The sequence below is a fragment of the Salmo salar genome, chromosome ssa01 (assembly GCF_905237065.1).
Source record: "Salmo salar chromosome ssa01, Ssal_v3.1, whole genome shotgun sequence".
Lineage (NCBI taxonomy): Eukaryota > Metazoa > Chordata > Actinopteri > Salmoniformes > Salmonidae > Salmo > Salmo salar.
Window position 1 is genome coordinate 36,800,556 of NC_059442.1, and position 129,019 is coordinate 36,929,574.

Genomic DNA, 129,019 nt, shown 5'->3' on the forward strand with positions numbered 1-129,019 from the left:
AGAAAAATCAATGCGATCTGATTTTGTGCCACCCTTGTCAGAGTACTGTCAGAGCGCTATCTGAGTAATTAGAGTGGGATTTTTCTGAAATGCCATCGGCCGACAGACATGAACTCTTCCATTTTGTATGTGCATAGGTGATGCTCAATATCCACACAAGGCCATAACAAGGGAATTGAATGAAAAAAGAAATAAACAAGTGGAATAAACCAGTCGAGTGCAGGTTATCTAAAGGCCATCAGAGGGTTTGTAGTGGTTAGTAGCTCACATAACCTGCCAGCCAGGCAGCCAGGCCTCCTGAGGATGCCAGAGCCAGAGAGATGGACTTGAATGGACAGGAGGGGACAGCATACAGGGTGCAAAGCCGATCCCGTCTGTGATGAATTTCTCACTAGGCGACCATATCCCCTGAGTCAGCGAATTAGTCTGGGCACTGTGAGTGGTCAAGGTAAGGAAGGCAGGCAGGCAGAGGAGATAGAGTCATCTTAAGCACCTGCACACAAAGTTCAAGAGAGCTCCAGCTTGAGAGCGCTCCAGAACTTAGAGCGGGTCATTTTAGTGCCAAGAAGTATGAAAGGATATCTCGATAGAAAAAAAACTCTAAAACATTGAGAATTTAGACACAGGGGGACCCCCAAACCTCTGTGTCAGCACTCCAACCTCCCATTGAAAGCTGTTCAATAAATCTCAGCCCTGTTGCCTCTCAGCCCTGAAAAGTGCCTTCAAACAAACTTGTTAAACAGGAATTTGAGTTGTGTTTTTGTGGTATATATCACAGCTATCTGGGTACCTCTCCAGAGGGGGTGGATGCTGGAGAGATTGAGAAGGTACTTAAATGTGTATTATTGCCATGTCAAGTGTGGGAAAGCGGCCAGGATCATCGTGTTACTGGTCAGAGCTGTCGAATGAGAGCCCTTATCCACATAAGCTCTGCCTCTCCAGCCAAGCAAGAGACATTGTGATATATTACCCCAGCTGCCCGCCTGGAGTTCATTGGCTGAAGCCATCAAACTGCTCTCCACACACTCACACACCACTTCCAGCACCTATAACAGTACAGTTTAGAGATGGTTCTTGAATGCCTTCAGCAGGGGGGCTGCCCCTTTACTGCCTCAATATCACAGGTAAGTGATAAACCTCAAAGTTCGCAAACATGGTCATACACACACACACACACACACACACACACACACACACACACACACACACACACACACACACACACACACACACACACACACACACACACACACACACACACACACACACACACACACACACACACAGTCCCTAAGTGACTCCCTAGCAAGGAAACTGTAGTTTATCTGTGCTGCAGTTTATCCCCCATCATGTATTATTCAAGGCCCACTCCTGGTAAAAGGCTCAATAATGTATCAGATAAATAGGATATCTGATGTTAAGCATGTGGCCCATATCCAGTGACCAGGCTTAAGTAGGATTACTTCATGAGCAGAGCACTGCAGTGGCTAAGAGCAGGGGAAGGAAGGCCACACAGTAATCTGGGCCTGCAATCACAAAGAAGAGAAGAAAGGCCTCCATTATCAGAGGCAGGAGTCAGGACGCATTTATTCATTCTCTATGCTGACGTGTAAGGAAGTGGAACTCAATCAATAAGAAGAGAGGTGGAAAGCGATTGAAGGGACCAACTCTGATCTGGTTGGTTGTAACATCTTTTAACATTATAGCATGGTTTTGATCCACCTCTGGATTTATCAACCCACTAAACTACACACAACCATGAGAACCATACATCACTGTAGTTTGGTTGCTGCCTCTTCATCTCATCTTTCTTGATTTAAAACATGCATCACTCTGACATTATATTACCCAGCTTGGATCAACATAACCATGAGATTAAATAGCAATGTTTTAATATCCTTAAAATTGAGTATTGTGTCTATATTGTTAATCAAGTGGTGGCATTCCACACTGCCTGTTGTGTTTATTGCCAGGTGACTGGATCAAGCTATCAAGCATGTGAATCCTCCACACCTCCACACCCTTCAATAAGACTTGGTTTTAGAACTGTTAAGGGTGAGATACCAATAAACATATATTACAGCAACAAACAACAGATGCATGCTCCAGAACCAACATAACAATAGTTCACTTTTTTGATAGAAGACAACAATTGCTGGAGGAGTGATGTTTGTAATGTTGGTTTCCTATTGGTAGGTTAGTTCATGGGTCTACCTGAAACCCAGAAAATAATGATTGTGGCCATTTATAAGCCTGAAGGGATGGTTTCTTCCCAAAAAAAAGCATAATCATAATAATTGTTCCATTGATATTTATCTTTGCTGCAAAACGTTTTTTCTGTGTTGTAGAGAATCACACAAAAGTAAAAAGGAGAATATTACATTACATTAAAGAGATGATGTACTGGTTTAATATTTTCCTTCCTAAACGTACCTTTTCCTTCACATGTATGTTGTTATGAGAATCTAAATCCTTGTGGCCATGCTCATTAGCCCATTCTTAATGTTTTCATAATCAATGTTTCCAGCTCAGCCTTTTCTCCACACTGCTTCAATTGATCTCATTAATTGGTAGCTCTGTGACAAGGATGAATACTTAAAGGTTTCAGTCGCTCGAGAGAGAGAGAGCGAGAGAGAGAGACAAAGAGAGAGAGAGCGAGAGAGAGAGAGAGAGAGAGAGAGAGAGAGAGAGGCTTGGATGTCCTAATATGATTGCAGACTGCAGTGGTGGTGTGGTGTAATTGCTAGTTTAGAGATTATTTTATTGTGTATGACAGCAGATGGGGAACAGTAGAGATGACAGCTTGGGCTCCAGGCACGCCACACTGACTGTGGCTCCGCTGTGCTGTCTGACTGGCTGCCTCTGCCTGCCTCACAGATGCTCCTTTTTAATATTTTAATATTTTATTCAGACCTACATGGGTTCAAATGATTTAGCTGCTGATTGAGTTTGCCTGCTGCAAAAGAACTAACAGAAAAGTCCCGCAAGGTTAAACCTCGTCCACCTGGCACTCCAGACAAACACTTAGTGTCTGAAAGATTTCAGATAGTATTTGAACCCAGGTCTGCTTTTATTCAGATCAATCACACAGACACCCATAGAATGTCAGCTGCAATGCACACTGGGAATGAATAACTAGAGGGGTCGATGCAGGGCCGGCGTTATGGTGGGCCCTAGGGGGCCTGTACCTTCTTGCCCATCCAAATAAAATATTGAAATATTGATCATTTATTTGACGGAGACGCATGCCAACAGAAAGATGCATCAATCTCAGATAAAGCATCTGAGCGAGGGAAACAGCTCCCCTCTGTCTCCGTACACGTGGACCATGAATCTGACACTGTCTGGACAAAAGGAGTACGGCATGTCATACTTTTTCTGTCCAGACAGTATCAAATACATGGGATAAATATAGTAAGACAGAGGGGCGCTGTTTCGCTCACTAGTTTCAGCAGAGAGGAAGAGGAGAAGCGAGAGGGCTCACTCTCGCCAAAATCTGTCCTGAATAAACCCAATGCGTTTCTATGGGCATAATATGCAGACCTAAGCATGTCGTCTGCATTCCCAGCTTTGGGACAATGACTCGTATTGTTAGGGCGGAGACATGAGCATCTCGTCATTATATACAAATCTCTGGTTTCAGCCACTTGCGAATTAGAAAAGAAAAGTTGTCGGGTGAACCGTTTGGATGCTGGCTTCCCCTAAAGTAAATTGCTGTTTTGCCGAAAATATATAATTACGCCTGTCTATATAAAGTCAATAGAAATACTTTACCAGAGCCTGACTGGCCACAGAGGATCATTAGCTTATTTGAAAAAAGAACTAGCTGTGGATTTGTTTCAAATCACAACAGGCCTATGCCTATTTGCAAAGCCATCAATTTGGGCAGAGCGCGTGGCAATATTTCTTGCTGATTATTGAGTTGCAGCTCTCAGTGAAAAGCAAATGTGTGAAGATAATGTGTCTTGAGTATAATTTAAAATGTTGAGACAAGAAGAAGGGGAGAAGTGTGTGGCGAAGATATGGGGGAGTCTCTCTCCAGAATGCATGCACTCAGCTCTCCAGAATGTGCTGCACTCAGCTCTCCAGAATGTGCTGCACTCAGCTCTCCAGAATGTGCTGCACTCAGCTCTCCAGAATGTGCTGCACTCAGCTCTCCAGAATGTGCTGCACTGTCTCCCACCAATTCTTGCACCTTCATTGTTTCATTGTGTAAATTGTTTGCCTTTGATTGTTTATTTGTATCAATTCATCATTACATATATAACCAGTAGGCCTAGTAGATGTACTGTTAACCCCTTTCATTTGGTCACATTACATGAATTTCTGTTAATGCATGTATTACATGTATTACATTCTCATTCTCGGAGTGGAAACATTGTTTGCAGAGTTCACAACCTGCTACACTTGTGAGAAACAAGTTTTGGTATATTTCATAAGCATCAATTTTGAGTTTTGTCCATTTTTTCATAGTTTTTTGTTTGGAGTGCTCCATGTGAACAATGAGCATGTGTGTGATTTCTCTGTCCTGATTGTCAGCTTTAGGCCTATGTATTTTACTTAGTTGATGATGGAAGTTAGGCCTACTGCTGCATTGGCCTATAGGCTATATCTGAGTTCAATGATCTTTAGCCACCAATGGATCACTGTGTATCAATGTGTCCATATGGCAAAGGATGGTGCTTTTGCATTAGTTGAATTTTAACTTTTAGGCTTTTATCAATCTAATTTGTATTGTTATGATTAGCCATTTGACAATCATTTTGAGAAACTAAAACGTTTTTATTGTAATGAAACTGCTCCACGAAAACGCGCAAATAAACATAATTACTGGCACACAGACAGGTAGAAAATCTAGGATAAATTGTAAGCTTCCCCGGACATGAAACTCATGAGTTGCCTATGGTCTTCGTGCAAGGGCATGTGAAAAAATGGGCCACCTATAGAAATCAAATGCCCTTCCAACTGATTCCTTCTGGCGTTGGCCCGGGGTCATTGGTGCAATACGTGCGCATCCAGAGTATTGAACATCGAACTGTGCTGTTAGTCATATAGACAGAAAGTAAAGGTGCCAAACGTTGTGGAATACAGAATCTGTTACGTTTTGTGAGTTATATTATCTTTGGTTCCTCTCCAGGTGCCTCATTTATAAACCGTGAGTATTTACAAAATACACCCCAAAATGTGCATGCGCCAGTTTTCACAAAAGTTGGCATTTATAAAAATGGAACTTCACGCGAGATGTGCTCACCTCCCCGCAAACTTTAGACCATGAGTACGCACATCTGCTAGTGGTTGAAAGATTGTATTGCAGTGTCACAGGATCCAACGAAAGTGGCGCCCCTCCTCGGTCGGGCGGCGCTCGGCGGTCGTCGTCGCCGGCCTATTAGCTGCCACCGATCGTTGTTTCTGTGTCTTTTAGTTTTGTCTGTCTGTTCCGCACCTGTTTTGTGTATGTCATTAGTGGGGGCTTATTTAAGGTGTGTTTTCAGTTGGGATTTTGTGCGGGATTGTTTATTGTCCACGTTGTGTTACCGACAATTATTATCGAAGGATTTACCGGGCTGCGCTCCTTGCCTTTTTGTGCCTTGGAATTATATTTTGTGTTTTATGGGAAAGTGTTTCTCCCAGGCGAACTTTGTATAGCGCCCTGTGCTTTTCGGCGTTTGTGTGTGTCAGTTTTATTAAAAGACACTCACCTCCAGCACCTCTGTCTCCTGCATTTGATTCCGCCTATCCGCCAGTCCAAATCAGACGTGACATGCAGGCTGGAAAGTAGAGGTATTTTGTGCAAATGGGAGATATGTGACAGAGTTGATGGACACCCTATGTTCATTAATGGACAGAAAGTTCCACAGAATTGAATATAATCACGTGTTATCAGAAACCGCTGCAATTTTCCCAATGTTAAGAAGTTAGCCTTCAGTGATGCCAGAGTGAATGATGAGGCTCTTCAAAGAATAACCTCTTCAGCAGAGAGGGACAGCCCCAGCAGTCAGCTGGCTCAGGCACCAGGGCAAAAGGAGGAAGAGGGAGCAGATGGAGCAGAAGCACCAGCAGTAGTGCCACAAACATCTGCTGTTTGGATGCTATTTGACTAGAGAGCAACTGGGGATGCAGCACGAAGGAATCCCTCAGCAGATGCCATAATGGAGGTCCGATCCTATTTGGGGGATCTGCAGATCCTCTGAGCTGGAGGAAGACCAAGGCCTTTGTCTACCCACAGCTTACTAAAGTCATGAAAGGGAGACTGCATAGTGGCCAAATCATTCCCACATCCGTTCAAATAATTACTGAGAGAAGAAACCGCATCAGCCCCTCGAAAGTGAGGCAGCTTGCATTTCTGAATGCGAATCTCTCATAAAAGCAAAATATGGTCAGCATTGCTGTCTGCTGCTGGTTATAACATGGCAATAAGAGAGAGCAAGAAAAGAGGGACCAGTTTAATGTTTTAAGTGGGATGCTGCAGATTTATATGCACTTTGTTTATATACATTAAAAAGTTATACTTTAAATACAAAAAAATATATATATATTTTATTTCACCTTTATTTAATCAGGTAGGCAAGTTGAGAACAAGTTCTCATTTACAATTGCGACCTGGCCAAGATAAAGCAAAGCAGTATGACACGTACAACAACACAGAGTTACACATGGAGTAAAACAAACATACAGTCAATAATACAGTAGAAAAATAAGTCTATATACAATGTAAGCAAATGAGATAAGGGAGGTAAAGGCAAAAAAAGGCCATGGTGGCAAAGTACATACAATATAGCAAGTTGTAAGGGCTGTCGTCGGAAGAAGACCAAAATGCAGCGGAGTTAGTGTTCGTCATCTATTTAATTACGGCAAGAACACTATACAATACAAAACAATAAACAGACAACCAAAACAGTCCTGTCACGTTTAACACAGTAACACGAACAGAAACAATTACCCACAAAACCCCAATGGAAAAACATGCACTTATGTGTGACTCCCAATCAACAACAACGAACTTCAGCTGTGCCTGATTTGGGAGCCACACACACGGCCCAAAACAAAGAAATACAAACACATAGAAACAGAACATAGAACGCCCACCCAATGTAACACCCTGGCCTAACCAAAATAAAGAACAAAAAACCCCTCTATATGGCCAGGGCGTTACAGTACCCCCCCAAGGTGCGGACTCCGGCCGCAAAACCTGACACTGAAGGGGAGGGTCTGGGTGGGCCCTCTTACGGCGGCGGCTCAGGTGCGGGACGTAGCCTCTGCCCCACCCTTGGCGTCGCCCTCTTAGGTGGCGCACCTGGCCGCGCCGAAGGTCTGGTGGGCGACCCTGGCTTCGCCCGGCTGGCGGGCGGCGCTTGCTGCGCCCGGCTGGCGGGCGGCGATGGCTGCGCCCGGCTGGCTGGTGTCCCTTGCTGTGCCCGGCTGGCGGGCGGCGATGGCTGATCCGGGCAGACGGGCCACTCTGGCTGATCCGGGCAGACGGGCCACTCTGGCTGATCCGGGCAGGCGGGCCACTCCGGCAGCTCCGGCACGGCGGGCCACTCCGGCAGCTCCGGCACGGCGGGCCACTCCGGCAGATCCGGCACGGCGGGCCACTCCGGCAGATCCGGCATGGCGGGCCACTCCGGCAGGGCGGGCCAATCCGGCAGATCCGGCACGGCGGGCCACTCCGGCAGATCCGGCACGGCGGGCCACTCTGGCAGATCCGGCTCAGGATTCACCAGGCTGGGGAGACATGAGGGAGGCCTGGCTCTGGGCGCAGGCCCTGGACTCACCAGGCTGGGGAGACCCGCTGGAGGCCTGGTCTGAGGAGGCGGCACAGGAGAGACCAGGGTGGAGGGATCCACCGGAGGACTGGTCCTTGGAGGAGGCACAGGCTTGACCAGGATGAGGAGACCCACTGGAGGACTGGTCTGTGGAGGAGGCACAGGCTTGACCAGGATAGGGAGACCCACTGGAGGACTGGTCCGTGGAGGAGGCACGGGCTTGACCAGGATGGGAAGACATGCAGGAGGCCTGGTTCTGGGCGTAGGCACAGGACGTGCAGGGCTGGGAAGACATGCAGGAGGCCTGTTTCTGGGCGCAGGCACAGTCTTCACCAGACAACCAGCACGCACCTCAGGACGAGTATGGAGAGCTGCCTCAGGTGACATCATTTAGAGTTTTGCATTATCATAGGCAGCGCGGTTTATAATACCGGTATATAGTCGAATTTAACAGCTGATCTTTTACATTGAAATAGGCATATGTATCAAGTTTAAGGTTTGTATTGTCATGTGAACAAGTAGGCTACAGTGAAATGTATTTATTGCTTGTTATTTCCCAACAATGCAGTAATGAATATCAGTAGTACTGTACAATATATATTTAAAAAAAACAGTAGCCTGCCCTACGTTTCAGAACTCGCGGGAAGGCCATCATCTTTAGGTTGGTGAAAAAGTCATAAAACATTGCTGAATTCAAACGTTCTGCTGACAGATCCATGACAATTTGCCATTGTTTTCTCATTCCGAAACTGCCACAGTCCTTTTCCAGATACAGCATAAATTACTGCTAAAGATTAAAATATTCTGCCAACACAGTAAATAGACCACTAAAATATTTGACAGTATTTGTAGGCTACAGTATTGCTGTTCGATAAGAGTGCGACATCATTGCCTATTTAATCTTAGAGCCTATACCAAGGCCAGACATATAAACCCAGTGATCTATTGATAAACTGAATATTGAACAACAATTCGTATTATGCCGTGGCATAATGCCAATAGTTCCAAATTATACATCAAATAAAGGGCGTTATTGTCACCATAAAAGGGGAATGGAGGTATTTTCCAGGTGGAGTTTTAATGCTCGTTCACACGCGCACAGTTTTATGACAGGTCTGATTTACAACGGGAAACATGCATTTGTATGGTGTGCGCCAAATGTATAAATCTCTATATTTTTGTACCTACACAGATTTGGGGCACGCAGAAAGTATGTGTGAAATGGTACGCAACAGTTATAAATGAGGCCTCAGTAGATCATAATATGACTTGGGCATTGATATCAGCACAGTAAAGGGTTATATTCCCTCAGATGTGAATTACAAGGCTGTAGAAATGTTCTATCACAAAGTTATACAATTTACAATATCAACTTCAATTCTTTCCTCAAGGTCAGTTGCATAACAGTAGCAGCATGACCATTTTGAAAGCTACAATGTGGGAGTTGTCAACACCAGCAAGAGAGACTCTCAACCTTGCAATACTGACACATTGTACACAGTGGTGTATGTAAAAAAAAAATACCAATAAAATGTTTTTAAAAACATAAAATAATGTACCTTTCTTCTCTCCGTGTTTCATAAATGTTCTTCAATTTGCAAGAGGCAGAATGTATCTCACAGGAGAAAGCATCCAGGCGAGCGAAACAGCGCCCCTCTGTCTCTCTATGTGTAGGCCATCTATCTGATGCTGTGAGTATGCCATTGTTGCCACTCATAGCACTTAAGGCAAGGGAAGCCAGCAAGCATTTGGCCTCCCTTGATGAAAAAAAGTATAACAAATTAGCCAATCTGCATTGAGCTAAACTGAGCGAGCTCAACTGTGAAAGGCCCTGGAGCACCAAAAAAATGTCAAGGGAAGCCAGCTTGGATTTTGGCATCACTCCTATCAAATCCCATTGAGAGCATACAAGTTATTGACAGAAAAACTTGGAATTGTTGCATCTCATTGTCCTCCAATGGCTAGCAAGCTAGTGAGCTAAAATGGCCCTTTCCTAAATTAGCCATGGATGGAGATAGGGATTTGGACTTGTAGTTTTCCTTAATTCTCTGTACTGGCCAATGATTATAATGGCGATTATGATCCAACAATTAATTCATACATTGTTGTGCCCCTGGCCTAAGAGGATGGAAGTTCAATATGTAGCTAGATGTAGAAGGCCAATGTTAACTAGTTAACGTTGCCCATGAATAGAAGTTAGGCTAGCGAGCAAGAATTTTTGTGGGAACTGTATGACATAGCGGTAGACCATATGTCAACATGAAGGAGAGGAGGATGGTATTTCTCTACAAGTAGGGTGAGTCAAAATGTTTCCTACTTGCACAACACACACGCCACACATAAATCAGAACCATGGACAGCCACATCATATTTAGCTTACGTTGATTGGGCTAAATTGTTTTTGGTATCTTTTAGTTGTCACTGTATTAGACTAAGCAGAGGTGATTTGATGATGTTGAAATGTTGAAGTTGAAATGGTGCTGGAATAGTGGAGGCAGCTCCTGTTTTCTTTGTGATCTGCGGTAACTCTGTGTTTCTAAATCAATCATTTTTTACTGGTCCGAAAAATGTTGGAAACATGAACTTGCTTGATCATGCTGTAGGTCATATAACTGTCTGTTACTGTACATGCAATATGCTTTGTGGACTTCAGTGGACAGAGGTTGCCATCCAGTTGTGACAAAACAAAGTTGTGGTTGAATTTATTCTGCCACTGTCTTTTTGTCTCGGCATTTAGGCCTATCACGGTCGCAAGGCATATGAATTAACAGGTTATAGAGCAAACACAATTATCACAACACATAGGTTGTAATAAGGCTTTTTTTGGGGGGGGGCTTCCCCAGTGATTTTACCGACGCACCGCTACTGATTGTGCATCCTCACAGGTCCTTTCCGAGCTCATTCTGTCCAATATTCTACTCAAAAGGGTTTATTTTACAGATCATCTTCATAAGTGATATTCAAGGAGACATTGAACAACTTCATGTTGAAATGACATAGCTAACTACAGTACAGGCAACACTGGAGCTGTTTGACATTGAGTAGTTAGTGAATAAGGATCTCATAATTAACCCCTGGCCTGTTGTACTTGACCTTGAATTAGAGATAAATTATGCACATGAGTTGTAACAGAACATCTGGGTGATCCTAGGACCTGCCTGCCATGTGCTTAAACATCCTTCCACCTGTTTCATTACAATGATCAAGCCCCATGCATGCGCACACGCACACACACGAAACAGAATACCTAAATCAGGGGTTGGCGACAGGCGGCACGCGGGCCAAAATCGGTCCGCAAGCAAAACATTTTTGCCCCTCAAAAACTTTTTAGGTCAAAATACTAACATTTTGTTGGGGTGGGTGGAGATTTTAGTTTTGGGTCAAAAAATGGCAATTCAGCTGAACATGACTTTGATTTAGGAAATCTGTTGGTCAAGTATTCCCATGAAAATGATTACATTGAAAAAAGAGATGTGATCGTATCTCATTGTAATCAAGGTATTGTCACGGTTGTTGTAGAGAGGAGAAGCAGACCAAAGTGCTGCGTGTGTGTGTCGTTCCACATTTTATTTATACTGTGAAACTATGCAATACATTAAAAAAACTTGAAGACGAAAAAAAAAAAAAAAACATGACGCAGAGGTGAAACAGACACTACTCAAAACGAATCCCCCACAAACCCAGGTGGAAAAAAAACCTACTTAAGTATGATCTCCAATTAGAGACAACGAGGACCAGCTGCCTCTAATTGGAGATCATCCCAAACAAAACCAACATAGAAATACAAAACTAGAACATTAACATAGAAATACAAAACATAGAAAAACACCCCCTGTCACGCCCTGACCTACTCTACCATAGAAAATAACATCTTACTATGGTCAGGACGTGACAGGTATGAAATGATTGTTCTTTTCAAATACAATCTATTTTTGGGCTTAGTTGTGGTCAATTTGCAGTGTACAAATTATTACAATTATTCTCCGGGCCCCCAACCATAAATCGGCCCGTGGCTAAATCTAGTTGCCTGCCCCTAACCTACAGCCATGCTATGTTTGACACCAGATACACCCAGCCCTCAAGACCTAAGTGGCGGCTTGTATCCCGGTTCCTGTAAACAAAGGAGGAAAATACTGCCAGTCTTTTCATCACAGTGAGGAGTCAGAGGAACACAGGGGCCAGTGACAGAAGTAGCTTCTCTTCTAAACGACTACTGTAATTTCAGGCGATCAGGCAGGGAGTCAGTGTGCACAGGAGAAGAACATACACATCAACACACACCTGCACACACACACACAAAGCGAGCATGATTGTATAGTTCTTCTGTATAAAATCATAGGTTTTGGTTTGAGACATCATCCTGACATCTATTTCACAGGTACATCTCTCAGGTCTCCATCTCACCATTGCCACTTTTTCATAAGAGCTATGATTTGGGGTCTCAGTCTGTTTTAGCGAGCTGTGCTTAGCCTACAGTGATCCCTGAGAAAATATGTCTGTGAGAATGTCTTTGCCCTCAGAGAGAACTGTGAAGTATAAGGGTCTGGGAGATAACTCCTTCACAACCTCAACTAGAAGACAACCATCCCTCTCGGTCTCGCTCTACTGTGCTGGTGCATGGTGCTTAGCCAAGGTCCCTTGTGGGGAGTCTATGGCTGCTGGCCTATTTTATTACTACTTTAAAAGGCTAATTACCCTCTGTAGATAAATAAATAGTCATCTGAAGGTCAGTGCCAGTGGTATACATTCAATTTGGTAGCATGAGTAATATTCCACAGAACTATTATGCCGTTGCGTTGTACTGTGTGTGGTATAACATTTGCTTTGTAAGAAAACTGAAAGCACAATAGCAATAAGATGTAAATGTGCTTTGCAGGATGTGCATCTTGTATGAGGTTTTCAGGGGTTGCAGGAAGTCAAAAGGGGGTGATCTTAGCTGATGTGAGTTAAATACAATAGCTAGTGAACACAAGTTGGCATCATACAGTGACGTCACCTGCCCTGAGACCTAAAGTGTTGTCAGCCGGCCACACCCTACCATGGCTGTTAGTTTTGGGAGGCCGGTGATTAGCCCAGGTTTGCACTGTAGTTTGCTGACACTCCTTTCCAAGGTTATAGACTCATAACTTAAGATTGCTGTTAGGACAGATGACATTGAGGAAGCTGCTCTCCACTGTCATTGGCTAATATAGGCCATTGCTGGGGGGGGGGGATCAATGCCAAAAATGTAATGCAGCTCAAATCCATCTAATTTCCTCTCGAACATTGTGGATCAGAGCCATTGGTCCTAGTGGTACAGACAGATCCACAGTGCCCCCTTCTTGTAAAAAGATGTATGGAAATGTAATAGGAGCATTGCTGCTGCTGCTAGACATAGATAGCACAGGTGAAAGGACAAGATAGGGTTCAATGACATGAGAACGGGCTAGGGTTGGTCAAGGGTATGCCAACATATTGCCTACACATAGACACTTTGAGGTCAGCGGGCACAATGGAAAAATGCACAGGCATGTGTAAATATTGGACTATAAATCGTGCATTCCTGTATTATACCTATGCTAAAAAATCTTTATTCTATTCTACTGAGACAACTACTTTATGTTCATGTTCTTATATATTGTATTTTATTTCTTATCGTTGTTGCATTGTTGAGAAGGAACCTGCAAGCAAGCATTTCGTTGGACGATGTATACCATGAGTATCCTGTACATACGACTAATAAAACTTGAAACTTTAAAGCCACTCTTGAGAACTACTGACATATAGAACCTGTCTTGATGCATGCGTGTCACATGTTTCCAACCACCATGACATGTACATTGCCATAGATGACAGGGGATAATTTCTCTAAGCAGAAATACCTATGCATTCCAGACTGCAGTGGGTATCACTTCCGGTGGAAACTGGACAGTCTTGTTCTGGGCATTGGTCTACACTGCCATCTAGTGTACAGTGCCTTCAAAAAGTATTCAGACCCATATAATTTTTCTACATTATGTTACATTACAACATTATTCTAAAATGGATTAAATGAAAAAAAATCCTCAGCCATCTACACACAATACCCCATAATGACAAACCGAAAACATGTTTTTAGAGATTTTAGCAAATTTATTAAGAAAAACAGAAATACCTTATTTACATAGTATTCAGACTCTTTGCTATGAGACTTGAAATTGAGCTCAGGTGCATTATGTTTTCATTGATCATCCTTGAGATGTTTCAACAACTTGATTGGAGTCCACCTGTGGTAAATGCAATTGATTGGACATGATTTGGAAAGGCACACACCTGTCTATATAAGGTCCCAAAGTTGACAGTGCAAGTCAGAGCAAAAACCAAAGCCATGAGGTTCGAAGGAATTGTCCATAGAGCTCCGAGACAGGATTGTGTCGAGGCACAGATCTGGGGAAGGGTACCACAACATTTCTGCAACATTAAAGGTCCCCAAGAACACAGTGGCCTCCATCATTCTTAAATGGAAGAAGTTTGGAACCACCAAGATTCTTCCTAGAGCTGGCCACCCAACCAAACTGAGCAATCAGGGAGAAGGGCCTTGGTCAGGGAGGTGACCGAGAACCTGATGGTCACTCTGACAGAGGTCTAGAGTTCCTCTGTAGAGATGGCAGAACCTTCCAAAAGGACAAGATCTTTACAGCACTCCACCAATCAGGCCTTTATGGTAGAGTGGACAGGTGGAAGCCACTCCTCTGTAAAAGGTACATGACAGCCTGCTTGGAGTTTGCCAAAAGGCACCTACAGACTCTCAGACCATGAGAAACAAAATTCTCTGGTTTGATGAAACCAATATTCAATTCTTGGCCTGTATGCCAAGCATTTTGTCTGGAGGAAACCTGGCACTATCCCTACAGTGAAGCACGGTGGTGGCAGGGACTGGGAGACTAGTCAGGATTGAGGCACTGATGAACGTAGCAAAGTACAGAGAGATCCTTAAAAAACAGAGAGATCCTTGATGGAAACCTGCTCCAGAGCGCTCAGGACCTCAGACTGGGGCGAAGGTTCACCTTCCAACAGGACAACGACCCTAAGCACACAGCCAAGGCAACGCAGGAGTGGCTTCGGGACAAATCTCTGAATGTCCTTGAGTGGCCCAGCCAGAGCCTGGACTTGAACCCGGTCGAACATCTATGGAGAAACCTGAAAATAGCTATGTAGCAACGCTCCCCATCCAACCTCAGAGCTTGAGAGGATCTGCAGAGAAGAATGGGAGAAGCTCTCCAAATACAGGTCTGCGAAGCTTGTAGCGTCATACCCAAGAAGACTTGAGGTTGTAATCACTGCCAAAGGTAATTCAACGAAGTACTGAGTGATGGTCTGAATACTTCAGACCCGATATTTCAAGTTTCATTTTTAATAAATTAGCAAACATTTCTAAAACCGGTTTTTGATTTGTCGTTATGGAGTATTGTGTGTAGATTGCTGAGGGAAAAAAAAGATTGAATCAATTTTAGAATAAGGCTGTAAAATAACAACATTTGGAAAAAGTCAAGGAGTCTGAAGACTTTCTGATTGCACTGTATATTTTATTTTATTTATTTCACCTTTATTTAACCAGGTAGGCAAGTTGAGAACAAGTTCTCATTTACAACTGCGACCTGCCCAAGATAAAGCAAAGCAGTGCGACACAAACAACAACACACAGTTACACATGGAATAAACAAATATACAGTCAATAATACAATAGAGAAAGTCTATAAACAGTGTGTGCAAATGAGGTAGGATAAGGGGGTGAGGCAATAAATAGGCCATAGTGGCAAAATTATTACAGTATGGCAAATTAAACACTGGGGTGATAGATGTGCAGAAGATGAGTGTGCAAGTAGCGGTACTGGGGTGCAAAGGAGCAAAATAAATAAAATAAATAACAATGTGGTGATGAGGTAGATTGGATGGGCTATTTACAGATTGTCTATGTACAGGTGCAGTGATCTGTGAGCTGCTCTGTCAGCTGGTGCTTAAAGCTAGTGAGGGAGATATGAGTCTACAGCTTCAGTAATTTTTGCAGTTTGTTCCAGTCATTGGCAGCAGAGAACTGGAAGGAAAGGCGTCCGAAGGAGGAATTGGCTTTGGGGGTGACCAGTGAAATATACCTGCTGGAGCGCATGCTGCAGAGGGGGTGCTGCTATGGTGACCAGTGAGCTGAGATAAGGGAGGGCTTTACCTTGCAACGACTTATCGATGACCTGGAGCCAGTGGGTTTGGCGACGGATATGAAGCGAGGGCCAGCCAACGAGAACATACAGACTATTGCGGACAGTCTGAGCACTAATGGAGGGATTGTGCCTTCCTGGTGTAACTCAGGCAGTTGTTGTTGCCATCCTGTACCTGTCCCGCAGGTGTGATGTTCGGATGTACCGATCCTGTGCAGGTGTTGTTACACGTGGTCTGCCACTGCGAGGACAATAAGTTGTCCGTCCTGTCTCCCTGTAGCACTGTCTTAGGCGTCTCACAGTACGGACATTGCAATTTATTGCCCTGGCCACATCTGCAGTCCTCATGCCTCCTTGCAGCATGCCTAAGGCACGTTAATGCAGATGAGCAGGGACCCTGGGCATCTTTCTTTTGGTGTTTTTCAGTCAGTAGAAAGGCCTCTTTAGTGTCCTAAGTTTTCATAACTGTGACCTTAATTGCCTACCGTCTGTAAGCTGTTGGTGTCTTAACGACCGTTCCACAGGTGCATGTTCATTAATTGTTTATGGTTCATTGAACAAGCAAGGGAAACAGTGTTTAAACCCTTTACAATGAAGATCTGTGAAGTTATTTGAATTTTTATGAATTATCTTTGAAAGACAGGGTCCTGAAAAAGGGACGTTTCTTTTTTTGCTGAGTTTATATATATACAATATTTTTTTAAGTGACAGGGATTGCACAATAAAGTCAGAGACTTATTTCCATTGTGGTCCCTATGTTTTACTTTACTACACATACAATTACATAGATCCAGACACATTACAGAGATAGAGACAAAGAAAATGCTCAACTTTCAGATGAGTATGATGGAGTTAAAGTACAATTGTTACAAGCTTGTTTGGCTTGTAACTTATTCTTTAGATGTTTGAGTCTGCTCCCCTCGAACAGTTATTGTGCTGATGTTGCTTCCAGAGGCAGTTTGGAACCCGGTAGTGAGTGTTTTGACCAAGGACAGATGATTTTTACGCGCTTCAGCACTTGGCTGTCCCGTTCTGTGAGCTTGTGTTGCCTACCACTTGCCGCTGAGCCTCCTAGAGGTTTCCACTTCACAATAACAGCACTTAAAGTTGACTGTGGCAGCTCTAACAAAGCAGAAATTTGATGAACTGACTTGTCAGAAAGGTGGCATCCTATAACGGTGCAGCGTTGAAAGTCACTGAGCTCTTCAGTACAGGCGATTCTACTGCCAGTGTTTGTCTATGGAGATTGCATGGCAGTGTGCTCGATTTTATACACCTCTCAGCAACGGGTGGGGCTGAAATACCCAAATCCACTAATGTTGAAGGCGTGTCCACATACCTTTGTATATATAGCCTGTATAAAGGAAGAGAAGCCTAACCCCAGAGAGATGGAGATATGCCAGTAGCATGCTATTACAGCAACGCATTGCTTTATGTCAGATGGCTACTGCGTCTGCTATACAGATATAGATGTGCAGAAGGAGTGTCATTTGTTACATTACATTTTACATTTTCTACATTTGAGTCATTTGTTAATTTTCAATCTGAACATTTTGTATAAAGATAAGCATTACAGTGGCTTGCGAAATTATTCACCCCCTTGGCATTTTTCCTATTTTGTTGCCTTACAACCTGGATATAAAATAGATTTTTTGGGGGGGGTTGTATCATTTGATTGAAACAACATGCCTACTACTTTGAAGATGCAAAATAATTGTTATTGTGAAACAAACAGGAAATAAGACTAAAAAACGGAAAACTTGAGCGTGCATAACTATTCACCCCCCCAAAGTCAATACTTTGTAGAGCCACCTTTTGCAGCAATTACAGCTGCAAGTCTCTTGGGGTATGTCTCTATAAGTTTGGCAAATCTAGCCACTGGGATTTTTGCCCATTCTTCAAGGTAAAGCTGCATCAGCTCCTTCAAGTTGGATGGGTTCCGCTGGTGTACAGCAATCTTTAAGTCATACCACAGATTCTCAATTGGATTGAGGTCTGGGCTTTGACTAGGCCATTCCAAGACATTTAAATGTTTCCCCGTAAACCACTCAAGTGTTGCTTTAGCAGTATGCTTAGGGTCATTGTCCTGCTGGAAGGTGAACCTGCGTCCCAGTCTCAAATCTCTGGAAGACTGAAACAGGTTTCCCTCAAGAATTTCCCTGTATTTAGCACCATCCATCATTCCTTCAATTCTGACCAGTTTCATAGTCCCTGCCGATGAAAAACATGGCCACTCTTCTGTAAAGCCCAGCTCTGTGGAGTGTACGGCTTAAAGTGGTCCTATGGACAGAGACTCCAATCTCCACTGTGGAGCTTTGCAGCTCCTTCAGAGTTATCTTTGGTCTCTTTGTTGCCTCTCTGATTAATGCCCTCCATGCCTGGTCCGTGAGTTTTGGTGGGCGGCCCTCTTTTGGCAGGTTTGTTGTGGTGCCATATTCTTTCCATTTTTTAATAATGGATTTAATGGTGCTCCGTGGGATGTTCAAAGTTACAGATCCTTTTTTATAACCCAACCATGATCTGTATTTCTCCACAACTTCGTCCCTGACCTGTTCGGAGAGCTCCTTGGTCTTCATGGTGCCGCTTGCTTGGTGGTACACCTTGCTTAGTGGTGTTCCAGACTCTGGGCCTTTCGGAACAGGTGTATACAGTTGTAGTTGGAAGTTTACATACACCTTAGCAAAATACATTTAAACTCAGTTTTTCACAATTCCTGACATTTAATCCTAGTAAAAATTCCCTGTTTTAGGTCAGTTAGGATCACCACTTTATTTTAAGAATGTGAAACGTCAAAATAATAGTAGAGAGAATTATCTATTTCAGCTTTTATTTCTTTCATCACATTCCCAGTGAGTCAGAAGTTTACATACACGTAATTAATATTTGGTAGCATTGCCTTTAAATTGTTTAAATGGGGTCAAATGTTTCAGGTAGCCTTCCACAACCTTCCCACAATATGTTGGGTGAATTTTGGCCCATTCCTCCTGACAGAGCTGGTGTAACTGAGTCAGGTTTGTAGGCCTCCTTGCTTGCACACACTTTCTCAGTTCTGCCCACAAATTATCTATAGGACTGAGGTCAGGGCTTTGTGATGGCCACTCCAATACCTTGACTTTGTTGTCCTTAAGCAATTTTGCCACACAATTGGAAGTATGCTTGGGGTCATTGTCCATTTGGAAGACCCATTTGCGACCAAGCTTTAACATCAAGACATCAGTCAGGAAGTTGCTTCAATATACCCACATCATTTTCTTATCTCATGATGCCATCTATTTTGTGAAGTGCACCAGTCCCTCCTGCAGAAAAGCACTCCCACAACATGATGCTGCCACCCCCGTGCTTCACAGTTGGGATGGTATTCTTTGGCTTGCAAGCCTCCCCCTTTTTCCTCCAAACATAACGATTATCATTATGGCCAAACAGTTCTATTTTTGTTTCATCAGACCAGAGGACATTTCTCCAAAAAGTATAATCTTTGTCCCCATGTGCATCTTCACAAGGTCCTTTGCTATTGTTCTGGGATTGATTTGCACTTTTCGCACCAAAGTATGTTCATCTCTAGGAGAAAACTAAACACAAATGAAAGTCATATGAGATGGTACACACTTGTAATTTTTATTTCAGAAAATCTCATTTGAACAACATGTCTGACAATCGTCAAAATTCTAGCTAGTCAAGTCCTTGTTCTGTATGTTTTAAAATTACAGTGCAATAAAATGATGTCTAATCAACACTTCCATTGTTATACATTTACAGGCATTCTATGCGCATGCATGAAATAAATCCACGATTTCACTTGCTTACTATTCAACAGTGTATTTCCACAACAGAATTTATGGGGAAAAGGCAATAATTGTCATTTAAAAAACTTACAAGCAAAATAATTGAACTTCATCCACTTGTAACAATTAATATTAGGTTATAGTGAACCATTGTATGTGCCTCTGGGTGTATGCATGTGTTCAGAGTTTTTGGCACATTAGATTTAGTTCAAGAAAACTTAACTTAAACTATTGGACAATCCAGAGCCAAGGATATCGGAGATTAAAGAAATCAAGGATGTCGAGCATAAAATATTAAAGAGTGAATATGTTTATACACAACATGTATAACAGCCTCAATGAGGAACAGTACATCTTAGGCCTTAGACAACATTCAAGTGTACACAAGCATCAACACAATAACAGTCAATAATTTACAACACATATATGGAGCTTTATAGATTATAGACATACTGTATGTGCATAGGGTGATTGTTTTCCCACCTTAGCTGCATAAATATAATAAAATCTTCCTTCTCCCTGTGAGATGAACTCACACCATCAACCCTGCATGCAGCAGTCATCATACTACCATACTCAGAGGAGGCAGTAAAGACTATTGTCCATATCTCTATTGCACAACACCTTCTGAATTGATAGGTGGATATTAATCCTCACATCCCTCTATAATACTTCTAGTGGCCGTTGCCGCCTTCTGACAGAATCCGGCTAGGTTCAGTGAACCTGGCAGTGAGAAGGTAGAAGAGGGCAGGTCCAGGTACCAGGGCCAACAGAGGCAGGTCCTGCTCCAGCTTATCCAATCGGGAGATGGAGATGATGCCATACGCATGAAGGAGCCAATGACTGAAGAGCACCACCAACCTCTTCTTCTTGGCAATGAGATTCTTGAAAGACTAGGGATAGGAGTAAACACATTGGAAATTGGATATGTTCTAATACAATGATGTTGACTGAGTTGATCACAAACGTTAAGTAAATATAAAATAAGGAGTTCTTACCTGTATTTCTGAGGCTGACATGTACACTGCCAGGGTAACCAGGGACAGCACCAAAATAATGTATGGAAAAGCATAATCTGAAATAAACAGAAAATATCAAGCTCATACCAAAGTCATTGGAAGTCTGGAGAACTTCAGTTTCAGATTTTGCTTTTGAATGGGAGCGCTGGCTGTTAACACTCACATTTGATTTGCTCTGAGCAAAAATTATGTTTCCCCTCTGGAGGCATTCCCGTATTCGTTTTGGCCGTGTCTTTTCCTACCGCTAGCTTGTTGCAAGGCAGAAAAATTCAGAAACAACCTCTTTGGTGCTCCACCCATGCAAAATATTGGATTTATTTTTGTTTAATTATAAAAGGAATGGGGCAGGCCTACTAGTTTTGCATTTCTTTAACTTTTTGAAGAGCTAGTAAAGTATTAGAAAGACTGGGAAGATAGGATGGTGAGTCAAAGGGCAATCATTTAAAGAAAAATATTTAACCTTTATTTAACTAGGCAAGTCAGTTAAGAACAAATTCTTATTTAAGATGACAGCCTACCAGGGAACAGTGGGTTAACTGCCTTGTTTAGGGGCAGAACGACATATTTTTACCTTGTCAGCTCGAGGTTTCGGTTACTGGCCCAACGCTCTAACCACTAGGCTACCTGCTGCCCCACTAGGCTACCTGCCGCCCCAAAACCCCTGGGTTCAAATCCGCCAATTGGCTGGATTTGAACCCAGGTCGACTCTGGCATCCATGTATGCCTGGTTCAGCTACATGTATGCCTGGGTCAGCTACTCTAACGTGTCACTAGTTTCCATGCATACTCCACCATACTCCACAAATATTTATAGTCTTCCTGAGGAGAACTTCCTCGGGCATTCGAACAGAACATGAGAATCCTGGGCTTCCAAGGCCACAAGACCTTTGGCATTCAAGAGCAACTGAACATTCCAATTGGCAAGCGTGTTTTTCTGTTGCCAATTAGACATTTAAGATTTCAGTCTTGGAGGTGTGTTTTCCTGACAGATTCCATTTGTCTGCCCCACTCCTTTATGCCTATTTCACTTCCTCAAAATCCCCAGAATGAATGTAAGATGATTTAAGAAATATTATTAATTTTGATTGAAGTGCTTGGTGCAGTATTTTCAAGTAAAAAAATGTGCAACGTGTTGTCTTATGTAAACAAATTCAGAGCTGCTGGGCAGGACCTTCTCACTGTCTATGCTATTGGATAGAGTGCAATCACCGCAGTTGTTCACCCCATGTCAGTGGGAAAATGACATCAAATCAAAACCCAACCTTAATTTACCAGTTGTGACGCACGGATGTTCCAAACTCTGTTATAGACGAGACTGATTTTATGACCAAAATTATACTATTTACACCATTTCTGACTGACAGACAGAAGACATTTTAAAAGGGATTCGTTGCTTTTTAAAGGCAGTCGCTCTTTAAAAGAATGCATTTCACATAAATCGATTATGTAACCAGCAATACTTTATAAATGCAAACTGGACTTAACCTGACTAGACCGAACCTGACTGGACCCTCATCTGAAAGCATACTCACAGAGGAGGCCGCCTCCCACAGCTTGCAGGACTGTCAGGATAGGGAAGAAGTAGAGAGCAGCGTAGATGCTCTTGAAGCGGTCAGATTTCCCCAGACCACAGGCAATCTTTTTGACCAGGAGTGGACGCAGGAGCATCATGAAAACCAGACAGAAGGCGTAGTAGATCAACACCATAGTGTACCTGCGAACACAGAATATGATAAGCCATGTTATTCAATTAACAAAACAGCTCACATCACACTGTGCTTGATGGTGTGCACAATGCTCTGAACATACCAACCAATTTCATTTATACCATGGCATTGTTGAATACTTTCTGAATGGCTTGAAGAGCATTCTAGAGCATGCATTATTTCCCTATAACGCACTGTATATCATCACGGTAGAATTTAATGGCTATAGCTTTTGAAAGAAAAAGTCATATTGAAAACATTATTGCCGTGTTGAAATTGACTTTCATAATAGCAAGCTAGGACTGATGGTTTGGTTAGCTAAACTAAGGCAACTACTGTAGCTATCTAGTAAACTTGCTAGCTACTTCAGTGGATGTTGAACACATTTCTACCTGCAAATGAACACATTTCTAGCAGAAAATGTGTTAAATTATAGCCATGGTATAAAAAGGGACAATCAACTTAGGGCTCTATGCGTTCTCTGGAAAATAATGCAACTCTGTTGAAGGTTTGTTCCATTCTGCTAGCGCGTTGTGGAATACACCTTCCACGTCGTTCATTATTTTCAATAGAAGGCATAGCCCCTCGCTGATTATCTCTTACATGTTCAACTCATTACCAATTCATATCAGTTCATTAGGAGACAGTTGAGACAGAGATTGAACTTAATACTGGACTAAAGCTATTTCAACATGCTTTTGGTCCAGGACTAGCTGTGAAAGCAGCCCTACAAGTGCAAAGCATATAGGTCCAATTCATGACGTGGACAACATTGGCATAGGCTACTCACAGGGGAAAGACTGCTTCCTGTGTGCAGTGTAGAGTTGTGACATAGTCTGGGCTGGGGTTGTACAGCATGGTGTACCAGTCTGACAGCATCTGGACTCTGCAGGACCTGATAGACAGCAGACCCACTGGGTCATTGACCAGTAGAGTCAGCACAGCCGCAGCGCTGCACTCAAACAGGGCAGTTATGTGTTGGAAGAGGGCACTGGAGCTACAGAAAAATATACACAATATCAGAAGCATTAACGTGAGTCGCAGTAAATGTCACAATATGCAGCCTATTGGCCATGGGTTACGATGACCAAATACATAATTGGTTTCATCTGCAGTAATTTGGCCTGAATGTGAGGCATTACCTTTTCTTTCCAGAGTACCACTCAATGAAGAACCAGTGTAGAACCAGTGGCAGCATTGCCATGAAGCCCAGGTACAGCCAGTCATAAAGTTCAGGGGATTCTGTACACTTCTCACAGATCTTCTGCATGCTAGTCCTCTCTCCTCTGGGACATACCTGATCATTCAACTACATTTTAGTGTGTGGGCATAGCCTACTACTAGGTTACGGAACATAGCTAGTGTTACAGTAGCTACAGTAGAATGCCATTTCAACAGCCTAGCTAAATCGATGACGTTTGTTAACATTCAGCTGGAGCTACTCACCCCACATTCTCCATCAAAGGAGCCATTTATTAACGTCTTTCCGCAATACAGTCCCGGACAAGTTGAACTCATAGCTACTGCTGTAATGAAGCCAGGAGTAAGTAATACAGCAAGTAAAGTTATTCACAATATTGCAGACGTCTATATGTACTTTAGCATAATAGCTAGCTAACACATCAGCTAACAACTAGCAAGTAACGCTAGCTAATAGTTAGCTAGCTAGAACAGCTAACTACCTAACGTTAGCTAGCTATAGTGGCTTGTCTGGCTTAGGCGACAGGACGTTTAAGCCATCATTGAGCAGACAATGTAGCCACATACCCATGTTATTCGTCAACCTCCATACGATTAAGCTTTAATACATTACTTAGTAGAATATGTTTATGACGTATCCAACGATTTAATTTCTGCTAAATCAAACGATCAGCCGGAAGCTGCTTCTTCATCTATTATCATATTATGGTAGTCCGCAAACAAACGTTAGAAGTGCATGCAGCCACCTACTGTACTGGAGTGTGTAGTCCATCACAGTTTACAGACTGAATTAATAAAGAAACTAAACCCTCCTATCTTAATCCTGACCTACTAAGAAAATAAAAAAGAGCCCTACTAACAAACCCTCCCCCATCCCCAAAATCCCTTACAACCCCCTCATCCCCGTCCAACCTCAATAAACCTGCACATCAATCCTCTTCCACATAGGTCTACCGGTACTTACAACAATACAACACATGCTTCACTGTTTCATCAACCATACACTCCGTACACAAACCATTTGCATGCTTGCCAACCAGATATAATGAAGAGTTTAATGTACAATGTCCTAAATGTAGTTGAGCAGACATCCCCTCTTCCTTCCTAATCTGACCCTTGAATCTTGGTCCACCAACCTTTCTTTGGAAGGCATATAAATGCAGGCCCTTTGGGCTCTGTCCCACCTGTTCTATCATAATGGCTCTAATGTTACATTTGGCCTCTAATATCACATCACCTCTAATATGAATTATATCTTGTTTTAAAGCCTTTTTGGCTACCTGGTCTACTATTTCATTCCCGCCCACTCCCAAGTAGACCCAGCTGAATCTCACTACTACACCCAGTACCGAAGACTTCTGCTAGAGATCCCAAATCGAGCAAAGTGGACAAATACTGATACAATTTTAAAATACATGATGATTAAAATGTATTTATTTTAATTATTTTACAGACACACAATATGTTCATATAATATAAAAGGTAAGATAAACATGTTCCAAATAGCCTATGTGCCATGACTCATGGATAGTAGGGTAGAGAGAGAGAAAGAGAGAGAGAGGTCATGAGCTCCTGAATTTTTCTGCAAAAAATCTGAATCAGAGTTGGGTAAACATAGATAAACTTGGATTTTTTTCACAAGGACTTATACAGGATACTACCCTCTACTACAAAACCTTCACTCCAAATCACAATTCTAAACCAAAAACCTTGATTTTGGACAAAATTACCCGGAATGATTCTTACTACTAAGGACTATCAAGAAAACACTTCTGCAAACCAAAACCTGCAGGAGAAACAAGACGCAGCGTCAAGACCATGGTGATTGCCTACGGAGCTGTGAAGGGAACGGCACCTCCATAACTTCAGGCTCTGATCAGGCCCTACACCCAAACAAGGGCACTGCGTTCATCCACCTCTGGCCTGCTGGCCCCCCTACCTCTGAGGAAGCACAGTTCCCGCTCAGCCCAGTCAAAACTGTTCGCTGCTCTGGCACCCCAATGGTGGAACAAGCTCCCTCACGACGCCAGGACAGCGGAGTCAGTCACCACCTTCCGGAGACACCTGAAACCCCACCTCTTTAAGGAATACCTAGGATAGGATAAAGTAATCCTTCTAACCCCCCCCCCCCTTAAAAGATTTAGATGCACTATTGTAAAGTGGTTGTTCCACTGGATATCATAAGGTGAATGCACCAATTTGTAAGTCGCTCTGGATAAGAGCGTCTGCTAAATGACTTAAATGTAAATGTAAATGTAAACACAGCAGAAACCTGGAAATACCATCCAACCAAAAACTGAGTGAGTAATGTTCAGTCTGAAACTACCTCTGAAGCCAAAAAGTAAAAAGACAATAATCTGTAGGTCATTTTGGTATATAAAGCTAAGTTAATAAGCCTACTAAGCTACCCTGGAGCTGTTTTCAGAGGACAGACTAGGGTCCCCCAGCCGCATCATGATTCATACGTGCACAAACGACGTAAGGGGCCAGCAGGAAAGGGTGAACACAGTACTCAAGGGAGTGATTAAAAAAGCTTCTTCCACTTTCCCTAACACACGAGTGATCATCTCCACCCTTCTACCACAAAAATACTTTCACCCTGCCACCATACAACGGGTCAATGCAAGCATGTCCTGGGACTGTGCCTCAAAACCTAACTTCTAACTGGCCACCACTCCACTCGAGAATTGAACAGCTTTTACGACCAGGTCCATCTCTACAAGACAGCAGTTGAGGATATCACCCTCAACCGCAGCCTCAGCAACTCACACAGGAGCAACAGAGCAACGGACTCCCTGCCCAGACCAGCGAGACACACTCCCAGACCTGCAAGACCCCCCACCCCCTGAAGGACATCCACCGAGAGAACCCAGGCCAAAAAGACCTACACCCAGACCACAGCATCACCAGTCACACCCCCACCCCAACCAGCCGAGACCCCCCCCCCCCCCCAAACAAACCCTGGCCACAACCTTGCCCCCCCATCAGGCTTCTGCCCCTTCTTCCCCCCCTCCCCATGCCCCTCGCCCCTGCCACAAGGACCTCAACATGACAGCAGCACATATGCCCAGGCAATGAGCAAAGCAACAGGCCCAACCGCCACTAATACACCTACCAAATCCCCATCCTGCGACCTAAGAGGTATGTATCAGATGCTCAACATGCTCTGCTCACACCTACTGTAATGGTCCGAACCTAAACCACACGAAAACAACACTAGACGCTATGGAACACAAAACGTTTACTATCTCATCCTGGAATATACAAGGTCATCTGCCTTTGGCCTAAAGATTAGGAACCCAGACTTCATCAAAGAAATCGGAAATACAGACATTATCATCCTACAAGAAATATGTTATAGAGGAGTTGGACACACTGGTTTCCCTCTAGGTTACAGAGAATTGGTAGTCCCACCCACCAAACTACCAGGTATGAAACTGGGAAGAGTTCATTTAGTATAGAGCAGACCTAAACCACTCTATTAAACTAGTCAAAACAGGGACATTTTACATCTGGCTAGAAATTAATCAGGAAATGATCTCAACAGAGAAACATTTCCTTGTGTGCTACCTATATTGCCCCCAATAGAGTCCCCATACATTAACAATGACAGTTTCTCCATCCTAGAGGGGAAGATCAACCATTTCTAGTCCAAGGGATATGTACTAGTCTGTGGCGACCTAAATGCCAGAACAGGACAAGAATCTGACACTCTCAGTACACAGAGGGACAAACACCTTCCTGAAGGTAACCGCATTCCCTCCCCAATATGCACCCCTAGGAACAACTACGACAAAACAACCAACAAAAATGGGTCACAACTCCAGGAGCTCTGTTGCACGCTGGGTCTGTACATAGTCAATGGTAGGCTTTGAGGGGACTCCTATGGTAGGTACACCTACAGCTCATCCCTTGGCAGTAGTACTGTAGATTACTTTATCACTGACCTCAACCCAAACAAAGTCTCTCAGGGCACTCACAGTAAGCCCACTGACACCCCTATTAGATCACAACAAAATCATAGTCTACTTGAACAGAGTAATACACAATCATGAGGAATCAAAGCAAAAGGAAATTGATTGTATTAAGAAATGCTATATATATATATTATAATTAACCTTAAAAATCATGGTAAAAGGCCCTACTTGATAATTGCACTTCAATCAATCCCACGGTGAATGGCTAGGCCCGCTGTTTGTTCTGTCTCACGATTCCTGAGCATGAAACACTACAGGGTGCTGCATGGCTATATTGACAATAACAGATTCCATGGGATCAAATGTTGGGCTTTTGCACAGATGGGGCTCCATCTATTGCGGGACGGCAGGCAGGCCTCTGCACTCTAGTTATGAATGTCTCCCTCTGGCACATGGACACATTGTATGATGCACCGAGAGCAACTGGCGGCAAAAAAAGAGCTGAGCATAGAACTCGGAGATATACTGCAGCAAGTAACTTCGATAGTGGATTTATGCGATCAGAGCATGACAATGTTTTATTTCACACCGAGGCTTGGTGGTTATAAAATGTGTAGTGTTGGAAAGATTTTTCACATTGAGGGAGGAGCTGTTGTCATTCACAAAAAACAGGCTTGGTTGACTTTCTGTCACGCCCTGACCTGAGAGAGCCGTTTTTCTCTGTTTGGTTAGGTCAGGGTGTGACATGGGGTGGGCATTCTATGTGTTGTATGTCTATGTTGTTTTTTCTTTGATTGGCCGAGTATGGTTTCCAATCAGAGGCAGCTGTCATTCGTTGTCTCTGATTGGGAATCATACTTAGGCAGCCCTTTTTCCCACTGTCAGTTGTGGGATCTTGTCTTTGTGTTGCATGTGTCTGCACGCCTAGCTTTTCGTTCGTTGTATTGTTTTTGCTGGTTCACATTTAAATAAATAAATATGATGAACCCAACTCACGCTGCGCCTTGGTCTCCTCCTAACGACGAACGTCACACTTTCTGTGTATTGGAAAGAAAATGTGTCTCCTTCATATGTAACAGACATATTTGGGAAATGTAACGAACTGAACGCAAGCATGCAGTGGAAATACAAAAACATTATACAGATGAGTGACTAAATCAGTGGATTCAGAAGAAAGAATTCTTATTCACATTTTTATTGTAAAGAGTCTTTCAAAAGCGAACCTTGCCCCCTTCATTCGGCTGTGCATGTTTCTAGCAGAAAACAGCATCAGTAAGTGTCCCACATAAGTGTTGACTGCTCACCTCCAACGCTTGCAAGACAACTTTGGGATCTACAGTACTTCCCAATCCGTTTGACTGCGATTCTGGCTCAGTTGACATGCCGGTAAGTGAAATCAAACAGTTGATCGAGCTGTCATGTGACCAAATGCTGCAGACAACGCATTCACGGGTTACTACGGAGGAGTTTTGGTTCCTGACTCAAAGGGAATACCTTTTAATGCTCCTTCTGAGCATTAAAACGCATGGTACCCTTCACCTGCATTAAAACCAAATATCGATCTAGGTTGGATGTGTCAGCAGAGTGTCAGAACAGAAATAACAAGATTATGTTATAATACTGTAATTGCATCAAATGGTTGTTTTATGCAACAGAATAGGGGGTTCTTAGAACACTCATCTGTATGTGTTCTACTGAGGATGGGCCTCTGGGAGATTTAACACTGACAGAAGATTTACGATGTCTTTGGGTGATAAACCTAAAGAGACCACATTCCATAGCATGAGTTAACCTGTTGGGGCTAGGGGGCAGTATTTGCACGGCCGGATAAAAAACGTTCCCGATTTAATCTGGTTACTACTCCTGCCCAGAAACTAGAATATGCATATAATTAGTCGATTTGGATAGAAAACACTCTAACGTTTCTAAAACTGTTTGAATGGTGTCTGTGAGTATAACAGAACTTATTTGGCAGGCAAAACCCCGAGGACAAACCAACCAGGAAAAACACTCTCTTTTCAATGGGGTTTCTATGGAGATCTAGATTTCTAAGGCACTTGCTTGCAGTTCCTATCGCTTCCACTGGACGTCAATAGTCTTTAGAAATTGGTTGATGTTTTTCCTTTGTGTAATGAAGAAGTATTGCTGTTCAGAACGAGGGTCGAGTGAACTGTACTGTTTGTTAGAGGTGCATGACCTGAAAGCACGCTCCACTTTGTTTTCGTCCGGTATTGAATGCAGTTTATCCTGTCTTAAATTTGATCGATTATTTACGTTAAAAAATACCTAAAGTTGTATTAGGAAAGTTGTTTGAAATGTTTGGACAAAGATTACAGGTAACTTATGAGATATTTTGTAGTCATGTTGCGCGAGTTGGAACCGGTGTTTTTCTGGATCAAACGCGCCAAATAAATTGACATTTTGGAGATATAACGACGGAATTAATCGAACAAAAGGACCATTTGTGATGTTTATGGGACATATTGGAGTGCCAACAAAAGAAGATCTTCAAAGGTAAGGCATGAATTATATCGTTATTTCTGAGTTTTGTGTCGTGTCTGGCGGGATGAAATATGATTGTCTGTGTTTGTTTGATGGGGTGCTGTCCTCAGATAATCGCATGGTGTGCTTTCGCCGTAAAGCCTTTTTGAAATCGGACACTGTGGTTGGATTAACAAGAAGTTTATCATTAAAATGATGTATAATACTTGTATGTTTGAGGAATTTTAATTATGAAATTTCTGTTGTTTGAATTTGGCGCCCTGCAATTTCACTGGCTGTTGTCGAGGTGGGACGCTAGCATCCCACAAATCCCAGAGAGGTTTTAAGGCTTCGTCATTTAAATCAAATGTGTGCTTTGATTTATTAATGTTCAAAATTGAATGTATGGCTATAACCTATTGCTAGAACTTCAGTCGAACAAAAAAATATCAAATTGAAACAATGCCATTGAAGCACAATACTTAGTATTTTCCTGTATTAAAAAAAGTATGTTTTCAACACCATACTCATTAACTTAGTTTGTCCATTTAAATGTAATACTTTTTATTGCTTGCTATGCACTCTTAGAAAAAAAGGGTTCTTTGTGGAGGGATAGGATTCTACCAAGAACCGTTTTCATCTGAAGAACCCATTTTGGAAGACAGGGGTTCTTTGTAAGGCAAAGAGTTCTTCCTTAAAAACTTTTCATCATAAGAACCATTTATGGAAGAAAGGGTTCATTGATGATTGTTCGGAAAGGCAAAGGTTCTACATAGAACTCTTCTGAATCAGCTTTTTGATTATAATTTTTTTCTTTCTTTAAAATAGTGCCTGAGCATTAATGTTTACCTCAGTATTTAAACTTTAACATCAGGAGTTTGAGTAATCTGATGTTTAAAATTGTGTGACAGGTTTAAACTGTACCTACTGTATATGGGAATATGTTTGCATATATTTGGTATTCCCTTAATCATTTTACATATATAGTATTGACTTAGTTGATATCTTTGCCAAATTCTTTCGAATTTATATTTTCTGTGATTTTATTGAGCAAAGTGTATGAGAATAGAAAGGAGTATGAGCGAACCAGCAGTGTATTGTATGGTACACAGCAAATTGGACAGTTTAATCTAGCTTGGTTTTCAGTGTAACATTTCTAGTGTTGAATCAGGAGTTACATTAACTTAACACTCAGTGGTGTAAAATAACCCCAGTGTTGGTGTTAATAACTAGAGTTGAGTGTGATTGTGTCATTTTTACTTTGTGTAAAGTAAAAAACTCAGAACCACAACCATCCTCTGTTGCAGGTTGATTTTCAGAATTGTTTGTTTTTACATGTACAGTTGAAGTTGGAAGTTTACATACACCATAGCCAAATACATTAAAACAGTTTTTCACAATTCCTGACATTTAATCCTAGTAAAAATTCCCTGTCTTAGGTCAGTTACGATCACCACTTTTATTTTAAGAATGTGACATGTCAGAATAATAGTAGACAATGATTTATTTCAGCTTTTATTTCTTTCATCACATTCCCAGTGGGTCAGAAGTTTACACACACTCAATCAGTATTTGGTTGCATTGCCTTTAAATTGTTCAACTTCGGTCAAACGTTTCGGGTAGCCTTCCACAAGCTTCCCACAATAAGTTGGGTGAATTTTGGCCCATTCCTCCTGACAGAGCTGGTGTAACTGAGTCAGGGTTGTAGGCCTCCTTGCTCGCACACGCTTTTTCAGTTCTGCCCACAAATTTTCTATAGGATTGAGGTCAGGGCTTTGTGATGGCCACTCCAATACCTTGACTTTGTTGTCCTTAAGCCATTTTGCCACAACTTTGGAAGTATGCCTGGGGTCATTGTCGATTTGGAAGACCCATTTGCGACCAAGCTTTAACTTCCTGACTGATGTCTTGAGATGTTGCTTCAATATATCCACATCATTTTCTTTCCTCATGTAGCCATCTATTTTGTGAATTGCACCAGTCCCTCCTGCAGCAAAGCACCCCCACAACACCCCCATGCTTCACGGTTGGGATGGTGTTCTTCGGCTTGCAAGCGTCCCCCTTTTTCCTCCAAACATAACGATGGTCATTATGGCCAAACAGTTCTATTTTTGGTTCACCAGACCAGAGGACACTTCTCCAAAAAGTACGATCTTTGTCCCCATATGCAGTTGCACACCGTAGTCTGGCTTTTCTATGGCGGTTTTGGAGCAGTGGCTTCTTCCTTGCTGAGCGGCCTTTCAGGTTATGTCAATATAGGACTCGTTTTACTGTGGATATAGATACTTTTGTACCTGTTTCCTCCAGCATCTTCACAAGGTCCTTTGCTGTTGTTCTGGGATTGATTTGCACTTTTTGCACCAAAGTACGTTCATCTCTAGGAGACAGAATGCGTCTCCTTCCTGAGCGGTATGACGGCTGCGTGGTCCCATGATGTTTATACTTGCGTACTATTGCTTGTACAGATGAACGTGGTACCTTCAGGCGTTTGGAAATTGCTCCCAAGGATGAACCAGACTTGTGGAGGTCTACAGTTTTTGTTCTGAGGTCTTGGCTGATTTCCTTTGATTTTCCCATGATGTCAAGCAAAGAGGCACTGAGTTTGAAGGTAGGCCTTGAAATACATCCACATGTACACCTCCAATTGACTCAGATGATGTCAATTAGCCTATCAGAAGCTTCTAAAGCCATAACAATTTTCTGGAATTATCCAAGCTGTTTTAAGGCACAGTCAACTTAGTGTATGTAAACTTCTGACCCATTGGAATTGTGATACAGTGAATTAAAAGTGAAATAATCTGTCTGTAAACAATTGTTGGAAAATGTACTTGTGTCATGCACAAAGTAGATGTCCTAACCAACTTGCCAAAACTATAGTTTGTTAACAAGAAATTTGTGGAGTGGTTGAAAAACGAGTTCTAATGACTCCTACCTAAGGGTATGTAAACCTCTGACTTCAACTGTACATTGATTGGTTGTATAATCTTATGCTACACAAAGATCAAACATACATTTTTCTGAACTAATCCAATCTGTAAGTAGTTGGACTTTATTTTGTACCCATTACTGTTACCGAGATGGTTGTTCCAGTTTAGTAGCTTTAGGTAGTCCCATTATTCAATCTTCCATACTCTGGCAGACATTCTGAATGCAGGTAGCGGGTGATTAAAAGTACCAATTGTTGAACATCCTCACTCTGGCTGGATTCCAATAGGAATTACATATCACTTTGCAAACCAGCATAATGTGACTTGCAGGCCTGATGTGGCCTGTTAACCTGGAGTTTCCTAACACCAGGCCCTCAAAGAAAGACTATGATATATGCAAAATTGTCATACAAATATATTTTCTAAAGGCTAATAAGGGTGCTTGAACCATTCATAGAGGGTTCTAGAAAGAACCCTTCAAAGAGAAAATAATTATCTGCAAAACCCTTCATAGAGATAACCATTTACAGGGGTTTCTATGAAGTACCCTACATAGTGTTCTATGCAAAGGGTTCTACCTACAGTAGCACCAAAAAGGGTTACCCTATCGGAACAAAATGAAGAATCCTATATGTTTCTAGCATCTTTTTTTCTAAGAGTGTACAAAAGAAGCTGTCAGTTGAATTTTGTTTTATTGTTGATCAGTTGTTTGTTAAATAATATTTTGACTTTTAAAACATTTAGAGCACCTGCTCTTTCCATGACATAGTCTGACCAGGTCAATTCAGTTGAAAGCTATGATCCCTTATTGATGTCACTTGTTAAATCCACTTCAGTCAGTGTAGATGAAGGGGGAACAGGTTAAATAATATATTTTTTACCTTGAGACATGGATTATGTATGGGTGCCATTCACAGGGAGAATGGGCATGACAAAAGATTTAAGTGCCTTTGAACCAGGTATGGTAGTAGGTGCAATGCTGCTGGGTTTTTCTCACTCAACAGAAAATAAGGTCTGAGGTTAACACAGGTATAAGACAACTTATACATTTTGTTCTATTAGATAATATCAGTCAGTTAACATGACCATTATGAAGCCTTTTTGTGCTTTATGTGATTTTGATTACATAAATCCTTAAAAATGTACTAAGTGACGTTAACTGATGAAGATTATCTCATGTGTTTACCACAGACCTTATATTTGGCGTTTATCCAAAATCCCAACAAAACCCCCATTCATTTCCCCATAGGTTTTGGCCAAGGAGCCATGGCGGAGTTAGTGCCTACAAAAATACGTCATTACTATTGCTGTCTATGTTGCCAGAAGTTTTATTAGAAATCAAGTCCCTACTCACAATGCTTTCTGAATTGAATAGTCCCCAAAGTAATACAATTAACAAGCAAATTTGTATCCTCAAAGAATGTCTTGAAAACATGGAAATGGAACCTAAAAAATAGATACTTTTGCACATTGGCCACCAGAGGATGCTCCTTACTATAACTCTGAGATGAATACCAGTCTTTATTTCTGGAAAACAGAAATACAGTTTAATACAATCCGAGATGAATTACTGGTTGTAGTTTTGGCTTGTAAACATAAAAAACAGATTCAACAGATAATTAACATCCAGGTTTATTACTTTAGTTTCGAAATTGAAAGTTGTTTAAATAATAATAAAGCTGTATAGAAAGAATCCACATACATCAGACATGCTATCACACAGTTAAGTAAGGAGGGTGTTGGTAGAAATGTGACCAAAGGTTTGACAAAAGGTTTTACTAAATAACTGAAAGCTTTCTGCTGTACATGTTATAGTGAGGAATAGCCCATGACTCTCAGTTCCATTCCATTCCATTCCACATATTGGATGAAGGCGTCTTCTGTACAGGGAGTTTTGTTAAGAGCCCCGACGCTCAATATGAACAATAATACGTATCACTTGCGGTACGGTTTTGGAAGCATAAGGACCTTATATCAGCAAAAAAAGTTCAATTGATACAGACCTTGATAGGGTCAGGGTTCCCACATGGCCATATCTCTATGTTACAGCGCTTGTTTATGGAAAACAGACGGAAGAGGCAACCACCTGTGCTAATTAGCTATATTGCATGCTCGTAACATCTGTGTAAGCGTAGTTCGGGAAGTGTAGTGGAAGTGTAGTTTGGTCAGATGGCGGCACCTATAGCTGGATCTGTGCAAAACTGCTACAGTAAGTGTATATTTTTTATTTGAAGGATTCTTTCTGATGAAAGATAAGGTCCATATGTTTCGAAAGCCGCATCGCAAGCAATGATTATTGACGTTTGTAGTTCAAATGAGCCAGTCGTGGGGGAAGCTAATGGCTGAAAACTGTAGGGAGAAGGCAGACTGCCGCCTAGATTTTTTGAGAGTCAAGTAAGGTGACACTGGAATGGGCATACAGTATGTACATAATATACACATACAGTACCAGTCAAAAGTTTGGACACAGCTACTCTTTCCAGGGTTCTTCTTCATTTTTACTATTTTTTGACTGGTACGGTACATGGCAGTAATGAACACAAAACACAAAAACAAAACTGAAACATGTTGGGCTGAATAGTTTCCAGACTGATATCCTCAGTGTGTTAGGATGACCAGTGGAAGAGCAATTATTTTTGGTAACTCTTCGAATAATATAGAAACGGTGACAGTCTTTTCAAGTCAGCAGGCCTAAAATTAGGTCCTACTCTTCTACAATACTGTATATTTCAGTTCTAATGGAGTATTTTATAGATGAAAGTTATAGGCTCTAATAAAATGGTAATATTGCATCTTTGATTTGGTTTTAAATATCTAAATTAGGTCTTGCAAAATTGTGATAAAAACAGTATCAAAATGTGTTTCTTGTTATCTCAAAAATGTAATTCATACATGATGGATTGTGCTTCAAGAGACACTGTGCATGGGGTTGGCATCCTCTACTATACTCTCTAGAGGTGTCTGACTGACTGAACACAATAGCAGGAAAGATGTTCCACTTTCTCCCATTTAAAAGAGGAAATGTATCTCAGCCGGTGTGTGTGTGTGACCCCTGGCTTTCCATTCCACTTCCTGCTCATTTTTGCAGGTAGGAAGGGTCAAGAGGACTGTCGTACTCCAGGGCAAGAGCCCTATGCTATTAAAAAAAGTGTCCCATCCACAACATGAGAAAAACTGTCATTCAGAGCACAGCATTTTAAAAGTGTAGGTTTTGGCAATTAACACAAATAGCTTAGAGAGTCACTCCTTATCCATAGTTCATGGTTTTCAGAGGAGGTAATATCTTATATGTCTGTTTCCAGACGGACACAAGCTCTGGGTTATTGTTGCTTGAGTAGCAGAAGAGTAAGTAGAGGTCTGTCCACCACCTTTCCTGCTCAGTTCCGTTTTAGAAGTGAGTTCTGTCCACTCCCAAAACTGGGGGCACTAGGCTCATGCCAGGACACCAGAGGGCAGCATAGCTTAGCTCCAGTAAGACAGGATCAGTTGCCAGTTGTTTCAGAGGTTCAGTTTGGTGACGGGTCGCTCCCTGCTGGTCTCAGCTGATGAGTTGGCGCGTTTGCGGTTGCGTTTCATCTTGGACAAGTCCTTATCAAACACCTCCCCGGAGCGCAGGGCTGAAACGAGGTCGTCGAATTCACCGTCCTCCTCACAGTTCTCCTTTGCCTTCTTGGCCTTGCGCTCCTTCTCCCTCTGCTCCTTCAGCTGAGGGGACAAAACAGGAGGAACTTAGTGACTCACACTTACAGTAGCATTGTATTTGGTGTATTGAGTAAATGAGCAGTACAAGAGTAGTGCTCATTTACAATACTGAGTAAATGAGCACTACTCTGACCTACACACATTTGAGTGTGACTAGGTCAAGAGTAGCTTGCGTATTGTGTAATCTCACAAACACTAGTTTGATACCCATTTGTAATAATTGTTACATAATGAATGGGTGGTGAAATGGTGACCATAGGTGACTCTCTCTAGTGTTGTGGTTGGAGATAGACAATCTTCACAATCTAACCTGTGCTTCCATGCGGGCCCGTCGTTCCTCTTCCTCCTTGCGTCTGCGCATGTTCTCATTCTCCTGCTTAGCGTCAGCGAACGCCTGCAGGAATTGGTCGAAGATTCCAAAGAACTCGTCTGGCTGCATACGGGTTGCATCCTCCCCGAAATGCTGCACTGCCTTCAGAAACTGGAGAGAAAACAAAGTTAGACACCAAGTACTTCAAGATGGTCAAACTGCCTTTCCTGGAAAGAAAAAGGAGTATCTGTGATCCTTCATCAAGATGTAATGAAATGCAGTCTGTGTGTCACAGGTGATTCAGTGTGAATGTAGGTGAAAATTCTTTCAGTGATACACTAGGGATGAATGTGTGAGACCTTGTTGCCTGGTTGATTAATCTAGCTTTAAAACAGAACCTACCCCCATCACACCTGGGTTTAAATACTATTTGAAATCATAACTAATACTTTATCTTGGCTTGATTGAGCTTGTCTGGCACATTGGAACCAACAGAACGGTTGCAAATGTTCACCTGGCACTCCAGACAGGGAAGGGCAAACACTCAGTATTTGAAAGATTTAAAAAAGCATTTGACCCAGGGTCTAATCCCAACAGAGACAGTGTCCTCCTCCCTGCCATTGTAAAGTGTAATTTGACACATAAATAACCCTCTATCCCCTGCACATGTATAAAATATATTCCACATGGCACGGGGGGGGAATCGGGGGAAACCACGCCTTTGAAACTGATAGCCTTGACCTATCTTAGTTAAACACTAACTGCCTATATTCATCTTAGTTAAACACTAACTGCCTATATTCAGAGGTTCCAATGTCCACACAGGTAGACTGTAACCCTTTAACATACTGTACTCGAGTTATTATGTCCTTGAAATACAGTGAAACACGAGACATAGCATTTCCAAATATATGGGTTGTTTCGATCTTTAAAAGGTGACTTCAAAGCTGCAGTAAGAAGACTGTGTGCTACCTACTTGGTTATGTGGCCAAGGATCATGTTACAGGATTTGCGATGCCCATCTATTATTTTTATAGCTCCTAGTTGTGGAGAGGAGGGGAAGGATGGACAACACAACCCCAACCCCATAGAAATACAACTACTAGAATATACATTCCCATTTAAGTCAGTGTTCTGTGGTGTGTGAACCAACACCCATATTGAGTGTACCCATGAGTGTTCCTGTCAAGTTGCCGTAGTCTGAAGGGCTTTGTCCTCACAGACAGACAGACAGACAGACAGACAGACAGACAGACAGACAGACAGACAGACAGACAGACAGACAGCATGGCCCCCAGCCCTCTGCCCCCCGTTCTCACCAGCTCCTTGGCCTCAGTCAGAGAATCATCCACCTCTGAAAAGCTGAAGCTGGCCACAGTGATGAAATGGCTCACCACAGACACAAACTTATCCCCCGAAACCTGAGGAAGACCTCTCTGGAAATCCAGCTCCTACAGGGAACAGCATTACAGGAGAATTACATGATTGCCATCATATAACCCACAACACAAGAGCACAGTACCATGCCCTTGGTAGAGGAGTGTAAGCCTAATTACACTGCCTGTGATATCATGTGTAGCTTCATTAAGGGAAACCAATAGAAAATGGCCACTCACCATCTCCACACTCTTCAGACCAGAGCGCAGATTGTTGATGTCTTTCTCCAGCTCTGTCATACTATGGATGAGAGGAGAGGAAAGGGAAAGAGAGGGACTAGAGTTTATTCACATGAAGCAATTACAAACCACCTGTGCTCCAATCAAGCTACAACTTAGAGACATAAAATGTGAGACAATAAAACCCAACTTCCTCCCTTCTCACTCAGGAAAGAATTAGATTCAGGGTTCACTAGGTTTTAACAGAAACTAACTTAGATTATCTTTATTTGCAACATGTTTTCTTACTGTTTTAGGTTTCCCTAAATCTATGGATTATGCTGTCTGCTATACTATTACTTTCTTCTGGTAAGACAGGAAACACCTTGACCTACCAAAGGTTCTAGGGTTCACAGTTTACACTTTTGAATTAGGGGCAATAAGGACAACCTGTGCCTCTGACAAATCTAGACAATATAAATATGACCTTTGACCCTCTCTGTAAACACGGTTTGTAAGGCAACACACACAGCAATACGGTCTTAACCTTTCACCTTTTCCACTTATAGTTAGGCACCATCAATTTGGCTTAGAGGAAGACTCAACTTTTACACTGTTGTTACAAGGTTAATTACACACAATTACTACACAGACATGAAAGCAACTTAGGTTTATGAAACAGTATCGGTAGTGCGTGTGTGTGTGATGGGGGTGGAGGGGGGTTCTGATTCAGTCATCCTTAGCAGAAGTTCTTACTTGACTTTAGCTGCCTCTGGAACACTCTGAAGCTCCTCCTGGAACACAGCCACTTTGGGATACTTCTGCTCCAGGATGGTGATCAGGTAATGCAGCAGAGTAATGTTCCTACAAACACAAACAGCATATACATCACACACAACATCACTCTCTTTTAAACTTAGAGTTGTGTCATTTGGACAGGTCTCCTATGTACAAGACATTTTTCATATCAATGGGATATCGAGATATAGATATAGATATGATAAATAAAAAAAGTCTCAAACCAAACCATTTCTTACTTGTCAATGCTGGACTTGGTGTCAGCGATCTTGTTGAGTGAGGACACTTTGAAGCCATAGGCGTTTCCCCTCTGGCCCTTGTTCATGTAGTTACCAAAGGCCAGGACCACTTCCAGAAGCTGCTTGAGGTTGCGGCTCTGCAGCATCTCTTTAGACGCCCTGGTTAGAGCTGGGGAGAGGAAGAAGTTACGAGGATACATTTTTATTTAACCTTTATTTAACTAGGCAAGTCAGTTAAGAACAAATTCTTATTTACAATGATGGCCTAGGAACAGTGGGTTAAACTGCCTTGTTAAGGGGCAGAACGACAGATTTTGACCTGGTCAGCTCGGAGATTTGATCTAGCAACCTTTCGGTTACTGGCCCAACGCTCTAACCACTAAGCTACCTGCCACCCCAAAAGACATTGGTTGAATCCCAAATGGCATCCTATTCCCTATACACTACATGACCAAAAGTATGTGGACACCTGCTCTTCGAACATCTCATTCCAAAATCATGGGCATTAATATGGAGTTGGTCCCCCCTTTGCTGCTATAACAGCCTCCACTCTTCTGGGAAGGCTTCCACTAGATGTTCGAACAATGTTGCGGGGATTTGCTTCCATTCAGCCACAAGAGCATTAGTGAGGTCGGACACTGATGTTGGGCGATAAAGCCTGGCTCGCAGTCAGCGTTACAAATCATCCCTAAAGGTGTTTGATGGGGTTGAGGTCATGGCTCTGTGCAGGCCAGTCAAGTTCTTCCACACTGATCTCGACAAACCATTTCTGTATGGACCTTGCTTTGTGCACGGGGGCATTGTCATGCTCCTACAATGTTATTGTATGCTGTAGCGTTAAGATTTCCCTTCACTGGAACTTAGGGGCTTAGCCCGATCCATGAAAAACAGCCCCAGACCATTCCTCCTCCACCAAACTTTACAGTTGGCACTATGCATTTGGGCAGGTAGAGTTCTCCTGGCATCCGCCAAACCCATATTCGTCCGTCGGACTGCCAGATGGTGAAGCGTGATTCATCAATCCAGAGAACATATTTCCAGTGCTCCAGAGTCCAATGGCGGCGAGCTTTACACCACTCCAGCCGACGCTTGGCATTGCGCATGGTGATCTTAGGCTTCTGTGCGGCTGCTCGGCTATGGAAACCCATTTCATGAAGCTCCCAACAAACAGTGCTTGTGATAATTTTGCTTCCAGAGGCAGTTTGGAACTCGGTAGTGAGTGTTGCATCTGAGGACAGACTATTTTTACACGCTTCAGCACTCGGTGGCCCCATTCTATGAGCTTGTGTGCCTACCACTTCGCGGCTGTGCCGTTGTTGCTCCTAGACGTTTCCACTTCACAATAACAGCACTTACAGTTGAGCAGGGCAGCTTTAACAGGACAGAAATTTGATGAACTGACTTGTTGGAAAGGTGGCATCCTACGACAGTGCCACATTGGAAGTCACTGAGCTCCTCAGTAAGGCCATTCTACTGCCAATGTTTGTCAATGGAGATCACATGGCTGTGTGCTCGATTTAATACACCTGCCAGCAACAGGTGTGGCTGAAATAGCCAAATCCACTAATGTGAAGGGGTGTCCACATACTTTTGTATATATAGTGTACCTTTAACACCTTAGAAAGCATTATATCTGCAGGCTTTGAGTATTGCCAGCATTTCTCATTACAGTATGATTACATTTGACTCCACAGTCCAACCAGTTATTAAAATGGTTTAAAGGTAGATCATTTGAGCATGGAACATTGTAAAGAAAATACTACCTTCAACTTTAGGTTTGACTTCGACGATTCTTTCAGCAAACTTCTTTTTGAAGTAGAGGGACTGCAACCTCTGCTGGTAATGGTTGATCCTGTATTGTAGTTCGAAGTGAAAAGGTTCATTAGAGTTTACATAGATACAACACTCCACTTCACTGAAACGGTTGTGTAATATGATATGACGTCCTAAATGAAGGGCATGAACTTTTGAATAGAAAGACAGTTTTTTGGGGTTTTGTTCATACATTTGATCAACACAGGCGTTTAATGACCTTGACCTCATTCTGAGGTTTTGTGACCAGACAAAAAACAACATCTTTGCAACATCTTTTACAAATGATCTTACTGGATTAAATACCCAACATGGAAAACTCAGAGCACATTTAATAAAGAAGCTCCTTTCCTTCTCCCTGCCCAAACGCTGTTTCCATGGCTACAATGTTTTCAGGAAGCCAAAACACAAACGTCGCCAGATCCTGGAAGGAAGTCTCTATTCCCATAGTAAACGGCTTGATACATCATGGAAAAAATGGTGCTGGTGCTACACTTGTACATTAGAACCTGCACATTTTTCCCTTCCTGTAATCTACTAATTCAATCTTCATTTGTAACACAGAATGCTCATTAAAAGGAGAACTATTAAAACAGTGAGCCCTATCCCTGGGGTTTCGTTCTTTGCTGCTGCGCGAGCCGAGAATGTCTCCCCAGGGGAGCTTCATATTAATTCATGAACAATATGAGGTACATGGAAAGTTCAGCTGCCTGCCGCCACCTACACACCAGCCTCCCCCTCGACCACAGCCTCCCCCTTAGCTTGTAGACAGTGACTCATGGTAAAGAATAACCCAAAGAAATAAACAATTTACTCACTCACATATTATACTTAAAACATAATATTACTAGTCATCATAATTTGGTGGGTGCTTGTTTGTCTTGTTACACATGGTTTGAAATGGAAATGTTTTTTTTGCATATGCCAACTCCCCCTGAGACTTCCTCAGAGCGTGGACATTGAGCAATTAAGTGCCTTGCTCAAGGGTACTGAAAGATTTTTCATCTTGTTGGCTCAGGGATTTGAACTAGTGACCTTTTGGTTACTGTCCCAATGCTCTAACCACTAGGCTACCTGCCACCACAAAAAAAACTAAGCAGTTTGGGGGCTGAATCTCGTAAATATAGTCCATAGTGAATTAAATGGAGAGCATCTATTTGACCTAAACAGGGCCAAATGCAGTGCTGTTAATTTGATTTACTAAAGAACGATCCCAATCCTTCTACACTCCCCAAACCCTCACAGGACCAATGACCTTCACTGGCACATTTTTAAAGTCTGGGAGTGATGACCCTCAGCAGTTAGATATGCCAAAGAGATTTGTGTTAAAAAGACGTTGACATCCAGCTAGCATGTGTCACTGTGTCATGCTGATTACATATGCTCTTGGTGTCATAAAACAATGAGGGGATTCGATTAATCTGGCCCGGGCGCCCGGGTAGGTGTGTTTTGCACTGGGTGAAAGTTGATTGCATTCGTTTTGGAACCGGGCTGCCTCCAGGCATGAGCTAGGTGCCCCATTCAAAGCCTAACAAAATTCTAACATTGTATGGAAAAGAGATGTTGTATGTTTCAGGACGATACACGATTCTGCCTTGTTGACAACAAAACCGAGAGGCGCAGATTACTGTTCATTTGAGAAGGGCGCTCCTCCCTCACCATTCAAGTCATGGGCCATAGACGAGCATTATCGAATCCGCCCAATGATCGGTCTCAATTCCTGACATTTTATTACAATACTATAAAAAGCATGAACTGGCGCGAACCCAGAAAAAATGATTTAGTGTAGAGGTGCTGACTAACGGCGAATAAACTGTAAGCTATAAAACAAAGAGTCACACACTCCATATGTATTAACTCCCAGTAATTTATTGGGTAAAACACCAACGTTTCGGCCCCACTGTGCCTTCTTCAGGGTGATACTATACTATAAACACAGAACATGTTGTTACAGGAAACCGACAATGGCGAAAGTCCCTGATGAAGACTACATGTTAACAATGAAGAAGTCGTTTTTAAGTCAACTTCCCTTGTCATCCAAGAGCACCTGAGTATTTTCCAGTATATCAACAACAAAATAACATCCTGTGGCTAGTGACTAATATGGGGAATGTAGTGATACACATTGTAACAGTACCAATTTTGTATTATGATACCGAAACGAAGTCCATACCTGCTCATCTCGTAGAGGAAGCGGTCAGCTTTGGCCATGCGGTCCAGCTCATGCTTGTGCTCCTCCAGGAGATCCACGTCACTCTTCTCTGGGACAAACTTTAGCAGCTGGACAGGAACACAACAGGGGTAGAAGACCGTTACGAAGAGAGATCTTGTACATCCACATGCTAATCCTCATATAGATTCACTGTGATAGCTAATGTGTGGTGAGCTTTCTGGCGCAAAATGTAAGGTAAGGCAAGTTTCCACCTTACTAAGTAAAGACAGCATTCAGATCCTATAAACCCTTGCTAAATAACCTACACCATGCCCCACCACTACAAATACTCCAATCCGTCACTAACCCAGTCCCCGTGAACACTTCAGCTTTTATTTATTTAGGTCCCTAAAGCAACAGCAACGAAAAGTCTTATAAAACTGGATTATCCTTCAAGTACTCTCACATCTATTTGAAATGACTATAGTATTTCACCTAGTCACCGTCATAATTATGGGGCGACAAAGAACATGAAGGCTCAGTGGTTTTGAGAAAAGTTTAACTGGGGATGAGGAAGGAAGAAAACGAGACAAACTGTAACAAAAATGCAGAGTTTTATGGTTACATGTCATCAATTAGTCGTCATCAAAGCATCACCTGTAAGGTGGAAGCAAAATGGTGGAAGCTGCTTATACCTATCCAGACCCTTCAGATCTGCAAACATCGAAGGGTTAGGGGGATGGATTGTGATCTTCCTGTCTGGGTTGGCACCCCGCCTTGGGTTGTGCCGTGGCGGAGATCTTTGTGGGTTATACTCGGCCTTGTCTCAGGATGGTAAGTTGGTGGTTGAAGATATCCCTCTAGTGGCGTTGGGGCTGTGCTTTGGCAAAGTGGGTGGGGTTATCCTGCCTGTTCGGCCCTGTCCGGGGGTATCGTCGGACGGGACCACAGTGTCTCCCGACCCCTCCTGTCTCAGCCTCCAGTATTTATGCTGCAGTAGTTTATGTGTCGGGGGGCTAGGGTCAGTCTGTTATATCTGGATTATTTCTCCTGTCTTATCCGGGTGTCCTGTGTAAATTTAAGTATGCTCTTTCTAATTCTTTCTTTCTCTCTCTCGGAGGACCTGAGCCCTAGGACCATGCCTCAGGACTACCTGGCCTGATGACTCCTTGCTGTCCCCAGTCCACCTGACTGTGCTGATGCTCCAGTTTCAACTGTTCTGCCTGCGGCTATGGAACCCTGACCTGTTCACCGGACGTGCTACCTGTCCCAGACCTGCTGTTTTCAACTCTCTAGAGACAGCAGGAGCGGTAGAGGTACTCTGAATGATTGGCTATGAAAAGCCAACTGACATTTACTCCTAAGGTGCTGACTTGTTGCACCCTCGACAACCACTGTGATTATTATTATTTGACCCTGCTGGTCATCTATGAACATTTGAACATCTTGGCCATGTTCTGTTATAATCTCCACCCGGCACAGCCAGAAGAGGACTGGCCACCCCTCATAGCCTGGTTCCTCTCTAGGTTTCTTCCTAGGTTCTGGCCTTTCTAGGGAGTTTTTCCTAGCCACCGTGCTTCTACACCTGCATTGCTTGCTGTCTGGGGTTTTAGGATGGGTTTCTGTACAGCACTTTGAGATATCAGCTGATGTAAGAAGGGCTTTATAAATAAATTTGATTTGATGGATCGGATGGGAATTGGGACCTGCTATATGGTATAAAGCCATTAAGCCGCTACAGTAGAGAAGAGGGCTACATGCTGCATGAGTGAGAGAGGAGGGCCCACCTGCTCCAGCATGTCTTTGGGCAGATCCTCCTGTTCGTCCATAGTCAGGATGGCCCTCTTGATCTCCTCATTGGTCAGCTTCAGCCTGCAACACAACAGCATCAGCATTACCACAGAGGACTACTATTCACCGGTTCTAAATGGTCAACAAGAGAGGACACCAGTTTGACCAGTTGTACCAGTTAATGCCTTGTTATTGGTGTGTTTACTTTTCATTTCAAAAGTAATGTAAAATGCATTCCTATTATGTAATGTACTGTTCTACATGTGTCACCTCAAACAATTATCAGTTAGTATCCATTTTGAAAAGCACTAAGTGTCAGTTAAAAAGAAAGTAAAGTCCAGAACTTAATATCGTGTGCCGCACATTCAGCAGTTGCAGAAACAGAGTCAATATTTTAAGTCACAGCTATTAGAAAGAGCCAGCCAGCCAGAGAGAGCAGGTGGCAGAAAGCCCGGTGGTTCTGCTCTTTGAAAAGCTCCATTGGCAAACAAGCACACTCATCATCTGAGCCTGAAGCCCTAGCCTACCACAGCAGACCACGGTGCTTTCTGACAGGACTTCTCACAGTCCGAATACCTGATTTAGGCACACACTAATGACAGAGCAATTAAGATTCAGTCATGTCAATTTTATTAAATAAATGTACATATTAGCCTTATTCAAAGTGTTGGCTAAGTCTGAAAAGGCTTGTTAATGCATAATTGATACCACTTTGCAGAAATAAAATATTTTCAGGTCTGCAAGTTCGAAAAAAGGAATGAACCGCTGTTCATAAACCACAAATACTGAATGAGACTTTAAATACAGGAAGCAATCAAAATAGCTGAATCCCTTAAACTTTCAGGTTTCATTTACAGTGTTTAAATTGAGAAGGCTAGTTACATGAAATTAACTTAGTAGAAAGGACACAGGCCTCTGTTTGTGGTTGCTGCCATGGAGACCAGGGATGACAGTAACGAAACAGAAAATAGTTCCTGGCCAACATCATCCCGTTACAAAGTACATATATTATTCTTGGCTGCACTTGATGTTTAAACACATTGTCAAATGTGAAAAATTCTCTCTCAACTTGAGTCAAAGTTGATGTAAATACAGAATTGCTCAAATGGTAGATTAAATACGAATTGAATGTAACTTGGCTGTGTACGTTAACAAATTAAGTGTGTGTGTGTTTGTACACGTACATGTATGTGTGTGGAAAAAGACATTTCAAGCACCCATCAGATGGATACAATCACAATAAGTGATCTCCACTAATATAAGTAGGACATACTTCTGCAATGATGTCATGGGGTAGAAAGGTCAAATACTAACCGAGAGAGGAGGATGTTACAGTTCTGGGCTCTGCGACCGTCGATGACTGACAGCTCCTTGACCTTCTTGGAGGTCACCGTATCGTCTTCGGACTCTTTCTGGAAGGAGAACATTTGGGAGGGAAGGAAGAGTTTGAACATGAACCGTAATTAGCTGAACTTCACATTCCGTTCATGTAAACACAATATTGTATAATTTATCACACTAAGGCACTTTGGGACGGAGGCTAGTAAGCAGAAAACAGCAAATTCTTGTTGTACTACTGTACATGACCTTAAATTATACTCTCTAACATCAAGCTAGATTTAGACAGCTTTACTGTTTAATAAACACCCAATTGTAAATCATTCATCATACTTAAGCACTTTTGGATGTAGTATTTGCTGAACGCAGCAAATGCTTGTGACTACATGACCTTAATGATACTCTCTCTGGGAGGAAGAGCCACACCTAATACACCAGGGTTATATTCATTAGGGCACATGTAGAAAAATATTTTGCAATGTAAAACAAAAATGTGTGTTTCCTAATGTGTGTTTCCTATTTCCTATTGTACAAACCCAAGCAGTCATTGCCTGTCTCAGTCAGTATTCAAATTTGTGCGTAATGAATAAGATCCAGGAATAACAGTGCCCCATGCTATGCTAGGTGGAGGGCTGTGGCTGACTCACACCTGCATAGAGTTTAGCTGCTAATCAACGGCAATAGGAACAAGTGTTTTTAAGGCCTCTTCCATTTCACCACCTGCTGTCACATATTAAAAACTATGGTACATAGTAACCAGACCACAAAACAGACACACACACACACGCGCGCACACATGCACACGCACATACACACACAAAGACTAGACACGATACCCATATGCACGCACCATAAACCCTAACAAAAGCCCAGGATGCACAGGAGACACACAGTATGAACATAAAACAGCAAATTGTTCCTTTGACTGGGTCAGTATTTGAAACTGCCAAATGGAGGACAGCTGTGAAACAGGCTGTGTGAAATAGTGTGTTTGGCGATCAATTGCTTCACCCCAAGAATACAGGAGAGATTTGTTTTTGGAAAACGGAGATCTGGCACTTTTTTATAGTTGCAAGACTCCAGCTGCTTGCAGAATTGACTGCGTGCCACAAAACCAATTTGGCTAATTATGTTCAGAAACATCTTGAAATGATAACCAATAAAACAGTTCATTCAAACATCATGTTGGTGTGTTTAGAAGTACAGTATATTCCAAAAGTCTTGATTGAAAGAATAAATCCACAGAAACACAGAGATCGAGGCTGCAGGAAGACATGGCTTTCACAAGTATTTCACCTACGGACACACGATCCCCATAGACATAAACAGGACAGAGACAAGGAGAGAGAGAGCGAGAAAGAGAGAGAGCAGCATACGATGAAGGACGGTAGCGAGCATCAAGACAGAAGCGTCACAGAAGCAGAGCAGGGTAAACAGAGGGGTCAGAGGTTACTCACCTTGTTATTGTTCATTGTTAAGAAGTCCTAATCAGGTGGGTGGGCAGGAAGCAAGGAAGATTCGGCATTTATTATTAATTACAACAAGCGTGCAGTAGGCTATGTATGGTGAAATATAGGGGCAGCTCAGCGGCCAGTGATGCATTTGTTTGTGAGGAAAAGCGGAATCATGAGTCAGAGATGCAAATTAACTTTGTTCAGACACATCATAAACAGCATGGCTTAAAATTCATAAAGTCCTTATACGACAAAAGGAATTCAATTTGATGCAACATAATTTATACTTTTAAGGGGCAGTTAGTCATGGGAATTGGGCCCTAGTCTAACCTTTCCAATCACAGTCTTATTAGGTTGGTTAAAGGAAAAGGTATGGGAAAAGTGATATCTGGAGGATTTCAACTGAACTACAGTAGACATTGTGGACATATATAGAGGCTTAATGAAATATGCCACGCTTCTCATGCAGCATCAGTAAACTATCCAAGGACCATGTTATCAGCATGGCTACTTCCTGTTCCAAACATTCCTTCCGTCTGGGAACACTCACAAGGTAGATGATTCAATTGAATGGACCTAAAAAAAAAAAAAAAAAGCTAGCCTGGTCCCAGATCTGTTTGTGCTATCTTGCCAAGCCTTATGGTCATTGTCACCATAGGAGTTGGCAAGACAGCACAAACCGATCTCATATCAGGCTATAGTAAAATGCTCTGTAATGGCCTGATTGCCCTTTAAGCCAGTTCCAGACAATGTGTTGAGAAGTGCTGCTGAAAGGATTCAGTTACAGAGTGCAATGGCATGCATGTGTTTATCACTAGCTAGAAGTGTTTGTTGGAACAGCATGGTCGGTGGCCATGGAAACACTCAAAGTAGTTACATGCAAATTGTTAAGAAGTGATTCGAGGTCTTGTGTCCTGTCCTTAAGGATGAATTGCTATATACTGAAATGCCTTTTCCCTACAGTAATACATTGGTATTTAGGTGTTAAACTGTACCTGCTGTCTCTGGTATGCAGAGAACGTCTTCTCGATGTCCTCAAGGTCCAGGATTTTGAAAACCTTGATGTCATCGATGTCCGTCCACACAGTGCCCTCCAGCTTATTCTGCAACAAAACAGCTCCTATCCATAACTAAGACTGTAAAAGCAATACACACGCCCCTGGAACTCTAGAGGTTACAACAACAACATATAAACACGTCTAGGGCTGGTTTGCGATATTGATTTCATGCCATTGTGCAAACAATGCAAGAGATAAAGCATTGGGTAAAAAGGCAATCCTCATCCTTCATTCCCCCTGGACAGTCTGAGATGTAGCTACAAAAACCTCTGTTCTGTCTGCCTCGTCAGCACAACACTCACTCCCTCTGTACTAGACAGACATGCACATAAAATGTAATTCCTGGCTTTGTCCAAAATGACAGCCTATTCCCTATTAAGTGCATTACTTTTGACCATGGTCCATAGAGCTCTGGTCAAAATTAGTGCACTTCATGGGGAATAGGGTGCCATTTTGGACGCAGTCCTTTACGGTCTGACTAAGCATAACTCACTGACCTCAGCCAGCTTGGCCCAGTTGAATGACTTGAGTGGGTTGGAGGGCTGGGGGATGTTCTTCTTTTTCAGCCCTGGTCCCATGGGAGCTCCAGGTGGAGGAGGGGGACCAAGAGGAGCCATGCCTGGAGGAGGAGGAGGTCCACCAGGTGGAGGGGGTGGCGGTGGAGGCATGCCCCCAGGGGGTGGTGGAGGGGGTGGGGGCATGGCAGCCTGCATGGGAGGGGGTGGTATGGGACCTCCAGGGGCCCCAGGTATGAGTGGAGGGCCACCAGGAACACTTGGATTTGGCCTCTGAAAAAAATGGGACACATTGGGATGTACATTCGATTAGTACTGGATGTATTACAATACTTTCTGTTACATAATGGAAATCATAGAAGCACTCTGTACTAGCTAGAGCAGTTCTAATCAACATATATTGATTTGGAAGAACATCACAAGGCAATGTTGTTGTTCATGTCTAACTGTGCTGTAATCAAACATCCTGTGTATCCACTCCTACACTGAACGGCTAAGGGGAATCTCAATCGCACTCCACACTGCCCTTTCACACCTGGACAAAAGGAACACCTATGTGAGAAAGCTGTTCAGTGACTACAGCTCAGCATTCAACACCATAGTGTCCACGAAGCTCATCACTAAGCTAAGGACCCTGGGACTAAACACCTCCCTCTGCAACTGGATCCTGGACTTCCTGACGGGCCGCCCCCAGGTGGTAAGGGTAGGCAACAACTCGTCTGCCACGCTGATCCTCAACACTCTGGCCCCTCAGGTGTGTGTACTTAGTCCCCTCCTGTACTCCCTGTTCACCCACGACTGCGTGGCCAAACACGACTCCAACACCATTATTACGTTTGCTGACGACACAACGATGGTAGACCTGATTACCGACAACGATGAGACAGCCTATAGGGAGGTCAGAGAACTGGCAGTGTGGTGCCAGGACAACAACCTCTCCCTCAATGTGAGCAAGACAAAGGAGCTGATCGTGGACTACAGAAAAAGGCGGGCCGAACAGGCCCCCATTAACAGCTGGTCGAGAGTTTCAATGTCCTTGGTGTCCACATCACCAACGAACTATCATGGTCCAAACACACCAAGACAGTCGTGAAGAGGGCACATCCAAACCTTTCCCCCTCAGGAGACTGAAAAGATTTGGCATGGGTCCCCAGATCCTCAAAAAATTCTACAGCTGCACCATCGAGCGCATCCTGACCGGTTGCATCACCGCCTGGTATGGCAACTGCTCGGCATCTGACCGTAAGGCGCTACAGAGGGTAGTGCGTACGGCCCAGTACATCACTGGGGCCAAGCTTCCCGCCATCCAGGACCTATATAATAGGCAGAGTCAGAGGAAAGCCCATAAAATTGTCAGAGACTCCAGTCACCCAAGTCATGGACAGCAAGCGGTATCGGGGCGCCAATTCTAGGACCAAATGGCTCCTTAACAGCTTCTACCCACAAGCCATAAGACTGCTGAACAATTAATCAAATGGCCACCGGACTATTTACATTGACCCCCCCATTTGTTTTGTACACTGCTGCTACTCACTGTTTATTAACTATGCATAGTCACTTCACCCCTACCTATCACCCCTACCTATGTACAAATGACCTCAACTAACCTGTACCCCCGCACACTGACTCGGTACCCCCTGTATATAGCCTCGTTATTGCTATTTTATTGTGTTACTTTTTATTATTTTTTACTTTAGTTTATTTGGTCAATATTTTCTTAACTCTTCCTGAACTACACTGTTGGTTAAGGGCTTGTAAGTAAGCATTTCACGGTAAGGTCTACACTTGTTGAATTCAGCGCATGTGACAAATAAAGTTTGATTTCATTTGAAAAGAGGACATTAGCCTGGTCCCAGATCTGTTTGTGCTGTATAGCCAACTCCTATGGTTGTTGTTTAGCATGACAATGATCATAGGAATTCGCAAGACAGCAGGCTATGTTGTTGTTCATATACCACTGTACTATAAACAAAACATCCTGCCTTTATTCCTGATTGTAAAAGCTAAAAGGAGGAGTAAGGTGCAAAGATGTGATTGTGTAACATAAAATTGCAATGCATTTTGTAATGCTATTTTCTATGTTTTTCCTTGGACTTTTGGAAGATATCCCCATTGTGAGCTAAAACAGAGATCTAAACAAACAAACGTACAGTGCTGAGGTCATGCAGCCGGGCGGAGAGCTCGGCCACTTGCTGCTTGACCTGCTTGTGTTCGCTGGACTCCTTCTCCAGCTTCTCCTTCATCTTATTCAGTGTCTGCATCATGTCCTCCTTCTCCTGGGACTTGGCCTCACACTCGCGTTCCTTCTTATCAAACTTCTGCTGCAGCTCATGGTGCTCTGAGAAACCAGACCAGAACAGGCGAGACCAGAGCAGTCGTCAGTATGATGATACACAGTACAGAAAGGTCTGCCTCCCGACAGTTCCATCACTAATAGAAACCAGAAAGCAGAAATGTGTGTACCTTTTCTCATTTTCTCGGCCTGTTCTTTCCATTGTTTGACTTCATTCTCGTTGACCAGCCTGAGCAGAAGAACAGAGGAGGTTAATCTAATGTATTAAACATCGCAGCAAAATCATTGGTGTCATTGGTGATCAGAGTTGACAACAGGGAACCTGTAAACTTCTTCTAAAGCTACCCAGAGTCAGATTGAGATTTGCAAGAGGCAGCTGAAGGGGTTGACTGATGTTTGTGTATGTGTGTTTGGAATTCTACATTTCACAGATTTCCTCATCCAAAAAAAACAGATCAAAGCGCTTTAATTCTGGATTATATTTTCAAAAAGGAATTATTAAAATCCTGGTAAAACCTGCTTGCTGATTTTTGGCAAGTATTAAGGGATCAGGGTATTCATGCTAAATCAGCAAATAGTATTGAAAGGATTGTAAAACGAAAGTGATAATAAAACATACATATTTTACATGTAATATCTGTGATGTACAGTACCTGGACCAAGAGTGATTTTGATCATGGCCACTGTATTAAGCCCAGGATAAGATGAACGCATGAATAAATATACAGCATTGATTATATTCATGATCACCATATTCAGGTTTAAAGCCATTTCTGGAATGTGGCATGTTAAATAACACATGGAGATTTATGATGAAGACAGTCAGTCCTCTGCCGTGCGAAGAACGTCAAACCAACGCAGACATAACTCAGGCATGTCAAAACATTTCCCCCCTCTCTCGTTCCTCTCCTCTCACTCACATTCGCACCACGTTCTTCACGTTGAAGTTCTCCAGGGGGGTGACATCAGGGTCATGACCTTTGTCGTTCTGCAGGACGATCTGCTGGACGATGCGGTCCAGGAGGAGCCAGTAATGCACTGTGTTCCCACTACGCTTGTCTGAGAGAAGAGAGCGCTTTATTAATACCCGAAGGGAACATTTGATTGTGCCAGCCAACGCATATGCAACAACAAACATCTAGGGCCGGTTTTCTGGACACAAACTAAGTCTAGTCCTGGAGTAAAAAGCATGTTTAATTGAGATTGTCCATTGAGAATGGTTCTTAGTCTAGGACTAGGCAAAATCTATGCCCATGAAATCCTATCATACACATAGCAACACAATAAGGACAGAGTCTAAGGGGAGAGATTAGGTTGAAGTCAGCTCCCTCAGGACAACATACACAAAGCTAAAGCAATGTGGAGGAAAAACATTTCCGCTATAGTGTACAAAGTTCTTATCAAATGGCAGAACCCGCTCTAGAGAGAAACCCCTCACATAAGCAGAATTCCAACAACAATTTCCAGGTATTTAAAACTACCTAGAGAGGACATCATTTTTACTGCCGTTCTAAAATACACTAAAAACACTGCTATTTAACCACTTTGGATCCCTCTGAGAAACCAAACAGTCTAGTTCTCAAAGATGTAAAAGTTGAGGCCTGAAGAGTCTTGGCGAACTCAAACAACTTTAAAGAAATGGCGGACGGGAGGTAGGCGGCACTTACAAGGCATAAGGAGACAGTGCTGTAAGACAGATATAAAGTGCGGGTGTGCATCTGTGTGGCTCATTTTCTTCTTTATGAGCTCAAACACTTGCGTGGCACTTTTTGTGTCAATGTGCACCTGCAACAACAAAAAACAAAAGTTGATATTAGAACTAGTAGACAGAGAAACGACTATTGCAAACGCCATGTACTGTATAGGTAAATACCAATGTTACTCACAGTGTCAAATCGTTTTGCCAAAGATAGTTCATCCTCGTTTCTCAGCATCTCAAAGAAGTCCAAATGCCTGGAAGACAACATCTCGTGGTCAGACACAATCTACTGCAGTTGGGTATGACAGTGTGGTCTAGGTCTGAAATGTACTATAACAATCACGCAGTTTATGACTTAACTCACCTGTCTAACGTTGAGTTGTCGTGGGACCTCAGTTTATCGATGACCGGCTGGATGCCCAACATAAGGAACTCGTATCGCAGGTGAATTCTGAACTCAAAGCTCGACTGTGGAGTACAGTACACATAGCAGTTAGACTCTCTGAAGACAACCAACAGGACCATGAGAAGACAAAGACTTAGAGGAAGAGGAGTACTCACCTCCCCTGCTCCCTGACTAAGCACTGCATTGATGAAGGACATGATGGCTGTTTTCAGGTTGACCTCGTCCCTGTAGCGCCCCGTACTCCTGTCCAGGTCATTCAGCAGAGTCTAAAACAGGAGAAACGAGGAGAAATAAGGAGTAAGCATCAGTAATATGATCATAAGAAAAACATTGCTGTGGTCGTAAACACTAATTAGAGAAACACCTGAAAGTTATAAATGTTAAATGAATAAGACCATGCAATATCTCTGGCACAGTCTTAACACAAGGTTAAGGAAAACCTTGGGCTAACACATTACAGTGTGAGAAGCTCAATTGAACACTGGGCTACAGTGGTGTCTATGAGGCTAAGGTGTCTGTCTTCCCACCTGGAAGCGAGTCCTCTCGCAGGCAAACTTCTGATAGTGCAGCATGGCTTCCAGGATCTTCCTGTGCCCTCCTGGCACCAGACACACAGCACCCATGATCTCCAGCACCGCCACTTTGGTCTTGACGTTCTCAGTTGCCAGGCTCTGGGCAACGATGTTGATGCTCTCTGTGTGGGAGAGCACGTGGGAGCGGCCCTGGGAGTTATTCATCAGGGCCTTGATGCAGCCAATCAGGGACGTGTGGATCTGGGACTCAGTGGTCTCATAGTCCATGCTCTTCAGGAAGTTCAGGATGCAGGTCAGACCGTCCAGGTCGATGAACCGCGTCACAAACCTTTAAAGGAAGAGGATTGAGGGTAAAGGAGACACAGGCTGCATCTGAAATGGCACCCTATTCCCCATGTAGTGCACTATTTTTGACCAGAACCCTTTGAGACTCCCGAGTGGCACAGCGGTATAAGGCACTACATCTCAGTGCAAGAGGTGTCACTGCAGTCTCTGGTTCGTATCCAGAATGCATCACATCCGGCTGTGGTTGGGAGTCCCATAGGGAGGCTCACAATTGGTCCAGCGTTGTCCAGGTATGGCCGGGGTAGGCTGTCATTGTAAATAAGAATTTGTTCTTAACTGACTTGCCTAGTTAAATAAAGGTTCAATTAAAAAAATATATAAATAAAATGTAAAATAGTGTGGTGACCATGTGTTCTATGAAAATTGACAAAATTATATTTATAGAGAGTTTGATCACTTTGTTGCCCTCTACAGTAACTTCACTTTGTTTAACAAAACTAAGAGTTTGCACACGTGTGTTTTGCATGTGCTTTCGGTGTGCATATGTGTTCAATGTAAGCAAGTGGAATTGCAGTTTTCATTCCATGAAAACAAGAACAGAGGACAAATAAACATCTTTAGCCAGCAGCCAAGCGCCATTTAGCACAATAAAACAGGCATGGAGGAAAACAGAGAGAGCTCATTGGTGATAAACTACCATGACCCCTGGGAGGGGTTAGAGGTGAAAGGTGAGAAGGAGACCTAACCTCTGGAGGACCTTAAGGGGAAGACATTTTACCTCACGTGTGTGTGCTTGCATGTGTGCCCGCGTGTGTGTGCGTGTGTGTGTCAGACTAGTCTACGCGGTGTGGTCTATAGTGCTGTAATATCATATTAATGCAGTGGTGTTTGGACTGGAACTGGGTCTGAATGGCTCTCAACACAAAGTCTAGTCTAGTGATTAATCATATTAGGTCACTCTAATGATGATGAATGGACTTGGAGACTGAACACCATGAATTAACCTAACCTACTTTGTGAAAATAGCAGACTAAATCACTCTCGGCCAAAATCTGTTATGACTTATGCTCGAAATAGAATATGAGTCTATCATAACTAATATCTCATAAAAGAAAAGGAAACTCAATATCATGTGATCTAAGGGTATCTCTTTCTTCAGTTTCGGCCTTCGGTTTCACAAACGCATACATAGCACACATCATAATTGAATGCATGCATACGAGAACAAGTAAGCATTAAAAGGAGCATGAGTGTGTGAGTGTCACTGGTTTACCTCATGGGTTGTGTCCTTAGAGCTGTCTTTAAGCTCTCTATGGTCTTGTTCCTCTCTTCTTCATCCTCCATTTCCAAAGCAATAAGGGTCTTCCTCTGGTGATGACAAGATGACTCAAATGACAATGTGCTCACTAAAACTCAAAATGGTGTCCTTCAAGGCTCTGTTCTAGGACCGTTATGGTTCTCTGTTTTTTTCCCAGGCCATAAGAACTTTGACCACCAGACCTATGATTCATAGTGGTGGGAAGGAACCTGCTCAGTAAGCTACTATCCCTGGCTGTAGACCACCAGCAGGCAGCTCTTATCCCATTATCCCAGCAGCCCACCAGCAGCTCCTTTACTGATACATGACTGGAGGTAATTTCCTTTACTCGGTCTGAAGCAGGCTACACCCTGTGGTAACAGTAAGGAGTTAGCGATCCAACCAGAATCTCACACCTGCCAGCCCTAGTGCTACTGTAACTCCACCGCCCTGTGAAAACATCCTAAATGAGCCTATCGGGATCCCTCACCGGGCCTACCACATCAGAACCAGAGGAAGTATGTGGAGATTTAACACACAACTCCAGGGTGTGAGATCCCATTAAGGGACCATAGATTAACGTCATCAGCTTGTCAAATAGTGCATGTTCAGGTGGACAAGCCTTTTCAGCTCATAATTTTAAAAAGAAATGTTCTCAATAATTTACCAGGCTAAATAGAAGGAAATTGTTATATTGCATATTTGCCTAATATAAACTGTGAGGGTTTCACAGTTATTTACATATGTGAAAAATATGTAGCATTATAAAAAGAGACACACACAGACTCCCCCCCCCCCCCACCCTCCATGCAAAACTATAAAACAAATTGATATTACCCCCTAATTTACTCAAATTTTCCACAGATTTAGCATCAGACCATACGCTTTTACAAGGAGAGATACCCATAAAATAGAGGGTCTACTCTATATAGTGGCTAGTGCAACACCAAAATCACATGGCTCTGTCTACACTACAGCATGTCTGCATGGTTGGTTGCTGTGCGTTATTGTTTTGCATCTGCAATGTTAGCTATATTTGCCAAGTACAGGTTGGGTATTTGATGAGGGGAGAAGGATACTTACAGCAGCCATGGAATTCAACTGGTCGATATAGAACTCTGGCCAGCTAGTCGCACCCTTGCTCTCTTCTCCCTCCTGAAACGTAAAACAGACAGACAAAGGGTTACATAAAACACACACACACACACACACACACACACACACACACACACACACACACACACACACACACACACACACACACACACACACACACACACACACACACACACACACACACACATTCCTTCCACACCACATAAACTTTTAATATATTTCCCTTGACCATCATGTCATCATATCATTAACCAGACAAAACCCAAACCCTGTACTGAAAAGTACAGTGCATAGCCTGAGAACAGAGAATACCTCCAAGGCCTTATGACCCCTATATAACCTGACCCACTAGCATGTAATTGCTGCTCAACTCCTTCCAGTGACAGTGGAGTGTGTGAGCTGGACTGCCCTCATTAATTTCCAGCCTAGTCTCCCTTTGGGATCATAACAACCACACCAGATATGTACTCTCTGGTTCTCACCTGGCTCTCAGTCTCAAAGAATGTATAAGGTTGCTGTGCAGCCTAATCTCATGGTTTCTTATAAATCCCCTGTGTATCGCAGGCTCAAGTCGTCCATTTTGTCTTAGGTTTTGGCTGAGCATGAACAGTCTAGAGTAATGTCCAGTACATGCCTTTTCCTTCCTTAGTTATGGGTTCTCAACAGATGGTAGTATTTGTATTGTATAAAGTTAATGATCTGAAATAATGCCATCGTACATTTACTGCAATTGGGTAATTTTCTATGTTTAGCCTATAATCTGCTACTGCTCCTCTTTAAATCACAGCGTACGTTTGGCCAACACTGACCAGGATCAAGCCCAGCCTTCAATGCACAAGTTCTTTCAAACATTCTTACACAATCATTTCAAAAGATAAATTATTCTATTCTTCATTCTTTCTTCCTGTTCAGTGTCCTAGTTCTGTATACTGTCCAGTCCCCTGGCACCTCATAATTGAAGCCTTTATTGAGTCCCCACAGGAGTGGTTAGGTAAGCAGATTTAATGGGCTACTGGGTGAGCTGCCCACCCACACTTCCCAAAGGTTCCCAGACTAGAAAACTAAACACTAACACCAGCACACCAAAGACTGGGCTAGTGAAATGAGTGTGTGGCTTTTCTCACAGGCTTAGCAATGGTCAACACAATATCCGATTAAAGGGGTGTATAAATCTGTGAAAACAAAGGAGCTGGAGCACTCCCTCTCTCTCTCTGATGAGGTTTTAGTTACCCGGATTCCCATCCATCCTCATCACATGAGCAATGAGATTATAAGGATGAAACCAGGTTATATTCAGAGGTGGCTATATTTCAGGCACTAGAATGTATTAAAATAGTTGGGTTTAGTAGATCTTTATAAAAAAAGAAGTATGCTTCAGTTTGGTTGGTGCCTAGACATACTCAACTAGCCAAATAGAACGAGTGTGCTCGCATACTCCCTTAAAAGACCTTCGCTTGAAAAACAAGAAAAAAGCGGAAATAGTACCGTTTGTCCATTTTGAGATGCCGTAGCCAGTATACACTTCCTCGAAACAGTCAGTATTAATCCAAGATAACTCAAGAAATCTGTCATTCATTTTGACGTTTTTGCCGTTAATTTGGTGCAATTTTACATCTAAGGTGCAGTATTTCTCAAAGAACAAATGTGCATGAAAACTTTATTGAAGAATCCCTACGGTTGTCTAATCACAGATTAAGGTACGTAGACTTTGGCTCCGAATTTGGGCTTGCCTCCAGAAAAAATGTGTGCCCGAACAGCCGAAAAAACCCTCACCGAAGTCAAAAACTAACAAAAACATCACAAAATGGTGTCATAATATATGCACAAATTCTTCTGAAATGTTTCGGCTGGGAAGCATGCAGACGAGTTAAAGAGTGGGTCAGCAGGAATGAGGGCAGTAGTAGTGACCACTTGTGAAATGTAGCACTGTGCTGCTATATCTCCCAGTACTTACTGGAAGACTGGTAAGCTTGGAGCTCGCTTTGTTGGTCAGTAAGACATCACAGCGAACACAGCACACTTGCTATCCCACATTGACCACCTTGGATGTTATCATGGCTGGAAGGTTCCGGCCAACTGACGATGAGATCTACCCTGGAATCCCAACTGAATATTGCTTAATTTCACTATTGTGTCACTTGTCTGATCAACAATAGTGAAAAACAGAGCAGTGTTCAATTTGCATCCCAGACAAGGTGAAATCCACGCAATTAATGAGACAAGACGTTGACCCCGGTAATGGAACAATGAGGGAGCGTAAGCTGGACAGGAAATGGAATGTAAAAAACAGGACGTGTATAAGGGCTACCTGGGCTCAGAGGGCCCTGCACCTGCTATTGGCTACTGGCCATGCCACTCAGCGCCCACCATTGAGAAGAAAGATGCCTACTGATCAACAGACAGCAGCTGCATTGGTGTTTCTTTGGCAGCACTCTCTCTTAATGAGGTCTTACAGTGCAGGACATGCCAGACAACAGAAACCAACCACTTACAGAGCTGTTACAGACCAGGGGGAACTCACATTCAGTCAAACCCTCTCCTTTATTAAGTCAATTCCATGTAACACCTCTCTAGATAAAACCCTCTAGTTTACAGTGTCTTCATAAAGTATTCACACCTTTACTTCTTCCAAATGTAGTTGTGTTACAGCCTGAATTTAAAATGGATTAAATAGAGATATTGTGTCACTGGCCTACACAAAACCCCATGATGTCAAAGTGGAATTATGTTTGGCGAAAATTTTACAAATAAAAAATAAATGAAAAGCTGTCAATCAGTATTAAATACGTTCATTATGGCAAGCCTAAATGAGTTCAGGAGTAAAAATGTGCTTAACAAGTCACATAATAAGTTGAATGGACTACCTCATCTCTGTACCCCACACACACAATTTTATCTGTAAGGTCCCTCAATCAAGCAGTGAATTTCAAAACACAGATTCAACCACAAAGACCAGGGAGGTTTTCCAATGCCTCGTAAAGAAGGGCACCTATTGGTAGATGGGTAAAAAGAAAAGAAGCAGACACTGAATATCCCATTGACCATTATTAATTACACTGGATGGTGTATCAATACACCCAGTCACTACAAAATACAGGCCTCCTTCCTAACTCAGTTTCTGGAGAAAGAGGAAACTGCTCAGGGATTTATTCATGAGGCCTATGGTGACTTTAAAACAGTTACAGAGTTTAATGGCTGTGATAAGAAAAAACTGAGGATGGATCAACAACACTGTACTTACTCCACAATATCAACCTAAATGACAGAGATAAAAGGAGGAGGCCTGTACAGAATAAAAATATTCCAAAACATGCATCCTGTTTTCAATAAGGCACTAAAGTAAAACTGCAAAACATGTGGCAAAAAAATGAACTTCATATCCTGAATCCAACACAACACGTCACTGAGTACCACTCTTCATATTTTCAAGCATGGTGGTGGCTGCATCATGTTAAGGGTATAAAAACTAGGGAGTTTTTTGGGATAAAAATAAACAAAATAGAGCAAACAACAGGAAAAATCCTAGAGGAAAATCTGGTTCTGTCTGCTTTCCACCAGACACTGAGAGATTAATTCACCTTTCATCAGGACAATAACCTAAAACACAAGGCCAAATATACACTGGAGTTGCTTACCAAGACAACATCTTGGTGGCCTAGTTTTGACTTAAATTGTCTTGAAAATTTATGGCAAGACTGGATAACGGCTGTCTAGCAATGATCAACAACCAACTTGAAAGAACTTGAAGATTTTTTTAAAGAATAATGTGCAAATATTGTACAATCCAGGTGTTGAAAGCTCTTAGAGACTTACCCAGAAAGACTCATCGCTTTAAATCGATGCTAAAGGTGATTCTAACATGTATTGACTCAGGAGTGTGAGTACTTACACAAAATAGATATTTCTGTATTTCATTTTCAGCACATTTGCAATTTCTAAAAACATGTTTTTTCTTTGTTATTATTGGGTATAGATTGGATTAAATAGATTTTTTTCTCACCATTTTAAATTCAGGCTGGACCTCAGTGTGTACTTTAATCTGGCAAGACAGCCAGGATTCTGTATTCACATATTTATCAGCTACAGTCGGCCAGGACAGATGAGAACATCCTTCCAGGAAATGTATCCAATCCATTAATGAGGAACAGCACAACTCCCCAACATTAGGGTTAATTTCCTATTAGAGTGCTGCAACACTAGGGGAGGGCTTTGATGTGTTGACTCAACGGAATTGGGGCAAGGGCACGGAGATGGGGATTGGAGGGGGAAGGGAGGGGGGCTTGTGTTGAGTCTCTCCCGCTTTCTCTCTCATTTGTTTCAATTGAAAATATTTCCCACACATTAGCAGCACTCAGCAGACATTCCCTCTTGATACTGTAGCTAACATACACAGAGAGCAAGAGCGATCCACACACACACACTCTCTATCACACGCAGACACAATACAAACAGAAACCAAACACGATGAGGTTACATTAACACTAACTACTAGTCAAGTGGCCTTAAACTTACCTTCTTCTTGCTACAGTACATCTGCCATTTCTTCTCAGCTGGCAGGGCAAACATGACTTCCCGGTGTTTCCCTGACAGGTCCAGCTCATCCTGCAAGGTGAAAGAGGAACATAGTACTGTGTTAGAGGGTTATTAGGCATCTCTGTGTCTGACACTGTCACGAACCTGTGGTAAAAGGGACTAATAAATACTTCTTGATCGATGTGAAACCTGTATTACGATCATTTTAAGCTGATAGTGTTTTTGAATGATCTTGGCTTTGTGACTTCTCAAAATATATATTTTTTCCACTTTCTGACTTGAAACTGGTTTTGTGAGTAAGATGGGAAGTAGATTGATCAAATTGTACAATAATAGTGAAGACATCAAAACTATGGAATAACACATATGTAATCATGTAGTAACCAAAAAAAGTGTTAAACAAATCAAAATCTATTTTAGATTGTTCAAAGTAGCCACCCTTAGCCTTGATGACAGCTTTGCACACTCTTGGCATTCTCTCAACCAGCTTCATCTTGAAGGGGTTCCCACATGTGCTGAGCACTTGTTGGCTGCTTTTCCTTAACTCTGCGGTCCAACTCAACCCAAACCATCTCAAATGGGTTGAGGTCGGGGGATTGTGGAGGCCAGGACATCTGATGCAGCACTCCATCACTCTCCTTCTTAGTCAAATAGCCCTTACACAGCCTGGAGGTCTGTTGGGTCATTGTCCTGTTGAAAAATAAAAAATCGCCCCAATAAGCGCAAACCCGATGGGATGGCGTATCACTGCAGAATGCTGTGGTAGCCATGCTGGTTAAGTGTGCCTTGAATTCTAAATCACAATTCTAAATCTAAATCACAGTGTCACCAGCAAAGCACCCCCACCCCACTCCATGCTTCACGGTGGGAAATACAAATGCGGAGATCATCAGCTCACCTACTCTGCATCTCACAAAGACAGGGTGGTTGGAACCAAAAATCTCAAATATGGACTCATCAGACCAAAGGACATATTTCCACCAGTCTAATGTCCATTGCTCGTGTTTCTTGGCCCAATCAAGTCTCTTCTTCTTATTGGTGTCCTTTCGTAGTGGTTTCTTTGCAGCAATTCGACCATGAAGCCTGATTCACGCAGTCTCCTCTGAACAGTTGATGTTGAGATGTGTCTGTTACTTGAACTCTGAAGCATTTATTTGGGCTGCAATTTCTAGGCTGGTAACTCTAATGAACTTATCATCTGCAGCAGAGGTAACTCTGGGTCTTCCTTTCCTGCGCCGGTCCTCATGAGAGACAGTTTCATCATAGCACTTGATGGTTTTTGCAGATGCACTTGAAGAAACTTTCAAAGTTCTTGACATTGACTGACCTTCATGTCTTAAAGTAATGATGGACAGTCATTTCTCTTTGCTTATTTGAGCTGTTCTTGCCATAATATGGACTTGGTCTTTTACCAAATACTGTAGGTCATCTTCTGTATACCACCCCTACCTTGTCAAAACACAACTGATTTGCTCAAACGCATTAAGGAAAGAAATTCCACAAATTAACTTTTAATTTAAATGCATTCCAGGTGACTACCTCATGAAGCTGGTTGAGAGAATGCCAAGAGTGTGCAAAGCGGTCATCAAGGCACACACACAGTGCCATTGGGAAAGTATTCAGACCCCTTGACTTTTTCCACATTTTGTTACGTTAAACCCTTGTACTAAAATTGACTAAATATGTATTTTTTTCTCAACAATCTACACACAATACCCATAATGACAAAGCGAAAACAGTTTTTTTAGAATGTTTGCTAACATATTTAAAATAAAAACAGAAATACCTTATTCACATAAGTATTCAGACCCTTTGATACGAATTTACCTCCGGTGTATCCTGTTTGCATTGATCATCCTTGAGATAGTTCTACAACTTGATTGGAGTCCACCTGTGGTAAATTCAATTGATTGTACATGATTTGGAAAGGCACACACCTGTCTATATAAGGTCCCACAGTTGACAGTGCATGTCAGAGCAAAAACCAAGCCATGAGGTTGAAGGAATTGTCCGCAGAGCTCTGCGACAGGATTGTGTCAAGGCACAGATCTGGGGAAGGTCACCCAAAAACAATCTGCAGCATTGAAGGTCCCCAAGAACACAGTGGCCTCCATCATTCTTAAATGGAAGAAGTTTGGAACCACCAAGACTCTTCCTACAGCAGGCAGCCTGGCCAAACTGAGCAATCGGGGGAGAAGGGCCTTGGTTGGGGAGGTGACCAAGAACCCAATGGTCACTCTGACAGAGCTCTAGAGTCCCTTTGTGGAGATGGGAGAACCTTGCAGAAGGACAACCATCTCTGCAGCACTCCACCAATCAGGCCTTTATGGTAGAGTAGCCAGACGGAAGTCACTCCTCAGTAAAAGGCAAATGACAGCCCGCTTGGAGTTTACTAAAAGGCACCTAAAGACTCTCAGACCATGAGAAAGAAGATTCTCTGGTCTGATTAAACCAAGATCGAACTCTTTGGCCTGAATGCCAAGCATCACGTCTGGAGGAAACCTGGCACCATCCCTACGGTGAAGCATAGTGGTGGCAGAATCATGCTGTGGGTATTTTTTTCAGCGGCAGGGACTGGGAGAGTAGTCAGGATCGAGGCAAAGAGGAACGGAGCAAAGTACAGAGAGGTTCTTGATGAAAACCTGCTCCAGAGCGCTCAGGACCTCCGACTGGGGCGAAGGTTTACCTTCCAACTGGACAATGACCCTAAGCACACAGCCAAGACAACGCAGAGTGGCTTTGGGATAAAGGCTCTGAATGTCCGTGAATGGCCTAGCCAGAGCCTTGAACCCGATTGAACATCTCTGTAAAGACCTGAAAATAGCTGTGCAGCAACTCTCCCCATCCAACCTGACAGAGCTTGAGAGGATCTGCAGAAAGGAATGGGAGAAACTTCCCAAATACAGGTGTGCCAAGCTTGTAGCATCATACCAAAGAAGACTTGAGACTGTAATTCCGGCCAAAGGTGCTTCAACAAAGTACTGAGTAAAGGGTCTGAAAACATGTGTAAATGTGATATTTCCATTTTTTATATTTAATACATTTACAAAAAACAACTGTTTTTGCTTTGTCATTATTGGGTATTGTGTGTAGATTGATTAGGGGAACAAATTATTGTATATATTTTAGAATAAGGCTGTAACGTAACAAAATGTGGAAAAAGTAAAGTGGTCTGAATACTTTCCGAATGCACTGTATATATGGTCCCATTTTTCAAGAGCTGAAATTAAATGACCACAGAAATGTTCCATATGCCAAAAAAATGCGCTTTTCTCTCAAATTTTGTGCACTTTTTTTTTTTTACATCCCTGTTAGTGAGCATTTGTCCTTTGCAAAGATAATCCATCCACTTGACAGGGGAGGCATATCAAGAAGCTGATTAAACAGCATGATCATTACACATGTGCAACTTGTGCTGGGGACAATAAAAAGGCCACTCAAAAATGTACAGTTTTGTCACACAATGCCACAGACATCTCAAGTTGAGGGAGTCTGCAATTAGTGACTGAAGGAATATCCACCAGAGCTGTTGCCCAAGAATTACATTTTAATTTCTCTACTGTAAGCCGCCTACAATGTCATTTTAGAGAATTTGTCAGTACGTCAAACCGGCCTCACAATACATTTACATTTACATTTAAGTCATTTAGCAGACGCTCTTATCCAGAGCGACTTACAAATTGGTGCATTCACCTTATGATATCCAGTGGAACAACCACTTTACAATAGTGCATCTAAATCTTTTAAGGGGGGGGTTAGAAGGATTACTTTATCCTATCCTAGGTATTCCTTAAAGATGTGGGGTTTCAGGTGTCTCCGGAAGGTGGTGATTGACTCCGCTGTCCTGGCGTCGTGAGGGAGCTTGTTCCACCATTGGGGTGCCAGAGCAGCGAACAGTTTTGACTGGGCTGAGCGGGAACTGTGCTTCCTCAGAGGGTAGGTGGGCCAGCAGGCCAGAGGTGGATGAACGCAGTGCCCTTGTTTGGGTGTAGGGCCTGATCAGAGCCTGAAGGTATGGAGGTGCCGTTCCCTTCACAGCTCCGTAGGCAATCACCATGGTCTTGTAGCGGATGCGAGCTTCAACTGGAAGCCAGTGGAGAGAGCGGAGGAGCGGGGTGACGTGAGAGAACTTGGGAAGGTTGAACACCAGACGGGCTGCGGCGTTCTGGATGAGTTGTAGGGGTTTAATGGCACAGGCAGGGAGCCCAGCCAACAGCGAGTTGCAGTAATCTAGACGGGAGATGACAAGTGCCTGGATTAGGACCTGCGCCGCTTCCTGTGTGAGGCAGGGTCGTACTCTGCGAATGTTGTAGAGCATGAACCTACAGGATCGGGTCACCGCCTTGATGTTAGTGGAGAACGACAGGGTGTTGTCCAGGATCACGCCAAGGTTCTTAGCACTCTGGGAGGAGGACACAAGGGAGTTGTCAACCGTGATGGCGAGATCATGGAACGGGCAGTCCTTCCCCGGGAGGAAGAGCAGCTCCGTCTTGCCGAGGTTCAGCTTGAGGTGGTGATCCGTCATCCACACTGATATGTCTGCCAGACATGCAGAGATGCGATTCGCCGCCTGGTTATCAGAAGGGGGAAAGGAGAAGATTAATTGTGTGTCGTCTGCATAGCAATGATAGGAGAGACCATGTGAGGATATGACAGAGCCAAGTGACTTGGTGTATAGCGAGAATAGGAGAGGGCCTAGAACAGAGCCCTGGGGGACACCAGTGGTGAGAGCGCATGGTGCGGAGACAGATTCTCGCCACGCCACCTGGTAGGAGCGACCTGTCAGGTAGGACGCAATCCAAGCGTGGGCCGCGCCGGAGATGCCCAACTCAGAGAGGGTGGAGAGGAGGATCTGATGGTTCACAGTATCAAAGGCAGCAGATAGGTCTAGAAGGATGAGAGCAGAGGAGAGAGAGTTAGCTTTAGCAGTGCGGAGAGCCTCCGTGACACAGAGAAGAGCAGTCTCAGTTGAATGCCCAGTCTTGAAACCTGACTGATTAGGATCAAGAAGGTCATTCTGAGAGAGATAGCAGGAGAGCTGGCCAAGGACGGCACGTTCAAGAGTTTTGGAGAGAAAAGAAAGAAGGGATACTGGTCTGTAGTTGTTGACATCGGAGGGATCGAGTGTAGGTTTTTTTCAGAAGGGGTGCAACTCTCGCTCTCTTGAAGACGGAAGGGACGTAGCCAGCGGTCAAGGATGAGTTGATGAGCGAGGTGAGGTAGGGGAGAAGGTCTCCGGAAATGGTCTAGAGAAGAGAGGAGGGATAGGGTCAAGTGGGCAGGTTGTTGGGCGGCCGGCCGTCACAAGACGCGAGATTTCATCTGGAGAGAGAGGGGAGAAAGAGGTCAAAGCACAGGGTAGGGCAGTGTGAGCAGGACCAGCGGTGTCGTTTGACTTAGCAAACGAGGATCGGATATCGTCAACCTTCTTTTCAAAATGGTTGACGAAGTCATCCGCAGAGAGGGGGGAGGGGGAGGAGGATTCAGGAGGGAGGAGAAGGTAGCAAAGAGCTTCCTAGGGTTAGAGGCAGATGCTTGGAATTTAGAGTGGTAGAAAGTGGCTTTAGCAGCAGAGACAGAAGAGGAGAATGTAGAGAGGAGGGAGTGAAAGGATGCCAGGTCCGCAGGGAGGCGAGTTTTCCTCCATTTCCGCTCGGCTGCCCGGAGCCCTGTTCTGTGAGCTCGTAGTGAGTCGTCGAGCCACGGAGCAGGAGGGGAGGACCGAGCCGGCCTGGAGGATAGGGGACAGAGAAAATCAAAGGATGCAGAAAGGGAGGAGAGGAGGGTTGAGGAGGCAGAATCAGGAGATCTGGAGAAGGTTTGAGCAGAGGGAAGAGATGATAGGATGGAAGAGGAGAGAGTAGCGGGAGAGAGAAAGCGAAGGTTGGGACGGCGCAATACCATCCGAGTAGGGGCAGAGTGAGAAGTGTTGGATGAGAGCAAGAGGGAAAAGGATACAAGGTAGTGGTCGGAGATTTGGAGGGGAGTTGCAATGAGATTAGTGGAAGAACAGCATCTAGTAAAGATGAGGTCAAGCGTATTGCCTGCCTTGTGAGTAGGGGGGGAAGGTGAGAGGGTGAGGTCAAAAGAGGAGAGGAGTGGAAAGAAGGAGGCAGAGAGGAATGAGTCAAAGGTAGATGTGGGGAGGTTAAAGTCACCCAGAACTGTGAGAGGTGAGCCATCCTCAGGAAAGGAACTTATCAAGGCGTCAAGCTCATTGATGAACTCTCCAAGGGAACCTGGAGGACGATAATTGATAAGGATGTTAAGTTTGAAAGGGCTGGTAACTGTGACAGCATGGAATTCAAATGAGGAGATAGACAGATGGGTCAGGGGAGAAAGAGAGAATGTCCACTTGGGAGAGATGAGGATTCCAGTGCCACCACCCCGCTGGCTCGATGCTCTAGGGGTATGCGAGAACACGTGGGCAGACGAAGAGAGAGCAGTAGGAGTAGCAGTGTTATCTGTGGTAATCCATGTTTCCGTCAGCGCCAGGAAGTCTAGGGACTGGAGGGTAGCATAGGCTGAGATGAACTCAACCTTGTTGGCTGCAGACCGGCAGTTCCAGAGGCTGCCGGAGACCTGGAACTCCACGTGGGTCGTGCGCGCTGGGACCACCAGGTTAGAGTGGCAGCGGCCACACGGTGTGAAGCGTTTGTATGGCCTGTGCAGAGGGGAGAGAACAGGGATAGACAGACACATAGTTGACAAGCTACAGAAGTGTTGTTTCTTGTATTATTGTCTCTTGTGTCTTTAGAGAACTCTTTCACTTTGATATCCTTTTTCTTCTGTCCTGATTTTCTCTTTCTTTTCTTCTGTTAACTAGATATTCTTTGTTGTTCTTCGTTAGCTAGCTAGCTTCTTCCAAAAGAGTCCCTAGCAACTGCTTAGCAACTGGTAAACAATTCAGCTAGCTAAGATAACTACAATTTTATGAAAAATAGTTATTTTTCAAAAGCCTATCTTCTTTGTTTGTTGCTTGTTTTTTCTCCTATTCAGTCTTGCAGTTTTCTTTTGCTTTTTTCCGATGTACTTCACTCTAAAAACCATGTAAATTTCAATATTTGTAGGAGCTCATTTTTCAGCTGCTGCTGCTCAAATTGGAGTTCCGGAACATGATGAATAGCAGAACATGTGTAACCACGCCAGCCCATGACCTCCACATCCGGCTTATTCACTTATGGGGTCGTCTGAGACCAGCCACCCAGACAGCTGATGAAACTGAGGATTATTTCTGTCTGTAATAAAACCCCTTTGTGGGGAAAAACTCATTCTGAATGGCTGGGCCTGGCTCCCCTGTTGGTGGGGCTGCCTCCCAAGTGGGTGAGCCTATGATCTCCAATGCCCACCCACACCCTAATTAGGCTCATAGATTAGGGCGCAACTCAATATTAGGAAGGTGTTCCTAATGTTTAGTATACTCAGTGTGAGCACACACACACACACACAGGTTCAAAAGTTTGGGGTCACTTAGAAATGTCCTTGTTTTTGAAAGAAAGGTATATTTTTTGTCCATACTACTCCCTTCACAGAACAGAGCAAACTGGCTATAACCAGAATAGAGAGAGGAGTGGGAGGCCCCGGTGTACAACTGAGCAAGAGGACAAGTACATTAGAGTGTCTAGTTTGGAATAGCCGTCATTTCTCAGAACAAGAATAGACTGACGAGTTTCAGAAGAAAGTTCTTGGTTTCTGGCCATTTTGAACCTGTAATCGAACCCACAAATGCTGATGCTCCAGATACTCAACTAGTCTAAAGAAAGCCAGTTTTATTGATTCTTTAATCAGAACAACAGTTTTCAGCTGTGCTAACAGAATTGCAAAAGAGTTTTCTAATGATCAATTCGTCTTTTAAAATGATCAACTTGGATTAGCTAACACAACGTGACATTGGAACACAGGAGTGATAGTTGCTGATAATGGGCCTCTGTACGCCTTTGTAGATATTCCATTACAAATCTGTCGTTTCCAGCTACAATACTCATTTACAACATTAACAATGTCTACACTATATTTCTGATCGATTTGACATTATTTTAAAATGGACAAAAAATGTGTTTTTCTTTCAAAAACAAGGACATTTCAAGGTGACCCCAAACTTTTGAACGGTAGTGTGTATACACACACACAGCAAAAAAAAGAAACGTCCCTTTTTCAGGAGACTGTCTTTCAAAGATAATTTGTAAAAATCCAAATAACTTCACAGATCTTCATTGTAAAGGGTTTAAACACTGTTTCCCATGCTTGTTCAATGAACCATAAACAATTAATGAACATGCACCTGTGGAACGGTTGTTAAGACACTAACAGCTTACAGACGGTAGGCAATTAAGGTCACAGTTATGAAAACTTAGGACACTAAAGAGGCCTTTCTACTGACCCTGAAAAACACCAAAAGAAATATGCCCAGGGTCCCTGCTCATCTGCGTGAACATGCCTTAGGCATGCTGCAAGGAGGTATGAGGACTGCAGATGTCAAGGACAATAAATTGCCATGTATGTACTGTGAGACACCTAAGACAGCACTACAGGGAGACAGGACAGACAGCTGACCACGTGTAACAACACCTACACAGGATCGGTACATCCGAATATCACACCTGCTGGACAGGTACAGGATGGCAACAACAACTGCCCGAGTTACACCAGGAACGCACAATCCCTCCATCAGTGCTCAGACTGTCCGCAATAGGCTGAGAGAGGCTGGACTGAGGGCTTGTAGGCCTGTTGTAAGGCAGATCCTCACAAGACATTACCGGCAACAATGTCACCTATGGGCACAAACCCAACGTCGCTGGACCAGACAGGACTGGCAAAAAGTGCTAATCACTGACGAGTCGCGGATTTGTCTGACCAGGGGTGATGGTCGGATTTGCATTTATCGTCAAAGGAATGAGAGTTACACCGAGGCCTGTACTCTGGAGCGGGATCGATTTGGAGGTGGAGGGTCCATCATGGTCTGGGGCGGTGTGTCACAGCATCATCGGACTGAGCTTGTTGTCCTTGCAGGCAATCTCAACGCTGTGCATTACAGGGAAGACATCCTCCTCCCTCATGTGGTACCCTTCCTGCAGGCTCATCCTGACATGACCCTCCGGCATGACAATGCCACTCGTTCTGTGTGTGATTTCCTGCAAGTCAGAAATGTTAGTGTTCTGCCATGGCCAGCAAAGAGCCCGGTTCTCAATCCCATTGAGCACGTCTGGAACCTGTTGGATCGGAGGGTGAGGGCTAGGGCCATTCCCCGAAGAAATGTACAGGAACTTGCAGGTGCCTTGGTGGAAGAGTGGGGTAACATCTCACAGCAAGAACTGGCAAATCTGGTTCAGTCCATGAGGAGGCGATGCACTGCAGTACTTAATGCAGCTGGTGGCCATACCAGATACTGACTGTTACTTTTGATTTTGACCCCCCATTTGTTCAGGGACACATTATTCCATTTATGTTAGTCACATGTGTGGAACTTGTTCAGTTTATGTCTCAGTTGTTGAATCTTGTTATGTTCATACAAATATTTACACGTGAAGTTTGCTGAAATAAACGCAGTTGACAGTGAGGACGTTTATTTTTTTGCTGAGTTTACACACACACACACACACACACTCCATTTAGCAGATGATTTTATACGAAGTGATTTAGTCACGTGTGCATATATTTTACGTATGGGTGGTCGGCCTAAAGAAATTAACCCGCGATCCTGGCTTTGCAAGCGCCATGCTCTATCAACTGAGACATACAGGACAGCTATGAATGCTCTGTGTGTGTGTGTGTGTGTGTGTGTGTGTGTGTGTGTGTGTGTGTGTGTGTGTGTGTGTGTGTGTGTGTGTGTGTGTATGTGTATGCCCCATCCATATGTGTCTGCTGTTCCCAACATCTAAACCAGCCTGCAGCACCATTGATCCACTGTCTGGTCCCTCTATATGTCTGTCAACAATCATGACCACTTACAGCCAAACATCCATTGTCCCTACAATATCACATCATTACTGACATCCCATAGAATTCCATTGGACAGATTCCAGACATGACAGGATGGTTGCGAAGTGGGATATCAAAGGATTATTACATTACGCGTGACCAGACAACACCCCATTTCTATGACAACACCTATAATGCATCAGAATTCCTGTCTGGACTGGATCAAATCGCATTTCATTTGTCACATGCTTCGTAAACAACAGACAGACTAACAGGAAAATGCTTATGGGAACTTCTCAACAATGCAGGGAAAAATAGAAAAAATATAGAAATAATTATAACGAGGGATAAATATACAATGAGTAAGGATAACTTGGATGTATTTTCCCAGCCCCCGTAGGAGGCCTTTTTTCTGGCCGTCATTGGAAATAAGAATTTCTTCAAATGACTTGCTTGGCCCTCCGTTAGTTAAATAAAGGTTAAATACATGGTTTTAAAACACAGTGCACCAGTAGATACAGAATGCACATATAGGTGGGGCTAAAATGACTTGGCAACAGAAGAGATAATAAACAGTAGCAGCAGTGTATGTAATGAGTCAAAAGAGTTAGTGAAAAAAGGGTCAATGCAAATAGTTAGATAAATAGCCCGGGTAGCTGTTTAAAAGTCTTATGGCTTGGGGGTAGAAGCTGTTCTAGATCCTGTTCATTCCAGACTTGGTGTCTCGGTACCGCTTGCCGTGCGGTAGCAGAGAGAACAGTCTATGATTTCAGACTGGAGTCTGAAAATGTTTTGGGCCTTCCTCTGACACCGGCTGGTATAGAGGTTTGGATGGCAGGGAGCTCAGCCCCAGTGATGTACTGAGCCGTATGCACTAGCCTCTGTAACACCTTGCGTCGGATACCAAGCAGTTGCCATAACAAGCGGTGATGCAGTCAGTCAAGATTCTCTCAATGGGGGCGTGCTCGGCCCTCCGTTTCCTGTAGTCTACAATCAACTCTTGCTAACGTTGAGGAAGAGGTTGTTGTCCTGGCACCACACTGCCAGGTCACTGACCTCCTCCCTATAAGCTGTCTCATCATCGTCGGTGATCAGGTCTACCACTGTCCTGTTTTGTCAGCAAATTTCATGATGGCGTTTGAGTCGTGCGCAGCCACGAAGTCGTGGGTGAACTGGGAGTACAAGAAGGGATTAAGCACGCAGCCTTGAGGCGCCTCCATGTTGATGCTCAGTGTGTTGGATATGTTGTTGCCTACCCTCACCACCTGGGGGTGGCCCGTCAGAAAATCCAGGATCCAGATGCAGAGGGAAGTGTTCAGTCCCAGGGTCCTGGGCTTAGTGATGAGCTTCGAGGGCACTATGGTGTTTAACGCTGAGCTGTAGTCAATAAACAGCATTCTCAAATAAGTGTTCTTCTTGTACACGTGGGAGAGGGCAGTGTGGAGTGCAATAAAGATTACGTAATCTGTGGATCTGTTGGGGCGGTACGTGAATTGGAGTGGGTCCAGGACATCTGGTATGATGGTGTTGATGTGAGTGATTACCAGCCTTTCAAAGCACTTCAAGGCTATGAGGCAAAAATAATTTAAACAGTCCCTGTGCCCAAGAACGCCAAGGTAACCTATGGTGGTCTGCTTGAAACACATCGGCTACGGAGAATGGTCCAGAACTGCTGGTGCTCTCATGAATGGTTCATTGTTGCTTGTCTCAAAGCTAGCATATAAGGCATTTAGCTCGTCTGCTAGGCTCGCATCACTGGGCAGTCCGCTGCTCGGTTTCCCTTTGTAATCAGTGTTAGTTTGCAAGCCTTGCCATATCTGACGAGCGTCAGCGCAGGCGTAGTAGGATTTGATCTTAGTCTTGTATTGACGCTTTGCCTGTTTGATAGCTTGTCAGAGGTCGTAGCTGGATTTCTTATAAGTGTTCCCGGATTAGCGTCCCACTCCTTGAAGGCGGCAGCTCTAGCCTTTAGCTCAGTGCGGATGTCCTGTAGCTTAGCATCCACTTCATCAGACCACTTCGGACCACTAGTACTTCCTGTTTTAGTTTTTGCTTGTAAGCAGGAAACAAGAGGATAGAGTTATGGTAAGATTTGCCGAAGGGAGGTCAGGGGAGAGCCTTGTATACGTTTGTGTGTGTGTGGAGAAAAGGTGATGTAGAATTTTTTTGCCTGTAGTCTCACTTATGACATCTTGATAAAAGTGAAATAAAACATTTCAGTTTCCCTGCACCTAATATCACCGGCCATGAGAAGAGCTGCCTCTGGGTGTGCACTTTCTTGTTTGCTTATAGCCCTATACAGCTCGTTGAGTGTGGTCTTAGTGCCAGCATTGGTTTGCATTGATAAATAGAGTGCTATGAAAAATATGTTGGTAAATAGTATGGTCTGCAGCTTATCATAAGGTATTCTAAACTCAGGAGAGCAAAAACTTGAGACTTCCTTAACATTCGAGATTGCGCCCCAGCAGTTAACACAGACACACCACTCCCTCCCTCATCTTACCCGAGGCTGCCAACCGGTCTTGAAGATGTATGGAAAAGCCAACAAGATGTATATTATACATCTTCTTGTTCAGCCACGACTCTGTGAAACATAGAACATTACAATTCTTCAGGTCCTGTTGGTAGGATAGTCTCAAACGGAGCTCGTCCAGTTTGTTCTCTAGTGACTGTACCTAGAGGCGGTTTATTTACTTGTCAACAAAGTTTGGTCTGGATGCCGGCTCGTCTGCATCTTTTGCGCCAGCTCATCCACTGGGGATTAGGGCCTTGTGTTGGAGTATGCAGAACGTCCAGAGCTGCTGACTCGTTGAAGTAGAAACCGGTTAGTGATCGCTGTTCTGATCTCCAGATGCTGTTTTCGGTCACACAAAATAGCAGAATTGGTCAGGAGCCCGTAAAATGGCTGCTATCCACTGCAACAGCTCTCAGTTCATTCTCAAACCAGATGTTTGGGCGCAAATATATCAACTTGATGTGTAAGTTATTACAGGTCAACTATCTCTCCTCATAACAGCACAGTGATGACTGTGGAGGATGTGGAGAAGGAGTGAAAAAAAGGCAGAAAAAAACAGTTTTGACCAACAGACAGCATGAAATGTGGATAAAAGATAAAACCCATCAAAACAGAGTAGCTAAAGCAGAGCAGATAGTTCAGTGTGAACAACAGGCATACCAGAGAGAAAACATCACTGCCAGATGCCACAGCTCTTCTCCAGGTCTGCCAAGCTACAGGCCTGATCTTATCCAGGCGAGACATATGGAGCCCCAAGTCAGAGACACATAACTGTCTGGTGCATCAACGGACAGACGCAGTGGTATAGTGGAGGGTATACGCCATATACCCACTTATTTTCAGTGGGCATTGCGTATACTCACTTCTTAATCCCCATGACGGGTATAAAAGTAATGTCGAGGATGTATATGTCGTATCAATTAATAAGGTTGATGGAACAGGAACAGATCAGAATGTTTAGCCTAAAATGTTGACAAACTATTATTTCTTCACATTTTAGGTGCAGCATTGTGCAAACTGCGGTAGGCCTTTGCGCAAATGTTCCAAAATGCAATTTGCGGGAGAACACAGTTCTAAAATTCGCACCACACATGCGAGCAGTTTAATGGACAGAGATGGAAATATCTGTTAGAAATGTAGAAAGAGGGGAGATCTAAAGATGCAACAACTATCATGGGTTGCGAATATGACTAGCATTTGGCTGTTAGACAATGAAAGAAAGTTGAAAGAAAACCAATAGAACAGAAGTCTTTACAAAATAATGAGGAAATATTTATAAAATAATTGTCTCAACATTTCTTTAGTGGGATTTTGGCTATAGGCTACTTTGAACCCAGGCAAGACATTAATATGAAGTAAAAAGTCAAAGTTTCAAACAATTAAGGAACAGGAAAGACAAAGCGATGCTAATGATAGGCCTAACCGTCTTCTGCTAGATAGAAAGACTTTCCCAAAAAGTAGCTACAAAGTAGCTTATGCATACCTGGCAGAATGATATCATGATTTGTATCAATCCAGTGACCATTTGTTTTGCAAACTCATGTGCTACAGAAACACTGCTAACAAAACCACAGTGCAAGGTGCATGTGCACTTGAATTAAAAGGGTAAGTACTCTCAAAAATAAAAGTAGTCTCGTGATGTGGTTTAAGCATTGTTATGGACTTAGAAAAACAACACAATTGGATGTTCTATTAAAAAAGTGTTACTTTGAGAGTGAAAACCTGTTTCAATAGTAAAACTACTATTAGCATACTTGCACAGTACAGCTTGAGTTGGCCTGACTGTGAAAGACCAATAAGGGATTCATAATTTTAGGGCATTCAGAGTGTATATCACTGTTTCTTAAATAAATAAGACAGGATGTCTTTCCTTTGCTGGTCGGGCCATTTGAGGAATTCTTGGCAAAATTAGAGTACCCACTTTTCCAGGCACCACTACGCCACTTGACGAACGGAAGGAACGGAGGACTGAAATAACTTAGAGATAACGAGAGAGCTTCCTAAATCATTTTTCTGCTGACCTTTGAAGTAAAATAAATAACTTAAAAGAAAATAATAAAACACAGCTCTCTCTATGTATCCTGTATTACTCTTCTTCTTTCAAATATGAACTAAGTGGATGGTTGGCAACATCCCCTCATCTATTAAGGCACCTCCCCGTTTGACAGTTTTCTTCCGTTTCGTGCCTACTCAATATGACCCAAGCCATATTTCCCTCATAATGGAGTTTAAGCTGATACTGTTTGACAACTCTGTTTTGGCCCATTGTGAGAGGTCCAATCAGGACACAATGGCTGCAGATGGATTCTCTGCAGGAGTCTTGTTTGGCCAGTGCCTGGGACGACTGACTCGGCGGAGCGCGTGGAAGCCCTGCAAGTCGAGGGGCCAGACTGTACCGCTGGCTGCTGCTGCTGGGTAGGGACAAGGACAGGCACCATCATGAACTGGTAGCCAATGCCTGCACACACACTCACTGGCCCCCTTCTCAATGGAGTCTGCAGAGCTAAATGAGGATGAGCGTGTCTCACTCATGGCAGCTAACCCTTTAATGGATCAATAGTGAGAGTAATAAGGGGATAACAGAGAGCTTGGGATTATTAGGATGAGCACTAGGAAGAAGCTATTCTCTATCCCTATAGAGGCATGAGCACTGGGCCTTTGTTGACCATACAAAGAGGAAGCATTGGCCTCTGAGTTTTCTGAAGTTTCCTTCATCTGAAATACTGTATTATTGCAACCCCCCTCCAAGTCTCTGATCACAATCTCTCCCCCTCTCTCCTCCAAACCTACCCACTCAACCATCACAATCTTTGCTCTCCCTCTCCGACTACTCTCTCCTCTTCTATCCTATCATCTCTACCTTCTGCTAAATCCTTCTCTCCTGTCTCCTGATTCTGCCTTTTCAACCCTACTCTCCTCCCTTTCCGCATCCTGTGACTCTCACTGTCCCCTTTCCTCTTGGCCCTCACCTCCTGCTCCATGGCTAAGTGACTCACTGCAAGCTTACAGAATAGGGCTGCGTGCAGCTGAGCTGAAACGCAGGAAAACTAAAGTTCCGGAGGACCTATCACTTCTCTCTACCTTCTCTTCCTCTGTATCCGCTATTAAGCCACTTTCGATCACTCTACATTTCAAGCTTCTGCCTCTAACCCTAGGAAACTTTTTTCCACCTTCTCCTCCCTCCTTAATCCTCCACCTCCTCCTACCTACCTCTCTGCGAATGACTGTCAACCACTTTGAATAGAAGGTTGACGATATCCTTTGCTAATTTACTCAGCCTACTGACTACACTGGTCCCACTCTCACAGAACTCCCCTATGCCTTGACCTCTTTCTCCCCGCTCTCTCCAGATGGAATCCTGCAACTAGTGATGTCCAGCCACCTGGCAACCTGCCCGCTCAACCCCATCCCCTCTTCCTTTCTCCAGACCATATCTGGAGACCTCCCATTACTCACTTCCCCTCATCAACTCATCCCTGACTACTGGTTGCGTCCTCTCGGACTTCAAGAAGGCCAGAGTTGCTCCCTTCCTCAAGAAACAAACACTCGACCCTTCTCACGTCAAAAACTACAGACCGTTATCACTTCTTTCTTTTCTTTCCAAAACACTTGAGCATGCTGTCTCTGACCAACTCTCTCTCTATCTCTCTCAGAACGATCTTCTTGACCCTTACCAGTCAGGCTTCAAGACGGCTCACTCAACTGAGACTGCTCTCCTCTGTTACGGAGACTCTCCGCACCTTGGGGCCCTCGCACCCCTATGCGGGTCAGCTCCCGCTCAGCCCAGTCAATGCTCTGTCAGGGCACCCCAAAGATGGCTACCTCCTGATGTTAAATCAGCAAAGTTCCTGCCAATCTTCCGAGAATGTCTGAAACCCTACCTCTTCACAGAGTATCTTAAATGAATCCCACGGCGCCCCAAAAAAGTTATGTCTTCTCCTACTAGCACTGACTTTGCTGATAACTACTTTATTGAGGTTGTCTCACCAAACTAATTGTCGCTCTTGATAAGAGTGTCTGTTATATGACTAAAATGCAAATGTCTTTGCAGGGAGCAGGCTTCAACCTTTTTTAGTGTACTCAAGCTACTAATAAAATGCCTTTATATTGCTGTCAAGAAGCATTGATTATGCTGGAAACAGGCTAACAAAGTATTTCAGAGGAAATATATCAAAAGCGAGCTCCTCCTTTAGTGAGTATTGACGAGTCCAAATCACACAGCCAGGCCCTGAAAACAGAGTTGAAGAAAAGCAAGTGCAGACCTGGCCGCTTCGCCTTCAAACATGGCAGCCATCCACATATCCCCCACATATGATTAATCTAGTTAAATACTTCACAGTCCTGAAAGATTTTGATTCGACTGTAATCATGTAATAAATGAAAGCCATACATGGCAAGATCCCTTTAGTCATCTATACTGTAGAGTTGCACCAACTACCAACCAGCAGCTCTTAAAAGGATACTTTGGGATTTTGGCAATGAGGCATTTTGTCTACTTCCCCAGAGTCGGATTAAATGGTAGATACCATTTGTATGTCTCTGTGTCTAGTATTAAGGAAGTTAGAAGTAGTTTCTCAAGCCAACTCTAACTAGACAAAGGGCGTCATTGCCAAAATTCCGAAGTATCACTTTAATGGGTGAGAGAAGCAGAGTAGAGCAATAGAATGAGCGAGTGAGTGAGCGACAGACAGCAGTTCAGCATGGCATTGGGCCTAGCCCAGCCCAGGGACAGTACGTACAACCAGCTCAGAGAACATGGCATCCAGCTCCTCTTCAGGTGGCATGGGCAGGGAGGGCTCCATGGTCTGTAGGATGAAGTTACTGTCATGGCGAAGGCGGTAGGTGATCTCCGGGTGATCACTCCCTTTAAAACAGCAGAAAATATCGGAGAGGCCCCGCCCTGGACGCTTGCGAGGGGCCATGGCGTGGCGGCCAGGGTTTGGGCCCTTTCTAGGGAACGTTACCGTCTTTCACCACGGCTCCCTGTAGAAGGAGACAAGACAGATTGTTAGTGGAATACATGGTTGGAGTCATTTAACCAGGTCATTCATTTGGCTTCTGAGGGTGTGATATATGTAAATTCTAACCCTGAGGGTGTGGTCTATATCACCCCCCAAGGTGTGGTCTATGTCACTCCCAGGGCATGGTGTATGTCACATGATCTATGCCATGGGAAATTCCACGGTCACAGAATGAGACGTAACAGATGTTTCACTTTAAAAATGTATGTCAAACAAAAACCAATGATTGCAAAGTTAAACAAACCATACAGCTTTTAATGACTTTTAACAATTTCCACAGGAAATTTAACAAAAACACATTTACTTGAACAGGGCAGAATGACGGCACAAACAGTCATTCTGCAACCAAATTTTTCATCTGCACTGTTCTTCAAGTAAATGTGGTGGCTGAGTTAAAACACAGGCCTAACAGTGGAGGCTCCTCAGAGGAGGAAAGGGAGGACCATCCTCCTCAGTGAATTTCATAAAAATAAGAATGTTAAAACTTAAAGTTATCCTTTTTAGATAAAACTATACTAAACATAATCATGTCACCAAATAACTGATTGAAAACACTATTTTGCAAAGAAGGTCTACAGTAGCCTCAACAGCACTCTGTAGGGTAGCACCATGATGTAGCCAGTGGACAGCTAGTTTCTGTACTCCTCTGGGTACATTGACCTCAATACAAAACCTAGGAGTCTCGTGGTTCTCACCCCCTTCCATAGACTTACACTGTTATTATATCTTTCAGAGGACGTCCTCCAGCCTATCAGAGCTCGAGGCATGAACTGACATGTTGTCCAACCAATCAAAGGACCAGATAATTAATCTAGTACTGAAAGCATCAGCTACAGCTACCTAGCACTGCAGTGTATAAAATGTGGTGAGTAGTTGACTCAAAGTGAGAGAGAAAGACAATAGTTGAACAGTTTAACAAATACATTTCTTCCCCCCCAAAAAGTTAACTTTCAGTTTCACTTTCTTAGCTAGCAAATGCAGCCAGCTAGTTTAGACTACTGAAATACCCTGCTCAAACAGAGGGATGCTATGTTAGCTAGCTAAGTTTCCAACACAACACTGGAAGATAAGCTTTTGGTATTACTAATTTATTGCCACCAGGGCCCACCGGTGTAACTGCTCGCTGACTGTAGAATAACGTTACTGCATGATTGTAGCAAGTTTACTAATGCGTTAGCTCTATTAGCAACGTTGACATTACTTTAGTTAATATGGTGATAACGATGTAGGCTGTGTGTAGCAGTTTGGCTTGGAAAGGTTTTTTCTCCTGGTCACATACAGCTGTGTTGTGCATTGAAGTCCACAAGTGCAGGGAAGAGAAGGAATACAACGTGGCTGTTACGAAAGTGAACTCTGTTTACGTGTGATCAGGGGTGTATTCATTCCGCCGATTCTATTAAAAAACATTTCTTAAAACTGAAGCAAACGGGTCAAAACGGGGATAAACATACCTGAATTTGTCCAATAGAAACTCGTTTGCAACTTTGGACTGATGATTACACCCTATATCAGCTAGATGCAGGCAAGAGTGTGCAAAGCGGTATTGAACGTCAATGTCTGTCACCTCAAATGTCTCTCGACCTGTGGTCACCTACGTTGTAAACGTTCATTCGTAGGCTAGGTTGTAGCAACCTCATGTTGGGTATAGGGAAAATGTTAGTATAATGTAGTTGCCTAAACCTATCGCTGTTACATTGAACTGGGTGAATGGAATATGAATGAGCGTCATCCAACATGCTCTAATAGAAATAAGGCCATGCTCATGAAAAAAAAACTGTTCTCCCTCACCTTAAACGACACTAACCACAACTGAGGCCTAAATGTACTGTTATACAACCAGACATCCAAGGATTCCAAATAAAGAGACAGAGAGTCCTGTATGTCAATGGGAGAGAGCCAATACTGGATTATTGTCTTCTTTATAGAGAAAATGCAGTGCAACACTACAGATTGTTTTTTATTTATTTTATTTCACCTTTATTTAACCAGGTAGGCTGGTTGAGAACAAGTTCTCATTTGCAACTGCGACCTGGCCAAGATAACGCATGGCAGTTCGACACATACAACAACACAGAGTTACACGTGGAATAAACAAAACATAGTCAATAATACAGTAGAAAAAAAGAAAACAAAAGGTCTATATACAGTGAGTGCAAATGAGGTAAGATAAGGGAGTTAAGGCAATAAATAGACCATGGCGGCGAAGTAATTTAAATATAGCAATTAAACACTGGAATGGTAGATGTGCAGAAGATGAATGTGCAAGTAGAGATACTGGGGTGCAAAAGAGCAAGATAAATAAATAAATAAATAAATATACAGTATGGGGATGAGGTAGTTGGATGTGCTGTTTACAAATGGGCTATGTACAGGTGCAGTGATCTGTGAGCTGCTCTGACAGCTGGTGCTTAAAGCTAGTGAGGGAGATATGAGTCTCCAGCTTCAGTGATTTTTGCAGTTCGTTCCAGTCATTGGCAGCAGAGAACTGTAAGGAAAGGCGGCCAAAAGAGGAATTGGCTTTGGGGGTGACCAGTGAGATATACCTGCTGGAGCGCGTGCTACGAGTGGGTGCTGCTATGGTCACCAGTGAGCTGAGATAAGGCGAGGCTTTACTTAGCAGAGACTTGTAGATGACCTAGAGCCAGTGGGTTTGGCGACGAGTATGAAGCGAGGGCCAGCCAACAAGAGCATACAGGTCGCAGTGGTGGGTAGTATATGGGGCTTTGGTGACAAAACGGATGGCACTGTGATAGACTGCATCCAATTTGCTGAGTAGAGTGTTGGAGGCTATTTTATAACTGACATCGCCGAAGTCGAGGATCAGTAGGATGGTCAGTTTTACGAGGGTATGTTTGGCAGCATGAGTGAAAGATGCTTTGTTGCGAAATAACAAGCCGATTCTAGATTAAATTTTGGATTGGAGATGCTTGATGTGAGACTGGAAGGAGAGTTTACAGTCTAAACCAGACACCTAGGTATTTGTAGTTATCCACATAGTCTAAGTCGGAGCTGTCCAGAGTAGTGATGCTGGACGGGCGGGTAGGTGCGGGCAGTGATCAGTTGAAGAACATACATTTAGTTTTACTTGCATTTAAGAGCAGTTGGAAACCACAGAAGGAGAGTTGTATGGCATTGAAGCTTGTCTGGAAGTTAGTTAACACCGTGTCCAAAGAAGGGCCAGAAGTATACAGAATGGTGTCGTCTGCGTAGAGGTGGTTCAGGAAATCACCATCAGCAAGAACGACATCATTGATGTATACAGAGAAGAGAGTCGGCCCGAGAATTGAACCCTGTGGCACCCCATAGAGACTGCCAGAGGTCCGGACAATAGGCCCCCGATTTGACACACTGAACTCCATCTGAGAAGTAGTTGGTGAACCAGACGAGGCAGTCATTTGAGAAACCAAGGCTGTTGAGTCTGCCGATAAGAATGTGGTGATTGACAGAGTCGAAAGCCTTGGCCAGGTCGAAGAATACGGCTGCACAGTAATGTCTCTTATCGATGGTGGTTATGATATCATTTAGGACCTTGAGCGTGGCTGAGGTGCACCCATGACCAGCTCTGAAACCAGATTGCATAGCGGAGAAGGTACGGTGGGATTCAAAATGGTCGGTAATCTGTTTGTTAACTTGGCTTTTGAAGACCTTAGAAAGGCAGGGTAGGATAGATATAGGTCTGTAGCAGTTTGGGTCTAGAGTGTCTAACCCTTTGAAGAGGGGGATGACCGCTGCAGCTTTCCAATCTTTGGGAATCAGACGATACGAAAGAGAGGTTGAACAAGCTAGTGATAGGGGTTGCAACAATTTCGGCAGATCATTTTAGAAAGAGAGGGTCCAGATTGTCTAGCCCGGCTGATTTGTAGGGGTTCAGATTTTGCAGCTCTTTCAGAACATCAGCTATCTGGAATTGGGTGAAGGAGAAATGGGGTAGACTTGGGTGAGTTGCTGTGGGGAGTGCAGGGCTGTTGACCGGGGTAGGGGTAGCCAGGTGGAAAGCATGGCCAGCCATAGAAAAATGCTTATTGAAATTCTCAATTTATAGTGGATTTATCGGTGGTGACAGTTAAAAAGGCAGTGTCTGATTAATTCAGTGAATTAGATAAAAGCAAACTTACCCGCTTTAAAAGATATGGGTAGATAGTTACCTCACCACACGGACCAGAACAACCCCTCACAACCCTCAGATTGGTTTAGGGGCCTAGCTACAGTGGCTTTTGGTGATTATAAAACACACACACACACACACACACACACACACACACACACACACACACACACACACACACACACACACACACACACACACACACACACACACACACACACACACACACACACACACACACACACACACACACACACACACACACACACACACACAGAGAGACAGAGAGACAGAGACAGAGGAAGCAATATTATGCCGAGGGGCCTCAGCCTGCCGCATCCCTCTCAGTGACCCTACACAACAGGACCAGGATTTATAACAAAACACAGGCACTGTGGGGATTAGTGCACTGACTAGGAAGGCCCGCTGCTTCTCAGCTCAACTCACTGTGGTGAAGTGGTTACTGGTCTTCATGTTCGTGTACTAGCAGCAGGCAATAGACACACACAAACACACTTTTACACTCTTCACATACGCTGCTGCTACTCTGTCTATTATCTATCCTGATTGCCTAGTTACTTTTACCCCTACCTACATGTACATATTACTTCCACTACCTCATACCCCAGCACATTGACTTGGTACCACTTTTATATAGCCTCATTGTTGTTGTCTTTTGTGTTACTATTTTTATTTGCTACATTTCTTACCTTTTAACTTCGCATTGTTGGGAAAGGGCTTGTAAGTAAGCATTTCACAGTAAAGTCACAGATTGAATCTGAGCTTAAGCAAAGTGATTTCTAAAGATCCAGACTGGGCCAGTAAGACAAATGGCAGTACGTTAGTCTTTGAAGAGGGAGAGATCTGGATGTTATGAGTGTAAATCATGCAACTCGTTTCTATGAGCTTTGATTAAACAGGAACCAGAGACTCCCGCTGAGAGAATAAGATTACAAATCTAAATGAAAGGAGAAAAGCAAAAGAAAATAATATCACCTCAGAATTTTGTTAAACTGAAAAGTTACATGAATATTAACTTGTAAATGAGGTCCTGGTGTTAGCTAACAGAAACCAGGACTGGCTTGAGAAGCCAATCTAACAACCGCAGGAGAGGAAAGTGAAACCCAGCAGTCTGTGATAGCAGACAGTGTGGTCCCCAGTGAGGTTAAGGTCAGACTGAGGGCAGTCTACTCTGTTTTGGGTTCATTCACAAAAAATCTCAGTGAATAATTTACAGAAGGTTAGATGCTCTCAATGTTTCTCCTCTGAGAGGTCGATATACACAAGGCCAGAGCGAGAAATATCAGCTTCCAAAACTCCCAAGCAAGCACTACTCTGACCTTACACTAAGCACTAAGCAAACACCATCATTCAACATCTTCAGTTACTATAAAATAGGCTTTTCTTGAACTAAGAATGTGTGGGTGTGCCAAATCCTGTGGTTCTGTACAGTAGCTAGGCTAAATCCTGGGGTTGTGTAGCTAGGCTAAATCCTGTGGTTGTGTAGCTAGGTTAAATCATGTGGTTGTGTAGCTAGGCTAAATCCTGTGGTTGTGTAGCTAGGCTAAATCCTGTGGTTGTGGAACACACATAACCCATACAATCCACACCATTGAAGTCTTGGAGTAGCCTATTAGAGAACAACTTTACCACTTTCTTACAGTAGGTATGGACAAATGTGAACAGACCAAACAAGACTAGAAAGGTGAATGACCACTCTTTGCAGCAGGGAGGCCTATATACAGTATGTTGTATATTTACTAGTGTAGGATATTGTAAGATATGATATGTATAATATTTCCTAATTTAATTGTTTCATCACTGAATCAACAGCGTACAAAAGGCAGATAGATGGTTTGAACATTATATGGCAATAAAGACAATGGCCGACAAAGTATAAAACAAACACACATCATTTAGAGATGCCTAACCTAAACATAACATAAAACCAAGATGTTTCTCCAGGAAATCAAATTAAAATAAGTCTCCCTCCCCGGCAGTCATTTTAAAAACACATGAAGCGGTCTGTTTATTTATGTGCAACCTTGTCCTTCCTGAATGGACTACCATCATCAGCACAGAGTGTGCGTCCCAAATGGCACCCTTTTTACTGCACTACTTTTTTTTACCAGGGCCCCTAGTGTATAGGGAGTAGGATGACATGTGGGACGCAAACTGAGTGTTTTCCACATGTACTGGACTCCAGTGAATCTGTCGGTTCCTACAACAGCAGATGATGTCCTTGTGAACTTTACATGATCCATCTTTAGAAAGGGAGATGTTCTGTTACAGGGAACTAAAGAGGGAACCAAAAGGAGGGCAGGTACTGCATAAGAGCTGTAGTAAGACCTGGATCAGAGCCCTTTGGAGAAACCATTCCCACCTCTTACCCAGGTCAGCGTCAGGAAAGACACACACACGCACGCACACACACAGGACAGCTTCAGGGAAGCGATACTCTTTGAAGCACAGCCATCAATAGACACTGAGTTTTTCCTCTCCTTTCTCTTTCATATTTCTTTCTTTTTTCCTTGCTTTTATTAAAGACTAAGCACAAAGAGTCCGACTGGAAAACTTTGAGGGATGGGGATTTTTAATATCTTCCATTTCAAAGAGCAGCTTGTAATAGTCAGGATGCTGATAGCAATACTAACTGATGCAGTTACTTTTATTAGCAGTCTCATTCTTATCCTATTTCCTGTTTAGCCATGATATATGACAAAGGGAGTATACTGTACATCCAAAAGAGGCAATCAGAGAGCATTCTGGGAGATTATCATGAGTGGGGGGTATAGCCTGCATGTTTGCATGTCTGAGCTATACATTAATTCAATTTACTCATGATCCTCCACACCAACACAGACAGTCCCATACATTACACATCCAGGAAATCATAATCCCCACGTCACAACACAAATATGGTGATACACCAACGTGCCTCCCTCCGAGACACTGAGCTTCGGAAGCCACATCTGTTCTGATTGTTGTACCAAGGTGAGTCAGCAGGAGAAAACAGGATGTGTGCAGTGCCACTGGTTGATTCTCATAGACTCGCTCATTCACACATGTTCCTACTGTAACAGACCTTCTGATTAAGCTGTACCAGCTGAAAAACACACAGCGACTGAGCTGACAGAGTCATTCAAATTAGGGTTGGGATCAATTCCATTGAAATTCAAACAATTAAAGGAAATTGACTGAGTTGAAGTGGAATTGTGTCTTGCAGTTTGACTGGTATTGCTGATTCCTATGACAGACATCTAACTAACAATGCCAATAACAACGAGTATTACTAGGCTATAACTGCGTAGCATTGGATTGAGGCAAACCCTAAAACAATGTTTGAACAAATACAACTCACAATGTGCAGAATCAAATGAAGTGATCTCGAGATCCCAAAGTGTACTTAGACAACATACCAGGCTGATTGTTGCCCTTAAAGCAAAACCAGATACGCTCAACGTGTTCAAGAAGTAATTATTGGATTCTTCGTAGCTAGAGCTGTTTACACATATTGGGTACAGATGTCATATTGGGTACAGGGCCATGAGTTGCTCTGTAATCCCTCTACAAAAAACATTAAAAAATGTTTTTCCAAAGACACACACATCTGAGAACATCTGGCAATTAAAAGTCCTGAACAATCGCAGGATGTTCGTGATCTTTATCAGTCTCCTGACAGGCAGGAGAGTTTGATATTCTCTCCAGTGCTCAGCCACGTCAAACTTCTGATTGCTGTACACACAACACTATAAAATGACTCACTTGCTCTCTCTGCCATTGCTCTGAGTTAGGGCTTCTGATAAAAGCAGACACTTACAGACACTCCTCTGCTCCTATATCTGATTATGTTATGTTTATAGCTGGGCCTGGTTTCCTGGACCCAGATGAAGTTTATTCCTGCTCTAACAAGCACTTTCAAGGGAGTTGATTGATTCGCCATTGACCAAGCAGTTTAGTCCAGGAATAGGCTTAATCTGGGATTGGGCAACTGGCCTTGATAACCACTCTAATACAAACTCACTGCACTATGAGCAGCAGCATAGGAGGACTGCAGACAAGAGAAAGGGTAAAAGGAAATAAAGTAACTTTGAAGTGTATTGCTCAGCAGCCCAGCAGTCAGTCAGAGATGATGTAGTTCTAATCTAGTCATTAGAGACTGACTGTAAACCAGATGTTACACATCCTGCTGCTGCTTATTGACCCGCTGGACCAAACCAACATATACTGTACAGCCAGGCACACACTGTATCCAGTAAGAATATCTGTTCATTAAGGGTGTCTTCGAAACTCATGGCCATATCTTATGATATTTCAGGGCTGTCAGACTCAGGACAATAATACAATAACAATGTTCTGCCTCAGTAACATTTATGTCCTATAGGTAAACAAAGCTATAGAACACAGGTGTCAAACTCATTCCACGGAGGACCGAGTGTCTGCGGGTTTTCGCTCCTCCCTCATACTTGATTGATGAATTAAGGGCCCTAATTAGTGGGGAACTTCCCACACCTGGTTGTCTAGTGTTTAATTGAAAAGAAAAAACTAAAACCTGCAGACACTAGGCCCTCCATGGAATGAGTTTGACACCCCTTCTATAGAACAATCAGTTTCAACAACTTAAATGCCACATAGAAGAGGTTACAACCTCAACCCTTTCAGTATGATTAATATACAAAGAGCAAAACAAGCTTCTTTGGCTGACGAATAATGACAAGGAGTAAACATGCATCATACGGTCTACTCCTTTTCTCGGAATCATCAACAAGTGCACAACCATCTGAAAAATGCTGAGTTGTTCAGCGTGTTCTACAGATAGCAAGACATGAGTTCCTCCCGTGTTCTCCCCTCTGCCTTGCACAGGAAGTCCAAGTTGAGATGCCAAAGACCTGAAGTTATGACAGCCAGACAATGTAATGCAATCATGTAGATGTATCTTTATTATGATGATGTGGAATGTAGAAACAAGCCCTAATCTATCTCAGCCAGTGTGTTTATTATTTCCCTCGACGTCGCCAAGTCAAATACTGATCTATGGTTCTGTCCCAAATGGCACCCTATAGGACCTGGTCAAAAGTAGTGCACTACATAGGGAATAGGGTGCCATTTAGAATGCAATCTAACTTATGACCTAAATATAAAACTGGAAGAGGAAAATCAACCAACCATTTAAAAAAAAATACACTTAAACTGGTGAGATCATAGCACAGACAGGAATCCCATTATACTACTGTGAACATGTTCCAGTGTTTGCATCCCAAATGGCACCATATTCTCTACATAGTGCACTAACTTCCTACCTTCGTCCTAATATTTATTAATTTCTTATTTCACTTTAGATTTGTGTCTATTGTTGTGAATTGTTAGATACTACTGCACTGTTAGAGCTAGGAACACAAGCATTTCGCTACACCCGCAATAACTTCTGCTAAGTATGTGTATGCTACCAATAACATTTGATTTGACCTATGGGCCCTGTTCAAAAGTAGTGCACTAGACAAGGAAAAGGGTGCCATTTGGGATGCAAAATATGTGAAGCAACGTGCTAACAGTAAAGGCTCACTAGGCTGGGCTAACCCATACAGAGAGCAACCTATCTCTTGGGGCTTCCCCGTCACATGCCTGTCTCTGTCTGCTAATGACAGGCAAACCAGAGCCAAGCTCCCACTCCCTGCCCAATGATGTACTGAACTCTATCCAACCATAGGAACTTCACTGCTAGAAGCCCATACCAACGGATGAGAATAAAACACAATGTGTGTGGGCTTTACTTCATTTCATCAGTCTTTTTGGCCCTGACTCGGTGGAGAAATGTAAGATGTGCTTAGCTATCATCACCTACACACTTCATCTATGTTGAGATGGAGGTGCTCTGACTGATAGTGATTCATACATATAAATGATTTACATTTCCAGTAAATCTAATCAATCCTATCCAAAACCAAACTCCTGTCTGTCTTATTCTTGTCATCTGAGAGAGGAGATCTGAAGCTCAGACCCCTCTGATTCCATGTCAACATCAACAACATGAATCGAATGATAAGCTGGGTACTGTAAGAACATTAAGCGCAGCACAGCCCTCCCCTTAGAAACCAGAATGTTTAAGTGGAATCAATGATCCAGCAGCATTGCAAAACCCAGGACAAACTTTTAGGCTTCACATAAGAGAGAGTCAGGCTGTCCAGTACAGTTCAATGGCGGTTAGTCAGTCACACCATGGGATGGGTTTTTACTTAATGAACCCAGCGAATCCACTAAACGATTTAACCGGCATCAATATGTAATCAAATGGAAGCAAAGTGTGTCTACCTAGTACTCGTAGTTCGGCGCAACAGTAGATACTAGATTTATAAAACACGCACATTTTACCATGTGACACATTCACTCACTGCATGGACGGAAAACTAGCTCATCTGATTGTCAGATCCCATTATAATGGAGATGATCTGGACACCAGCATTGGAACCACTGGGTGAGGAAAAGAAACAAGGACAGAAATAGAGACGCGTGTGTGTCTGTATCTGAGGTAAGGGGCAATTTCCCATTCACAGGATATGAAAACAAACCAGGGCTGCATCCCAAATTTTACCCTATTCCCTATGCAGTATACTACTTTTGATCAGGGCCCATAGCGAAAAGAGTACCATTTGGGACGCGGACATACTAGCTAGGCTATATGACTTGTGACATGTGTGTTACATTTTGGTTGGAGTCAGGGCCATTTGGAATTGATTTTGGTCGGGGTGTTTTGGGGCTCTCCTGACAGAATGCAATTGGGATCATATCACTCAGACTGCAGAGTGGCGCACTCCGGGTCTAGAGAGTTGCTGATATCAATATTAGCAGGGTGCCGACAGGCCAATCTCCCCTTATTTCCCCTGGGCAATGCTAAAGGGGTCATAGTTTAAGCCCCTAGGGGGATGCCTCCAACCCTCCTCCATCCCTCATTAAATAACCAATAAGGCAGAGAGTTCCTGGTCCCTACAGTTACACACACACACACACACACACACACACACACACACACACACACACACACCCTACCTGATCCCTCCCTCTTGTTCAGAAATATCCTAGCTAACTCCCAATGTTATACAGAATGCCACTGCAATAGATACAGTTGAAGTCGGAAGTTTACATACACTTATGCTGGAGTCATTAAAACTCGTTTTTCAACCACTCCACAAATTTCTTGTAAACAAACTATAGTTTTGGCAAGTCGGTTAGAACATCTACTTTGTGCATGACACAAGTAATTTTTCCAACAATTGTTTACAGACAGATTATTTCACTGTATCACAATTCCAGTGGGTCAGAAGTTTACATACACTAAGTTGACTGTGCCTTTAAACAGCTTGGAAAATTCCAGAAAATTATGTCATGGCTTTAGAAGCTTCGGATAGGCTAATTGACATCATTTGAGTCAATTGGAGGTGTACCTGTGGATGTATGTCACGACTTCCGCCGAAGTTGGTGCCTCTCCTTGTGCGGTCGACGTCACCGGCTTTCTAGCCTCCACCGATCTACATTTATTTTTCCATTTGTTTTGTCTGTATTGTTCACACCTGGTTCCCATTACGTTTTAATTATTTCCCTATTTAACCCTCTGGAGCCATCATGGTTTTGTGCGTGTTTATTGTTGTCAGTTGTCTCGTTTATGTGATTCTGGATATTCTTTCTCCTTGTTGGAAGATTGATTTTGAGTAAAGTTACTATTAGTACTGATCTCTGTGTCCTGCGCCTGACTCCGCCTTACCCACATCACCTAGACTATGACAATGTATTTCAAGGCCTAACTTCAAACTCAGTGCCTCTGTTTGACATCATGGGAAAATACAAAGAAATTAGCCAAGACCTCAGAATTTTTTTTTTACCTCCACAAGTCTGGTTCATCCTTGGTAGCAATTTCCAAACGCCTGAAGGTACCACTCATCTGTACAAGCAATAGTACGCAAGTATAAACACCATGGGACCACGCAGTGGCAATACCGCTCAGGAAGAAGACGCGTTCTGTCTCCTAGAGATGAAGGTACTTTGGTGCGACAAGTGCAAATCAATCCTAGAACAACAGCAAAGTGCCTTGTGAAGATGCTGGAGGAAACAGGTACATAAGTATCTATATCCACAGTAAAACGAGTCCTATATTGACGTAACCTGAAAGGCCGCTCAGCAAGGAAGAAGCCACTGCTCCAAAACCGCCATAAAAAAGCCAGACTACAGTTTGCAACTGCACATGGGTACAAAGATCATACTTTTTGGAGAAATGTCCTCTGGTCTGATGAAACAAAAATAGAACTGTTTGCCATAATGACCATCGTTATGTTCGGAGGAAAAAGGGGGAGGCTTGCAAGCCGAAAAACACCATCCCAAACATGAAGCACGGGGGTGGCAGCATCATGTTGTGGGGGTGCTTTGCTCCAGGAGGGACTGGTGCACTTCACAAAATAGATGGCATCATGAGGTAGGAATATTATGTGGCTATATTGAAGCAACATCTCAAGACATCAGTCAGGAAGTTAAAGCTTGGTCGCAAATGGGTCTTCCAAATGGACAATGACCCCAAGCATACTTCCAAAGTTGTGGCAAACTGGCTTAAGGACAACAAAGTCAAGGTATTGGAGTGGCCATCACAAAGCCCTGACCTCAATCCTAGAGAAAATGTGTGGGCAGAGCTGGAAAAGCGTGTGCGAGCAAGGAGGCCTACAAACCTGACTCAGGTACACCAGCTCTGTCAGGAGGAATGGGCCAAAATTCACCCAACTTATTGTGGGAAGCTTGTGGAAGGCTACGCGAAACGTTTGACCCAAGTTAAACAATTTAAAGGCAATGCTATGAAATACTAATTGAGTGTATGTAAACTTCTGACCCACTGGGAATATGATGAAAGAAATAAAAGCTGAAATAAATAATTCTATCTACTATTATTCTGACATTTCACATTCTTAAAATAAAAGTGGTGATCCTAACTGACCTAAGACAGTGAATTTTACTAAGATTAAATGTCAGGAATTGTGAAAAACGGAGTTTAAATGTATTTGGCTAAGGTGTATGTAAACTTCCGACTTCAACTGTAAATAGCTAAGCTGTCGTTACTCATTGTGTATTTATTATTACGTTTCTATTATTTCTCTATTTTCTTTCTCTCTGCATTGTTGGGAAGGGCCCGTAAGTAAGCATTTCACTGTTAGTGTACATTTGTTGTTTACGAAGTATGTGATGAATAATATTTGATTTCATTCGATTTTCTGAGCTCATCCTCTTCCACAGGACCTTGGATAACCCCCACCCTCTTCCCTTGTTGCCAGGGCTGTTTCCGATTCAGTGCCCTGTATTACATGTGCTAATCCAGCAGGATGAGTCGCTGGGATTGAACAGGGACCAGTGTGAGTAATGAGTTTTTCCAGGCTAAGCTTCGGATGCATGGGGCCCCCAGCTGCCAATCAGAGATGGGTGGGAGTCTCTGGCCTGTGTATGTGGGAGGGGGGGGACAGCACCGACCGGAGCTGCTTCCTGAGTAATCATACAGGGGCTAAGCGTCTAACGACATCCATTCATCCATCTATCCACATGGAAACGGATGTGTTATTAAGCAACTAAGGAGGATATATTCAATCATGACACAGCCAACTGCCCCTTGCCCTCCCTCTTCATTGGAAAGTAGTGATATGCCAACTACTAAACTCAGAACAGTCAGGCCAGAACAAGGCCAAAGTTCCTGGCCCCATTGACTTGACATGTCTTACCTTTCTCAAAGCCTAGCCCTAGTACTCACTTTGCTGTTATGAAAAACTCCACCTTCTATTTAAAACACACAAAGTCATGGCAATTGCCAGACCAGAGTTCCAGTCACAAACATAACACTGCTAAAAACGACTAGAAAACCACAATGACACCCAGACGTCCTAAAAACAGTAATAATCAACAGTGCAGTGGTGAACTTATGATAAACAACCTGACATGCAAGCTGTGTGTGTGTGTGCATTTGTTAGCACACCCTGGGAAATCATGTATACGAGTCTCATTCCATTCATAATAGTTTTTCTGTTCAGGGTTCACAGTTTACACCTCATGGAGACAGACGGAGTGTTGTTTCCATTGAGTCACACGACACACACATTCTGAGCACAAACCTGCCTAAATACAGAGGGAGTAAAATTCCACTGTGCCTGTAGCCTACTACTCATACTTCCCTAACTGTCCATAATGAAACATTACTATGATCCATTACTATGCTACTAGTGGTTGTTGTTACCTTGTTGTTTGGCTTAGAATAAGATACAACCAGGAGAGTTTTGTTTCTCTTTCAATTCGAAAGATGTTAACAATCTTACCTTTTTACACAACAGCAATAGATCCACTTATATGATTAAACATCCATGTTATAATGTCCAGCCCAGGCAGTTAAGCAAGCTCCACAGTACAGAGCGAGGCCTGCTCTGCTCTATACAGGCAGGCAGACAGAGATAGTAGAGACCAGAAAGTGTGAAAGGCACTGAATATAGGGCTTCCTACATCTCCAGCAGTGAGACCACACCATCACAGAACAGGAGAGAAACGCATCCAGCTCCAGCCTCATCCAGAAGAGCTACCAGAAAAGACACAGACCTCTTCAGCTTGGACATAGCATTTTGCCATCCATGGGTTGAGTCAGTGAAGCGTGGTCACGTAGCTGTAGAGTCGAGCCAACTCCTCTCCCTGCTGATAGATAGCCTCGTACTGTAGGCTACAGGACCCTTGTGTGCTCCCAAAAGATCTCCCGATCAGTCACAAACTATCCATCACGCAGAACTGTCTCACTGGGAGCTATCAATCTATCCAAGAAAAGTCTCACTCCAATCCCGTAAAGTCTCCACAGTGAAACAATCTGTCGAACTGGCTACACAGAGCACAGAGGCAGCCAGTCCAGACTGGTCTGAGGCTACGGACAGAGACACACAAACACACAGATGTTGGCTCCTGCTGCCGCTTCTGTCAGCCAGCCCTCCTCCCCGGGCCTGCCACACCCCCCAGTGACCAGCCGTATTTCTATTGGAGAGAATCAGAGCTGGGCTCCTCCCACTGCTCTCAGCTTTCTTTCTGTTCCAAGTGGAGTTCCGAGTGAGTGTGAATGTTGGATCACGGGAGAGATATCTTAGAGAGGTTGTGTGTGTGTGTGAGCATGTTTGCATGTCTGTGTGATATAGGATAGCTGATAGCTCCAAATGCAATGTTCCCACAGGCTTCTGAGTGTGTTCCTCTGCGTCAATTCATTGTTTTCATCATGCACAGCCCAGTTTCATGAAGAGAGTTTACAAACCTAAGCTTAGGACAACAGCTGGAGAGGATAACATTAAGGTAGCAGATGTGCACTGATAATATAAAGCTTTTATCCCAATAGTTTCAAGATTATTTTTATTCATGTGCCACTGACGACCATCACAGAAAAGGACGCCCTCACTGACATAACACACTTCTACTAGGCTTTTAAAATGAGACAATGGGAAGGAATGTGGATATTTACAGCAGCCAGTTCAAAATAGACAGCTGATGATAGTTCATGCAGTGCATTCAGTATTATAACCACAATCAAGGGCAGTTGTGTTGTGAGTCTGAACCATTTCCTGCTCTATTGACTCTGCTGAGAGAAAGATCAATACCCTTAGTGACATGGATCAGCCATCTGTTCAGATTGGGTTTCAGTAAGCAGGAACTATTTTGTAAGAGGTTGAAATCACACACCATAACGTATATCTATCATGGACAATTAATCATTTTACAGACTAAAGTATATTGAGCTACAATACTATCACCAACAATTAATCATTTCACAGACTAGGCCTACTGTACATAACATACTGTACATTGCGCTACAATGGCTGTCGTCCTGCCTTCCATCCACCAGACAGAGAGAGGCAGAGTTCATGTCCTATAATTTTCCCAGAATACTTACCCATCAAGGCAGTGATGAGGGCTTTCCTCTCCAAGAACAGATCACATTACCATCCCGTCCAGTCTGTCTGACACACACACACACACACACACACACACACACACACACACACACACACACACACACACACACACACACACACACACACACACACACACACACACACACACACACACACACACACACACACACATCTGCTTCTGAGGTAATCCTTTCTATTAGGTGGCTTTAAGACTACATTTCCAACCAACCACCACCAGTGATGTTTTGACTTAGATTGTGATTCAAGTGGTTAATCACTTTGGGCTAATCATAGCCATTACCATTTATTCAATTGAATCATTTCAAAGTTCGTACACAGACAGAGTTTCTTTCCATCCATGGCTGTAATTCTTTCCTCGATTGGCAGTATTAACATTATCTGATCTAACCCTGTAATTATACACCAACATTATATAGAGATTAATGTTGTATGGTGAGGGAAGTTCTGAATGGTTGTTGATGTTTCTTCTCTGTCAAGAAACACTGCATCTGATGGATGTCAACATAAAAATAAATAAAATCAGAAAAATGACAATATTTTAAATGTTTGCAAAGTGACAGTTGCTTTGTTTGAGACCTAGCACCTTTGGGATCATTCTAGATGGGTGTACCTCACCCATTTGACTCATATCAATGTACATTTAGAGCACTCCACTATACTGACTACAAGGTAAGTAATGGGTCTCCTCAGTAAGTAATGGAGCTCCTCAGTAAGTAATGGGGCTCCTCAGTAAGTAATGGGGCTCCTCAGTAAGTAATGGGGCTCCTCAGTAAGTATTGGGGCTCCTCAGTGAGTAATGGGGCTCCTCGGTAAGTAGGGGGGCTCCTCAGTAAGTAGGGGGGCTCCTCAGTAAGTAATGGAGCTCCTCAGTAAGTAATGGGGCTCCTCAGTAAGTAATGGAGCTCCTCAGTAAGTAATGGGGCTCCTCAGTAAGTAATGGAGCTCCTCAGTAAGTAATGGGGCTCCTCAGTAAGTAGGTTGGATCCTCAGTAAGTAATGGAGCTCCTCAGTAAGTAATGGGGCTCCTCAGTAAGTAATGGGGCTCCTCAGTAAGTAGGGGGATCCTCAGTAAGTAATGGAGCTCCTCAGTAAGTAATGGGGCTCCTCAGTAAGTAGGGGGGCTCCTCAGTGGGCTACAGTAAGTAGTGGCCTACTCAGTAAGTAGTGGGTCTACTCAGTAAGTAGTGGGTCTACTCAGTAAGTAGTGTAGGGGTCTACTCAATAAATAGGGGTCTACTCAGTAAGTCCTGTAGGGGGCTACTCAGTAAGTCCTGTAGGGGGCTACTCAGTAAGTAGGGGTCTACTCAGTAAGTACTGTAGGGGTCTACTCAGTAAGTCCTGTAGGGGGCTACTCAGTAAGTCCTGTAGGGGGCTACTCAGTAAGTCCTGTAGGGGGCTACTCAGTAAGTAGGGGTCTACTCAGTAAGTGCTGTAGGGGTCGACTCAGTAAGTACTGTAGTGGGCTACTCAGTGGGTCTACTCAGTAAGTACTGTAGGGGGCTACTCCATAAGTAAGGGGGCTACTCCATAAGTAAGGGGGCTACTCCGTAAGTAAGGGGGCTACTCCATAAGTAAGGGGGCTACTCCATAAGTAAGGGGGCTACTCCATAAGTAAGGGGGATACTCCGTAAGTAAGGGGGCTACTCAGTGGGCTACAGTAAGTAGTGGGCTACTCAGTAAGTAGTGGGCTACTCAGTAAGTAGGGGGCTACTCAGTAAGTAGGGGGCTACTCAGTAAGTAGGGGGCTACTCCGTAAGTAAGGGGGCTACTCAGTGGGCTACAGTAAGTAAGGGGCTACTCAGTAAGTTGGGGGATACTCAGTAAGTTGGGGGATACTCAGTAAGTAGGGGGCTACTCAGTGCGCTACAGTAAGTCGTGGGGCTACTCAGCGAGTCGGGGGACACCAGTATTGGGCTATTTCTCCCCAAAAAATTTACACGAAGCAGATCAAAATCATTGGTCCTTTAAAAACCTGCTTTACATAAAATAGGGGGTGCTATAACTCGGAAAATAAATAAATGTGACTCTGGATGACAACATAATGATGTTTCTTTCCAACATTAGGACTGTTTGCCTAAATAAGTTAAATTCGCTTCGTGTTTTGTTTCCTACCGAGTATCGCGACACTGGTATCAACCCGGCCCTAGTAAGTAACTTTGTGTTTGTCCCAAATGGCACCCTATATAGTGCACTACTTTTGACTAAAGCCCTATGGGCCCTGGTCAAAAGTAGCGCACCAAATAGGGAATATGGTGCTATTTGGCATGTACAGTAGTCTCCATCCACTCCAGTCTGTAAACAGCATGCTAGTGTTTCTGTGGATAACTGACCTTTGCCCAGATAATACACAGCAGCATTCACTCTCATGTTTATTTTCTCAGATAGTTGCCAAGTAAAGGAATAAAAAAGGATTTCTCCTGCTACCAGAATATTCTTTAATGAGCAAATGGATAAGGCTCTAGATGCTTCTCTTTCTCTCTCTGCAAAGCCCTCTAGATGTACAAAGTCACATTCATTAGGCTGTTGAAAAATACAGCATAATTGGATCACAACACATACATGGTATAATTGACAACTAACTAGGCCACCAGAGAGCAACCTCGTTTGCGCATACCGTGCAATGAAGCCTTTATTGGTGGTCACACACAAAAAGAGGGGCTTCCTGTTTAATAATGAACATCCAAAAAAAAGCGTATGATTTTCTGATGCCACACACCAAGGTATACTTTTGCAACATTCTCTTATAACTGGTGGTCTAGCCTACACTAGAATATGGACATACAAAAAGGTAATTACATTGAAAAGTAGCCCATGATATCAAAAGGCACTGGAGCCATTTGTCAGCAATCTATGAACCATGAGCTATTCTATAGATTCAGCAAAGCCCCTCTCCTCTAGAAAAAGGACTATGTCCATGTCATAGAGAGACACAGAGCAGGGCTTGACTGCCTCAGAGAGGGAACCAGTGTTTGCCAGCAGTCACCACCCTGGGCTGGTCTGGCTATCTCAGGCTGCCTGCCCATTCTGCAGAGGCTCAGTGGCTGGCTGATACAAACTGGTCAGTGGTCAGACAGACTCACATTCCCCTGTGAGGCCAGACAGCTAAGGACAGCTCTCCCTCAGTCTCATTCACCCAGCCTGCTGCCTGCCAGGATCCTAGTAAATTACAACAGTGATGATGGCCATGTTACGAAACAAACCGTGCTTGATACATTCCCTCTCTGGGACTAACTGACACACTGTCAGTGTACAGTATGTCTGTGGAGACTGTAGACGAATGCCATTGATGGACAAACGCGCACAGTCATATCACCTGTCTGCAAAAAACACTCCTCCGATTACAGATATACAGCCTTTCAATGTGATATGGGATATTCAAGCCATTTTTTATGACAGTGATTGAAAAGCCTGGGAAATAGGACAATCTCAAATATAATATCAAGTGTGGTTTTTATGCATGCTCCCAGACATTCCAACAGTGTTTTGGAACCACCTAAGCTGTGTTTTTGCAAACAATTCCATGAAGGGAGGGTCTTGTTTTTCCCCTCTCGGCGTGCCTGGACAGAATAGGCTAATCCATCGAAGGTGTGCCACATTCACCTCCGTAACCCTGCATGAGCCCTATACTACAAATCAAGTTTGAGGAGTTAGCAAGGCAACTTTTGTCAACTCGGATTTCAACTTGGGATAACCGTTACCACGAAAGTTGCTCACCGTTTAGCTAGGTACATTTTATGGCAATGACCTGCTCCGGGGCAGACTAACTCAGGGCTAACTCCATTTATCCTGAATGATGTGTCTGAGCCACAAGTTGAGGACCAATGAAATCGGATACCCTCCCACTCGCAAAGATTGCATCATAATCCCCTTAAATTTGAGGACTGATTAAATATTATATCAAAGTTCTGTGAAAATGTTTTTTAATTTCTTTTATGTTAAAATATCAATCACAGCATTTGCTTTCCAAACTAAGTTTATCACGCGATTGTATTTTGAAATTTGCAAACTGACAGCTGCAACCAACCAACTGAGTGTACAAAGCATTATGAACTCTTTCCATGACAGTGACCAGGTGAAAGCTATTATTATTTATGTCACTTATCCACTTCAAATCAGTGTAGATGAAGGGGAGGAGACAGGTTAAAGAAGGATTTTTAAGCCTTGAGACATAGATTGTGTATGTGTGCCATTCAGAGGGTGAATAGGCAAGACAAAAGATTTAAATGCCTTTGAACTTGGTATGGGAGTAGATGCCAGGCGCACTGGTTTGAGTGTGTCAAGAACTGCAATGCTGCTGGGTTTTTACCGCTCAACAGTTTCCCGTGTGTGTCAAGAATGGTGCAACACCCAATGGACATCCAGCCAACTTGACTGTGGGAAGCATTGGAGTCAACATGGGCCAGCATCCCTGAGGAAAGCTTGACACCTTGCAGAGTCCATACCTTGACGAACTGAGGTTGTTCGGAGGGCAAAACTTAATATTAGGAAGGTGATCCTAATGTTTTGTACACTCAGTGTATAATCCATAGATGGCAGCTCCCATTCAAGTTGAGACTGGCAGCCATTGCTAGTGTACCCATGAGTTTAACAGTCAACTTGCCAGGGTTAGAGGTTACAAAACCTCTCTATTGATTAGGTCTATGGCCACAACGCAACAAGCTGTTCCACAGAAGAAGTAGGGATAGAAGTAGGAAAAAGTGTTTTTGCATTGATAAGCACTCCCGAGTGGAGCAGCGGTCTAAGGCACTGCATCTCAGTACTTGAGGCGTCACTACAGACACCCTGTTTCGAATCCAGGCTGTATCACAACCGGCCGTGATAGGGAGTCCCACTCGGCGGCGCACAATTGCCCCAGCATCGTCCAGGTTTGGCCGGTGTAGGCCAACATTGTAAATATGAATTTGTTCTTAGCAGACTTGCCTAGTCAAATACATTTTTTTAAATTAAAAAGACGGCATTTAACGATAAATAATCAAATAAACACGGCACATCTAAAAGCCTATTTCACACCTTAGACTGCTGAATTTGCAAGATAACTTTTCTTTGGTTCAAATTTTGGCACAAACTAAAATGTGGCACTGGATTCATGTTTCAGCATTGTCTCAAATAAGAGTTTGGTGTTCGACTAGCCATGTGCAACATACACGCACAGCTACAAGCCTGCTAGAGTTATCAGCAGGCGGACGAGCAATATCCACCATCGTAGTACGGATGAAGCCTGACCTGGAATGTGAAGCTAATTGAAGCTGGCTAGCTTTATAAAATCCTGAGTAGATCTAGCTTGCTTCACAGTATACCACTCTGGAGTACCTTCACACCCTGGAGACAAATCTCACTACGAGTCATGATCTGACACATTCAATAACACTTAAATGTCACAATCACTCATAGACACTTTCAGCTGTATCAAACATGATGACAAACGTCTGCTGTGGTGGATAGAGCTTGGTTAGTTACAGGACTACATCAATTAAAATGGTGGAAAACATCACCACTAATCATCAACAGTTTCATGAAACATCAGAACATGAAAACCCTCCCACTGTGAGAATTACAGTTGGCTGAAACACATGGCACTGCTTTTGTTTGGGTCCCAGCCGTGCTGTGGGACAGGCTGTGCCCTTTCTCTGTCCTCAGCAGGGCACTTTGGTCAGTTGGCTGCTGCCTCATTAGCATGCTAAAGTGAGCGGTCAGACACAGTGCCTTCAGAAAGTATTCATATCCCTTGACTTATTCCACATTTTGTTGTGTTACAGCCTGAATTCAAAATGTATTAAATCTACTTTTTGTCTCACCCATCTACACGACACCCCATAATGGAAAAGTGAAAACATGTTGTTAGAAATTGTTGCAAATTTATTGAAATGAAATATGACTCATTTACATAAGTATTCACACCCGAGTCAATACATTTTAGAATCACCTTTGGCAGCGATTACAGCTGTGAGTTTTTCTATGTAAATCTATGAGCTTTGCACACCTGGATTGTACAATACTAGATATACATTGTACAATTCTTCACGCTCTGTCAAGTTGGTTGTTAATCATTGCTAGACAGCCATTTTCAAGTCTTGCCATAGAGTCTTAAAACTAAAATTGCCTGTATATTTGGCCCTGTGTTTTTGGTTATTGTCCTGATGAAAGGTGAATTTGTCTCCTAGTGTCTGTTGGAAAGCAGACTGAACCAGGTTTTCCGCTAGGATTTTGCCTGTGCTCTATTCCATTTTTACTCCCTAGTCCTTGCCTATGACAAGCATACCCATAACATGATGCAACCACCACCATGCTTGAAAATATGAAGAGTGGTACTCAGTGATGTGTTGTATTTGTCCCAAACATAATGCTTCGTATTCAGGACAAAAAGTACATTTCTTTGCCACATTTTCTGCAGTTTTACTTTAGCGCCTTATTGCAAACAGGACGCACGTTTTGGACTATTTTTTTATCTTGTACAGGCTTCCTTCTTTTCACTCTGTTATTTAGGTAGTATTTTGGAGTAACTATAATGTTGTTGACCCATCCTCAGTTCTCTTATCACAGCCATTAAACTCGGTGACTGTTTTAAAGTCACCATTGGCCTCATGGTGAAATCCCTGAGCGGTTTCCTTCCTCTCCAGCAACTCAGTTATGGAGGACGCCTGTATCTTTGCAGCTGATCGGACAGCTGATCGTCCTCACAATGGCAAACCACGTGTAACAACACCTGCACAGGATCGGTACATCTGAATATCACACCTGCGGGACAGGTACAGGGTGGCAACAACAACTGCCCGAGTTACACCAGGAACGCACAATCCCTCCATCAGTGCTCAGACTGTCCGCAATAGGCTGAGAGAGGCTGGACTGAGGGCTTGTAGGCCTGTTGTAAGACAGGTCCTCACCAGACGTCACCAGCAACAACGTCGCCTATGGGCACAAACACACCGTCACTGGACCAGACAGGACTGGCAAAAAGTGTTCTTCACTGATGAGTCGCGTTTTTGTCTGACCAGGGGTGATGGTCGGATTCGCATTTATCGTCGAAGAAATGAGCGTTACACCGAGGCCTGTACTCTGGAGCGGGATCGATTTGGAGGTGGAGGGTCCATCATGGTCTGGGTCGGTGTGTCACAGCATCATCGGACTGAACTTGTCGTCATTGCAGGCAATCTCAAAGCTGTGAGTTACAGGGAAGACATCCTCCTCCCTCATGTGGTACCCTTCCTGCAGGCTCATCCTGACATTACCCTCCAGCATGACAATGCCACTCGTTCTGTGTGTGATTTCCTGCAAGGCAGGAATGTCAGTGTTCTGCCATGGCCAGCGAAGAGCCCGGATCTCAATCCCATTGAGCACGTCTGGGACTTGTTGGATCGGAGGGTGAGGGCTAGGGCCATTCCCCCAAGAAATGTCCGGGAACGTGCAGGTGCCTTGGTGGAAGAGTGGGGTAACATCTCACAGCAAGAACTGGCAAATCTGGTGCAGTCCATGAGGAGGAGATGCACTGCAGTACTTAATGCAGCTTAATGCACCCGCTACTGACTGTTACTTTTGATTTTGACCCCCCCTTTGTTCAGGGACACATTATTCCATTTCTGTTAGTCACATGTCTGTGGAACTGTTCACTTTATGTCTCAGTTGTTGAAGCTTGTTATGTTCATACAAATATTTACACATGTTAAGTTTGCTGAAAATAAACACAGTTGACAGTGAGGAGACGTTTCTTTATATGCTGAGTTTATGTGTGGGGTACAGTGATGTTAAATCATGTTAAACACTACTATTGCAAACAAAGGTGAGTACATGCAACATATTATGACACTTGTTAAACACATTTTTACTCCAGAACTAATTTATGCTTGCCATAACAAAAGAGGTTGAATACTTATTTGTTTAAGCTTTTCATTTTGTATTAATTTGTAAACATTTCTAAAAACATAATTCCACTTCGACATTAATGGGATATTGTGTGTAGGCCAGTGACACAAAATCAAAATGTTATCAATTTTATATATTCAGGCTATAAAAACTAAATGTGGAAAAAGTCAAGGGGTATGAATAATTCTGAAGGCATTGTACAGTATCTTAAATAACCAAACAACACTGTTCCCAGTGAGAAACATATTTACCCTTCCTGCATCCAACTCTCTGGGCTGTGTACACTTACGCACTCCTCCGCACATATTTATAGTAAATAGCATTTGATTGGTGTAAGCATGGGCTATAGGGAGTTTCCACCACATTTCTTCACATCAGTCATTTCCTTTTAATGGGAAGTGGTCAAGTGCACAATAAGGGTAGAAAATCGGGACACAGTCCCTGTTTGTGCGCAGGATACAAACATTCAAAGGAATGTATAGATCATCTGATCACACAATTTCTCAGCTGATTGGCGATAGTCAGCAAGAGACAAACTTGACGATTCCCTCTGTACCTCTCCATGTTGTTATTGTTCAGAAGCTCCCTTATATAGCCTATTTACTGTAAGTAAATCAAGCTACAGACTGAGGGTGAAACCAGTGTCATTGAGGATACAAAGTGCAAACACATGATGTATGGTAGCACCAACAGAGTCTGAACCCTGGTCAAAACCAAATCGTATAGATCCCTTGACTTTTTCCACTTTTTGTTATGTTACAGCCTTATTCTAAAATTGATTAAATTATATTGTGTCCTCATCAATCTACACACCCCATGATGACAAAGCAAAAACAGGTTTAAAATTTTCTGCAAATGTATTAAAAATAACACATTTAAATACCTTATTTAAGTAAGTATTCAGACCCATTGCTACGAGACTCGAAATTGAGCTCAGGTTCATCCTGTTTCCATTGATCATCCTTGAGATGTTTCTACAACTTAGAGTCCACCTGTGGTAAATGCAATTGATTGGACATGATTTGGAAAGGCACACACACACCTGTCAATATAAGGTCCCACAGCTGACAGTGCATGTCTGAGGCACATATCTGCAGAAGGGTACCAAAACATTTCTGCAGCATTGAAGGTTCCCAAGAACACAGTGGTCTCCATCATTCTTAAATGGAAGAAGTTTGGCACCACCAAGACTCATCCTAGAGCTGGCCGCCTTGCCAAACTGAGCAATCGGGGGAAAAGGGCCTTGGTCAGGGAGGTGACCAAGAACCCGATGGTCAATGTGACAGAGCTCCATAGGTCCTCTGTGGAGATGGGAGAAACTTCCAGAAGGCCTTTATGGTAGAGTGGCTAGATGGAAGCCACTCCTCAGTAAAAGGCACATGACAGGCCGCTTGGAGTTTGCCAAAAGGCACCTAAAGACTCTTAGACCATGGCCTGAATGCCAAGCGTCACATCTGGAGGAAACCTGGCACCATCCCTACGGTGAAGCATGGTGGTGGCAGCGTAATGCTGCGGGGATGTTTTTCAGCAGCAGGTTCGTCATTATGGGGTATTGTGCGTAAATTGATTAGATTGGGAGAAAAAAAAACAATTTTAGAATAAGGCTGTAACGTAACAAAATCTAGAAAAAGTCAAGGGGTCTGAATACTTTCCAAACGCACTGTATTTATATGATAGTGTGTATAGACATTATAAACAGTATATGAATAGAAAATGTGTACGGCAGTAGTTATATAGGATGAGCCTACATGTATACATTACATACTGTTTTACCAACATCATATGTAAACATTTTGAAAGTGACCAGTGTTCAATTACTATGTACATAGGGCAGCAGTCTTTAAGGTGCAGAGTTGAGTACCGGGTAGTAGCTGGCTAGTAACAGTGACTAAAGTTCAGGGTAGGGTACTGGGCGGAGGCTGACTAGTACCCGGTACACTTTAGACAGATCAGACAGAGCTTTTCCTCCCTGAGGTAGTTAAAAATTAAATTCTCAGGAAGTCCAAGTTTCTTTTGAAGATTTAAATATGCCTGACCAACATGGACAGTTCTTCTGATTGACTCAGAGACCAGACAGTAGCCATCAATTCTCCTTCCATCTGTTGAAAGGATCAGAGCTACCGGACATCCTCCTCACCGATCCAGGATATTAACATTTATAACTACAGTAAGTTTTATGTTGGAAAGATACCCAGGCCTGGATGTCTCAGACCTCAGTCAGCAGGATATGATCTTCTTTGAGGAGGACCTGTGCTTTATGGTGGAAGGTCAGCCCCCCCTTCTGTTTAAAATCAAGCCAAAGGAGACATACAAGAAGTACCAATTTTACAGAAAACCTTTCCTATAAATCATCTTATTCAGGGAACAGAGAGGCTGAGACAGGTATAGAAAGCACAGCATGTCCATATTGAATGATAAGAGGTCTATCTTCAATTTGGGAGATCTTACAAAATATTAAGAGCCCTTTTAAGCACTACAAAGAACCTGCAGCCCATACAGGCCTAAGGTTAGACGGTTAAAAAAATACTTTGTTCCATTTGATGTGCCATGGGAAATCAATTCTTATTGTGAACATTACAAAAACAATCACATTGGTTTGCTTTATCTGGAAAACCCATCAATATTTAGAGTACAATCACTCACACACTATATCAGAAACTGCTCACTCACTCCACTCACAATAACATTGATAGGCGAGCAAATGCTGTAGTTGTCTATGAAAACAGCAACCATGGAGTGAGGAGCAGTAAGGCAGGGAATTTGTTCATTCAAACCGGTAGCCTTCAGGTAGCTTTGAACATCAATGCTATTTTTTTGGTCGTCTTTGCATGTCACATTACTGAAACAACACTGTAGCAATCATTCATACCGATCACGTATCACTGCAACATGACAAGGCACATTGCTTCAACTCATGGAGCCATTTGGAACAACAATGTCAGTGAGGTGGAATGTTGATAACAAACAAGAAACGTTCTTCAAGCTTATTCACAGTGGAATGCCACCTGGGCTCTTTGTTAGCATGTCGCAAATGAGACATCAATCCATTTAGGCCTACCCCTGTGGAAAACCATTCTGGCTCATAGTTTCACTCCTTTCCCAACTAAGCTTTTTCACTGCTTACTAGTTACTTCATAGTTAGGGGTAAGAGTAGGAGCTGGCTTAGTTTGTACGTGAGGGTCTCATTGTCTCTGAGTATGGTGATGTAATGTGTACCTCTAAGATGAATGCCTGTTCACAATCTCTCTGCCCTATTGCCAAACAAAGCATAGTATTGTAACACACTCGCCAAATACGGAAGATTATTCAAAGCATACACACAAGCCTCAAAGCAGAAAACATTTCAAAGCTGCTTGCTCGTCACAACCACTCAAAGACTAACATAAGTTAAGAAAGAGAGAGATGGACGAAACCCCCTTTTATGCATTAGGCACACTTTCCAGCTGCCCGTTGGCTGTAAAGTACTATCAAACAGTCTGCAAAGCTTCTCCATCTTTGGGGTGTACGTTTGTGTATGCTGTGTGGGTGCTGACAACCTCCCCAAGGGGAGCAGCGGGGGGAGCTGGGTTCACTGAGGCAGCCCTCTGGAGGGTTTAAGTTAGGGGGAGCTGGGCTAGAGGACCAGAGTTAGGGGGAGCTGGGCTAGAGGACCAGAGTTAGGGGGAGCTGGGCTAGAGGACCAGAGTTAGGGGGAGCTGGGCTAGAGGACCAGAGTTAGGGGAGCTGGGCTAGAGGACCAGAGTTAGGGGAGCTGGGCTAGAGGACCAGAGTTAGGGGGAGCTGGGCTAGAGGACCAGAGTTAGGGGGAGCTGGGCTAGAGGACCAGAGTTAGGGGGAGCTGGGCTAGAGGACCAGAGTTAGGGGGAGCTGGGCTAGAGGACCAGAGTTAGGGGGAGCTGGGCTAGAGGACCAGAGTTAGGGGGTGCTGAGGCTCCCTGAGGAAGTGGGGTGGGATGACAGACAGACTGGCTGGCTGCGCCTCTGCCTGAGAATGAATAACACCAGGACACACCATTGTCCAGCCCCAATGAAGCACACAAGCAGAGAATGGGAAGTTGTTCAAACAGCTACACTGGACCATCGTTGAGCCTCACCGGACAGAGGGCTGGGCTCAATGGGTGGGGCAAGACAGGCAGGGCAGGGCTACAGAGGCCTCTGGGATAGTCCCATCCACTTCATACTAGTCCTACGCAGAAAACTAAATGGTGCCCGATGCACCGACCGCACATGCTGACGCTCCTTCTATCTGCCTAATTTTAATGTGGGTGGTGCAAAGGGTGTTACCACCCACCAACCTTTATGCAATGTCTGCCTTATGCTATGTCTGTCTCCACCACATGCAAATATGCAAGTCTAGAACACACAAGGCAAAACACAAACACACACAATAAAGTCTAGCAGAACATAGAGTACACTGGTAAATCATTCTCCAGAGCAGTTCACAGGCAAAGGTGGAAGCTGAGCGAGCACCGAAAGGAAAACAACTGGCTTGGTTTCACTGAGTGAATTACCTCATTTATCCTCACCTCACCTGAGCAATGTTTTGACATAGCAATAAAACTATTCCAAAAACAATACATCATAACTAAATTAGGAGGAAAAATAGTGTCAACCAGAACTGTGCCAAACGCTATATATATTTCTGGAGGTAGCTCCTGCACACATTTAGTGGAAGAGCTTCAATGTTGCTCTTTTGAAAGGCTTTCCCAATTGCCATAGAGTTAGATCAAGACCGGCAAGTGTTATGAACAACTAGACCTAGCCCAGTTAGAGGTGAATGCTCTACCTCATTTCTCTACCACCCATCTACCTCATCTGTACTTCTCCTCAGACTGCACCTGCCACCACAGAGGTAGACTTGAGGTCAGTCATTCATTCATCAATTAAGTTATATTAATATGTTTTTAATGACTAATGGTATTAATAACTCTTTACCCATACGTCATGGTGTCATTGTGCATGACTTAGTCTGGGATTCTGCTGTGAGCAGAGCTTTAGATGAATTCGAGGGGGGGTGGGAACATCACAGAGGAACACAAACATCTCTCACAGAACTCCTCCTCGCTCGGTATCGGTTACTCGAGTGGAAAGAAGTTCTGGTATCACATCTTGGCATAGCTGTGACATTCCCTCACGTTGAGATAGAGTACCATACACACTGTACTGTAGGAGCTATCAGTATGACCTCACTGGTTTTAATTTAAGGCTTCTGCTACTCCCACACTTCATGTCAGCGATTCCAGATCTCTCACTAATTGAGCTAAACAAATCCCCTTGTGGCTGTCTGCTGGATAACAAAATAGACACACACACAAAATGTGCATACACACACACCCACACACAAGAGAGAGGGGGGAGGGTGGGGTTCTATACTCTATTAGAGCCCCAGTCAGTCCCCAAGACAGGGGAATGCAGAGAGGTCAGTAGTAGGAACCTGCGATTCAGGGCTGGTGAACCAGGGGGAATGTCAACCTGGGGGCGCAGCATAGGCAGCCAGACAAGAACCCATCTAAACGGAATGGTCTGATGATGCCTGGAAGAGACTTGGGCTTCTGCCCAGTGCTCAGCGTGTTAAGTATCGGGAGGTGTTACTTATTAAAAAGGCTGAGAATCCAGTGCCGCACACAGACACAAAAACACACACACACACACACAGAGGGGTCTGGTCTGGAATGGGTGATTAACAGCACTGTAGTAATCTCAGTGATCGTGAGGCTGACTGAGGCACGTGATTTGTGTCAGCCCTACAAAATGCCCGTCATATTTCAGAACGAGAACAGGTTATCACTGAGCTACTAGGGTTCTTGTCATTAGCATGACTTGGGCTTGATCGGAGGCCTCCGGGTAGCATGTAGACTATTTTGCGTATGATAGAACATTCAAGCCTATGCATGTCTAACATCACGGACGTCAGTGCATGGAGGTAACCAAGACATTACCTATCTTCTACATCATTGCACACAGCAATTAGGGGTGGATTGCACACAAGACGGTTCATCAAACATTGGTCTTATTTTTTTTAATGCCTCATCTGATGATAGGATTAGAGGGGCAAAACTGATACATGTAAACAAGTTGTACCGTCCTCTAGGCCCCTTTTTAATCAAAATCAAATTTTATTTGTCACATGCTTCGTGAACAACAGGTGTGGACTAACAGTGAAATGCTTACTTCCACGATAAGAGGGATGCTGAGAATCTCACTTTAAAAATGTATGTCAAACAAAAACCAATGATTGCAAAGTTAAACCAAGAACTACTTTTCATAACTAATCACAGATAATTTTGAAAAAATACATTTACTTGAACAGTGCAGATCCAAAGTTTGTTAACAGAATGACGGTTTGTGCCCTCATTCTGCTACCAAACATGTATTTTAAAGTGAAAAATCAGAGTCTCAGCATCACTCTGTTACTGTGGAATTGCCTGTATGTCCTTCACTGCTACTCTGACCCCAAGGGAAGAATATAGAATACAAACTAGAGGTCGACCGATTATGATTTTTCAACGCCGATACCGATTATTGGAGGACCCAAAAAAACGATACCGATTAATCGGACGATTTTGTTTATTTATTTGTAATAATGACAATTACAACAATACTGAATGAACACTTATTTTAACATCAGTAAAATCAATTTAGCCTCAAATAAGTAATGAAACATGTTCAATTTGGTTTAAGTAATGCAAAAACAAAGTGTTGGAGAAGAAAGTAAAAGTGCAGTATGTGCCATGTAAGAAAACTAACGTTTAAGTTCCTTGCTCAGAACATGAGAACATATGAATGCTAGTGGTCCATTTTAACATGAGTCTTCAATATTCCCAGGTAAGAAGTTTTAGTTTGTAGTTATTATAGGAATTATAGGACTATTTCTCTCTATACGATTTGTATTTCATATACCTTTGACTATTGGATGTTCTTATAGGCACTTTAGTATTGCCAGTGTAACAGTATTGCTTCCGTCCCTCTCCTCGCTCCTACCTGGGCTCGAACCAGGAACACATCGACAACAGCCACCCTCGAATCAGCGTTACCCATGCAGAGCAAGGGGAACAACTACTCCAAGTCTCAGAGCGAGTGACGTTTGAAACGCTATTAGCGCGCACCCGCTAACTAGCTAGCCATTTCACATCGGTTACACCAGCCTAATCTTGGGAGTTGATAGGCTTGAAGTCATAAACAGCGCAATGCTTGAAGCACAGCGAAGAGCTGCTGGCAAAACGCACGAAAGTGCTGTTTGAATGAATGCTTACGAGCCTGCTGCTGCCTACCACCACTCAGTCAGACTGCTCTATCAAATCATAGACTTTATTATAACATAATAACACACAGAAATACGAGCCTTTGGTCATTAATATGGTCGAATCCGGAAAATACCATCTCGAAAACAAAAGGTTTTTCCTTTCAGTGAAATACGGAACTGTTCCGTACTTTATCTAACGGGTGGCATCCCTAAGTCTAAATATTCCTGTTACATTGCACAACCTTCAATGTTATGTCATAATTACGTAAAATTCTGGCAAATTAGTTCGGAACGAGCCAGGCGGCCCACACTGTTGCATATACCCTGACTCTGCGTGCAATGAACGCAAGAGAAATGACAATTTCACCTGGGTAATATTGCCTGCTAACCTGGATTTCTTTTAGCTAAATATGCAGGTTTAAAAATATATACTTCTATGTATTGATTTTAAGAAAGGCATTGATGTTTATGGTTAGGTACAGTCGTGCAACGATTGTGATTTTTTCGCAAATGCACTTTTGTTAAATCATCCCCCGTTTGGCGAAGTCGGCTGTCTTTGTTAGGAAGAAATAGTCTTCACAGTTCGCAACGAGCCAGGCGGCCCAAACCGCTGCATATACCCTGAATCTGTTGCAAGAGAAGTGACACATTTTCCCTAGTTAAAAGAAATTCATGTTAGCAGGCAATATTAACTAAATATGCAGGTTTAAAAATATATACTTGTGTATTGATTTTAAGAAAGGCATTGATGTTTATGGTTGGAGCAACGTGTACCTAAGCGATTATATGCAACGCAGGACAGGCTAGATAAACTAGTAATATCATCAACCATGTGTAGTTAACTAGTGATTATGATTGATTGATTGTTTTTTATAAGATAAGTTTAATGCTAGCTAGTACCTTCGCTTCTTACTGCATTCGCGTAACAGGCAGGCTCCTCGTGGAGTGCAATGTAAAGCAGGTGGTTAGAGCGTTGGACTAGTTAACCGTAAGGTTGCAAGATTGAATCCCCGAGCTGACAAGGTAAAAATCTGTCGTTCTGCCCCTGAACAAGGCAGTTAACCCACCGTTCCTAGGCCGTCATTGAAAATAAGAATGTGTTCTTAACTGACTTGCCTAATTAAATAAAGGTCTAAAAAAATGGAATTAAATTTAAAATGATTTAACAAAATTTTTTTAAAGTAATTATTAAAATAATATATATATAAAAATAATAATTACTTTAAAAAATTTTTGTTAAATCATTTTAAATTTAATTCCATTTTTTTAGACCTTTATTTATATATATATACACTGCTCAAAAAAATAAAGGGAATAAAGGGAACACTTAAACAACACAATGTAACTCCAAGTCAATCACACTTCTGTGAAATCAAACTGTCCACTTAGGAAGCAACACTGATTGACAATAAATTTCACATGCTGTTGTGCAAATGGAATAGACAACAGGTGGAAATTATAGGCAATTAGCAAGACACCCCCAATAAAGGAGTGGTTCTGCAGGTGGTGACCACAGACCACTTCTCAGTTCCTATGCTTCCTGGCTGCTGTTTTGGTCACTTTTGAATGCTGGCGGTGCTTTCACTCTAGTGGTAGCATGAGACGGAGTCTACAACCCACACAAGTGGCTCAGGTAGTGCAGCTCATCCAGGATGGCACATCAATGCGAGCTGTGGCAAGAAGGTTTGCTGTGTCTGTCAGCGTAGTGTCCAGAGCATGGAGGCGCTACCACGAGACAGGCCAGTACATCAGGAGACGTGGAGGAGGCTGTAGGAGGGCAACAACCCAGCAGCAGGACCGCTACCTCCGCCTTTGTGCAAGGAGGAGCAGGAGGAGCACTGCCAGAACCCTGCAAAATGACCTCCAGCAGGCCACAAATGTGCATGTGTCTGCTCAAACGGTCAGAAACAGACTCCATGAGGGTGGTATGAGGGCCCGACGTCCACAGGTGGGGGACATTTGGCATTTGCCAGAGAACACCAAGATTGGCAAATTCGCCACTGGCGCCCTGTGCTCTTCACAGATGAAGGCAGGTTCACACTGAGCACATGTGACAGACGTGACAGAGTCTGGAAACGCCGTGGAGAACGTTCTGCTGCCTGCAACATCCTCCAGCATGACCGGTTTGGCGGTGGGTCAGTCATGGTGTGGGGTGGCATTTCTTTGGGGGGCCGCACAGCCCTCCATGTGCTCGCCAGAGGTAGCCTGACTGCCATTAGGTACCGAGATGAGATCCTCAGACCCCTTGTGAGACCATATGCTGGTGTGGTTGGCCCTGGGTTCCTCCTAATGCAAGACAATGCTAGACCTCATGTGGCTGGAGTGTGTCAGCAGTTCCTGCAAGAGGAAGGCATTGATGCTATGGACTGGCCCGCCCGTTTCCCAGACCTGAATCCAATTGAGCACATCTGGGACATCATGTCTCGCTCCATCCACCAACGCCATGTTGCACCACAGACTGTCCAGGAGTTGGGGGATGCTTTAGTCCAGGTCTGGGAGGAGATCCCTCAGGAGACCATCCGCCACCTCATCAGGAGCATGCCCAGGCATTGTAGGGAGGTCATACAGGCACGTGGAGGCCACACACACTACTGAGCCTCATTTTGACTTGTTTTAAGGACATTACATCAAAGTTGGATCAGCCTGTAGTGTGGTTTTCCACTTTAATTTTGAGTGTGACTCCAAATCCAGACCTCCATGGGTTGATAAATTGGATTTCCATTGATTATTTTTGTGTGATTTTGTTGTCAGCACATTCAACTATGTAAAGAAAAAAGTATTTAATAAGATTATTTCATTCATTCAGATCTAGGATGTGTTATTTTAGTGTTCCCTTTATTTTTTTGAGCAGTATATATATATATATATATATATATATATATATATATATATATATATATATATATATATATTTAATCGGCCAAATCGGCGTCCAAAAATACAGATTTCCGATTGTTATGAAAACTTGAAATCGGCCCTAATTAATCGGCCATTCCGATTAATCGGTCGACCTCTAATACAAACCACACACAGTTTACTAACAACAATATATCATTAAGAGAAACTTGTTTGCTTGTTTATGGTAAAACTTAAGAGCCGAGACTCTCGGTCTGAACATTACCACGCGTCACTTGCCGTACGGTTTTGGAAACATAAGGACCTTATCTTTCAAATTGGGGAGAAATACATTTAAAAAAAACAAAAGTTTAAATTGATACACACCTTTATAGGGTTAGGGTTCCCACACGGCCATATTTCCATGTTACAGCGCTTGTTTATGGAAAACAGACAGAAGACCGAGTGGACTACCTGTGCTAATTAGCTATCTGCGTCTCTGAACACCTGTGAGTAAACGGAAGACAGACGCCACAAACGTCACTGAAAAATATTGTCACCGCCATATTAAAACAGTGTAGAGCAAATGTGTATTTTGCATTTGTGTAATCATTTTGTTATGATATCAAAGTAAAGGGATTTATGTTTCTAGAACCGCACTGCAATTGAGAATCGATTCAAGTTTAAATGGAGTATTTGGCTGTTTTGGCTTCCAGAGCCAATTCGCCCTTTAAACAGAACATGTAAGATCCTTGCACGGAGTAACGTTAGGCTCCTTTAGTCAAATATTGGGATAGGAATGACATATACTATACAGTATATACAAAAGTATGCAGACACCCCTTCAAATTAGTAAATTCGGCTATTTCAGCCACACCCATTGCTGACAGATGTATAAAATCGAGGACACCACCAAGCAATCTCCATAGACAAACATTGGCAGTAGAATGGCCTTACTGAAGAGCTCAGTGGCTTTCAACATGGCACCATCATAGGATGCCACCTTTCCAAGTCAGTTCATCAAATTTCTGCCCTGTTAGATCTGCCCCGGTCAACTGTAAGTGCTGTTATTGTGAAGGGGAAATGTCTATGAGCAGCCGCGAAGTGAAGGCTACACAAGCTCACAGTACAGGACCGCCGATTGCTGAAGCGTGTAAAAATCATCTGTCTTTGGTTGTAACACTCACTACCGAGTTCCAAACTGCCTTTGGAAACAACGACAGCACAATAACTGTTCGTCGCGAGCTTCATGAAATGGGTTTCCATGGCCGAGCAGCTGCACACAAGCTTAACATCACCATGTGCAATGCCAAGCGTCGGCTGGAGTGGTGTAAAGCTTGCGTCCATTGGACTCTGGAGCAGTCCATTGGACGCGTTCCCATCTTGCACTCTGACAGACAAATCTGGGTTTGGAGGATGCCAGGAGACCGCTACCTGCCTGAATGTATAGTGCCAACTGTAAAGTTTGGTGGAGGAGGAATAATGGTCCAAGGATGTTTTTCATGGTTTGAGCTAGGCCCCTTAGTTCAGTGAAGGGAAATCTTAACACTACATCATACAATGACCTTCTAGACGATTCTGTGCTTCCAACTATGTGGCAACAGTTTGGGGAAGGCCATTTCCCATTTCAGCATGACAATACCCCCGTGCACAAAGCGAGGTCCATACAGAAATGGTTTTTCGAGATTGGTGTGGAAGAACTTGACTGGCTTGCATAGAAGCCTGACCTCAACCTCATCGAACACCTTTGGGATGAATTGGAACGTCGGCTGTGAGCCAGGCCTAATTGCCCAACCTCACTCATGCTCTTGTAGCTCAACAGAAGCAAGTCCCCCCAGCAATGTTCCAACATCTAATGGAAAGCCTTCCCAGAAGAGTGGAGGCTGTTAAAGCTGCAAAGGTGGGGACCAACTCCATATTAATGCCCATGACTTGGTAATGAGATGTTCTATGAACATGTGTCCACATGCTTTTGGTAATGTAGTGTAGCTTCTAACTGACGTTCAAGGGAATTGACATTCATAGGCAAATTACAGTTGGAACAGTAGAGTAATACATGTTGTGAATGCAACACACATATCTAACTTGTTCCCAATATCGATCATTCACACCATAATTACACTGTAATTACAAAACAAAAAACAGGTTTAGGCTACACTGCATTAATAAAATTACAACAGATCAAAGCATTCACTTGTATAGGCCTACTATAGTTGCATTGCATGCAAACACCAGTTCCAGAGATATAACACCGGCTTCTTCGCCACAAGCCCGCATAAATACACTAACTGATACAGAAGACACACGACACTTGAAACCGCGTAAAGACATTCTTCACATACCAAGGTAATCAAATCGCCTTTAACTGTGCAGTTTTGCAACCAAAATAGGGCTGCGGTTCACATAGAGCTTTCATTTGCAATCAAATTTGCATGTTTTATCCCTTCGTCCCACCCATCTAGTTTATCCTCGGTCATCGGGTCTCATCTGTGTCGATCTGTTGCCGTAAATCATGTAAAAAAATGTATCTGGAATATATTTGTATGTGGAAAAAAATACACCACCGACATCGTGCTAGTTATCTAATATCGATTTAGCTTACCTTGTAAACAAATCCATAATTGAAGCAGTTCGATCGGTGCTTTATGCTTGTGTATTCCCCTTTAACACAATAATCATTGGGCTGTTGCAGGTGACATCATCCCTTTTGGCCCGTGTCAGCACAGGCCATTGTGTAAGCACAGAGTCTAAACCCAAAGGCTCAAGATCGCGAGGCTTCCGGGAACGCTTGCGAAGCCGACCAAGCAGATCAGGTGGGGGTTTTGGGATTGAGAAGTCAATTAGAGAAGTGAACAATTCTTCTTTAGATGTTAATTTTCTCGAAATTTAAAGGCAAAATCTAGATTCAAGCCAATGTCTTAAGTAGTTGGACATGTTGTTACTCCAACCTCATGAGAAAGACAAACTGACACGTTTACATTTTCGTCAAAACAACTTTATATCGAATGAGTGCCTTTGCACATGCGCAGTTCGGCGCAAGACGACCGGTTCGACCGAAGACGTGTTACTGCGCATGAGTTCAGCCAGCCAACGTCACCATGACATCGCCTACTAGCGTGATCTGGTATTTCTAATGGAGAAGCAGTTTCTGCTGTACTGTCTTTGATGTCAGCACTCACGGACCAACGATTACAAAGCTCATGTTTTCATGGGAAATGTAGTTCCAGAGGAATGGTGCGCCGCTATCGCTTGGTGAAAAAAAAGTAGATGTGTAAATAGTTGATTGAGAGCCTAGATTACAAGACAATGTGACAAATCAACATGACATCTTCATCTGACAGGCATCTATCTGGATTAGAATATAATATAATTATATATTTAAGCAATAAGGCCCGAGGAGGTGTGGTATATGGCCAATATACCATGGCTAAGGGCTGTTCTTATGTACGACGCAACACGTATATACCATAAACCCCAAAGATGTATATAACATAAACCCCAAAGGTGTATATATCATAAACCCCAAATGTGCTTTAATGCTATTATAAACTGGTTAACAACATACTTAGAGCAGTAAAAATAAATGTTGTGTCATACCCGTGGTATACTTAAGCAATAAGGCACGACTAAGGGCTGTTCTTACGCACAATGCAATGCGTATATACCATAAACCCCCAAGGTGCCTTAATGCTATTATAAACTGGTTACCAACGTAATTAGAGCAGTACAAATAAATGTTTTGTCATATCTGATATACCACGGCTGTCAGCCAATCAGCATTCAGGGCTCGAACCACCCAGTTTATAAAATAAAATACAATACATCTAGATAGGCTAGATGTGGCTACAGTTAATAACGTGAGGTAATAAAAAGTGATGTGAAAAGTATTTGATTCCCTCTTATGCATGGGGAACTATGTCAAAGTTGAGTTTCAAGTTTTGCAGCGCTGATGGGAGCTATTGGGGAGGGGTAACGTGATTTATTTAGCCAAAAACAGGACTCAGAGAGAATTACAGGGTATTGTAGGAATACTGGTGGAATGAGAGCTGTATAGCGGAATTACAGTCATGGCAGTAGCTGGTTGTGCATGCGGAGCAGGATTATGGTCAATTTTGGAATACAGCAATTTACTACTGATTTTAGACCTAAAAGGTTTTTCGTTCCTTTTATGTAAGGATGAGTGGGCTAAATTGAGCCACCCTTGTGTATAGGAAACCGTACACAAAATGTATAATTTTACCAAATATTTAGGAAGAGGTCAGTATTTCATGGAGGCTGTGAATGATGAAACCACATGGAAAAAGTGGTAAGCAAATTTGGTCATTTCAACAAGTCAAATTAATTTATTGTGTTCAAATCAGATTACATTTTATTTGTCACATGCGCCCGAATACAACATGTGTAGACCTTACCGTGAAATGCTTACTTACAAGCCCTTAACCATCAATGCAGTTTTAAGAAAAATTAGAGTTAAGAAAAATATTTACTAAATAAACTAAAGTTAAAAATAAAAGAGCAACAATAAAATAACAATAATGAGGCTATATACAGGGGGTACTGTACCGAGTCAATGTGCGGGGGTACAGGTTAATCAAGGTAATTGAGGTAATATGTACACGTAGGTAGGGGTATAGTGACTATGCATAGATAATAGATAATAAACAGTGAGTGGCAGCAGCGTAAAAAAAAGGGGGGGGGGGTCAATGAAAATAGTCCGGGTAGCCATTTGATAAGCTGTTCAGCAATCTTAAGGCTTGGGGGTAGAAGCTGTTAAGAAGCCTTTTGGACCTAGACTTGACACTCCAGTACAGAGAGAACAGTCTATGACTAGGGTGGCTGGAGTCTTTGGCAATTTTTAGGGCCTTCCTCTCACACTGCCTGGTATAGAGGTCCTGGATGGCAGGAAGCTTGGCCCCACTCATGTACTGGGCCGTACGCACTACCCTCTGTAGCGCCTTGCAGTCGAAGGCTGAGCAGTTGCCATACCGGGTGGTCATGCAACCAGTCAGGATGCTCTCGATGGTGTAACTGTGGAACCTTTTGAGAATCTGAGGACCCATGCCAAATATTTTCAGTCTCTTGAGAGGGAATAGGCTTTGTCGTGCCCTCTTCACGAATGCCTTGGTGTGTTTGGACCATGATAGTTTGTTGGTGATATGTACACCAAGGAACTTGAAGCTCTCAACCTGCTCCACTACAGCCCCGTCGATGAGAATGGGGGCGTGCTCAGCCCTCCTTTTCCTGTTGTCCACGATCATCTCCTTTGTCTTGATCACGTTGAGGGAGAGGTTGTTGTCATGGCACCACACTTCCAGGTCTCTGACCTCCCTATAAGCTGTCTCGTTGTTGATCAGGCCTACCATCGTTGTGTCATCGGCAAACTTAATGATGTGGTTGGAGTCATGCTTGGCCACCCAGTCATGGGTGAACAGGGAGTACAGGTGGGGACTAAGAACACAGCCCTGAGCGGCCCCCGTGTTGAAGATCAATGTGGCAGATGTCTTGTTGCCTACTCTTTCCACCTGGGGGCGGCCCTTCAGGAAGTCCAGGGTCTGGTTGCAGAGGGAGATCTTTAGTCCCAGGGTCCTTAGCTTAGTGATGAGCTTTGAGGGCACTATGATGTTGTCAATGAACAGCATTCTCACATAGGTGTTGCTTTTGTCCAGGTGGGAAAGGGCAGTGTTGAGTGCAATAGAGATTGCGTCATCTGTGGATGTGTTGGGTTGGTATGCAAATTGGAGTGGGTCTAGGGTTTCTGGGATGATGGTGTTGATGTGAGCCATGACCAGCCTTTCAAAGCACTTCATGGCTACAGACGTGAGTACTACGGGTCGGTAGTCAGGTTACCTTGGTGTTCTTGGGCACGGGGACTATGGTGGTCTGCTTGAAACATGTAAGTATTACAGACTCGTCCAGGGACAGGTTAAAAATGTCAGTGAAGACACTTGCCAGTTGGTCAGCGCATGCTTGCAGTATACGTCCTGGTAATCCGTCTGGCCCTGCGGGCTTGTGAATGTTGACCTGTTTAAAGTTCTTAATCACATCGGCTACGGCGAGCGTGATCACACAGCCGTCCGGAACAGCTGATGCTCTCATGCATGCTTCAGTTTTGCTTGCCTCGAAGCGAGCATATAAGTAATTTAGCTCATCTGGTAGGCTTGTGTCACTGGGCAGCTCGCGGCTGGGCTTCCCTTTGTAGTCCGTAATAGTTTAGAAGCCATGCCAAGTAGTAGGATTCAATCCTGTATTTACACTTTGCCTGTTTGATGGTTCGTCTGAGGGCATAGCGGGATTTCTTATAAGCGTCCGGGTTAGAGTCCCACTCCTTGAAACCGGCAGCTCTACCCTTTAACTCTGTGCGGATGTTGCCTGTAATCTATGGCTTCTGTTTGGGATATGTACGTACGGTTACTGTGGGGACAACGTCATCGATGCATTTATTGATGAAGCCGGTTACTGATGTGGTAAACTCCTCAATGCCATCGGATGAGTCCCGGAACATGTTCCAGTCTGTGCTAGCAAAACATGCCTGTATCTCAGCATCTGCGTCATCTGACCACTTCCGTATTAAGCTAGTCACACATGTAACATGCTGGTAGAAATGAGGTAAAACGGATTCAAGTTTTCTCTGCATTAAAGTCCCCGGCCACTAGGAGCGCCGCCTCTGGATGAACATTTTCTTGTTTGTTAATGGCTTTATACAGCTCGTTGCCAGCATCGGTTTGTGGTGGTAAATAGACAGCTACGAAAAAATATAGGTGAACACTATCTTGGTAAATAGTGTGGTCTACAGCTTATCATGAGATAATCTACCTCATGCGAGCATAACCTCGAGGCTTCCTTAATATTTGATTTTGCGCACCAGCTGTTATTGACAAATAGACACAGACCGCCACTCCTTGTCTTACTGGAGGCAGCTGTGCTATCTTGCTGATGCACGGAAAACCCTTCCAGCTGTATGTTATCCATGTCATCGTTCAGCCACGACTCGGTGAAACATAAGATATTACAGTTTATAATGTGCTGTTGGTAGGATAGTCTTGAACGAAGTTCATCCAGTTTATTCTCCAATGATTGCACAATGGCCAATAGGACGGATAGTAGGTTACCCACTCGCCAACAAATTCTCACAAGGAACCCGGACCTGCGTCCCCGGTATCAGCGTCTTCTCTTCATGCGAATGACAGGGATTTGGGCCTGGTCGGATATCTGGAATAAATCCTCAAATTACACCACCGTAAATTGTGCCAAGAGGACACTTTTTTGGACAAGCTACATTTTCAAAACTGTAATGTTTACATGAATTCTGATTGTTTCCAGGGATAGACATCATCTATACATCATCAAATATACACTACTGGTCAAACATTTTAGAACACTGTTACGTTCCCCAGTTTCTGTGTCCTCATCAGGACGCAGCTGTCTCCAATTAACAAGTCCTTCTCCAGCAATATAAGCCAGTGTTCTGTTGCTCAGAGAGAGGGAGATATTTGCTGAGAGAGGAGGCTAATGGCTGAGGGTTATAGCATGTTGGCTGTTACTAAGAATTTTGGTATGTACTGTGTTCGTTGTTGCTGAGGGAGCTGATTGGTGTTTTGATTATTGAACTTATTTTTGTGTTATTCTGTTTCATTTGTTCCCAGGGGGGGAAGGGGAAGGCACTTAGGGAGTGCTTAGGCAAGAGACCGCGGGCATACATTACCCATAGTAGTTTATTGTCTATGCACACTAGGAAAGTTCTGGGCGGACCATCCCCTGTATTTTGGTTAGTGCACCAGGTGGTGCTAGTTAGTTAAGTAGTGGGTAGGCAGGTAAGGTAAGAGGGGGCTTTAATATTTACTTGCTTTGCTTTCGTCCAGACCCTTTTCCCCAAACTTTCCGTGCGACAGAGTAAATTCCCTGTAAACGGTATTCTCTGCCTTTTTGTCATCCTTACTCACACCTACAGTCCATACCTTTTTCACACCACGGAGAGTTGAGTTGTACCAGGGTGTTGCGTTCCCTCTTACTAGAGGCGTACATAACATAATGGGGGCTCATCCGGGATTCCATTGAACCCACCGGACCCTGCTCCACTGAGCTCTCTGTGATTTGTGATTGAGGTGTGATGGTAGGTTGTGAGTTTGGATGACTTGTTTAGTTTGTGTGTGTTCAGTGGACTTCTGTGTACAAGATGGCTGCCTCAGCCATCTCCAAGTTTTTTGAAGCGCCCTCTTGTAACGGCTGTCTGTAAGAGGGAACCAAGGTGCAGCAGAGGATGTGTTCATCATTAGAATTTTAATTCAAAAAAAGCAAGAGAACACTACAAAATGAACAAAAACGACAGCAAACAGTCCTGTTAGGAAAATACTCTAAACAGAAACAATTACCCACAAAACCCAAAGGAAAAACATGCTCCTTATGTGTGACTCCCAATCAGCAGCAACGAGCTTCAGCTGTGCCTGATTGGGAGCCACACACATGGCCCAAAACAAAGAAATACCAAAAGATAGAATAAGGAACATAGAACGCCCACCCAATGTAACACCCTGGCCTAACCAAAATAAAGAACAAAAAACCCCTCTCTATGGCCAGGGCGTTACAGTACCCCCCCCAAAGGTGCGGACTCCGGCCGCAAAACCTGACTCTGAAGGGGAGGGTCCGGGTGGGCCTTCTTACGGCGGCGGCTCAGGTGCGGGACGTGGCCTCTGCTCCACCCTTGGCGTCGCCCTCTTAGGTGGCGCACCTGGCCGCGCCGAAGGTCTGGTGGGCGACGCTGACTGCGCCCGGCTGGCGGGCGGCGATGGCTGCGCCCGGCTGGCGGGCGACCCTGGTTGCGCCCGGCTGGCGGCCGGCGATGGTTGCGCCCGGCTGGTGGGCGACCTTGGTTGCGCCCGGCTGGCGACCGGCGATGGTTGCGCCCGGCTGGCAGGCGACCCTGGTTGCGCCTGGCTGGCGGGCGGCGATGGTTGCGCCCGGCTGGTGGGCGACCTTGGTTGCGCCCGGCTGGCGACCGGCGATGGTTGCGCCCGGCTGGCAGGCGACCCTGGTTGCGCCCGGCTGGCGACCGGCGATGGTTGCGCCCGGCTGGCAGGCGACCCTGGTTGCGCCCGGCTGGCGGGCGACCCTGGCGGCTCCGACGGCACTGACCCAGGATTCACCAGGCTGGGGAGACATGATGGATGCCTGGCCCTGGGCACAGGCACAGGACTCACCAGGCTGGGGAGACATGACAGAGGCCTGGCCCTAGGCGTAGGCACAGGACTCACCGGGCTGGCGGGCGTCCCTGGCCACTCTGGCAGTTCAGGGCAGTCTGGCCACTCTGGCAGTTCAGGGCAGTCTGGCCACTCTGGCAGTTCAGGGCAGTCTGGCCACTCTGGCAGTTCAGGGCAGTCTGGCCACTCTGGCAGTTCAGGGCAGTCTGGCCACTCCGGCAGTTCAGGGCAGTCTGGCCACTCCGGCAGTTCAGCGCAGTCTGGCCACTCCGGCAGTTCAGCGCAGTCTGACCTCTCTGGCGACTGTTGACTGGCGGGCAGCTCTGACGACTGTTGACTGGCGGGCAGCTCTGACGACTGTTGGCTGGCGGGCAGCTCTGACGACTGTTGACTGGCGGGCAGCTCTGACTGCTCTGGACAGGTGAGACCCACTGGAGGCCTAGTCCTGGGAGGTGGCACAGGACGGACCAGGATGGGGAGACCCACTGGAGGCCTAGTCCTGGGAGGTGGCACAGGATGGACCAGGATGGGGAGACCCACTGAAGGCCTGGTCCTGGGAGGTGGCACAGGATGGACCAGGATGGGGAGACCCACTGGAGGCCTGGTCCGAGGAGGAGGCACAGGATAAACCGGGCTGTGGGGGAGCACTGGAGTTCTGGTACGGACACTCTTTACCCACACTCCAGGCTGAATGCCCACTTTGGCCCGGCACGGGCGGAGAGCAGGCATTGGGCGAACTGGACCCTCCCAGCGCTCTGGAGACACAGTGCGCAACGCCGGCGCAGGATAACCTGGACCGAGGAGGCGCACTGGAGACCAGACGTGCTGAGCTGGCACCATCCGCCCTGGCTCAATGCCTGCACTCGCATGGCACTTGCGGGGGGCTGGTATGTAGCGCACCGGGCTTTGAACATGCACTGGGGACACCGTGCGCTCCACAGCATAACACGGTGTCTTACCAGTACCACGCTGCTTCCGGTAAGCACGGGGAGTTGGCTTAGGTCTACCACCTGACTCCGCCAATCTCCCCGTGTGCCCCCCCCCAAAAAAATTGTGGGGCTGCCTCTCGGGTTCTACCTGCCTCCCAGGCAGGTTGTCACAGTGGACCCGCAACTGCTCCCATGTCCAGTCAATCCTTTCCGTCAATACTTCCAGCGACCAGGAATCCATCACCTCCCGAGCGCGCTGCTTCCAACATTCCTCCCTTACTTGCCTCTGTCCTCTTCTCCGCTGCTTGGTCCTTTGGTGGTGGGTGGTTCTGTAACGGCTGTCTGTAAGAGGGAACCAAGGTGCAGCAGAGGATGTGTTCATCATTAGAATTTTAATTTAAAAAAAGCAAGAGAACACTACAAAATGAACAAAAACGACAGCAAACAGTCCTGTTAGGAAAATACTCTAAACAGAAACAATTACCCACAAAACCCAAAGGAAAAACATGCTCCTTATGTGTGACTCCCAATCAGCAGCAACGAGCTTCAGCTGTGCCTGATTGGGAGCCACACACATGGCCCAAAACAAAGAAATACCAAAACATAGAAAAAGGAACATAGAACGCCCACCCAATGTAACACCCTGGCCTAACCAAAATAAAGAACAAAAAACCCCTCTCTATGGCCAGGGCGTTACACCTCTATTGATTCTTTGGTGAGGTTTCGGAAAGCAGACCATTTAGCTGTTGCTGACCATTATGGATTTGTTATCCCTGAGAAAGCCCTAAAGGCTGAGCTTTTGGTGCTAGTCAGGGAGGGTTTAGTGAGAGAACACATTCTCTCGTTGAAAGATGACGAGAGGGAGGCTTCAGGAGAGGAGACGGGTAGACCTTCCGATGCCAAGTCGGAGGACAGGGCGGAGGAAGGGGTTGCTCGTACCCCCTTTACATTTCCCCGATTCGATCCTTTATCTTCTGCTTCAGGTCGTTCAGGCGGGACCGCAAGGCTGAAGGTGAGGCTGGCCCGTTTAGAAATGCAGCAAAAAGATAGAGACAGACACATTTTGATCTTGAAATTAGGAGAATGGAAGTTGACAAGGAGGTGAGGATCCGACAACTGGAGCTAGACGCTGGCTCCAGTGCGACTCCACAAGCTGCTTATCATCAAGCCCACTTTGATGTAAGTAAAAATATAGCTTTAGTCCCTCCATTCCGAGAGTCGGAAGTTGATTCCTATTTCTCTGCGTTTGAGCGTGTGGCCGCTGCGCTGCATTGGCCACTCGAGGTTTGGCCACTCCTGTTACAATGTAAATTGTCTGGGAAAGCCCAGGAAGTAGTATCTGCTCTCTCCCTGGAAGACAGTTTACACTATGATACAGTTAAAACTACCGTGTTGCGGGCTTATGAGTTGGTGCCTGAAGCTTATAGACAGCGCTTCAGGAACCACAAAAAAACATCTCACTGTACTTTTGTTGAGTTTGCTAGGGACAAAAAGTCTGTGTTTAATCGCTGGTGTTCAGCCAGCAAAGCTAACACCTTTGCTGATATTCGGGAGTTGATGCTGTTGGAGGATTTTAAAAGCAACCTCCCTGATAGAATTGTAGTTGATTTAAATGAACAGAAAGTGGTGACATTGGCCCAGGCAGCAGTGTTGGCAGATGAGTACACTTTGACACACAAGACTGTCTTTGGTGCGCCTCGTTTTGAAGGCCGAACGATTACGGCATCAGTGCATCGTTCAGGTCGCTTTTCCTCTGACAACCCTAAGCCTTTTCATGAAATCCGTGACTGTTTTTACTGTCACCAAAAGGGTCATGTGATTGCGGACTGCCCGGTTTTGAAAAATAAACCGAAACAGTCCCTGTCACCGTCCCCAAAAATGAAAAGTGTGGGTTTAGTCAAGTCTATGGCTCGTCTGTTGGACCGAGTTATTGATTCAGCATTTGAGAAACCGGATCCTGTCTATGCTCCGTTTATCTCTGCTGGTTGTGTTTCCTTAACTGGAGAACAAGCTGATCAAAAGCCTATACGAATCTTACGAGACACCGGGACGGCGCAGTCAGTAATCGTTACTGATGCTTTACCCTGGTCCTCTAAAACGTATTGTGGCTCTCATGTCATATTACAGGGGATAGAGACAAAAACAGTACCTGTACCATTATACTGGGTCCACTTAGTGTCAGACTTGGTATCAGGACGTTTCCGTGTTGGTGTAGTGTCTACACTGCCAGTAAAAGGAGTCACATTGTTACTAGGGAATGATATCGCTGGTGGTAACGTCACTCCTGTGTTAGAGGTAGTAGACAACCCAGAAATCAGAACTACAGATGTGAAATTGGTTCAAGCATTTCAACATGTTTTTCCAGCTTGTGTGTTAACGAGGGCACAATCTCGCAAGCTAGGAGATGTGGTGGATTTGGCTAGTTCCATTTTTGAGAAGGTTGAGGTAGAAGACAATGCACCGAGTATTCCTTCTGCAATGCCGACAGTTTCTACCCCCATTAAAAACTAAGGCAGGGGAAAGCGAAATCGCGCCCGAATTACATGACATTCTTTTGTCTGTCACCCCCAAGAAGGTGATTGAATGTTAAAAGGGAGACACCAGTCTTCGCAAGTGTTTTGCTTTGGTAATTTCCACTGAGGAAGCTAAAACTAAGGAGACCGCCTACTTTATGGAAGCAGGAGTTTTGATGCGTAAATGGGCAGCTGTAACGGTTGTCGTCGGGAATGGAGGACCAAAACGCAGCAGGAATGTGGATGCTCATCTTGTATTTTATTTTAGATCAAAGTGAACACCAAAATAACAAAAACGAAGAACTCACGAACAACTAACAGTTTTGTCATGCTCACACAGGCAAAACAAGAAACAATCTCCCACAAACACCTAACCAAACACATAGCCATATATAGGACTCTCAATCAGAGGCAACTAGAAAACACCTGCCTCCAATTGAGAGTCCAACCCCAATAAACTAGACATAGAAATACAAAAGACTAGAGACCACATAGAAATACAAAAACTAGAACATAACCCCGGAAATAATAAATAAAACACCCTACTACATAAAACACCACCCCGAACCACATAAACAAAATACCCTCTGCCACGTCCTGACCAAACTACAATAACAAATAACCCTTATACTGGTCAGGACGTGACAGCAGCTCATGACACCATTAGTGACTGGAGTGAAATGTGTCAAGTGGTTGTTCCTACACCGTTCCGACAGCAGGTGATGTCACTCGCCCATGACCAGGCGTGGTCCGGACACTTAGGGATCACGAAGACTTATAACCGAGTCCTTCGACACTTTTTTTGGCCAGGTTTGAAGTCTGACGTTGTCCAATTTTGTAAAACATGCCACGTATTTCAACTCACTGGGAAAGTGAATCAAACAATTCCTCGTGCGCCGCTCTGCCCGATTCCTGTGGTGGGGGAACCGTTTCAAAAAGTGATAATTGATTGTGTAGGTCCGTTGCCGAAAACCAGGTCAGGTAACCAGTTCTTACTAACAATAATATGCAGTGCTACTCGATACCCAGAGGCTATTACTCTCCGTACAATAATGGCTAAGACTGTAGTGAAGGCACTAGTGAAGTTCTTCTCTACGTTTGGACTCCCTAAAGTAATCCAAACTGATCAGGGATCCAACTTTATGTCAAAAATGTTCTCTAATGTGTTAATAACCTGTTGGGGCTAGGGGGCAGTATTTTCACGGCCGGATAAAAAACGTACCCGATTTAAACTGGTTACTATTCTTGCCCAGAAACGAGAATATGCATATAATTAGTCGATTTGCATAGAAAACGCTCTAAAGTTTCTAAAACCGTTTGAATGGTGTCTGTGAGTATAACAGAACTCATATGGCAGGCCAAAACCTGAGAAGATTCCATACAGGAAGTGCCCTGTCTGACAATTTGTTGTCCTTCTGTTGCATCTCTATCGAAAATACAGCATCTGTGCTGTAATGTGACACTTTCTAAGGCTTCCATTGGCTCTCTAAAGCCGCCAGAAAGTGGAATGGGGTGTCTGCTGTCTCTGGGCAAAGTACAGCAGCTCTGTTTGTGAGTGGTCAGCCTGGGGACAGTGAGACTGAGATGCGCGTTCACGAGACTTCTCCATTTTTTTTCTTTCAGCCTTTGAATGAATACAACGTTGCCCGGTTGGAATATTATCGCTATTTTCCGAGAAAAATAGCATAAAAATAGATTTTAAACAGCGTTTGACATGCTTCTAAGTACGGTAATGGAATATTTTGAATTTTTATCACGAAATGCGCTCGCGCGTTACCCCTCGGATAGTGACCTGAACGCACGAACAAAACGGAGGTATTTGGATATAACTATGGATTATTTGGAACCAAAACAACATTTGTTGTTGAAGTAGAAGTCCTGGGAGTGCATTCTGATGAAGAACAGCAAAGGTAATCCAATTTTTCTAATAGTAATTCTGAGTTTAGTGAGCCCCAAACTTGGTGGGTGTCAAATTAGCTAGCCTGTGATGGCCGAGCTGTGTACTCAGAATATTGCAAAATGTGCTTTTGCCGAAAAGCTATTTTAAAATCTGACCTAGCGTTTGCATAAAGGAGTTCTGTATCTATAATTCTTAAAATAATTGTTATGTATTTTGTCAACAATCATGAGTAATTTAGTAAATTCACCGGAAGTTTTCGGTGGGTATGCTAGTTCTGAACATCACATGCTAATGTAAAAAGCTGGTTTTTGATATAAATATGAACTTGATTGAACAAAACATGCATGTATTGTATAACATAATGTCCTAGGAGTGTCATCTGATGAAGATCATCAAAGGCTAGTGCTGCATTTAGCTGTGGTTTTGGTTTTTGTGACATATATGCTTGCTTTGAAAATGGCTGTGTGATTATTTTTGGCAGGGTACTCTCCTGACATAATCTAATGTTTTGCTTTCGCTGTAAAGCCTTTTTGAAATCGGACAATGTGGTTAGATTAACGAGAGTCTTGTCTTTAAAATGGTGTAAAATAGTCATATGTTTGAGAAATTGAAGTTATAGCATTTTTGAGGTATTTGTATTTCGCGCTGCGCGATTCCACTGGCTGTTGACTAGGGTGGGATGCAAACGTCCCACCTAGCCCATAGAAGTTAAAGACGCTGTGTATTTCCCATCAGGTCTCCAGTCCGTATCATCCGGAGAGTCAAAGGGCTCTCGAACGCTGGCATCAGACGCTGAAGGCAATGCTACTTAAGTATTGCATGGATACCAGCACTGATTGGGATGAGGGGGTACCCTTTGTCCTATTTGCTATTAGGGAAATGATACAAGAGTCCTAGGGTTCAGCCCTGCTGACCTTGTGTTTGGACACACCCCACGGGGTCCGCTGAAAGTTTTGAAGGAGCATATCTTATCTCCTACACCCAGTAGTGCCCCTAAAAATGTGTTGGATTATGTAAGTAAGATGCGGGAGAGACTGCACACTGCATGTACGTTAGCCCAAAAGTCTCTCTCCTCTACTAAAAAAAAGCATGAAGTTGCATTATGACAAAAAGGTTGTTGGCCGT

General features: G+C 43.6%; 2 protein-coding genes across 6 annotated transcripts; both read right to left on the minus strand.

The window, feature by feature from the left end:
• Positions 1-19,535: 19,535 nt before the first annotated feature.
• Positions 19,536-24,359, minus strand: jkamp (jnk1/mapk8 associated membrane protein). 2 transcript variants are annotated; one of them, XM_014193019.2, is made up of 7 exons: positions 24,209-24,359; positions 23,888-23,967; positions 23,584-23,738; positions 23,232-23,438; positions 22,268-22,449; positions 20,715-20,791; positions 19,536-20,609 (listed from the first exon to the last, which is right to left on the minus strand). In XM_014193019.2, the coding sequence occupies exons 1-7, from the start codon at positions 24,210-24,212 to the stop codon at positions 20,391-20,393; spliced, it is 924 nt and encodes a 307-aa protein (XP_014048494.1). In that variant the 5' UTR covers positions 24,213-24,359; the 3' UTR covers positions 19,536-20,390. The 2 variants fall into 2 exon arrangements, with proteins under 2 accessions (XP_014048494.1, XP_014048503.1); XM_014193028.2 differs by having other exon boundaries at positions 23,888-23,964; positions 24,209-24,344.
• A 9,919-nt stretch (positions 24,360-34,278) lies between these two features.
• On the minus strand, positions 34,279-116,188 carry LOC106601075 (disheveled-associated activator of morphogenesis 1). Of its 4 annotated transcripts, none has more exons than XM_014192988.2 (26): positions 115,961-116,188; positions 79,065-79,308; positions 61,872-61,961; positions 57,327-57,398; positions 56,220-56,314; positions 54,656-54,989; positions 54,284-54,394; positions 54,087-54,190; positions 53,910-53,976; positions 53,691-53,808; positions 52,944-53,082; positions 52,194-52,252; positions 51,881-52,068; positions 49,713-50,003; positions 49,153-49,260; positions 48,161-48,187; positions 46,680-46,777; positions 45,362-45,446; positions 43,596-43,702; positions 41,374-41,462; positions 39,611-39,779; positions 39,330-39,437; positions 38,595-38,655; positions 38,298-38,429; positions 36,979-37,149; positions 34,279-36,671 (listed from the first exon to the last, which is right to left on the minus strand). In XM_014192988.2, exons 2-26 carry the CDS (start codon positions 79,245-79,247, stop codon positions 36,465-36,467), a joined length of 3,213 nt encoding a protein of 1,070 aa, XP_014048463.1. In that variant the 5' UTR covers positions 79,248-79,308; positions 115,961-116,188; the 3' UTR covers positions 34,279-36,464. The 4 variants fall into 4 exon arrangements, with proteins under 4 accessions (XP_014048463.1, XP_014048472.1, XP_014048459.1 ...); XM_014192997.2 differs by lacking the exon at positions 115,961-116,188 and adding an exon at positions 94,057-94,400; XM_014192984.2 differs by lacking the exon at positions 115,961-116,188 and adding an exon at positions 93,783-94,400.
• Between the last annotated feature and the right edge of the window lie 12,831 nt (positions 116,189-129,019).

Coding starts and splice junctions, on each gene's coding strand:
- jkamp (XM_014193019.2), bottom strand. Junction 23,739..23,887: donor CCTTTGATGGAGAATGTGGG/GTGAGTAGCTCC, acceptor TTGAATGATCAG/GTATGTCCCAGAGGAGAGAG. Junction 20,610..20,714: donor TGTCAGCCTCAGAAATACAG/GTAAGAACTCCT, acceptor TCCTATCCCTAG/TCTTTCAAGAATCTCATTGC.
- LOC106601075 (XM_014192988.2), bottom strand. CDS start 79,247: ATGGCCCCTCGCAAGCGTCCAGGGCGGGGCCTCTCCGATATTTTCTGC. Junction 53,083..53,690: donor GCACTGTCTCCTTATGCCTT/GTAAGTGCCGCC, acceptor CTCTTCTCTCAG/ACAAGCGTAGTGGGAACACA. Junction 41,463..43,595: donor TTCCTCTACGAGATGAGCAG/GTATGGACTTCG, acceptor ACTACAATACAG/GATCAACCATTACCAGCAGA.